The sequence below is a fragment of the Mauremys mutica genome, chromosome 13 (assembly GCF_020497125.1).
Source record: "Mauremys mutica isolate MM-2020 ecotype Southern chromosome 13, ASM2049712v1, whole genome shotgun sequence".
NCBI classification, from domain to species: Eukaryota; Metazoa; Chordata; order Testudines; family Geoemydidae; genus Mauremys; species Mauremys mutica.
Window position 1 is genome coordinate 48,300,732 of NC_059084.1, and position 142,495 is coordinate 48,443,226.

Here is a 142,495-nt window from a genome sequence, read left to right on the forward strand (position 1 = left end):
GGTGGATGGCTCCATAATGCACCATGGTACTAGGCTCTCAGACTGGCTGGAGACCAGTTCATTGATGAGGCTAATAGAGGTGAGACAATGTACAGGGCAGGGATCGAATAAATCTATAAACAGACACGACCCAGCTCTCTGGCATTGACCAACAGGGATTTGGGGAACAGCCTTCTTCCCTTTTATAGCCGCCAGGGTTTGTGTTTTCACCTCTCCTGCTTTCTATCCACACACGGGAACTGAGAGGTGAACATGGGACTATTTGGGCTTCTGTTTGGCAGAAAATAATTCCTGTTAACCCATATCAGACTCTGTGTAAGGGGACTGTTGTTGCTTTAAATTGTACGTGATGATCAGTGGTTCAGGGAAGCGTCCAGTGCAGAGAGTGGGGACATGTTAGCCCCTGCCCTAAGTGACCATGACAAGGTTGGGGGTCGAGCCCCCCCCCAGGAATCCTGGGCCCAACCTTGTCGGGGTTACGAGGTCTCTGCCCCAAGGGAGGTGGAAGGGGAGCCCTCGAGGTCAGGCAGGGCTGTGGGTAAAGGCAGTGGGAGCGAGGACTCAGACCGTTTCGCTTGCCCACTTCACCGGCACAGTGTACAGGCCAGGAAAGTTCCCCACACTAGTGGGACCATCCCCCGCTTACATCTGTAATAGAACATCTGGGACCGACTAAATCCCCACCACGCCCAGTGCGGGACACCCCGTTCCCGGTATCTCCACCTCCTGTGGATCTAGATCTGACTGACCAGCTGGGTTCAGTTCCCCCATTTCAAAGGGAGGAAATTACTGTCTCCTGTGAGCTCCCAGCGCGGCCTGTCAGCAGCAAACCAGCTGGGACTTTCTCTGGTAACCGCCACGGGAGGTTTTTGTCTGAGCTCAGCCCGGCTTCCCCTCACTGTGCAGGGGGCGTGTCTGGCACAGTAATACCGGGTGGTGTCCTTGGCTCTCAGGCCGGTCAGTTGCAGATACAGCAGGTTGTTGGAATTGTCCCTGGAGATGGTGAATCGGCCTTTGTCTGTCGCTGTAGTATGTGCTGCTCCCACATTTGGAAAGGGGCTGGGGGGGGTGGATGAGGAGGTTCTAGGGGAGCAGTTAGCAGGGCCGGTTCTAGGCACCAGAAAACCAAGCACGTGCTTGGGGCGGCCCATTTTCAGGGGCAGCATTCTGGCCATCTGTTTTCTTTTTTCTTTTTTTTTTTTGCTTTGGGCTGCAAAAGCCTAGAGCCAGCCCTGGCAGCAGCAGCACGTTGTGCGCTGGGGGTGCCCTGGGGCTGCTGCGGTTCGCACCGAGGGGGAGCAGTGTCCACACCTTGTGGCTGGGCCAGGCAGGCTCCAAGCGGGGGACACTTGGGCTGGGGGCCACCCCGCGGGGCACACGGAGCCGCCTGCAGGTGCCACAGGATGGCCACCCCCAAGCTGCCCAGGGACTGCGGCAGGGTGGCCAGAAGCAGCAGCAGCAGCAGTGCCATGGGGGGGACACTGCTGTGCAGGGCCCATGTCCCGCTCTCCGGGATTCCGCTCCCTCTGGGGCAGCCAAAAATCTTTTTGTTTGGGGCAGCAAAAAACCAAGAGCTGGCCCTGCCCGTGGGTAGGGCAGGTTCAAGGATGTTTCGTGCCCTAGAGGAAACTTCCACCTTGCGCCCCCCTCCCCGAGCCCTGTGGCAGCTCTCCGCCCTCCCCAGGCACCCCTCCCCCGCGGCAGCTCCCCCTGGCCTGGGGAGCCGTGCGGCAGCTCCCCGCCCCAGCTCACCTCTGCTCTGCCTCCTCCCCCGATTATGCTGTCACCGCTCCACTTCTCCCGCCTCCCAGGATTGCGGCGCCAATCAGCTGTTTGGTGCCGCAGCCTGGGAGGGAGAGAAGCAGAGCGGGGTGGGATGCTCAGGAGAGGAGGTGGAGCAGAGGTGAGCTGGGGCGGGGAGCGGTTCCCCTGCGTGCCGCCCCCCCTTACTTGCTGCAGGAGGCCCTCCCCTCGCCCCCCTGCCCCAGAAATGCCGACAACAACCAGGGCAGCCGAAGATCCGGCCGCCATGGTCGCTGCCACCGAAGGACCTGAAATGCCGCCCCCCAAATGCCAGCGCCTTAGGCGACTGCCTAGGTTGCCTAATGGGTTGCACCAGCCCTGCCTGTGGATCAAGATGTCCTGATGTGATTTCCCAATTTTGGAGTCTGGAGACACAGAGAGCCTGGTCCCCAGGCATGACACCCACCCACAGCGCCAGCTGAGGCCAATGAGAGATACGGGCCCTGAGCATCTTCTGGCGATTAGGGTCAAGGTGTGTCGGGATAAGTGCCCAAAATATGAGGTAGCCCAAACCATCACTCCTGGCTCGGTGAGTCTCTGGGTGCACTTTTCAGTGCGCAGCACAAGGAAGTGGAGTGTTTAAAATCCCTTGGTGGAAGGGGCTGGGAGAGGGTGGGATGTAGGGGAGACAGGGGGTTGGCTCCTGAGACCCCACTGTGGGCACTGCCCCGTCTGTCTCATCCCCTAGAGCACAGACTCTGTGTTCCAGTCAGCTGGCACTTTAGAAATTCATTTCCCTTTTTTGTGCCAGTCCCGGCTCTGCTCTGTGTCACTGTGTCTCTGGCGCAGTAACAGGTGCCAGTGTCTACAGCTGTCAGCGAGCGGAGCTGGAGATAAACTTCGTCCTTCCAAGTATCCCTGGTGATGGTGACACGAGGTGTGAGAGCCGAGTTATACTCTGTGGTTCCCCCGTTAACTGTTTGTCGGCTAAATCCCATCCATTCCAGCCCTTTCCCAGGGGGCAGGCGCAGGGGCGGCTCTAGCTTCTTTGCCACCCCAAGCATGGCAGGCAGGCTGCCTTCGCAGTGCACCTGGGGGAGGTCGCCGGTCCCGCGGCTTCGTCATACCCGACGCTGAATTGCCACCGAAGCCAAAGGACTGGTGGACCTCCCGCAGGCAGGCCCCCGAAGTCTGCCTGACTGCTGCCCTCACAGGGACCGTCAGGGCGCCCCCAGCAGCTTGCTGCCCCACGCACGCGCTTGGAGCGCTGGTGCCTGGAGCCTTTGCTGGTTGCACACATACAGAACTGGAAATGACTGCCTAGGAAGGAGCACTGCAGAAAGGTATCTGGGGGTCATAGGGGATCACAAGCTTGATATGAGTCAACAATGTAACACTATTTAAAAAAGTGAACATCATTCTGGGTTGTATTAGCAGGAGTGTTGTAAGCAACCCACTTAATTCTCCCGCTCTCCTCCACACTGATTAGGCCTCAACTTAAATATTGTGTCCAGTTCTGGTTGCCACATTTCAGGAAAGAGGTGGACAAATTAGAAAAAGTCCAGAGAAGATCAACAAAAATAATTAAAAGTCTAGAAAACATGACCCATGAGGGAAGATTGAAAACTCTGAGTTTGTTTAGTCTGGAGAAGAGAAGACTGAGGGGGATGTGATAACAGTTTGAAAGTACATAAAAGGAGAAGTACAAGGAGGAAAGTGACAAATTATTCTCTTTAACCTCTAAGGATAGGACAAGAAGCAATAGACTTTAATTGCATCAACTGAGGTTTGACATTAGGAAAAACTTCCTAACTATCAAGGTGGTTAAGCACTGAAATAAATTTCCCAGGGAGGTTATGGAATCTCCCTCACTGAAGGTTTTTAAGAGCAGGTTAGACAAACACCTGTCAGGTATGGTGAATCCTGCCATGAATCCTGCCATGAGTGCAGGGGACGGGACTAGATGACTTCTCCAGGTCCCTTCCAGTCCCAGGGTTCTGTGATTCTACAGATGGATATTGAGCTCTGAAACCTGAGGACTGATTTGTTTTTCACTCTGGTTGCAGATCCAATTCCTGTGCCCAGGGCTGGATTGTTTGGGGAAGTGCTGCCCCCATGCGGCGCACGGGAGAAGGGCGGTTCTGCGTCTCTGGTTTTTGTACGAGCCCTGTCGGGATTCTCCCCACTGTGTGTCTCGCACAGTAATAGCGGGCGGTGTCCTCGGGCTTCAGGCCGGTCATTTGCAGGTACAGCAGGTTGCTGGGATTGTCCCTGGAGATGGTGAATCGCCCTTTGACTGCATCAGCGTAGTATGTGCTACTCCCACTGCCGCTGTGATCCAGGAACTACTGAAGGTGAACGCGGTGGGTTTGCAGGAGAGGCGGAGAGAGTCTCCGGGCTTTTTCACATCCCCTCCGGATTCCACTACCGCCTGGGACCGGACACCTGGGAATAAAGACAGGTTGTAAATATAGGCATAAAAACAGCTGTAACACAATATTCTTCTAACTCTGCCCGTTATTCAGAGGAGGAAAATACCTTCCAAAGCGGCTACAGCGAAAATTACAAGGAGCAAAAATCCCATTGTCCCGGATGCTGGAGGGGAAAGTTCTCAGGGACTGGCTGGTCACTGCACAGACCCAGGGGCTGCGGATTGTGTCTCTGGGTGCAGCCTGGGCAGAGAGAGGCAGAGATTTAAACAGGAAACTGTTTCCCTCATTTGCATGTCCCCGCTCTATAAGAGACACACACTCCTGCTGCCAGTGATCTGACTGACCCGCCCTAGGGCTCCGGGTGCGGGACTCAGAGTGTCCCGTCCTGTGTCTGTGCAGCGCCAGGCACAGGCCGCTGGGATTCTCCTGACACTTTCGGACCCCTGGGAGGAATGACCAGCTCCCTGCAGTGACTGTATTTCCTCACCCTTGAGGGCCTGGCTATTGTGAGGTGATATTGAGGTCTTGGGGGGAACTCAGCTCTGGAGCCCCGTTCTACGCGCACAAGGGCCATGCAACGTCCGGTCAGGGGGGTCAGTGTCCGGGGAGGGGTCGTGTCCCAGGGATCCATTGGGCTGGGCCACCCGCTGGAGAGGGAAGATTCCCCATGGCGCGGAGGGGATTGGGGACGGAAGCCCCTTTCCCTTCCCGGCAGTGACCGGCTCCATTGAAATGATCCGTGACACTAGGAACGTGATCGGAGCAAGCCTGGCTCCTGCTTTGGGCCGGGTCTGGGGCCGCCTGTGGGTGCAGGTGGGAGAAGCTGGGGCGGGAGGGGGGGTGTCTGAGGGCAGAGTTAAGGTTTTGCAGTGGAGCCTCCCTGACATTAGTGGGCTGAGAGCGGCGTGTCTGGGAGTTTTTCTGTAGGGGGGAGTCGAGGGAGGGATCAGGCTACAGTGAAGGAAGATGATTCTGCGCGGCTGATGTTTATATTCGTGTTTCTATTCCTGTTCCCAGTCACACGCCACTTCCCATTTACACGGGTTGTAAACTCGGTGGGACTGAGAGAGGTTTTATGGTCTGTGTTTGTGCCAAACTGTGGGGTCCTAGACTATAATTAAGAACATAAGAAGGGCCAGACTGGGTCAGACCAAAGGTCCATCTGGCCCAATGTCCTATCTCCCGACAGTGGCCAGTGCCAGGTGCCCCAGAGGGAGTGAACAGAACAGGACAGTTTACTGAGTGATCTATCCCCTAATGTCCGCTCCCAGCTTCTCGGGACGCTAGGTCCACAACCAGCACCAAATCTATCACCGCTGAGCAGCATCGTCAAGATCATCTACTTAGTTAATGATGAATCAGCAATAAAGTGTAGACAGAAGCTTTCTCCTGGTTGTGTTTAAAGAACTCGTGTGATATAAACGTTATGTGCTTTTAAAGGGAGTGGGAGCGAGGACTCAGAACCTTTCGCACACCCACTTCACAGCGTAGTGTGTAAGCCAAGAAAGTTCCGCACACCAGCGGGACCATCCCCCGCTTACATCTGTAATAGAATATCTGGGACAGCGTGAATTCCCCCAGCGCCCAGTGCCGGACACCTTATTCCCGGTATCGCCGCCTCCTGTGGATCTAGATCTGACTGACCAGTCGGGTTCATTTCCACCATTGCAAAGGGAGGAAATTACTGTCTCCTGTGAGCTCCCAGCGCGCGGCCTGTCAGCATCAAACCTGCTGGGACTTTCTCTGGTAACCGCAACTGGAGGTTTTGGGGTAAGATTTAAGTTACGGTATTGAGCTGGGTGTGTGGCTGGTCCTTGGGGATCAGAAGAACCCATTATTTGATTAGACTGGTTGTAAAGAACCACTCATCTCTGAATCCAGTGTTGGTGGTGGTGACATCAGCACTGGGATGCCTGAGGAAACTGCCTTTATATTTTCTTGTTTGCCAGTGCAGTGAAAGGAGAGTTTAATTGTGTGGCTGGTTGGTATATCTTATACAAGACTAACCACCACTTTCGGGTTGTGTTTGCCCTAGTTCTCAGCAGTTCGTCCTGAATTTGGCCCTTCCACTAAGACAGGTTACACTTAACTTTAAAATTACCAGACCTTATCCCGCGACTGGGATATGCGGGGTGGGGTTGGTGACATGCCCAAGGTCACCCTGGCAGAGGTGATAACAGAACCCAGGCTCCATGGGTCTAGGGCGGGGAAGCTTTCTGCAGCCAGCGGCAAATCTGTGACGGAATTAAAGTGCAGGTAAAGGCACTAGACCATCTCTCTACACTGAATTCATTTTTCCCTCAGTGCTGGGTGAAACTCTGTTCTCTGACACTCAGCACAAATGGAGAATAATTATATCTACTACGGAGAAGCGACTTCATATTTAAAGCAATGTTACTGCGAGGAGAATTTGGTCCACTCTATGTTCCATGCGTATAGTAATTGTATGTATGTGTCTGTTTGTGGGTTTGTGTGGATATGCGTTCGTGTGAGAGTTTTCTATGTGTTAAAATGTTAATCTGTTTGTATGTGTGTGTTTATGTGTGTATATTTGTGTCAGGAAGGCTTCGTTTGTGTCTCTGAACTTGCTTTTTGTGGGGTTTTTTTAGTGATTGTGTATATTTATGCATTTGTGAGTGTCTGCATGCTTTCTCTGTTTGTGTTTTCCTGCAGCAGTGATTGCCTGTATGTGCTTATGTGTCTTTGTGTATTTTTTCTGTATGCAGCACTGTTTTGTTTGTGTGTCTGAAATAGGAAAAAAAAGGGAGAGAGAATAAATCTTTCCAGCTCAGTGTGTGATGCTCAGAGGAGTTCCAGCGTGAGTGAATTAAACCAGTTGTGAAATGATGCCCGTCTGCCGGTATTTATAGCCGCGGAGACTTCCTCGGGGCTGCTCCCATCCCCTGTCCCTGGCAGTCAGGGGCTGGCAGCGCCCTCAGCAGCGGACACGTTGCGCTGTTACTGCAAGGGGAGGTTTGTGTCTCAGCTCAGACTCGCTTCCCCTCACCAGGGCCGCTCTGGTTTTTTTGCCATCTGAAGCAAAAATAAACAAAAACTGCGCGGGGCGGAGCGGCGAAGGGGTGGGGGGGAACAAACCTGCCAGCCAGCCGAAACAGCAAAGGGTGGGGGCGGGAAACCTGCAGGTCGGAGCGACCTGGGGCTGGGGCGTGAAACAAATCTCCCGGTCGGAGCGCGAAGGGAAGAAAAAAAACAAAAAAACACAAAGAAAAAAAATACCTGCGGGGCGGCGGGAGCAGGGGACTCCCAGCCCTGCAGACCCCGGGCAGCGGAGTGCGCACCCCAGCTGGGGGGGGGGGAGAAGGGGGCAGCCAGGGCTTCCTTAAGTGGGGCGCTCGCCATGAGTCCCCCCCGCTGCCTGCTGTGAGGACTCCGCGGGCTCCCGCGGGCGGGCAGAGAAGGACGCGGGCTGCCTGCCGGGCTTGCTGCAGCCCTGGCACCGCTCCCAGCAGAGCGCTCCCCTCCTCCGAGCTGCTGCCTCCCTACAGGGCGGCAGGAGCAGCAAACCAAAAAGAAAAAACCTGCAGGGGCCGCGGAAGTGGCGAAGCGCAAAAAAAAAAAAAAAAAAAAAAAAGGATTGGGCGGAAGCCGCCCGGTGGAATCTGCCCCTCACTGTGTCTGGCGCAGTAACACACGGCGGTGTCCTCCGCTCTCAGGCTGCTTATGTGCAGGCACCGCGGGCTCTAGTTTTTTTGCCTCCCCAAGCAAAAATCAAACAAAAAAACCTGGCCGATCCCCACTTTTTTTTTTTTTTGCTTTTACACATGTTTGCACAGCCCCTGACTTGCGCTGTTTTCCACTCTGCTCAGCAACGGCTGCTGATGGCTCTGTGACCTCATTCCAAGGGCATCGCTTGGACTCAAAAGAAAGACGGGGCTTGTATTCGTCACTCGGTTTATTGGGGGCAACTTGTCTTGTTAAAGGGGAATCTCTTTTGCATTTGCTCTTCTTTCAGCGCAGAACTTCACTTCCCACCCAGACTGGAAGCGAGATCAGAGATTTTCACTCCTTAAAGTCTAAAAACCACCTGTGTTTCTTTCCCCCGCTGCTCCCTCCTTTCGGTAAAAGGCTCCTGGTGTCTTTTCCGCACGAGTTACTGGAGGCTCCTTTGCTAGCAGGGCTGCACTTAAAGGCGCTTGGGTTTGGGACCCCCCCCCCCCCGCCCCTTTGCGGCTCGGATCGCTCTGCAAAAGGCCAGAGGAAAGCAGCGGCCGATCCTCAACTGGTGTGAATTGACGTTGACTTCAGCTCCGACCATTCACAGCATCTGAGGAGCTGCCCCTAAAGGTGTTTCTCAGCTACACCAGCACGTGTGACACGGGTCCGGGACTCTCTCCGCCACCCGAGGCCCGGATCCTGCTCTCATGAGAGAGAAGTCAGCACAGATCCCTGTCGATCCCTGCAGGACACTGTCGGATTGGGTTCCTGAGCACGCCTGGCAGGGGGAGTCCCAACAGGTGTAAACAGCAGCCTGCCCCAGGGGGAGACCGAGTTTTCTCTCTTTTGACATCCAATCAGCTCTTCCACACGGTGACATCCCCGCTGGGTGAGCTGAGATTTTTTCGCACACCGCTTCCATAGCGGTGAACAGGGCGATTGTTTGCAGGACCAAGTGACCCGCTCTTAAAACCCCCCTAGACCACATCCAACCACACAACCTGCCTTCCCTGGGCTCTGCCCTGCTGGATGGACAGGGGAGCACAAAACCCTGCATTAGCGGGGCCCTTTTCCTCTCTCTCCCCTGATCTAGCACCGCAATGAAGACGTGGCTGCGAAGTGCAACAGCCCAGTGGTCCCTGATGCGCTGAGCGGAACCACAGGCCCATTCCTGAGCTTGGATCCCCTCCGTGAGCAGGAAGGTGCCAGCTCTGCGGGAACATTGTCAGCAAGGACCCTGCCCTTGCACTGAACTGATCCGGATCCGGATCCCCGCCAATCCGCTGTCAATTCCTACCCCTGGAGTTTATAAGCATGTCTGGACAGGATCTATACACCCATTGTGTCCCCGCACTGTCAGCTACACCCCGACACGGGGGAGCTCTCCCCGGGCTCGCGTCCTGCGGGGTCTCACTGCCCGTCCGGAGCTGGGGAAGGAGCAAGGCTGGAAGTGGGATGGTGGAGTGGAGTCCTCCCTCTACAACCCTTCCTGGGGCGAAACTCCCATTGACTGCGGGGGGGGGGGGGGGAAGGCTCCAGCCCTGCGCCTTTCCATGCAGCCCTGCAAAGCACGTGCCCCTGGCAGACCTTGTATCCGTGTGGATGTGCCCGCACAGGAGAGGGAGAGAAGCCAATTGTCAGGCAACCCAGCGCCTCGCCTCTTTCCTGGGACCAGGGCAGCACCTGCCCGTCTCTCCGGCCACTGCTTGGCAGAGGGGCTGTGTTCAGGGGGGAGCACGCGAGGGTCCCTGGGTGCAAGCCAGAGCCACGGGCAGCAGCGCGGGAAAGCGCTTGGTTCTCAGACAAGCAAAGAAGACGAGGGGGGAGGGGGGAGTTAGCCTGGCCCCAACTCGCCTCGTTGTTCCCAGAGTAGCGCGGAATGAGCCCGGGATGGCGTCTGGTGTCGCCTTTGTTAGGAGTGTGTTTGAGTCTGACAGTTATGTTCATGGGAGTCTTTGCTTCTCCCAAAGCCGCCTGGGTGGAAGCAGCGGGGTGCTGCAGAAATACGGAGAGAGGAGATCGCCTCTCCCAGAAAAGTGTCCGTACGCCCTGTCCCTCTGACCAGTCCTTGTTTCTTTAGAGTCGGGTCTTCTTTTGTCACTGCTCTGTCAGACCAGGCGCCTTTGGCTGGGGCAGCCTGCTGCAGCCGTACAGAGCGACTGGGGGAACTGGGCTCCAGCGGCGATGGTGGGGCGGAAATGGGGCTGGCTGCATCAGCCTGACCCCCTGTGTCTGCTGCCTATTTGTACAGACAGACCCCCTAGGTTTCCCTAGGAGCGCCCGGTCTGGAATCTCTCTCCATCCAGACACACGAGTGTGAAATAGCCTGAACTCTGTGTTAGCCTTGCCAAGGGCCGGTCCACGTTCGCTTAGAGCAGGGGCGGCTCTACGAATTTGGCCGCCCCAAGCTGTCATGCGCGGGAGGTGCACCGGAACCCCGGGAGCAGCGGACCTCCCGCGGGCATGACGGGAGTGTCCGCTGGTCGCGCGGCTCGGCTGGACCTCCCGCTGTTGCGGAGGGTTCGCTGGTCCCGCGGCTCCAGTGGAGCTTCCGCAGGCATGACTGCGGAAGGTCCGCCGGACCCGCCTGCCGCCCCTGCCGGCAAATACCGCCCCACGCGCGTGCTTGCCGCGCTGGGGTCTGGAGCCGGCCCTGGCTTAGAGGACAGGGTCGATGCATGTGGAATCCAGCTGTCAGGCTGAACTTCACTCTGGAGATCCGCAAACCAGCTGTTTGATCTCTCCCCTCAGGTGCCTGACTGCGTTCTGACATTGTAAACCATCGCGGTTACAAGACAGCCCAGTGAAGGGACCCTGCATTGGCTGACACGTCTGTGCTAGCCCCTCTGGGCTCTCCTCTTCCCAGATGTGCTGGTCCCTCGCAAACCCCTGAAATTCAGGACTGAGGGCTTCTGGGTTTATTGCAAACTGGTTAGCTTGGAAACGGTACCGATTTCCGTTAAAACCCTACATGGATTGGGGCCCAGAGAGGCAAACCTGATTGGAAACAGTGAGCTCTGCGCTCGGAGAGGTTCTTGATTTCAGCTCCATTGGGATTTTGAGAGTGGCCCTGCAAACGCTTCCTAGCCTAGTAACCCTTACCCCACAAATTGTTCCACCGGAGCCAGTGGGATCAGTCCCGTTAGTAGGGATGGCAAGATCTTAAAGAGAACTAGACCCTGCACACGTTTGTCTGGTCCAGCCCCGGGTTCTGTTCCCAGCGCTCCCTCTCTTCCTCTTCAGCGGCACTTTGGAGTGTTTTTTGTTTCTGTTTGTTTTCTTTTTCCGCAGTTGTTTTGTTTTGTTTTGTTTTTTGCATGGAGCGGCAAAAGACCTAGAGACAGCCCTGGCAGAGATTTATCAATGGGCTGAGAGGGGAGAGATTTAGCCCGCTCACAACCTTGCAGGCATAGAGCCAGACTCCAGAGTGGGGTGTTGGTGGCTTTTTTCTTTCTGTCCACAGGCCCTTGAGCCAAGGGCTCAGATTTGTCCTCCAGGAAACAGAAGGCCTGGGCTCTGTTCCTGGCTCCCATATGACAGCCGGGCTCCAGTCTCAGCAGCGGGCACCAGTGCAAAGACTCCGTGTGTATTTCCCCAGCCATGGTGGGAGGGAAGAATAATCTAGTTGCTATAGCGTGAGTCTAGCTATGAATATCCCTGGGGTCTTTCCTTCCCCTTGTTAGCGCAATGATAGACACATTGGCAGAGCAGGGCCCTGGGAGTCAGGACTCCTGGGGTCCATTCCCAGGCTCAGTGTCGCTGAGTCACTGTGTGATTTCGGGTTCGGGTGATACGGAGTTTAACTCCCAAGCGCTTGTAACTTGCTGAGGAATCTGCATGAAGCAAAAAACGAACCAAGCAGAGAGACCGCGGTGCTGGCAGCTGCTGCTCTCGGCGCGTCACACGGGAAGGCTGGTTCTCTGCACGGTTAGTTTTAGGCCGGGCTCGGATAGGTTTCCTCTCACTGTGTCTCTGGCACAGTAATACACGGAGGTGTCTGCGGGCTGCAGGCCGGTCAGTTGCAGGAACACTTGGCTCTTGGAGTTGTCTTTGGTGATGCTGAGGCGATTTTTGAGAGCATTGCTATAAGCAGTGCCCCCATCACCCCAGATAATTCCCAGCCAGTCCAGCCCCTTCCCCGCTGGCTGGCGGACCCAGTGCACCGCGCTGCTAGTGAGAGAGAATCCGGACACGGTGCAGGTCAGTCTGAGGGTCTCCCCGGGCTTCCTGACTCCCGCTCCGGACTCCACCAGGCTGACCTGGGAATAGACACCTGCAGAGAGGGAAATAAAGGGGGAATATTGCAGTAATTCCGGAGGCGCAGTTATTAGGGAACACGCGGTACCGGGCGCCCAGTGGCAGCGCAGATCCCGCCCGTACCCGCGGGGAGCAGCAGGAGGAAGGCGATGGCCAGGCTGGGGGTCATGTCTGCGGCTGGCGGCTCGGTCCCCAGGCGGGATGGGAAGCTGAAGCCCGGCGCTGGCTCTGAGCGGGTGAGCGGCCGGGACTGGGCTATGAACAGGGCCCCGGGGAGCTCATTTGCATGGGCCGGGGGGTGGGGGCAGGGGGCGTGGAGACAATATAAAATGGGATCCAGGACGTGTGACGCTGAATCGTGTTGTTAAATGTAATGGCAGGTGGGTCACAGAGTCCACTAACTGCATTTCTTTTGCACCTTTTAATTTGAAAATATATAACCACTAAATGAAAGCAGTTGAGTGATCTATCCATCCCCATCCACCCCCTCTATGTATCTAATCTCTGTCTTTATTCCCTTCAGTGCTGTGGCCAATGTTACATACGAGCAATTATTTATATCACCGAGCCATTCCTTTGCAGGACGATTTGGAGAATGAGTATGGAAAGAGTTTACAAAGATGCTTCATGAAACTTATGCTCCAGGTTATAATGATCAAAAGGATATTGGAGTCAAGTTGCTTAGTGCCACAGACAAAGAATAAAAGTCACGCAGCCACGGGCGGCTTAGGTGGGGTTCAGTAGGTGCAAAGGCCTTTGTGTTTCCCCTTTACAAAGAAAGTCCTTTATCACAGACCCCTCCCTTCCTGCGATAAATGGGGGGGGGGGGTAGCATCCTTGTGTAACTCCCCGACCATTCACTTAGCTACAGAATCCTCCTTAGCAGCTGTACCCTAATTGCCTTACCTGTAAAGGGTTAAGAGGTAAACTTAATGTGAGTTGGCACCTGGCCAGGGGAACCAATAGGGAAGCTGAAGCCTTTCAAATTGTGACAAACTGCTGGGTGTGGGGGTCTTTTGTTCTCTCGCTGCAGAGGGACAGGGCAGCAGCTTTGCTGCAAGAAGCTTGGGCCCAGGTATAAAAAATCATCAGTATCATACCTAGAAACTGCTCATTTGGAACCCCAGATATGGAAGTAGAAATGTTAGAATGACACAACCAGAGATTTTCTTATTTTGGTTTGTGGATTCCTCTGTGCTAACCCCCCAGGTGCTTTAGTTTCCTTGTTGTAACCTTTAAGCTGGACCCCAAGAAAGTTATTCTTGGTTCTTAATCCTGGCAGTTGTTCTTTTAAAATCTAGCAATAGCCTGAGTGCCTGGATGTGTTTTTCTTTTCTTTTCTCCCCCCCCTTTTTTTTCTAAATTACCTTTTTAAAGAACATGGTTGGATTTCTGTGTCTTCAGAGGTTTGTGAACTTTTTTTTTTAGTTAGCTGGTGGCAACAGTTGATTTTTTATTTTTATCTTTTCCTTTCTCAGCTCTTCAGGGTGTGTGTGAAAAGGCTTGGGTGTACCTCCCAGGGAGGAATTCGCAAGTGCGCCTTCCTGGGCTCTGAAAGGGGTTCTGCTCTTGAGTGGTGTCAGCTCTACTAACCCAAGGCCAGGTAAAGCTGTGACCTTGGGAGTTTAATACAAGCAGGGAGTGGCCAGTGTTAATTTTTAGGGTCCTTGCGGGCCCCCACCTTCTGCACTCGGAGTCCCAGAGTGGGGAATCAGCCTTGACACTTCCAGTCAATGATCCTCTCTTCAGGAAGAGGTTTTTGTTTCAGCTCAGACTAGCTTCCCCTCGTTGTGTCTCTGGCACAGTAATACAGGGGGATGTCCTCGGGTTTCAGGCCAGTCATTTGCAAATATACCATGTTGACAGAATTGTTTCTGGAGATGGTGACTTGCCCTTGGACAGCCTGAAAATGCCATTGGCTCTATCCACTTGGGGAGTTAACCCTAGCCAGCCACTCAAGACTCTTCCCAGGAGCCTGATGGACCCAGTCCATATCCATAGTTTTCTAATCTGAACCCGGGGGCTTTGCAGGAGAGGCAGAGAGTTTCCCGGCTTTTGCACATCCCCTCCGGACTCCACCAGCTGCACCTGAGACTGGGCACCTGGGAATAAAGACACTTTATAAATGTTAGTATAAAAAGAGTGAACATTCAATTGTCACCTTTAAGCTGGACCCCAATAAAGCTATTCTTGGTGCTTAATCCTTGCAGTTGTTCTTTTTATGACTCTGCAAATTACTGAGGGTACAAAACTACCTTTAAAAGATGTTATAGCAAAAAGTGAGTGAATCCAAGGTCCCATTTCCCCCGGTGATTGAAGGGGAAGTTCTCGGGGCGGGGGATTGGTTGGTAATTGCACAATTGCAGAGCTCTGGATTATCTCTGCGGGTGCAGCCTTGGCAGAGTGAGACAAATTTAAACAGGAAAGTGTCTTCTCCATTTGCATATCCCGCTTCTTATAAGAGACACAAACCCCTTCCATTGATGTTCTGAATTACCTGCACTGGAGCTCAGATAGAAGGAGTCAGACTTGTCCATTGCTATATGTTTCCAACCAGTGATGTGATGTTCTACCTCCGTTGCAGCGGAGAAATAATGACAGGAGGTCAATGACCCCCCATTCCGAGGCATTAATGGCTAGAGGTTGAACCAAAATCTTTTGTGGTCAAAGGAAATGTCCTCTCTGGCCTGAGTGGCTTTGGATCACCCCCGAGAGACGAGAATATTTGGCTACCTACCTGGCAGGACAGATGAAAATGAAAGTACCTGTGGTTATTGGAGTCAGATATGTGTGACAATTTATCCTCTCTTTTTAGACGGGATTGGAAGTAGAGCTGTAGACTTGCAATTCCAATGGAGGATAATGGAGTTACGTTCCCAACTCCCCCTGACCATCACAAGGATTTTGGCACCTAACTCTCTTAGGCTCCTTTATAAATCAGAGCCAGAGTTTATAGCTCGTCTGCAGTTTTCACCCCCAAACAGTCTCTGGCTGCATTGTGCATTTTCAATGTAGTGTATAAGCGCCTTTCTGACCCTTCACTGCTGCTGTGATTGTCAAAGGAACCTCAGGGAGTCAGGCACTCAGTAAGCCCTGCATTCCAGCATCAATGGGAATTAAAGGCCTAATTCCTCCAATTCCCTTTAAAAAACACTCGTGTAAATACAACTATTTTCTTTTAACTGATTCCCGAGTGATAATGTACCGGAACTGTGGAAAGATAGTGGAAAGGTTAATTTTCACATGTAGCAGAAATCAATTTCTGAATATTTATAATAGGCTGGATCACCCAGGTTTCCCTATCTGGCACAGTAACACAGAGCAGTGCGGTCAGATCTCAGGCTTCTCATTTGGAATCCAACGGGTAGTTGTATTATTGTATCATGCTGTTCTTTGAGGGAGGGGTGTTTTTGTGTTTTTTAGCCTGCTATAAATTCTCGCCTCTCCTACCCACATTCCCTGGAAGCTTCCTCTTCATTGTTTTGGTTGTGTTTTTCGTAAAGGGTGTGGTTTGGGGCTGTAATGAAATGATAAAAAGGCTACTTAAATATATCAGAAATAATTCCACCACTCCTTGAGGGGCAGAGAGATTGTGACTGGTGGGAAAGGAGGGGGCGGGGCACTTCAGAGAAGTTTTATATTTGTATAAACTGCTCACCGTTATCTGATGTTTCTGTTAAAAGATCCCAAAGAAATAAAGAAAAGAAGCAATAATTTGGGAGGCTATGGTAACATAAGTGACTTCCTACAGCCTTTAGAGAGGCTAAAGTTTTCCTTGGGAAATTGATAACGTAACCAAAAACTCATCTTCCTGGAGGTGGAGAAATGAATGTGTCCAAGGATGGGGAGTAAATGAGAAACTGTAGAGAAGTCAGAGCCCCTGTATAGGGGGAGATTCAAGACTGATTCCCCACTCTGGCACTGCAAGTACAGAAGGTGGGGGCCCACAAGGACTATAAAAATTAATACTGGCCACGAGCGGCGGCTCCAGGCACCAGTGCTCCAAGCACGTGCCTGGGGCAGCAAGCGGCGGCGGGCACCCTGCCGGTCCCTGGAGGGCGGCAGTCAGGCAGCCTTTGGCGGCATGCCTGCAGGAGGTCCGCCGGTCCCACGGATTCGGCGTCAATTCGGCGGTGGGTACACCGAAGCCGCGGGACTGGCAGACCTCCCACAGGCAAGCTGCCGAATATGCGGGACCGGGGACCTCCCGCAGGCAAGCCACCAAAGGCAGCCTGCCTGCCGTGCTTGGTGCAGCAAAAAAGCTAGAGCCGCCCCTGCTGGCCACTCCAGGCTTGTGTTAAACTCCCAAGGTTGCAGCTTTTCTCTGACCTTGGGTTGGTAGATGCTGCCACCACCCAAGTGCAGAACCCCTTTGAGAGCCCAGGAAGGTGCACTTAGGAATTCCTCCCTGTGGGGTACCCTCAAGCCCTTTCACACCCCACACCACCCAGAAGAGCTGAAAAAGGAAAAGAAAAAAGAATCAGATGTTGCCACTAGCTAACTAAAAAACATGTGCACAAACCTCTTAAGACACAGAAATCCAATCATGTTCTTAAAAAAGATAAATTTTATTTAAAAAAAGAAAGAAAGAAAATACATGTGGAAACTCAGGCTATTGCTAGGTTTTAAAAGAGCAACAATGATTAAGCACCAAGAATAGCTTTCCTGGAGTCCAGCTTAAATGTTACCAAGCAAAACAAAAAAAAAACACCTGGGGTTAGCACAGAGGAATCCACAAGCCATAAAGAAATAAAAAGAAACAAACCTAATCATGTCTTCCTAGACATTTCCTGATCTACTTACATATCTGGGGTTTTGAATGAATAGTTTCTTGGTATGATACTGATGATTTTTCATACCTGGCCCCAAGCTTCTTACAGCATAGCTGCTGCCCTTTCTGCCTGTCGAGTCAAAAGAATAAAAGACAGACAGACAAAGGGGGAGGGTTTTTTATCAATTAAAAAAAGTTCTAGCCTTCCCATTGGCTCTTTTGGCCAGGTGCCCACTCACTTCCTTTTACCTATGCATAGCAGTGAGACTTTTCAACCCTTTACAGGTAAAGCAAGGAGAGAACAGCTGCCAAGAAGGATTTTATAGCTAACTGACTGGCTCAGTGTCCATAAAAGGGAGCTACCCCAGGCCCCCATTTATCACAAGAGGCATGGCAGGTTTCTAAAGTGGGCATTTGGTTATTAGTTTGCATAGACACTTGTAAATATAAGAGACACTGTCTCCAGCGTAAGTTCTGATCTCTGTGACCAAAAGTGTGTGTGTGGGGGGGGGGGTAGTATCCATCAGTGATGGATCAATCAATAAACAGATCATAGAATCACAGAAAAGTAGGACTGGAAAGGGATCTCCGGAAGACATTAAGTCCAGTGTGCTATGGCTCATGAGCAGCCTGAGGCCATGAGAAATGAGACAATGGGTGGGAAGGGAGTCAGATAATTACATAACCTATTCAATAGCCTTTTAAGCAGAAATTACACAGCTCTACGGCACTGATCAACAGTGTTTTGGGGAGCAGTCCTCTGCTCTTTGACGGTTGTCCTGGTCCATGTTTTTCTTTATCCTGGTTTTTCCCAGCAGACAGAAAATGGGGGTTCACATGGGGAATTTTTTGGCCCTTTCTTTGGCTCAATAGAATCTATTATGAAGCATATAAAGGTTTATGGGACCCAGCATGTCACTCCCCTATTCCAGGGAGGAGGTGCCGGACTCGAGATCTCTGCCGTGTGTGCCACTAGACCTGGCTGAAGAGCTGAGTAAATTTTAACCATTTCTAAGGGAACACACTGTTGTGTCCTGTGAGAGCCCAACATCCGGACTGTCAGTGTCAAACCAGCTGGGACTTCCCCTGCTGACCGCAGCGGGAGGTTTTTGTCTGAGCTCAGCCCGGCTTCGCCTCACAGTGTCTTTCTCTGACACAGTGATACAAGGCGGTGTCACCGGGTTTCAGGCTGGTCACGTGCAGGTATAGAATTGTCTGTAGACGTGGCGGATCATCCTTTCACTGAATTTCTGTAATAGATGGTTGCTCCCAGAATTGCTGATACCCACTCCAGCCCCTGCCCGGGAGCCTGGCGGACCCAGCTCATTCAGTAGCTGTCTATGCTGAACCCTGAGGTGGTACAGGTCAGTCTGAGAGAGTCTCCGGGCTTTTTCACATCCCAGCTGGATGTGTCACAGGACACCTGGGAATAAAAGGGTATTAAAATCATGTCCATGAGAATTGCCAACAACACAACATTCCTCTGACTCCCCTACCCATACAGAGGAGAAAATACCTTCCAAAGCTGCTGCAATGAAAGCTAAAGGGAGCCTGTAATAGTCCAGTGCTGGGGCCGTGCCCTCTCAGGGGCCGTCGGGAGCCAGGCCGCCTCACTACACGGCCCCAAATCAGTCCTCAGGTTCTGAAGGTCTCGGGGTTCTGCCCCTCAGGCAGGGGCCAAACAAAAGGTACACCGTCACTGCAATGAGCCCCAGCCCTCAGTCAGGGCTGGGCAGCAAACCAGTTCTAAGCTCCGGTTCTTGCAGCCGGAGCTGAGCAAACACAAAGTCAATAAGCCCTAACCCTAGCTCCGGGCGGGGCAGCACACAAGAGTCCAGGGGCTCAGATCCTTTCTGCAGGCTGAGCACCAATACAGTCAATACGCTAAGCCCCGGCCCTCAATCAGGGCGGGGTAGTGACACAGCAGTCCTGAGCTCAGCTCCTCTCAGCAGGAGCTGAACCCACAGGGCCACTTGTAAGCCCAGGCCGCAGTCAGGGCGGGGCACCAAACACTTAGTGCTAGGTTTAGGGCTCCGGTCCTTACAGCAGGGGCTGAGCAGCAATGATAGTTCAGGGCTCAGGTCCTTGTATCGGGAGCTGAGCTACAATAATAGTTCAGGGCTCAGGTCCTTGTATCGGGAGCTGAGCTACAATAATAGTTCAGGGCTCAGGTCCTTGCATCAGGAGCTGAGCAGCAATGATAGTCAGTAAGCCCAAGCCCTAGGTCAGGGCAGGGCAGCAACCAATAGTTCAAAGGGGCTCAGGTCCTCGGGCAGGAGCTGAGCAACAGCAGGGGCGTGCAGGCTTCTATGCCTGAGCGCTGGTGTGAGGGGGAGACTGCCACCCGTAAGTGGGGTGGCAGGGGGGACACAGGCCCACCCACTCCACTGTGTCCCAGCCCGGGGCCCTACCAGCGGCAGTCAGTCTGCTGCTGTGTCAGTGGGGTCCTGACCGAAACACACCGACATCGGCTCTTCCTCTGTCGTAGCCAGACTGGGGTCAGCTACCCCCGGGCTACTTCCCGTCTCCCCCTCCATGGGTACCTGCTCATCGCGGGGCTCGGCAGCGGGGTCCCACACCATGGGCTCCTCGGCGTGCTGAGGGCTGTCTAGGTCGGGCCGCTCCTCTGGACGCGGGTCAAGGGGCCGCTCGGGCCGCTCCTCGGGGTACCGGGCTTGGGGCAGGCTCGGCCAGTCCACCTCGGGGTACCTGGCTCGAGGGAGGCTCGGGCGGTCCACGTCAGGATACCTGGCTCGAGGGAGGCTCGGTCTGTCTGTGTCCGGGTACCTGGCTTGAGGGAGGCTCGGTCCGTCTGTGTCAGGGTACCTGGCTCGGGGCAGGCTCGGTCCGGCAGGAGCCCGAGCAGGAGCGTCTGTCCTCTCCGGCCGCTGGGCTCCAACTGAGCGCTGGGGCCGGGCTTTTATACTTCCTGTCCCGCCCCTTGACTTCCGGGGGGCGGGAACAGGTGGCGGCAGCTCCGCCCACTGGGGTGGCTGCTCTGGTTCCTCTCTCTCAGGGGCCGTCGGGAGCCAGGCCGCCTCACTACACGGCCCCCCCCTCAAGGCTGGTTCCCGTGCAGCGGGGCCAGCCCATTCCACACCCCCCAGCCGAGAGAGGAAGTCCGCGTTCGCATGGTCCTTACCGGCTCTATGTCGGACCATGAAGGCAAACGGCTGGAGGGCCAGGTACCATCTTTGCACCCGCATATTGTGGTCCTTCATGCGGGTCAACCACTGAAGGGCGGAATGGTCAGTGACCAAGGTGAAGGGGACTCCCAGGATGTAGTACCGGAGAGCTTCACAAGCCCACTTCACGGCTAGGGCTTCCTTCTCGACCGCCGCATAGTTCTTTTCGCGGGGGAATAGTTTCCGGCTAATGTACAGGACCGGATGTTCCTCACCCCCTACGTCTTGGGACAAGACAGCCCCGAGTCCCACTTCTGAGGCGTTGGTCTGTAAGACAAAGGGCTGGTTAAAATCGGGGCTATACAAGACCGGCTCGCTGCAGTGGCACGTCTTAAGAGTCCGAAAGGCCCTGTCGCACTCATTAGTCCAGTTCACCTGCCGGGGGCTGTCCTTTGTTAGGAGCCCCGTTAAGGGGGCTGTAATTTCCGTGAATTGGGGGATGAACCGCCTATAATATCCAGACAAGCCTAGAAATTGCCGTACCTGGCGTTTTGTGGTCGGCGGGGGGCAGTTTGCGATGGCCTGGACTTTTCCGATCAGGGGCTTTACCTGCCCATGCCCGATAGCATACCCCAGGTACTTCGTCTCTTGCCAGCCGATGCGACATTTTTTTGGGTTGGCTGTTAATCCGGCCTCCCTCAGGGACCTCAGGACGGCTGCGACTCTCTCCAGGTGGTTCTCCCACCGCGGACTATAGATAACCACATCGTCTAGATAGGCGGCCGCATAGTCCTGATGGGGCTGGAGGAGGCGGTCCATTAGGCGCTGAAAGGTGGCCGGGGCCCCGTGGAGGCCGAAGGGCATCCTGGTGAATTGGTAGAGACCTGTGGGGGTGGCAAAGGCAGTCTTCTCACGGGAGGCGGGTTCCAGGGGGATCTGCCAGTACCCCTTACTTAGGTCCAGGGTGGTGATATAGTGGGCCTCCCCCAGGCGGGCCAACAGCTCATCTATCCGGGGCATGGGATAGGTGTCGAATTTGGAGATGGCGTTAACGCGTCGGAAGTCAATACAGAATTGCTGTGTACCGTCGGGTTTGGGCACCAGCACTACCGGGCTGCGCCACGCACTCTGTGACGGCTCCACCACCCCCAGATCCAACATTGCCCGTACCTGCTTCTCAATGACCTGCCTCCTATGATAGGGCAGGGGCCTGGTCGTCCCCCGGATCACCACCCCAGGCTCTGTCTGGATCCGATGGTATACCAGGGGTGTGTATCCCGGTTGGCTGTTCCTCAGTTAAGGTCTCCCCGAGCTGGGGCTCCTCGGTGTCTCCGCTATGGGGGACCTGGGGCCCCAGTTCCGGTTCTGGCGGGTAGGGATTAATCAAAAGCCCTTCTCGCTCCCTCCAGGGTTGGAGGAGGTTGACGTGATAACGCTGGGTCTTCTTCTTCCGGTCCGGCTGATTGATTTCATACGTGACTGGGCCCACCTTCCTGACCACCTCATAGGGCCCTTGCCACCGGGCCAGGATCTTCGATTCACTGGATGGTAGGAGGAGTAATACCCGGTCCCCGGGTTGGAAGTCCCGAGTCTGCGTGCCTCGGTTATACGCCTGGGCTTGCGTCTCCTGGGCGGCTTTCAAGTTTTCCCGTGCCAGATCCCCCGCCTGCTTAAGGCGCTCCTGAAGTTGAAGCACATACTGTAAGAGACCCTGGGCCGGGGAGGGAGCCTGTTCCCAAGTTTCCCTCATGAGATCCAACAGGCCCCGGGGTCGCCGTCCATACAATAATTCGAAGGGGGAGAACTTCGTCGATGACTGGGGAACTTCTCGTATTGCTAGGAGCAGGGGCGGAAGGAGCTGGTCCCACCGGCGAAGGTCCTCCGGGGGAAACCGACGCAACATCCCTTTCAGCGTCCGGTTGAATCTCTCCACTAATCCATCGGTCTGGGGATGATTGACGGAGGTTCGGAGCTGCTTGACCCCCATGATTTCACAGACTTGCTTGAGCAGCCGTGACATGAAATTGGTCCCTTGATCCGTGAGGAGCTCCCGGGGTAGGCCGACACGGGCGAAGACCTTCACCAGTTCCATGGCAATGGTGCGGGCTGAGATGTTCCGAAGAGGAATGGCTTCGGGGAACCTGGTGGCATAGTCCATCAGAACTAAAATATATTGGAACCCCGTGCTGCTCTTCGGGAGGGGGCCCACCAGGTCCACAGCCACGCGTTCAAAGGGGGTTTCCATTAGAGGCATCGGCACCAACGGGGCCTTAGGAGCCCGGGCGGGGGCAGCCAACTGGCATTCCGGACACGAATTGCAATAGTCCTTTACGTCTTGGTACACTCCGGGCCAGAAGAAGCGCCCCAGGATCCGGGCCAGCGTCTTGTCGTGCCCGAGGTGCCCAGCCGCTGGGACGTCGTGGGCCAGTTTCATGACCGCCCGGCGGTGACACCGCGGCACGAGAAGCTGTGTCCGGATGTCCCCGGTGCGGGGGTCCTTCTCCACACGATAAAGGCGCTCTTGTCGTAGCTCAAAGTGCGGCCACTGCGCCGCTCGCTGGGAGTCGAGAATAGTCGCATCCACGGAGGCCAGCTGCTGGTATGTCCATTGGAGTGTGGGGTCGGCCCGTTGGTCCCGGCAAAAATCCGTGGATGGCGAGGGATCCTCTCTTCCCCCTCGGGGAGGGCCTTCACGTCTCCCCGTGGGACTGGTAGGGACGGAGGTTTCCACCTCGTCCTCCCCGGTCCCCGGTGCCTCTCCTCCCAATGCCGGCGTGGCCTGCGGGCTACCCTCGAGGTGGCGGCGTAATACGGTGGTGAAGTCGGGCCAGTCCCGCCCCAGGATCACCGGGTACGCCAGCCGGGGCGCAAGCCCCACCGTCATCCGCCGGGTGACCCCATCAATGGTCAGGTGGGTCTGGGCGCTGGGGTAGGCTCGTATATCTCCGTGGATACACTGCAGTGGAATCTTCTCCAGGTGGCCGTCCGCCGGCGGGCCTATGGCCTGGCAGACCAGCGTTTGGCCACAGCCTGAGTCGAGGAGGGCCACCGCCTGGCGTCCCTCAATGACCACGGGCACAGTGATCTTGGCCACTTGCGGACGTCGGGCACGGCCTTCCCCGGAGCAGACTTGGCCAAATGCACACTCCAGTTCAGGGCAGTCCCGCTGCAAATGGCCATACTTTCCGCAGGAGAAACAGGGACCCAAGGTGGCTCGTTCCGTCCGCGACCGGGCCCCGGGGTCACCCCCGGGGGGGTTCCGGCTATACTCTCTGGCTGTGGATGCCGGGGTCCGTGTGGGTTTCCCGGAGGGCGCGGCCATCCGGGCCCGGCCCTCTACGCTGCGGGAGGGAACACTTATGGCTGCCAGGGGGGGTGGCCCCCTCTTTTCTGGGTTGGGGCGCTCCGTCCGGACCGGGACCGCCCGGCCAGCTGACCCCGACGGGGCCTCCGCCACGAGGAAGTCCTCCATTAAAGTAATGGCCGCGGACACCGTCGTCGGCCTGTGGCGGAGGACCCAGGATCTTCCCCTCGGCGGAAGTACATGGGCAAATTGTTCCAATACGACCTGTTCCATCAACTCTTCTGGTGTCCGGCGTTCGGGCTGTAGCCACTTTTTGCAGGTCTCCCGCAGTTCCTGAGCCACCATCCGCGGCCGGGCCCCCGGGGGATAGGACAGGCTCCTAAACCGTTGTCGGTAGGTCTCTGGACTCACGTCCAGCGCGTCCAGAATAGCGGCCTTCACTAAGTTGTAGTCCTGGGCCGCTTCCACCGACAGGCCTCGGTAGATCGTCTGGGCAGTCCCCGTTAAGTATGGGGCCAGGATGGTGGCCCACTGGTCCGGGGTCCAGCCTGCGACGACAGCCACCCTCTCGAAGGTGACGAGAAAAGCCTCGGGATCATCCTCGGGTCCCATCTTCATCAACCGAATGGGGGGGCTGGGTCGCGGGGGCCCAGCAGCGCCCCCGGGTAGGGGTTCCCCCGGTCGGGCTAGGGCCGCTGCAAGCTGCTGGACACATTTCTGCTGAAAGTCCTGGTGTTGGGTAACCAGGTCCGCAATCAGCTGCCGTTGTTGGACCCCCAGCTGCTCGACGAGCTGCTGCTGCTGTAGCTGCTGGGCGGCCAGGTGCTCCTGTTGGTGTCGCGCCTGGGCCGCCTGCTGTCACTCCTGGCTCTCGGTCATGAGGGTCAGGAGCTGGGATAGGTCCACCTCTCTGGCGGGAGGTCTCTCTCCCGCCACCCCCTTTTCACCGGTGTCTAGAGTTCGTGCCCACATTCTGGGCAAACAGGTCCTCAGAGAAGGCACCACGTGTAATAGTCTGGTGCTGGGGCCGTGCCCTCTCAGGGGCCGTCGGGAGCCAGGCCGCCTCACTACACGGCCCCAAATCAGTCCTCGGGTTCTGAAGGTCTCGGGGTTCTGCCCCTCAGGCAGGGGCTAAACAAAAGGTACACGGTCACTGCAATGAGCCCCAGCCCTCAGTCAGGGCTGGGCAGCAAACCAGTTCTAAGCTCCGGTTCTTGCAGCCGGAGCTGAGCAAACACAAAGTCAATAAGCCCTAACCCTAGCTCCGGGCGGGGCAGCACACAAGAGTCCAGGGGCTCAGATCCTTTCTGCAGGCTGAGCACCAATACAGTCAATACGCTAAGCCCCGGCCCTCAATCAGGGCGGGGTAGTGACACAGCAGTCCTGAGCTCAGCTCCTCTCAGCAGGAGCTGAACCCACAGGGCCACTTGTAAGCCCAGGCCGCAGTCAGGGCGGGGCACCAAACACTTAGTGCTAGGTTTAGGGCTCCGGTCCTTACAGCAGGGGCTGAGCAGCAATGATAGTTCAGGGCTCAGGTCCTTGTATCGGGAGCTGAGCTACAATAATAGTTCAGGGCTCAGGTCCTTGTATCGGGAGCTGAGCTACAATAATAGTTCAGGGCTCAGGTCCTTGCATCGGGAGCTGAGCAGCAATGATAGTCAGTAAGCCCAAGCCCTAGGTCAGGGCGGGGCAGCAACCAATAGTTCAAAGGGGCTCAGGTCCTCGGGCAGGAGCTGAGCAACAGCAGGGGCGTGCAGGCTTCTATGCCTGAGCGCTGGTGTGAGGGGGAGACTGCCACCCGTAAGTGGGGTGGCAGGGGGGACACAGGCCCACCCACTCCACTGTGTCCCAGCCCGGGGCCCTACCAGCGGCAGTCAGTCTGCTGCTGTGTCGGTGGGGTCCTGACCGAAACACACCGACATCGGCTCTTCCTCTGTCGTAGCCAGACTGGGGTCAGCTACCCCCGGGCTACTTCCCGTCTCCCCCTCCATGGGTACCTGCTCATCGTGGGGCTCGGCAGCGGGGTCCCACACCATGGGCTCCTTGGCGTGCTGAGGGCTGTCTAGGTCGGGCCGCTCCTCCGGACTCGGGTCAAGGGGCCGCTCGGGCCGCTCCTCGGGGTACCGGGCTTGGGGCAGGCTCGGCCAGTCCACCTCGGGGTACCTGGCTCGAGGAAGGCTCGGGCGGTCCACGTCAGGATACCTGGCTTGAGGGAGGCTTGGTCCGTCTGTGTCCAGGTACCTGGCTTGAGGGAGGCTCGGTCCGTCTGTGTCCGGGTACCTGGCTTGAGGGAGGCTCGGTCCGTCTGTGTCAGGGTACCTGGCTCGGGGCAGGCTCGGTCCGGCAGGAGCCCGAGCAGGAGCGCTGGGCTCTCCGGCCGCTGGGCTCCAACTGAGCGCTGGGGCCGGGCTTTTATACTTCCTGTCCCGCCCCTTGACTTCCGGGGGGCGGGAACAGGTGGCGGCAGCTCCGCCCACTGGGGTGGCTGCTCTGGTTCCTCTCTCTCAAGGGCCGTCGGGAGCCAGGCCGCCTCACTACAGAGCCAAAGACTCATTTTCTCAGATGTGGAAGGGAAAAGGTCTCTGGTGGATTGGTTGGTAACTGCACAAACAGGGGGCTGTGTATGCAGCCCTGCAGAGAGAGATTTAAACAGGAAACTCTCACCCTTATTTGTGTATCTCCCTCCTTTCAACAGATACAACTCCTTCCAGTGAATCACTGGATAACTGCCTGTTCTGTTCATTCCCTCTGGGACACCTGGCATTGGCCACTGTCAGAAGACAGGCTACTGGGCTAGATGAACCATTGGTCTGACCCAGTATGGCCATTCTTATGATCTCCTATATTGGTCTGGGGATCTGAGTTGGATCAAGTCCCATTATTGAAGGAAAAAATATTTGAACTCCTCAAGGGTTTAACAGACTCTCACCCTTTGGTGTTGCCCCAGCAGCTAAATGGTGTATGCTCTGTCTACAGGCCCACCCCTGGAGCAGACATGACTTTCCTCTTCGTAGTCAGGGAAGTGTCTTTAATTGCTGCCAGGGTTTGCCTGCAGGGACTGGAAGGAGCCCTGCTCTGCCAGGCTTTCTGCATTCTCACCAGTCCCCACACTTACAGGGACAGGCAAGAACCAATATCTGACAGGTGTGTGTTGGTGTCCGGTTCACAGCAAAAGAAGATGAGAGCGCTCAGCTCCCTGATTCCCCCCGCCCCTCCCCAGACATCCCTTTCTGTGTTTCTGATATTCTTTTGAAAGCCTGGGTTTCATCTTTTCACTGCCTACACAGTGTTCTGTTCTCGCTTGTCACGGCTGGGGGCATCAGTCCGAGAGAAGCTGTATCCAAAGATGAATGAGGACCCCAGGCGAGCAGCCACCAGATAAGGCCACCAGCCCTGCACTCTCTGAGCCTAATAACTTCAGTTGACACCTCTCTCATGGAGCTGCTGCTTCTCTCTGCATGATCCCAATAAGCCCTACCAGGCTTCCTCCCTGTACCCTTACTAGCCACCGCCCTCAGCGCCAACACTTGGGAGTTCCCTGGAAATAAGGGCTGCCGGTTGAGTCCTTTATCTCCACAGTCTCTATATTAAATTGCTGGACCTACATTGCCAGCTGGATCTTTAGTCCCATCCTCGGACAGCAGCAGAAATTCTGGACTGTGATTGTCAATGTGAGGTGGATTCCTTTATCCATAAGGCCCCTTTGAAACTCCCAGCCCTGCCCCATATTTCCAGTAGTAGCTGAGCGGGGTTTCTTCGGGAACTGAGTGGTCTCTGCACCACAGGCCCATGGGGTCTTGGCATAGCAATGGGTGACACTGGCTGTGAATTATAGGGTTACAAACTGACGGCAGGCTTTCATTCACCCCGGGTGCTGGGGGGAGTTCTCAGGGGATTGGCTGGTAACTGCACAGCCATGGGGGAGGCAGATTGTCAGGGCCGGCTCTAGGTTTTTTGCTGCCCAAAGCAAAAAAACAAAAACAAAACAAATCAAAAAACCAAAAACCTCCTGGAATGCCGCCCCTGGAATTGTGCCACCCCAAGCACCTACTTGGTTTGCTGGTGGCTAGAGCTGGTCCTGCTAACTGTCACACTGAACTTCTCTCTGGAGATCCACAAACCAGCTGTTTGATCTCTCCCCTCAGGTGCCTCACGGCGTTCTGACATTACAAACCATCGTGATTACAAGGAATCCCAGTGAAGGGACCCTGCATTGGCTGACATGTCTGTGCTAGCCCCTATGTGCTCTCCTCTTCCCCAGGACCAGCTCTAGGTATCAACAAAACAAGCACGTGCTTGGGGTGGCACATTTTCAAGGGCAGGATTCCTGCCATCCTCTGTCCAGGAGTTGATACTTTCAAGGGTTGCAAGGAAAAGAGTTTGGCCCGTGTGCTTACGCGAGATTCACAGGGTTTACTGTACAATTGCCCGCTAGAAAAGAGAAGCTGGGCACATGGAAAGCTAGAAGGAGCTCAGGTGCTGAGAACAGAGCCGGGGCTGGATCAGACAAACTTCTGCAGGGTCTAGTTCTCTTTAAGATCTTGCCATCCCTACTAATGGGACTGACCCCACTGGCTCCCATGGAACAATTTGTGGGGTAAGGATTACTAGGCTAGGAAGGGTTTGCAGGGCCACTCTCAAAATCCCAATGGAGCTGAAATCAAGAACCTCTCCGAGCGCAGACCTCACTGTTTCCAATCAGGTTTGCCTCTCTGGGCTCCAATCCATGTAGGGTTTAAATGGAAACCGGTACCGTTTCCAAACTAACCAGTTTGCATCAAACTCAAAAGCCCTCAACCCTGAATTTCAGGGGTGTGCGAGGAGCCAGCACATCTGGAAAGAGGAGTGCACAGAGGGGCTAGCACAGATGTGTCAGCCAATGCAGGGTCCCTTCACTGGGATGTCTTGTAACTGCGATGGTTTGTAATGTGCCGCCCGAAGCACGTGCTTGTTTTGCTGATACCTTGAGCCGGTCCTGCTGCTATGCACTGAAATACGGGCTGTATTCAGGACATGAAAGAGTTAATCCGCGATGTCAGAGTTTTCAGTCCTGAGGCCCCTCCCCCTCTTGCGCCCAAGGCAGGAGAGTGTTAATTGTGTCATTGCTGCCCCCATGCGGCAGGCGCGGGAAGTTCCGCAGCTCTGGTTTTTGTACGCGCATCCACAGGTTTCCTCTCAGCGTGTGTCTCTGGCACAGTAATAGCGGGCGGTGTCCTCGGGCTTCAGGCCGGTCAGTTGCAGATACAGCAGGTTGTTGGAGTTGTTCCTGGAGATGGTGAATCGGCCTTCAACAGCCGGGGAGTACCACTGCTTGGATGCATCGGGTCTAATCTCAGCCACCCACTCCAGCCCCTTCCCGGGGGCCTGCCGGACCCAGTGCATATAGGCACTGCTGAAGGTGAACCCGGAGGCTTTGCAGGAGAGGCGGAGAGAGTCTCCGGGCTTTTTCACATCCCCTCCGGACTCCACCAGCTGCACCTGGGACCGGACACCTGGGAATAAAGACAGGCCATTAATATCGGTATAAAAACAGCAATAATGTTATCGTCTTCGGGCTCTGCCATTTAATCAGGTGAATAACATACCTTCCAAAGCCGCTACAGTGAAAGCAATTGCGATCCAAAGTAGCATTTTCCCTGGTGCTGGAGGGGAAAGTTCTCAGGGACTGGCCGGTCACTGCACAGACCCAGGGGCTGCGGATTGTGTCTCCGGGTGCAGCCTGGGCAGAGAGAGGCACAGATTTAAACAGGAAACGCTCACCCCTATTTGCATATCCCGCTCCTTATAAGGGACCAATACTCCTTCCCTGCCGGCTGTGAATTGGTTGCTCCAGGTCCCAGAGAGGAAGGAGTCAGATTGTCCCTTCCTCTGTGTGTCTCTCCGCAGCGCCCAGCTCCAGTGTGGTGGGGTGTAAGGGGGAAAGAAGCTGCTGCCGGGTGTGATCCCAAATCCCCGGTTATGAAGTTAGGGCCTGATTGTCCTCAAGTTACCCAGTCGTGGGGAAGAGGCCTCCGGACCCCCGCACATGTGAATGTTCGATCAGTGGCGGGGTCAGTGACTGGCCAGGGGTGATTAGGGTGACCAGATCGCAAGAGTGAAATATCAGGACACATTCGGTGGGCAGGGGAGGGGGACAGACAGACACAGGTGCACAGCCCTGACCGAAGCCAGGGGCACCCTGGTCTGCCTGGCCCTGTGCTGCCAGCGTGCCCCTTCCTGTTGGGGGTGGGACCAGGCTGTGCCACAGCTCCCCTGCCTAGCACCCCCTGGAGCCACTGTGCCCAGAGCCCCCTACAACCCTTCCACCACAAATGCACAGTGCTGTGCACACACCCCACCCAGCGGCCCCCTGCCCACAGCCCCACCACAGCCGCCCAGCACCCCACACAGAACCTCCCCTCACTAGTTTCCCAATACACACAGATTTCCCCTCCATCCCTCCCAGTGCCCTTCCCCACAGCCCCACCACACTACACAATGCCCCACACAGACCCACACTGCCTAGTGCCCTGACACACACAAACCTCCCCCTGCCCAGCGCCCTCCACACCCTCACAGCCCAACGCCCCCCACACCTCCCTGACACTCACTCCATCACACCCAACCCCCTTCCCTGGCCGCACTCACCAGCCATGCCAGGAGGTCTCTGGCTCCTTGGGTGAGAGCAGCGAGGGGAGTCTCCAGACTCTCCACATAAGAACATAAGAACATAAGAAAGGCCGTACCGGGTCAGACCAAAGGTCCATCTAGCCCAGTATCTGTCTACCGACAGTGGCCAATGCCAGGTGCCCCTGAGGGAGTGAACCTAACAGGCAATGATCAAGTGATCTCTCTCCTGCCATCCATCTCCATCCTCTGATGAACAGAGGCTAGGGACACCATTCTTACCCATCCTGGCTAATAGCCATTTATGGACTTAGCCACCATGAATTTATCCAGTCCCCTTTTAAACATTGTTATAGTCCTAGCCTTCACAACCTCCTCAGGTAAGGAGTTCCACAAGTTGACTGTGCGCTGCGTGAAGAAGAACTTCCTTTTATTTGTTTTAAACCTGCTGCCTATTAATTTCATTTGGTGACCCCTAGTTCTTGTATTATGGGAATAAGTAAATAACTTTTCCTTATCCACTTTCTCAACATCACTCATGATTTTATATACCTCTATCATGTCCCCCCTTAGTCTCCTCTTTTCCAAACTAAAGAGTCCTAGCCTCTTTAATCTTTCCTCATATGGGACCCTCTCTAAACCCCTAATCATTTTAGTTGCTCTTTTCTGAACCTTTTCTAGTGCTAGAATATCTTTTTTGAGGTGAGGAGACCACATCTGTACACAGTATTCGAGATGTGGGCGTACCATGGATTTATATAAGGGCAATAATATATTCTCAGTCTTATTCTCTATCCCCTTTTTAATGATTCCTAACATCCTGTTTGCTTTTTTGACCGCCTCTGCACACTGCGTGGACATCTTCAGAGAACTATCCACGATAACTCCAAGATCTTTTTCCTGACTCGTTGTAGCTAAATTAGCCCCCATCATGTTGTATGTATAGTTGGGGTTATTTTTTCCAATGTGCATTACTTTACATTTATCCACATTAAATTTAATTTGCCATTTTGTTGCCCAATCACTTAGTTTTGTGAGATCTTTTTGAAGTTCTTCACAATCTGCTTTGGTCTTAACTATCTTGAGTAGTTTAGTGTCATCTGCAAACTTTGCCACCTCACTGTTTACCCCTTTCTCCAGATCATTTATGAATAAATTGAATAGGATTGGTCCTAGGATTTAAAGGACAGGTTACAAACCTTGGTTAATAGTTCCGCAACTTCACATTTGAGTTCTTTCAGAACTCTTGGGTGAATGCCATCTGGTCCCGGTGACTTGTTAATGTTGAGTTTATCAATTAATTCCAAAACCTCCTCTAGTGACACTTCAATCTGTGACAGTTCCTCAGATTTGTCACCTACAAAAGCCAGCTCAGGTCTGGGAATCTCCCTAACATCCTCAGCCGTGAAGACTGAAGCAAAGAATCCATTTAGTTTCTCCGCAATGACTTTATCATCTTTAAGCGCTCCTTTTGTATTTTCATCGTCAAGGGGCCCCACTGGTTGTTTAGCAGGCTTCCTGCTTCTGATGTACTTAAAAAACATTTTGTTATTACCTTTGGAGTTTATGGCTAGCCGTTCTTCAAACTCCTCTTTGGCTTTTCTTATTATACTCTTGCACTTAAGTTGGCAGTGTTTGTGCTCCTTTCTATTTGCCTCACTGGGATTGCCTCACATGCTGCACCCGCCACAAGCGTGAGCTCCGTGGGTCCCATTGGCCAGGAAAAGTGCCAATGGGAGCTGCTGGAGCCGGGCTTGCAGATGCTGGCAGCACGCACAGCCTCCCCCCCACCCCAAAAGCCAGAGGGAGCTGCCAAGGGGCAAGGTGGGGAGTCCCGGAGGTGCTCACCTGTGGTGGCTCCCATCCCGGGAAGCATCTGGCAGGCTGTTCCCTCTGGCTCCTAGGGTCATGGGTCAGGTTGAGGGGTGTGTGTGGAGGGCTCTCTGCCCACTCCCGGTGCCTGCAAACCTCGTCCCTGCACCATGCAGTGCTCCTGCTGGCAGGCAAGCACCAGGGGCTGCCCAAGGAAGTGGTGAGTGGCGTTGCCACGGCCGTGGTCCGGACAGTCCCTAATATCAGACAAAGGGCATCCTGACCGATGTAAGGTTGTGATACAGGACAAGTCCCCTAAAATCAGGACTGTCCCAATAATATCGGGACGTCTGGTCACCCTAGGTGTGATGTTATTAGACATCTGATCAAAATATGAACACATAGGTCATTGTTGCAAGCACTGTTCTATATTCGCAACAAATCTTGTACAAATGTTGTTGAGTGAGGTGTCTATGGGAAGGTTATGGTTGGTTGGTTGTGATTATGCTATTTGTATGCAGATATCATTATTGTATTTGAAGTTATGAGCTTTGGCTATGTATTTGTATTTCAGTGTGTTGTATTCTAAGTAGAACCCGTGAAGCATTAGGCCAGCATATGGGAGAAGGGGCTATTCCAGTTGAATGGCTCATCAAAAGGATGGTTAACTCACAGCGAAGCATTGGAGACACCCATGTGGGTAATGGTTTCTGCTATGACTAGGCCAGGGCCGCCCAGAGGATTCCGGGGGCCCGGGGTCTTCGGCGGCGGGGGGCCCTTCCGTTCCTGGACCCGCCGCCGAATTACTGCCGAAGCGGGACCCACCGCCAAAGTGCAGCCCGGTCCTCGGCGGTAATTCGGCGGAGGGGGGCTCCCGCCGCGGGTCTTCGGGGCACTTCGGCGGTGGGTCCAGGAACGGAAGGGCCCCCCGCCGCCGAATTACCGCCGAAGACCAGGCTGAACTTCGGCGGCGGGTCCCGCTCCGTCTTCGGCGGTAATTCGCCAGCGGGGGTCCTTCCGCCCCGGAGCGGAAGGACCCCCCGCCGGCGAAGACCGGGAGTGGCAGAAGCTCCTGCACCCGGCCCCGCAAGAGTTTTCCGGGCCCCCCGGAGCGAGTGAGGGACCCTGCTCCAGGGGCCCCGAAAAACTCTGGTGGGGGCCCCCATGGGCCTGGGGGCCTGGGGCAAATTGCCCCTCTTGCCCCCCCCTCTGGGCGGCCCTGGACTAGGCAAGACTATGCATGGACATGTGACTTGTCCCAGTAACTTCTAACTCCATCTTGTTACTGTACTTTTCCAAGTACACCTCCACCCTGATATAACATGACCTGATATAACACAAATTTGGATATAATGTGGTAAAGCAGCGCTCTGGGGAGCGGGGCTGCACCACTGCTGGCTAAGAGAAAGACAACGGTGTTGCTTGGCAGCACAGTTCAGCTAACAGCTCCCAGTGTGCAAGCCAACAACCCTCCCCCGACCAGTGAGCGATCAGCAGTGCGGGTAGGTACAAGACGCACCGGCCAGCCCGAGACAGCCAGGAGTGGAGTCCTCTAGGTAACAGCCTGTCAGCCCCCCGCAGCAAGGCGCAGGCACATGCCAGCGGCCCCGTCTCTAGCACAGAGCTCATTATTTTGCCACCATGTCGGACACGCTTCCGGAGCGGTCACCCGCAGGGCCAGCCTTACCCAGCTCCCACATCTACCAGCGATCCAGGGCAGCAGGGCACAGCAGAAGGGTACAGCAGGAGAGACATGGGAGCTGCCAGTGCCCTGACCGAGCCTCGCCCCATCCCACAGGGCCCAGCTCCCCATTGAGGCCTCACTGTCTCTCCTGCCCACATACCAAAGGCCATGGCCAGCCGGCACGGCCCTCAGCAGGGAGGCAAGACCAAGGAGCCACCTCACCCAGCAGGGAGGGGAGAGAGGACAGAGACTGAGCCCTTGCGTGGCGGGATCATGAGGGGCAGGAAAACAGGACTTCCCTGTTCCCTGCCTAGAGCGAGATTGCAGCAAACAGCCTGTGGGTAGCCGCTGTGTAACTCAGACCTGCTGTGGTCATCACAGCTGCTGCCATTCTGGCCCCTCAGCCTAGAGTAAGAGCTCTGGGACCAGAGAGCTGGGGATCGGTGTCTGCCAATCGAAGGCCAAAGCAAGTTCGATATAATACAGTTTCACCTATAACGCGGTAAGACTTTTTGGCTCCCGAGGACAGGGTTATATCGGGGTAGAGGTGTAATAACAATGGGATTCCCCCCATGCAGAAGATATAAAAGGCCCTGGGAACATCTCCATTTTGTCTTCAGTTCTGGAGGAACTTTCCTACAAACAGAAGCTCTAAACCAGAGGTTCTCAAACTGGGGCTTGTGCAGGGAAAGCCCCTGGCGGGCCGGGCCGGTGTGTTTACCTGCCCCGTCCGCAGGTCTGGCCGATCGTGGCTCCCAGTGGCCGTGGATCGCTGCTCCAGGCCAATGGGAGCTGCTGGAAGCGGCGACCAGTAAGTCCCTTGGCCCATGCTGCTTCCCACAGGCCCCATTGCCCCGGAGCAGCGAACCACGGCCACTGGGAGCCACGATCGGCCAGACTTGCGGGTGGGGCAGGTAAACTCACCAGCCTGGCCCGCCAGGGACTTTCCCTACACAAGCGGCGGCCCCAGTTTGAGAACCACTGAGCTAAACAAAGAACTGAAAGACCCATTCAAGCTGTGGGTGTGTTCCAGAGGCTTGACTTTAGCCAGCAGTTTATTATATCTCTGCTACAAGCCTGAACCAAGAACTTTGCCATTACTTTATAGATTCGATTCCTTTAACCAATTTTAACTTTCTTTCTTTCTTTCTTTCTTTCTTTCTTTCTTTCTTTCTTTCTTTCTTTCTTTCAATAAACCTTTAGATTGTAGATACTAAAGGATTGGCATTGGTGTGATTTTTTAGTAAGATTCTAAGTTATTGGCCTGGGTGTGTGGCTGGTCCTTTGGGATCAGAAGAACCTTTTACTGGATGAGATTGGTTGTAAAGAACCACTCATCTCTGAATCCAGTGTTTTTGGTGGTGATATCAGAACTGGAAGGCCTGAGGAAACAGCCTTTATGTTTTCTTGTTACCCAGTGGAGTGAAGCAGAAGTTTACTTTTGTTGCAGGTTTGGTATAGCCTATGGGGGATTAGCAACCAGTCATGGGGAGTCTGCCCTATTTCTCAGGACTTCGTCCTGAATTTAGCATCCTCGGTTGTATCGCACTAAGACAGGCGGTTACAGGAGATGTCGGGTCACAGGGTTGCATTGGGCTGGGATACTCACTGGAGAGCAATAATTCCCTGGGCTGGTGAGCGCTGTGTATCTGGGAGTCTTTCGCTAGGTGAGGCTGCAGGCAGCTCAGAAGGGAGATGATTATTAAAGACTGAGATTCCTATTGGTGATTATATGCCCATTCTTATTGCCATTGCCACTCATGCTGCGCTTCCCATTTATACCTAGATTGTAAACTCACTGGGATAGAGAGAGTCCTTGTGTTCTGTCTTTGTGCAGTGCCTAGCACTCGGGGGTCCTGGTTTGTTTCACACACCTCTCCCAACTGTCCCCCAGACCCATTTGCTGTCCCTGTGAATCTTCCCCAGGCCCAGAGCACCCCTGCCTCTCCCCTGCAGCTACACGCTGACTCCGCTCTGCTGGCTCCCAGCATGAACTGCCGCCGCAGGGTCCTAGTTGCCCCCCCACTAGTGGCAGGACAGGCTGCCCTTACCCTGCCCTTCCACCTCAGACCCTTCCCTTTTCTGGTGGGACCCTCCACCAGCACAGGGCCCCCCTGCCCACAGTCACCGCTACTGCCCCACACTGGACAAGGGTCAGCCCCACCCCCCACGCCCAGTGAGGCTACAGTGAGGGGCAGCAGCAGGGGAGGAGGTGCACATGTGATGGCAGCCCTCACCCCCGACACCCACAAGAGGGGAGGGGAGGGGGCTTCCTGGACCTGAGAGGGGCCCTAGGAGCAAGTGCAGTGACAGTGGTGCAGGGTGAGTGTGCTGCTGGGGGGAGAAGGGGGTCCCTACCCAGAGCTCACTGCTGCCAGCGGGCAGAGGGATGGGGGGAGTCCTCCTCTCTGGCTCCAGCCCCAGGGCAGCCTGTCTGCACCCCAAACTCTTCATCCCCAGCCCTGTCCCACCCCAGAGCCCCCAGCCAGAGCCCCCACACCCGAACCCTCTGCCCTAGCCCTGAACCCTTCCCATACCCCAAACCCCTCATCCCCGGCCCTGCCCCACCCCAGAGCCTGAACCCCCAGCCAGAGCCCTCACACCCCACACCCAAACTCTCTGCCCTAGCCCTGAGACATTCCAACACCCAAACCCCTCATCTCCAGCCCCAGACAGAGCCCGTACCCTCTGCCCCAGCCCTGAGCTCATCCCACATCCCAAACTCCTCATCCCTGGCCCCAGCCAGAGCCCTCATCCTCTGGCACCCTAACCCACTTCCACAGCCTTGAGCCCCCTCCTGCATCATGAAACCCCAAGCCCCACCCCCAGCCCTCACCCCAACCCTCTGCACTAGCTCTGAGCCCACTCTCAAACCCCTCATCCCCAGCCACACCCCACAGTCCTCACCCCTGCACCCCATCCCTCCACACCCCCACCTCCCTCCCAGAGCTTTCAACCCCTCCCTCCACACCTCCATCCCCAAACTCCCTCCCAGAGCCTGCACCCCTTACCCTATCCTGTACCCCCAGCCCCTGTCCCAGCCTGGAGCCTCCACCCACACACCCCTTCCCACACACCCCCTCCTGCCCCCGAACTCCCTCCCAGAGCCTGCACCCCTCACCCTCTCCTGCATACCCACCACCTGCCCCAGCCTGGTGTCTGCACCCAAACTCCCTCCCAGAGCCTGCACCCCTCCTGCCCCCTAATACGCAGCGCAGGGCCTGCACCCCAGACCTCCCCCCACCCCAAACTCCCTCCCAGAGCCTTAGGCAGGTGGGGGACAGAGTTTGGGGGCGGGGGTTCTGGGCACCACCAAAATTTCTACAAACCTGCCACCCCTGGTCCCAAGGGGGTTTCTGTGATCCAACCGGTCACAAATTCCTACTTCTTTTATCCCAGAAAACATAGCACAAAGATCTGGTCAAGCCACCAATTATGATAAAAAAAAAGATGAAGTTATATGATATTCCACTCTATGTTCAAATTCTCTGTTCTGTCCTGAGCACGTGGCAGCCCCATTGCTTGTAGTGCCTCACTCCACTCAGCTGTCGGTGTTTTATAGGACAGGGATCTGTAAAAGCTATGTAGAGGTTGAATAGAATCTAGAAGATGTTGTCGATTTGTAAGAATCAAGTCTGTACTTTTTCAGCAGACTTAACAAACATTTCTTAGTCAACTTCTGGACTGAAGTCTTTGCTTCTTCCAGTACTTTTTCAATGGCTAGCTCTCTGATTGATCCAAATGTAGCTTCTCTTGCTGGACAAAGATCTGCTACTGTTGTAGCAGATGCCTGGATGGCATTGTTTAATGATCGAAGTGGTTTCAACAGTAGACTTACGAGAGAGAGAATGGCAATAGTGTTCTCTGAACATAGTAGCAAAAGAAATCCACCAGCCTCACTACTTAGATCCATCCCATCTCAGTAGATACTTTACTCCAGCTGCAGGGCCAGCTCTACTGTTTTTGCCACCCCAAGCAGTGCCTAACTGCCGCTGCAGAAGGCGGGGGCAGCCCGAGTGCCCCAGAGGCGACTCTAGGAATTTGGCCACCCCAAGCAGGGCGGCACGCCATGGGGGGCACACTGCCGGTTGCTGGTCCTGTGGCTCAGGGGGACCTCTCGCAGACGTGCCTGCAGAGGGTGCGCTGGTCCCGCGGCTCGGATGGACCATCCGCAGGCATGCCTGCGGGAAGTCCACCCGAGCCGCGGGACCAGCGCACCCTCTGCAGTCATGCCTGCGGGAGGTCCGCTGGTCCTGTGGCTCCGGTGGACCTCCCGCAGGCATGACTGCGGAAGGTCCACCGGAGCCGCCTGCCACCTTCCCGGGAAAATGCCGCCCCACGCGCGCGCTTTGCGCGCTGGGGTCTGGAGCCGGCCCGGCTCGTGTGTTTCCGCGGGCTGAAGACAGAAGCTGCCACTGAATCGCCACCGCTGTGGAAGCGCGTGCCCCCTAACGGCATACGGACTGCCCCCGCCGTCAGTGGCAGCTTGGGGGCAAAAACATAGGGACTGCTGCCCCTTGCAGATTGCCGCCCCAAGCACCTGCTGGTGCCTGGAGCCGGCCCTGGATCCAAGACAATCAGGAAGACCCGTCATTACAAAAATAAGGATTGAGATAGATAGATGGGGGCGGGTATGGTGATAGATAGATAGAGGGTGTGTATAGGGATAGATAGATAGATAGATAGATAGATAGATAGATAGATAGATAGATAGATAGATAGAGGGTGCATAGGGATAGACAGATATTTGGTACAGGAATGTTAAAATGGTGTCAGAGTTTTCAGACCAGAGGCCCCTTCGCTCTCTTGCACCCAGGACAGGAGAGTTCTGCTTGTGTCATTGCTGCCCCCATGCCGCAGGCGCGGGAAGTTCCGCAGCTCTGGTTTTTGTATTAGCATCGACAGTGTTAGTGTCACTGTGTGTGAATAGTGTCTGCCACAGTAATAGCGGGCGGTGTCCTCGGGCTTCAGGCCGGTCATTTGCAGATACAGCTCACTCTTGGAATTGTCCCTGGAGATGGTGAATCACTCTTGAACAGCTGGGGAATACGACTCGCTCGATCCATCGGGCCTAATCTCAGCCACCCACTCCAGCCCCTTCCTGGGAGCCTGTCGGACCCAGTGCATAAGGTATCTGCTGAAGGTAAATCCGGAGGCTTTGCAGGAGAGGCGGAGAGAGTCTCCGGGCTTTTTCACATCCCCTCCGGACTCCACCAGCTGCACCTGGGACCGCACACCTGGGAATAAAGGCACGTTAGAAGTATTGGTATAAAACAATAAGAATTGTATCGTCTCCTGGCTCTGCCATTTAATCAGGAGAACAGAATACCTTCCAAAGCTGATACAATTAAAACAATTGCGATCCAAAGTCTCATTTTGCCTGGTTTGGAGGGGAAAGTTCTCAGGGGACTGGCGGGTGACTTCACAGACCCAGGGGCTGCGGATTGTGTCTTCGGGTGCAGCCTGGGCAGAGAGAGGCACAGATTTAAACGGAAAACTCTACACCCATATTTGCATATCCCCCTCCTTATAAGGACGCCAACTCCTTTCCTTAAAAAGGCTGTTCACTTCTTGCTTCAGGGCTCAGAGAGGAGTCAGATCGTCCCTGTCGCTGTGTCTGTGCAGCGCCCAGCACCGTTGAGTTATAAAGGGGGAAAAAGCAGCTGCCGGGAATGAGCCCAATCCCCCGGTTATGAAGTTAGCGCCTGATTGTTATCAAATGATACAGTCGTGGGGAAGGGGTCTCCGGCGCCCCCGCCCACAGGAACGTTGGGTCAGTAACTGGGGAGGGGTCGGGTCACAGGGTTGCACTGGGCTGGGACACCCGCTGGGGTGGCGAGTGCAGTGTGACTGGGAGTCTCTCTCTAGGTGAGCTGCAGGCAGCTCTGAAGGGAGCTCATTATTAGAAATGGAGATTCACAGTGGTGATTCCGTTCCCATCCCTGTTCCCGTTTCCACTCGTACCGCACTTCCCATTGATACCTAGGTTGCAAACCCACTGAGGGTAGATAGAGTCCTTGAGTTCTGTCTTTGTACAGCGCCTAGCACGCGGGGGCCTTAGTCGGTGATAGGAGGCTTTAGGCGCTAGGACCACAACCACCCCCAACTCCACCACCACCACCACTACTGTGTCCGTTCCCACTCCCCTTCATCCACCTATAGCCATTCACTCACTTCTCTTTCCATTCCCAGCTCCGCTCTGACTCACGTTCTCTTCAATATCCCCCTGCTCATTCTCACACAGGCTGATGTTCCCGTTAACACTCAGATTCCTGTTTGCGTTCCCATCCCTAGTTATACCCATGTCCAGTCAAACTCCCGTTCCTTTTCTCTTTCCTACTCGCCGCCCCATTCCTGCTCACACTGACATTCCTGTTCCCATCCCTACTCAGATTCCCAGTCCCATTGCTGGGGTAGGAGCCTGGGCATTAGGCCCTGAAGTAATTCTAAGCACTAACAGAATCATGGCACAGTGTTTGAATATGCCCATAATAGTGCTACCAATACGTGCAAAAGTCACACCCAGGAAGCAGCATGGCCTGTTAGATAGGATGCTACACTGAACCAGAATGGCACAAGGGTGTTTTTTTTCTTTCAGGCGGCGGCGGGGGGGGGGGGGGAGAAAGTTGAGGGGTCAAGAATGTGTTAAGGCAGGGGAAGTGGAGCTAGGAGGAGTCTTTATGAACATATTACTCTCTGCAATGAAACATCTATATTCTTATATGGCCTCCTGTGAAATTATCTGTGGGAAACAAAGTAAAATTAAAATGCTGGCTTGTTTCTTTACTCTTCTTCGTACCTAATGGGCTCATAGTAACTTGCAGACCTTGAGCACCATCAGTAGATACATTCTCCTGCACTTGCAGAGGAAGGTTTTTGGCTGAGATCAGGCTGGTTTACTTTCCTTGTGATGCCAGCATATATGCCAGATTTTTGCAGAACTGGGAATAGAGCCTGTGATAAATGAAAGGGGGCGGGGGGCAATGTTCCCCCTAATTTTTAACAGGCCACGTGCACAAAAAAATTCTTCTGTGCAAATTTTTGAAGCAGAGATCACATTTGTGTGCCATGAGACAAATGCGCCCAAGTGAGTAAAATGCTTGTACATTTAAAGTTTTAATTTGCAATTTGTAATAATAATAGTTTAAATAAAAAATAATTTATTTTATAAATGTCATTTTTAAATGCTTAGAAAAAGGAAATTTAACCATTCTTCATGAAGCAGAAGTTAGTTTTAAGCATTAGACTTTATGATCTTTTTTTATAGACAATTATGAGCATATATCAAGCACATATTAATCATGATCATTATCAGTCCATAGGCTTCTGCCCATTGGTGTCCAATTTCAAGTTTCATTCTATACACATGTCTGAAAAGATTTTGATAAACATATAATAAGATGATTTAATAAGTATGTCATTATTTCAATTTATATAGGTTTTCAGATAGAGGCATCATAAGTAAAAAAAGAAAAACAAAAGTTTGTTTTTTAAAGTTAATTTTTTCTAAAAAATATCAATAAATGCTTATCAGCCAATAATAAGATATGTATTTACAAATGCATTTTAATTTCCTTATTGGTTGAAATGTCAAACTAACCTTACTGTTTTTCCCTGCGATCTTTTTCATTTGCCCATTCAATATAAACTCTGTCCTGATCTATCAGTCCTCCATCCATAAAGCCATGCTCACAGTCTGCACTTGATGCTAGGAATGTTCCTCCAATATCCATCAACTTTGCAAGATTCTGAAACTGTTCCTTCTGGTGAGCAAATGTCACCATATCCGGGAAACTTAAAACCAATTGGCTTTTCATTCTTTCAGCTACTGCAAACTTGAAGTCATTGTACTAACTGACTATAACAATCGCTTCAGCAAGAAAGTCTTTGTATTTTGAACATTGGGATTTGACCTGATGAAGTCCAAAATTGAAGTCACACTTAACTATTGCTGCACAGTCAAAAGTGGACCTCCTGGACTTCATCCTTTGGAAACCTGTCTGCCAAATGTGAACACAAGATGTTTATGAAAGTTATTATGGAGCTGGTATCAATTTCATTATTTTCTTGAGAGCTCATATCTAAGAGAGCCTTAACTTTGTCACTCCATAAGTCTGAATCTCCAAGGTACTGTCTTCTGATCTTGTCCAGTTTACCTTGGGTGTAAGAGGTGTAAGGCCCTGTTTCTGGAGCAGCATGGATAGTGAAGCCAGCACCAACAAAACATTATTCAAAACTTCTAAAAACTGAATCAGTATCTTTGTCTTGTTCAAAATATTCCAGAAGAGGATTATAGTTGTGAATAATTGCTCAAAGTGCAAAAAGTGCCTGGATAACCAGCGCACTTCATTGAGTGGCCTGAAAGCCACTGATTCACTTTCAGAAGCATCCACTATTTCCTGAAATTTGCATTTTCTCCTGGATGACCGACAGAACACTGTATAGACAGTTCTCATTAAGGTTTCGATGTCTCTTATCAGCTTGACCTCTTTCCATGCATCGGAAATCCCCAAGTCTTCCCGGTGTGGAATGCAATGTTGCTGCACTAAGTGTGGAACATCACGTTTCAGCTGAGCTGCCATGCCATTGAGTTTGCCCAACATCACGGAGGCACCATCAGATATGAACATCACCATTTTCATTAGATCAGGTTGGTGTTTTTTATAAAACTCTTTGATTGGGGACACTATTGAAACAGCATCACATTCTTGCAATTGTAATAGTCCACCAAACAAAGTTTTATAGTCTGCAGAATTTATGGATCTATATTTAAAGTAGAATATCAAGTATCTGTTAATGGATATATCAGTGCTTTCATCAACAGCAAGACTATGAAACATTGCCGATGCTATTTCATGCATGAGGTCATTTTGGACAATGCAGTTGATAATTTCAAGAAATTCAAAAGCATAATTTTTACTTCTCCAGCTCACTGGTATGTGCTCATACTTTTCCTTATGGTCATGAATATCCTGAACAAAAAGCACTGAGCTGTTCATTTTAATAGCCAACAACACACTGTCAATAAGTACCTTGATTTATTCTGGGTTTGAGCACTTGCATTCAAGATTAATTTGCCTCCTCTGCTTTTCAGCTGGACTTTCAAGAATCATGCTAAGCAATCTTCTCCGTAAGGAAGGGTTTTTGTTTCTAAGTCTTGTTACACCATCTATATGAGCTTTGCTTGACAGATGACACTTTAAGAAATCCAACTTCCATATGTTGTTCCACATTCTTCCTGTTGAAAATTCTCCTGAATCTCTGGCATCTCGACAATATACACAAACCACTCCATTGTCCTCATCACATGTGAATATTTCACAGAGTTTAACAAGCATTACACTATGTGATTTCGGTGTAACCCTCTCTATAGTCTCATCCAGCCATCCAGATTTAAATGAAGTCGCTGTTCTTTTATGCTTTAGACCGCTAGAAAGTGACATTTTGGGATTGATTTTTTACCAGATTGGTTTATTTAAAATTAATACTTTTAATATATGGCTACTATTTTAATGCGCTGAACAGCGTGACTTGACAAAAGGGACAAACAGGAGATCATTCAGATCAGGATACCGGAAGTTTGTGAGTAGCAAAAAAATGCGGCAAAAAACCGTGGGAAAATGGTAAAACATCCTGAGTAAATGTATGAAGTCCAATGCCCTTGAACGGTTTCAATCACGAAAACAACACTTTGTTCCTTTCTGGGAAATCTTTGCAGTTCCTTACCAACTATGGCCAGGCAATTTGACTGATTCGCATGTACTTGAGTTTGTACACAGGCAAATGAACAGACTACAGGGAGATGTGTGGGTCCCAACCATCCTGATGTGATCAACATTCCATGTTCAAAATGCTGGTGGGGAGGGGTACGATTCATTGCCCTCCTTATCCTTTCCATCTCTTGCCAGCTAGTAGAATCTGGCTGTGTTGACAGATGGCGGGCGAACAATGTCGAAAGTCACCCATAAATGATATTTCGGCCTGGCTCTGATGTAGTATTTCATTTTTTGTGTTCACTGTGTTTTGCCATGTGCGTGGGGTTTTGGATCTGTGCGCGCACGCACACATGCACAGTTTAGAGGGAACAGTGCTCTTCAGAGGTTAATATGCAGCTCCTTGCATAGGCACTGACTCCAGGGCTGGAGCTACAGACACCAACTTTCCAATGGGGGGGTGCTCACTGCTTAACCCCCTGCTCTGCCCTGGGCCCTGCCCCCACTCCATCCCATCCTCCAATGCCCCCCGCCTCTTCCTGCGAACGTCCTGTGCCCTCCCCCCTCTTCATCCCCTCTCAGAGCCTCCTGCACGTAAAACAGCTGATCACGGCAAGCAGGAGACATGCAGGGAGGGGTGTGGAGGGGGAGGCGCTGGCAACTGGGGGGAGCTCATGTGGGGGGCTGATGATGTGTTACTGGGGCTCTTTGGCAATGTACATTGGTAAATTCTGGCTCCTTCTCAGGCTCAGGTTGGTCACCCCTGGACTTAGGTGCTTGGACCACAGCCACTCCCAACTCCAACACTAATAATAAAAATGTCAATAATAGTAATAATAATTTCATTTGGTGGCCCCTAGTTCTTATAATGTGGAAACAGTTAAATAACTTTTCCTTATTCACTTTCTCCACATCACTCATGATTTTATAGACCTCTATCATATTCCCCCTTAGTCTCCTCTTTTCCAAGCTGAAGAGTCCTAGCCTCTTTAATCTCTCCTCATATGGGACCCATTCCAACCCCCCTAATAATTTTAGTTGTCCTTCTCTGAACCTTTTCTAATGCCAGACCAGTATATCTTTTTTGAGATGAGGGGACCACATAAGAACATAACATAAGAACGGCTGTACCGGGTCAGACCAAAGGTCCATCTAGCCCAGTATCTGTCTACCGACAGTGGCCAATGCCAGGTGCCCCAGAGGGAGTGAACCTAACAGGCAATGATCAAATGATCTCTCTCCCACCATCCATCTGCATCCTCTGATGAACAGAGGCTAGGGATACCATTCTTACCCAGTGTGCACAGTATTGGAGATGTGGGCATTACACATCTATATTTGTATATGCAGCTGTGAAATGAAGCATGGGGAAGAAAGTGAAATTAAACCACTGGGTTTGTTTACTCTCCTTTGCATCCGAAGAAGTGGGTATTCACCCACGAAAGCTCATGCTGCAAAACGTCTGTTAGTCTATAAGGTGCCACAGGATTCTTTGCTGCTTTTACAGAACCAGACTAACACGGCTCCCCCTCTGATACTTTGTACCGAATGGGCTCGTTGTTCCTTGCAGCCCTTGAGCGCCACCAGGGGATACATTCTCATGCAGTTGGGGAGGAAGCTTCTGGCAGAGGTCAGGTTGGTTTCCTTTCCCTCTGCTGTCTGCACGGTAAATACAGGGCGGGGTTCTCTTCTGGACTCAGGCTGCCAAGTTTTTGCAGAACTGGGATTAGAGCCCACGTGTCCCAAGAGCAGCCCAGTGGGCCAGCAACTACCCTGCCGTGCTCCCAAATAAATTCTCCTAATGGAGCCGTCTCAGCGGGACAGCGCTGCTTCCCTGCATCAGGCTGGCTTGCAGCAAAGGAGGGAAGGGCCTGGGCCCTGCCACCCCTGACTACACAGGTGCCAAACCTGGGCGAGATGAGGCAATTGCCCTACAAACAGCAGCAGGGGCTGCAGTGAAAGGGGAATGCTCGGTGCTCGTCCGGCACAGTCCTGGGGGTTAGGACTGAGACTCCGGCCAGGCAGGGTAATTGATGGGGCTGAGTGTTAATCCCCCCAGTCCCGGTGAGAAAGGGCCGGTCCCTGGATCCTGCTTTCTGTGGCCCTAGGGTTGCCTAAAGCAGCCGGTGAATCCGAACCGTTCCAAACCAAACCGACTCACTCGCTGGTGAGAACCCGCAGCAGCTGGACTGGCGGCATCAAAGCAGCTGGGAGTTTCTGTGCTAATCGCAATGGGAGGTTTTTGTCTGAGCTCAGCCCGGCTTCGCCTCACTGTGAATCCTGCACAGTGATACCGGGCTGTGTCCTCGGGCTTCAGGCCGGTCATTTCCAGGTACAACAGACTGTTGGGGTCATCACTGGTGACAGTGAATCGCCCTTTTACCGAGTCACTGTAGTATATGCTGGTGCTGTAAATGTAGGCGACCCACTCCAGCCCCTTCCCGGGAGCCTGTCGGACCCAGCTCATCTGGTAGCTGCTGAAGGCGAACCCGGAACCTTTGCAGGAGAGGCGGAGAGAGTCTCCGGGCTTTTTCACATCCCCTCCGGACTCCACCAGCTGCACCTGCAACTGGACACCTGAGAATAAAAACAGGTTACAAATTACTCCAATTTCAGTGGCAACAGTGTAATGTTACCTGTTCCTCCAGAGCAGTTACGGGGCTAAAATACCTTCTAAAGCGGCTACAATGAAAAACAAACAGAGCCAAAGGACCATTTTCCCTGGTGTTGGAGGGGAAAGTTCTCAGGGGAATTGGCTGATAAATGCACAGACACAATTGGTTCTGGATTATCTCTACGGGAGTAACCTGGGCGGGGGAAGCGGGGTGGGGTGGGGTTGAAGAGGAATTTGAATATTCTTTATTCCGTATTTGCATATTCTCCTCCTTTTAAGAGAAACAAAATCTGATGTGATGTGTTACAAGCAGTAGGACTCAGAGGGAGGGAGGGAGTCAGATTATTTCAGCCCGTGTTTGTGCAGCGCCACGCACAGTGCGGTGGGATGCTAAATACATTTTTGACAAAGGGAAAATAAAAAGATGTTTGGAAGGTGCTCGATTCCCCCGAAGGAAATTTTGGGGCCGGATTACAGCCACGTTATTTGGCCACGGGAGACTCAGAGATGCCTGTGGAGATTTGCCACATAATGAGGAAAATTATGTTTTAAATCTATTAGAAACAAATGACTGAGGTTGACTGTTCAGGCAGTAAAAATATGACTAAAGGGTGTGTGTGTGCGGGGGTGAAACTCAGCTCAGTGAGGCTGTGTAACGGCCAGTCTCTAGCGTGAGTGATGGGGAGGGCTTGGGTCACCCACCCGCTGGAGAGTGAAGATAACTTGGAGCTCTGGGAGAGAACTAGGAACCAGGGCTGCCCGGGGGAGAGGGGGCAAGTGGGGCATTTTTCCCCAGACCCTGGGCCCTGCAGGGGCCCCCATGAGAACATAGTATTCTATAGTATTGCAACTTTCTTTTAATGGAAGGGGCCCCGAAATTGTTTTGCCCCAGGCCCCTGAATCCTCCGGGTGGCCCTGCTGGGATCAAACCCCTGTCCACACCCCTTCCCAGCAGGGACCAGCTCCACTGACATGTGCTAGAGGGAACTATTTCCTGGCAGGTCAGACACATGACTCAGGCCCCATTCCAATGTTCTCACTCCCGGGACGTCTCTCATTTATGTCAGTGAGACCAGTGGTGTGTATGGGAAGGGGCTGAGCTTGAGCGGGGGAGTAAGTTGTGCTCGACCTTGATGCGATGTGGGAGATTCCCATGGACCCGTGGAGTTAAAAGCTTGTGTCATGTGCATCCACCCTGAAGCCCCTTCTCATACCCATCCCACAGCTGTGCTCTGGGGGTGTCACTCCTGCCCCCCGGCTCAGGGCCGGCTCAAGGCACTAGCACTCCAAGCATGTGCTTGGGGCGGCACTTTCCAAGGGGCGGCACTCCGGCTCCTTTTATTTATTTTTTGCTTAGGGTGGGAAAAAGCTGGGAGCCGGCCCTGGCCAGAGCCCTGCCGCTGGAGAGCCAGAGCATCGTGCCCTGGAGCCGAGCCCAGGCTGCGACAGCAAGAGGGGCTCCCGGAGTGTGTGAGGAGCCGGGGAGGGAGGGAAGCAGGGCCCGGGATGCAGGGTCCTGCTGCCACCACTGCTGCTGCTCTGAGTCTCCCAGGGTGGCACAGCGTTTCCCTGCCTGAGTGGGTTGTGCAGGGCACCACCGGGCTGGGTAGGCAGGGCCGGCGCTTCCATTAGGCGACCCTAGGTGGTCGCTGAGGGTACCAGGATTCGGGGGGCGGCATTTTGTGCGCTCCCCACGGGAGCTTCCGGCGCCGCCGAAGAAGGAGCTTCTGCTGACGTGCCAGAGAAAACAGCGCCAGGCAATTTAGCAGCTCAGTGACTGCCGCTGTCGCCTGCGGCATTTCAGGGGCAGGTCCTTCTTCGGCAGCGCGATGGGTGTGGAACCGGAAGCTCCAGTGTGCCTCATGGGGCGGGCACAAAATACCACCCCCCGCATTCTACCTAGGCTGCCAGAAACCCTGGCGCCGCTCCTGTGGGCAGGGGGCGTGGATCCCGGCTTGTGCGCTGATGGGGCCAGTGGCTGGCCAGCCCAAGCTGCCAGGGAGGTGCCCCCTCTTGCCCTCGGATGCAGCCCGCCATGCACCTCCCCCACCTCAGCCCTGCTTTGCTTGCCCCGGATGCCACAGTGCCAGGGACGGGAGAGGCAGAGCCCCGCTCCGAGTGGGGCAGCGGGGGGTACTGTCCTGCCAGGGGACCCCCGCGGCTCAGGCACCTCGGGCTCAGTGTCCGTCCTCTTGGCTCTGCCTGCACGGGGCTGGGGAAGCAGCTGGCAGCACCTGCCCCTCTCAGCCCTTGCATCCCCCATCCCACTCGCAGCCTCTCCACTTGTACCTCCCTCATCGCTCCTTCACCTGCACCCCTTCCCCTTGTACCCTCCCTTCCCCCGCACCTCTCCCCTTGTAACCTCCCCCGCACCTCTTCTCCCACAACCCTCCTGATACCCCCTCTCCTCCTCCACGAGCACATCACACCCCGCTTCTCTGCCAGTGTGGAGCCCCCAAGCACCCCCACACCTGCTCCCCTGCCTGAACCCTCTTTCCTAGATTCCCCTCCCTTTCCAGGTTTGAGGGTTAGTCCCTGTGCCTTCCATGTGCATTTGGAGCACTAAAGACGGGGTGCAGGGGATGAGGGGGGCGAGATTTATACTAAAGTGAAATGAAAATAGGAGAAACGGTTTGATCCTACTGTGGTGAACGAGGAGGTCACGTTTTGGGGGGGGGGGGGAGAGCCCAGGGCTGGGGTGGCAGTAGGTGCAGGTCGGGGAGGGCACTGGTGTGGGGGGGGGGGGAGTCCAGGACTGGGTGGGGGCAGCCAAAATTTTTTTTTTGCTTGAGGCAGCAAAAAACCTAGAGCCGGCCCTGCCCCCACTGCTGTGTGAACAGGGATGATACAGCCCTGCGGTGAGCACGGGGCAGGGCAGCCCCCGGCGCGCTGGACGAGGGGGCGGGTTGGTGCGAAAGGAGAAGATTAAGGTTACTGGGGTTAAAGGGACATTCTCCACCTCCCTGCACCTCAAACTACTGACATTGTTGTAAAAACTGGGACAGGGACAATGAGGCAGAATCAGACACGGGGGAAGAAAGTGAACTCTGGTCTTTTTGAAAGCCTGGGTGTCACCGGTTTACTCTGTCAAACATTCCCCGATTTCATCTGACCTGGGCTGGTCCGGACATGCACTCACAAGACAAATGAGACGCCTGGAGCAGCAGACTCCAGGAACCGCCTCGAGCCTTGGGCTCTCTGATCCTGGTGCCCCCTCACCTCTCGGTCTCCGCTTCTACCTGCGTCACAGCCTCTCCCGGAGCGATTCCAGCCAACCTCGCGGCACAGCATCCCAGCTGGGCCTCAGCGCAATCCCCGCGTTACTGGTGCACAAAGTCTGAGGGTTGGGGGGCTTCTCTCCCTGGTCGCTGTATTACATCTGGGAAATCTATTGTGGGTTGGCTCCTTCGCTCCCCCCATTGAGGTCAGGAATGCCGGAATGCCATCTTCAGAACCCCAGCCCTGTCCCGTTCCAGGGGAGCGGAGCGGGCTGGGTCCAGGAACTGAGTGATCCCTGCACCACAGGCTGAGCTGGGCCTGGTGCCGCCAGGGGTGACACTGCAAGGGAAGGAAAGGGTTAACACCTGCTAGCAGGTTCTCATTACCCTATGCCAGGCCTCACTGCTGTGCCTCGCCTGGAGCTGTTTGTGCATCTGCTGCCCTCGTGTGGCGAGCGGGGAAAGGGGGACTCCGCAGCCTGGGTTTTTGCATTACCAGAACTAGGTTTGTGTCATTGTGTAAAAATAATATCACTTGCACAGTAATACCGGGCGGTGTCCTCGGCTCTCAGGCCGGTCATTTGCAGGTACACCAGGCTGTTGGAATTATCCCTGGAGATGGTGAATCGCCCTTTAACCGAGTCTGCATAGCGTGTGGTGCTACCATCCGTGCTAATCTCAGAGACATATTCCAGCCCCTTCTCGGGAGCCTGGCGGACCCAGCTCAGCCAGTGACTGCTGAAGGCGAACCCGGAGGCTTTGCAGGAGAGGCGGAGAGAGTCTCCAGGCTTTTTCACATCCCCTCCGGACTCCACCAGCTGGATCTGGGACCGGACACCTGCGAATAAACAGACACTTAGAAAACAGATGTAAAACAATCAATCTTTTCATTCTGCAATGTGTTCACGGGTAGGAAAATACCTTCCCAGGCTGCTAAAGTGAAAACTAAATGGACCCAAAGATTCATTTTCCCTGGTCTGACAGGGGAAAGTTCTATGGGAGAGTCTCTGCGAACAGCCCAGACCCAGGGGGCTGCGGATTGCCTCTCCGGGTGCAGCCTGGGCAGGGAGAGAGACAGATTTATACAGGAACCTGTCACCCCTATTTGCATATCCTCCTCTTTATAGGAGGCTGAGATTTCTTTCTTTAGTGGTTTTCATTATACGTACTAGGGCAGAGAGAAGGATTCAGATGGTCTCCTTTCATCCGTGCGTGCAGCGCCCAGCACAGTGCGCTGGGACCCTGTTTATACATTTGGATAAGAAAAGAATGAACCAGACACCCGCAGTGAAGACAATTTCCCTGACACGACCTCAGGGCCCGATTGCTGTTACTTTGGGAGGGGGGGAGAATCAGCTCTGGAGCCCCCGCGCAGGCGTAGTGGGGCTGTGGTACGGCGGGTCAGCGACAGGGGAGGGTTCGGGTCACAGGGTTCCACTGGGCTGGGACACACCTGGAGACAGAATAACGCCCCAGGGCGCTGGGAAATAGCTGGGACTGATCCCCGGCCCAGCCCCTTTCCCAGAAGCGGCGGCTCCACTGACCCGGGCTCTGCCTGGTAGGAAATATTTCCCGGTAGCTTTAACCACCCGGGACAATCGCGGTTCGCTTCACCCCCTGGAGCTCCCTCGGGAATTGCAAGGAGCGGAGCGGCTGGAGTGAGGCAGGCAGCGCTCTGCTCTGTATTGGTGCTTTCTGCTCTGCCTCCCTCAGCCTTAAAACACTGGTCACTCTACGGAAGTGACTGGATTTTCACAGTGTAAAACTTTCACTTACGCAGGATAAAATGACAAGAGCCGTTATAATATTCCCTGGGATTCCTCATCCCCGACTCAGAGAAGATGAAGTTTCCTAGTTTTTACTTTAAATCTGACCAAAACCTTAACCCTATCTGTGTGCCTAATAAGTGTATCCTCAACAAATCCGGACACAGTGTTTACTTAAAGGCTAATTCTTACTCTAACCCACAAAATTATGATTTAATCTAAACGCCCAATTTTAATCCTGGCTCTAATTATAACAGTAGCTGCAAACTTTACCCTACTGTTACACTGACTCAGACATTAAAGTGAATCTGGGCCCTGAGACTTATATTTACCCATAATGAACCATTCCCTTACCCCTATCATGTCAACCCCAATCCTGCCTTTAAGCCTAATGCTAACCCTAACCTTAACCCCAATCATACCTTTATCCCCAACCTTAACCCCATCCCAAGCCCTAATCTACTCTTATCTCTAACCTTAACCTTAAATTTAGGCATAACCCGAACAGCAACACTCTGATTGATTCTGTTTTATGTACTGTGGCAGAGCTCGGACCTTGCTCCTGTGGGTCCTGCGCTTCTAGGTGGCTTATGCCAGGCTCAGTGGCTCACTGTGACCCTCCCCATAGCCCTTCTCTGTCTAGGGCCAGGGTTACAGTCTACTGAGCCCTTTTCATCATAGGCTGCAAGGAAGTTGGTGAGAGATCTCCCACAGTCTCTGTTGTCCCTGGGGGCTTATTTCAGAACAGTTTAGCTTCCTGTCCTGACAGGGACCTGACTTCCCCTTCCAGGAGATGTTCCTGTAGTGGTGGGTTGGGGGGAACCTGGGCCTGCCCTCTACTCCAGGTTCCGGCCCAGGGACCCTAATGGTAGCAGCTGTTGGCAGCCAACCTTTCACTGCCAGAGCTGCTACATTTCGCTGGGCCACTTCCCCACAGCTCTCCTGCTTCTCCCTTACCTTAGGGCTCCCTTAACGATGGTTTGGGGGTGTCTTCATTAACCAGTCCTTCAGCCACACTTCTTCTCCTCTGGCTCTCCTCTGCCTGACTGGAGTGAGCCCTTTTTATAGTATCAGCAGGGCCTTAATTAGAGTCAGGTGGTCACATTAACATAATGGCCTCACCTGACTCTTTGCAGGTTAATTAGAGTCAGGTGTTCTCATTAGCCTGGAGCAGCCCCTGCTCTGCTCTCTCAGAGAACAGAAAACTGTTAATCCAGTGGCCAGTATATCTGCCTTCTGCTAGTCTGCTGTACCCAACTGGCCTGGGTCTATCACAGTACATATATTTTAATAAGGCTGAATTTTCTACTTCCGAAATTTTGCTCAGTGATCTCTAATTGCTGGGAGGTGTGTGTGTGTTTTTCCCACTAGAAGCCCCAAGCGTTGGATTAATTGCAACATTCTGTGCAGGGCCAGCCCCGTGGCGAGCGAGTAAAGTCTGGGATTGCAAGACCACTCGGGAATACATTTTAGAGACAGTGAGGGAGCGGAGTGTTCTTGTCACTCTGGTGACAGGAAGGAGGAGAGCGCTCTGTTCAAATTATTACGTATCTTATGTCAAACATCCGACTTCCTGGTGAGAGGGATGGAGGCGAGAACGGGGCGTTATTAAAGGAACGGAAGTAGATGACCTACTTTTGTGTAGGTGCTCAGATTGAATCCCTTTACATTTTACAGACCTTTGGTGCCCCGAAGGGAGACATCCACTCAGAGAGAAAGTTTTTGTCTGAGCTTCTACTCCAGCGAGTCTCTCGCAGTAATACTGGGTGGTGTTCATGTGTCAATACAGCAGGTCTCCGTGGTTGTCCCTGGAGATGGTAAATTGGCCTTTTACTGATTTGGCGTTATCTGTGCTGCTTCCAGAGCTGTCTATGGAGCAGACCCATTCCGGGGACCCAGCTTATCCAGGACCTGCTGAAGGTGAACCTGGAGGCTTTGCAGGGGAAGGGGAGAGAGTCTCCGGGCTTTTTCACATCCCCTCCGGACTCCACCTGCCTCCGGGCACCTGCAAATCAACACATGATAAGAATCAGGAGATTCTTGACTGAGAAGATATCTCAGGAGTCTCCGCTATTCTGAGGGAGAAAATCTCCTCTGAGTGCGGCGAGATTGTGGAGGAGATGGAGCCAAAACCTCATTTATCTGCCTGGGTCGGGAGTTCTCGGGGGATTTCCTCTTTCACCCCCTGGACCCAGAAGTCTCTGGCTTCTCGATGCCAGAGCTGCAGGGTCTGGGGAATGGCAGGGTTTAAGCAGGGAGCTAAGTAACCTTATTTGCATATCCTGCTGTTAGTAAGGGGCTGAGAAACCCAGCCCCTAATGGACTTGAAATCCCGAGGTCGGAGCTCAGACAGGACAGTGACAATTCCAGAGAGTCTGGCAAAAGCTGTGTGACTTTATCCTTAACACGCTGCCTGATACTTAATCAGAGAGTCAACACTGTGCTTAACAGAGAACTCGGGGGCCACTGTCAAATTTCCCTCCTCTGCACATAGGCCAAGCTTTCAAAAATAACTATTCTAATAGTGTCAAATTGTGTTCGATTTTTTGAGACGCCTTAGAAGGGGCTTCATTTTCAGAGTTTGGGAACTCTCCGACAGGAGAGGGTTTCCCTCTCTGACAGAAAAGTCCCATTTAAGAATTCCAGATGGGCACGCAAAATGTGAGAGACTTAAAACCACTTAAAAAACCATTGCTTATTTTAGGATGAGGGAAGACAGGCAAAGAGAAAGATGATTAATTTTACAGCATCGAATTGGAACGTCTTCTGAAGCCAATTTTCAAAGGCAGGAAGGGCAGTCGGACAGCCAACTCCCACGAATAGTGAATTCTCTTTGGGCACCTAACTTGTTTTTGCCGCGTTCACAATCTCCCCTTGTTCCTCTAGAGCCAGGAAGGAGGGTGAACGTGTTGCTAGGGATGGTGGGGTGAATAATGCGCAGCTGCGGAATGTTTATTTGGCTGTGGAGCATTCACCATTAGTGGGTTTTTTGGAGTGACTAGTGACCTGATTACATGGGCTTCTCCTCCTACTCTATACGTTAGCTGAAGTTAACTCTAGTAATCAAACTGCCCCTGGTCTTATTGTGTCTGAGGTGCACGGGGAGTGGGGAGGGAGGGGTGCGCCTCAGGACAGGCCGCCATCCAGCCCACTGGGAGAGAGAGAACACAATCCGCAGAGCAGCTAAGAATCAGGATGGTTCCTCTCTAACCAGCTGCGTGGGGCAGAGGTGGAGTTCCTCTACGTGAGCTGTACCTTGTGTCTGGAGGGGACATTGCAACTGGGGGCGCCCGGCACACCTCTAAAAATGGGTCTCGGTAAATCTTTATGTTTATTGTGAAATGGTTTGTGAGGCTGAATGTGGGACACCGAGCCAGGGATGGGAGCGATGTAGGGAAATGCTGTAAGAACAGAGCGGTCCGCCCTGGAAAGAAGGCAGCACTAGGGCTGTGAAATATTAAAATCCCACTTCATGCTGATGTAGGGCTCACTCCGTGCTTGGGCCCTTGTTCTGCGACCTCTTCCCAAGGGTTAATTTCACCCACAGGGAATTACGAGTGGGTTGAGGGGGCTTGGAGGCTGTGAATCGGCCCTGGATGGTGGGGGAGTAGTAATTCGTGACCGGAGATTTGTGATACTGGAGCAGCCACTCCAGTCCCTTTCCCAGCCGCTGCCTGACCCAGTCCATCCACCGGTCCTTAGCAACATATTCCCCTCTTTATAAAAGATACAAATTCCTTCCCTTCATGATGTGAAATTGCTGTCATGGAGCTTCCGATAAGGACTCTCCTTCCTATTTCGGTGTGTGCAGTGCCTACAACTTGGCGATGGGATCCTGGTGATACTTTCATATGGCTGGAGAAATAAGGAGAGGATGTCAATGACGTCACATAACTAGCCATTAATGTCTAGGGACTGCTCTTAAATCAACTCTGGTGAATGGAAATATTCCCATTGTCTTTAGTGGGCTTTGGCTCATGTTGTGTGAGAGAAGAATATTTGGCCAGAGAGTAGAACAGATGGGAATTATACAGACCGTGATTATTGGGATCACAGAAGTGTGAAAATGTCTCCTCTCTTTTAAGATTAGGTCGGAATTATAGCTGCAGCCCTGGGAACCCGGATTACATCCTAGAACTTAAAGGGAGTCTAAAATTTACCTTGGGAAATGGTAAAAATGACAAATAATTTGAACCACAATCTCAGCTTCCTGGATGTAGAGAAATAAAATTTTCAAGGAAGGGGAGTACATGAGAAAGTGTGGACAAGCCAGTGTGTCTGTATAGGGGGAGATGCAAGGTCAGAGACAGGGCAGAATTTAACAGGGGCATTTGGCTAATAATTTGCAATGACACATATAATTAGAAGATACACTCTCCTCCCTCTGTGATCGGAGCACTGTGACCATGGGTTGAGAAAAAGAGGGGTGGGGTGGGAAGATGTTTTCTAGATAGACAGATAGATAGATGCAAGAATGGATGAACAGAAGGCTCACCCACGAAAGCTCATGCTGCAAAACGTCTGTTAGTCTATAAGGTGCCACAGGATTCTTTGCTGCTTCTACAGAACCAGACTAACACGGCTACCCCTCTGATACTTGACAGAAGTCTCGGTAATCGGAATTGGCCCTATGTTCTCATGTTGTATAGATCGTCGTTTATTGATGAGGCCAATATTTATACGAGGTATTTAATGCGTTTCTAAGTCAACTTTGCACAACGATAGACCATCACTGCACAATGTCTCTAGGACTAGCTGGGTGACTTTTTATAGCTGTGAGGCTTTGTGGTTTGGTTCATCCTGCCTTTTCCTCTCCTTTGGGAAATGGGGACGGTGCGAGGGTGTTTTTAATGCCTTTTGCACATATAATTTATTTACATGTATAAATATTTCAATCAAATATTTGACGCCGAGGGTCTCCCTAACTGTTTTAGGTCAGGCAGGGACCAAGCCCTGGATCTTTGTCTTATGTGAAACTGATCTAGACTAAATCAGCCCATCATGAACTGAACGATGTGTTTTCTCTTCTGAGTTCCCAGTGCCTGGACTGTCAGCATTAAACCAGCTGGGACTTCCCCTACAGACCGCAACAGGCAGTTTGTGTCTGAGCTCAGACCGCTTCCCCTCACTGTGTCTCTTGCACAGTAATACCGGGCGGTGTCCTCTGGTTTCAGGCTGTTTATCTGCAAGTAGAAATTGGAGCTGACCTTGGAGACTGACTCGTCCCTGGACGCAGGGAGAATAGTGGCTGCTCACTGAAGATTTCCAGTAGCTGACCAGCCATTGCAGCCCCTTCCCAGGCGCCTGTCTGATCCAAGCCATCGATCTGTCATCAGGATTGAACCCGCTCACGGCGCATTTCAGCTGAGTGGATTCTCCGGGCTTCTTCGCTTCCGGGCCAGACTGGGTCAGAACAACCTGGGAACGAACCCCTGGGAAAATGGACATAAAGACTGAACAAGGAGGAACGAGGGAACCAGACACACTAATTCCTTACACTGTAAAATAATAGGTGTGAAACTAAATAAAAGACATGCTACAAGTGGCATTAATATAAAAGCGAAAATAATAACATTGCTCTAGTGTTCCCGGTGCTCTGAATGGGATAAAATACCTTCCAAGGCTGCAAGAATGGCAACGAAATGCAGCCAAAGTCTCATTCCCGGTATTGGAGGGGAAAGTGCTCAGTGGATTGGCTGGTAACTATACAGACACAGGGGGCTGCGGATTGTCTCCCCGGATGCAGCCTGGGCAGAGAGAGAGAGTGAGGCAGATTTAAACAGGAAACAATAACCGCCATTTGCATATCCCTCTCCTTAAAAGAGATATTCCTTCCTTCAGTCATTTGGAAATTCTTCTGCTGGGCCACAGAAAGTTGTATTCAGACTGCCCCTTCCTGTGTGAATCTGCAACACCTTGCTGTGACCTTGTCTGATTAAAATACGACCATATAGATCATTGTTGAAACCACTGTTCTAGATGTGAAACAAATCTTGTACAAAGGTTGTGGAGTGAGGTGTCTATGGAAAGGTTATGATTTGCTGCTTATGGTTATGCTGTCTGTATGCATGTATCATTTTTGTATGTGAAGTTATGAATATTGGCTCTATACCTGGATTTCAAATGTTGGCCTGTAGAGTACCACCCACAAGGTAGTTAGCCAGCACATCTTGGAGGGAATGTTCAAATTAAGTGGCTACAAACTGAAACTCTGAACAAAGGACTGAATGACCCATCCAAGCTGTGGATGTGCTCCAGAGACATGACTGAAGCCAGCAGTTTACTCCATCACTGCTACAAGCCTAAACCAAGAACTTTGCCATTACTGTATGTAATTGATTCTTTTAACCAGTTTTAACTCTCAACTTTCTTTCTTTCTTTCTTTGAATAAACCTTTAGATTTTAGATACTAAAGGATTGGCACCAGCGTGATTTTTTGGATAAGATCTAAATTATATATTGACCTGGGTGTGTGGCTGGTCCTTTGGGATCAGAAGAACCTATTATTTGATGGGACTGCTTGTAAAGAACCACTCATCTCTGAATCCAGTGTTTTTGGTGGTGAATGCCTGAGGAAACTGCCTGTCATAAACAGATAGTTAAGGGTTAATGCCTCTTTTACCTGTAAAGGGTTAAGAAGTTCACCTAGCCTAGCTGACACCTGACCAGAGGAACCAATGGGGGAACAAGATGTTTCAAAAGGAAGGAGGGAATTTCCCTTTGTTTCAGTTTCAGCCGGAGTGAAAAAGATCAAGGAACCAGCCTCTTATCAGAGTAGTAAGTTTTAGAAAAGAATAAATAGGTTTATGTTTATTTTCTTTTTGTAACTTGTCTTGGCATTAGGGGAATAATCAAAACTGGGTATTCTTATGTTTACTAAGGTTTTTGCCCAGGAGAAAATCCTCTGTGTTTTAAATCTGTTGTCTGTGAGATCAGCTTGTATGCTATCTCCCAGAGGTTTTTTTCTTTTACCTTTCTTTTCTTTAATTAAAAGCTTTTTTCCCCCTGTGTTTTAGATTCAAGGGGATTGGATCTGGACTCACCAGGGATTGGTGGGGGGGAAAGGGAGGGAGAATGAGTAATTCTTCCTTGTTTTAAGATCCAAAGGGTTTGGATCAGTGTTCACCAGGGAATTGGTGGAGGACAGTGATTTCCCTACACCCCCCCCAGGGGGGGTGTACACCCCCCCTGAATTTTCCCAACACCCCCCCAAGTTTTGTGAGCTAGTTACATACCAATTTAGTGACTGTTTGGAAATCTGAATTTAAACTGAAACATTAATACACACATTAAAAGCTTATACAGTGTATGGTAAAATATGTCAAGTATCAGAGGGGTAGCCATGTTAATCTGGATCTGTAAAAGCAGCAAAGAATCCTGTGGCACCTTATAGACTAACAGACGTTTTGCAGAATGAGCTTTCGTGGGTGAATACTCACTTCTTCGGATGAAAGTAGTGGAAATTTCCAGGGGCAGGTATATATAGAAGCAAGCAAGAAGCAAGCTAGAGATAACGAGGTTAGTTCAATCAGGGAGGATGAGGCCCTGTTCTAGCAGTAGAGGTGTGAAAACCAAGGGAGGAGAAACTGGTTCTGTAGTTGGCAAGCCATTCACAGCCTCATCCTCCCTGACTGAACTAATCTCATTATATCTAGCTTGCTTCTTGCTTGCATATATATACCTGCCCCTGGAAATTCCCACTACTTGCATCCGAAGAAGTGGGTATTCACCCACGAAAGCTCATGCTGCAAAACGTCTGTTAGGCTATAAGGTGCCACAGGATTCTTTGCTGATAAAATATGTGTATCTGAAAAAGTATAATATATTTGAAAAGTATGAACATAGACTAGCTTCCTTGCTTCCTTATACAGCTGTTTTTTTATGATGTCAGTGCATTCATTTAGTTGATGTTGGCCAACCTAATAATTTCAAATGATGATTTGTAAGCAAAGTCTAAATGAGTTCTCCCTGACAGCTAGTGATGAGCTGGGGGCTAAGGCTTCACTGCCAGATTATATTTACATTCACACCTAATCTACCTAGGGATCCAGCAAACAGAGCTGTGTTGTCCAAGTGATAGATTTTGGCTGGGGTTGGGTTACAAACCACTTGACTGTGGGGGAAGGGGGGATGAAATGTTGTTGTTATTGTATGAGTAAAGGGCAGTAGAACTGTACTTAGCCTGTGATGATCTGAAGGCATCAAGAGAGAGGGTGGGGACCTGTCCCTCTCCACTGTTTAAAGACAGAGCTGATTAGGCTCCATGGATAGTCTTTTGTTCTGTTAAGTGACCACTGCAGCTGAAATCACTGACAATCAGGTCTAAGTGCTTAGTCCTGTTGTGGGGACAGTGTTCCTGTGGGTACAGTGTTTTGGTGTAAGAGACAGCCCAGACTGCACTAACAGCGAGGTTCCCGCACTGAGAGCTCAGCTGAAATCACTGAGAGCTGGTGGAACCTCAAGAGACCAACTCGCAGAGGTCACAGTGGTAGGTGACAGCAGAAGGTGACTGTGCAGGGCCATTGGCAACAGAGTGGTAAAGTGAACCATGGCACAACGAACAGCCATGGCCAGAGCGAACTGTGCCTTTTTGTCCCCCACCTGGGAGGTGTACTCACGTGAAAGCACCTCTGAACTCTGAGTCTCCACTGACCAAGGACAACACCGGTGAGTGGAGTGCGGTGGAGGGAAAAGTGAGGGGCATGTTAAATAAACATTTGTTTGTTGGACTATATTTTAGTCACTTTGCTCCAGAATGCTAGATTTGTGACTGGGAATGGAAACTTATATAAATATGTTTCCCAGTAGGCCAAGATTTTTAAAATGCAGTATTTGCCAAGGTTGTTATCTCACATTGTTGCTATCTTGGGAGGTCATTATGTTGGGGAGTTTCTGTACTAAACATTTTTATTATAATTATTTTTTACATAAGAATGGTCATACTGGGTCAGACCCATGGTCCATATAGCCCAGTACCCTGTCTTACAACAGTGGTCAAGGCCAGGTGCTTCAGAGGGAATGAACAGAACAGGGAATCATCAAGTGATCCATCCCCTGTTGCCCATTCCCAGCTTCTGGCAAACAGGCTAGGGACACTCAGAGCATGGCGTTGCATCCCTCTCATCCTGGCTAATAGCCACAGATGGACCTGTTCTCCAGGACTTTATCTAGTTCTTTTTAAAATCCTTTTATAGTTTTGGTCTTCACAGCATCCCCTGGCAAAGAGTTCCCTGGGTTGACTTTATATTGTGTGAAGAAATACTTCCTTTTGTTTTTTTTAAATCTGCTGCCTATTAATTTCATTGGGTGACTGCTAGTTCTTGTGTTATGTGAAGGATTAAATAAAATTTCCTTATTCACTTTCTTCACACCAGTCAAGATTTTGTCGACCTCTATCATATCCCCATTAGTCATCTCTTTTCTAAGCTGAAAATTCCCAGTCACTTTAATCTCTCCTCCTGTTTCATACCCCTCATCATTTTAGTTGCCCATCTCTGTACCTTTTCCAATTCCAATATATATTTTTTAGGATGTGTGACCAGATCTACACACACTATTCAAGGTGTGCACGTACCATGGATTTATATAGAGGCAATATGATATTTTCTGTCTTATTATCTATCCCTTTCTTAATGATTCCCAACATTGTTTGCTTTTGTGACTGTTGCTGCACATGGAGTGGATGTTTTCAGAGATCTATCCACAATGACTCCAAGATCTCTTCCTTGAGTGTTAACAGCTAATTCAGATGCCATCATTTTGTATGTATAGTTGAGATTGCTTTCCAATGTGCATTACTTTGCATTTATCAACATTGACTTTAATTTGCCATTTTGTTGCCCAGTCACCCAGTTTTGTGAGATCCCTTCGTAGATCTTCGCAGTCTGCCTGGGACTTAACTATCTTGAGCAATTTTGTATCATCTGCAAATTTTGCCACCTCACTGTTTACCCATTTTTCCAGATGAATATGTTGAATAGGACTGGTCCCAGTACTGACCCCTCAAGAATACCACTATTTATCTCTCTCCATTCTGAAAACTGATAATTTATTCCTACCCTTTGTTTCCCATCTTTTAACCAGTTACTGATCCATGAGAGGATTTTCCCTCTTACCCCATGATGGCTTACTTTTCAAAAGTCAATTTAAATTAAATACATTTTTTTAAATTTTTTTTTTTTTAGAAATCTAGATCTGTTATGTGTTTTGGTGTAACTTGCATTTTCCTTAGGTTAAATTTGGATTATCCTAACAAAACCTTTACTTTCTTCACTTTCTTCACATCAGTCAAGATTTTATAGACCTTTAGCATATCCCCCCTTAGTCGTCTCTTTTCTAAGCTGAAAATTCCCAGTCATTTTAATTTCTTCTCCTGTTTCATGCCCCTAATCATTTTAGTTGCCCATCTCTGTACTTTTTGCATTTCCAGTATGTCTTTTTTGGGATAGGGTAACCAGATCTGCACACAGTATTCAAGGTGTACATGTGCCATGGATTTATATAGAGGCAATATGATATTTTCTGTCTTATTATCTATCCCTTTCTTAAAAAAGCAAAGGTTTCAGAGGAGCAGCCATGTTAGTCTGTATTGCAAAAAGAACATAAGCTTTTGTGGGCTACATCCGTTGAAGTGGACTGTAGCCCACGAAAGCTTATGCTCAAATAAATTTGTTAGTCTCTAAGGTGCCACAAGTGCTCCTGTTCTTTTTAAAAAAGCAAACAGAATGTTGGGAATCACTGACTGCCGCTGCACACTGAGTGGATGTTTTCAGAGAACTATCCACAATGACTGCAAGATCTTTCTTGAGTGTTAACAGCTAATTCAGACTCCTTCATTTTGTATGTATAGTTGAGATTGTTTTCCAATGTACATTACTTTGCATTTATCAACATAAAATTTCATCTGCCATTTTTGTTGCCCAGTCACCCAGTTTTATGAGATCCCTTTGTAATTCTTCGCAGTCTGCCTGGGACTTACCTATCTTGAATAGTTTTGTATCATCTGCAAATTTTGCCACCTCACTGTTTACCCATTTTTCCAGATCATTTATGAATATGTTGAACAGCACTGGTCCCAGTACCGACCCCTCAGGGATACCACTATTTATCTCTCTCCATTCTGAAAACTGATAATTTATTCCTACCCTTTGTTTCCCATCTTTTAACCAGTTACTGATCCATGAGAGGATCTTCCCTCTTACCCTATGATGGCTTACTTTTCAAAAGTCAATTTAAATTAAATACTTTTTTTAAATGTATATTTTTTTTAGAAATCTAGACCTGTTATGTGTTTTGGTGTAACTTGCATTATTCTTATGTTACATTTGCATAATCCTAACAAAACATTTACTTTATTCATATCTCTTTTATATATCTCATTGGTCCTGACACCCCCCCTGTAAATTCGAACACCCCCCCTAATTTCAATTCCTGGGGAAATCACTGGTGGAGGAGTCTCTCAAGGCTACACAGTGAAGGGAGTTAGTACTTGGGAGTGGTGGCAGCAAAACCAGATCTAAGCTGGTAATTAAGCTTAGGGCTTCTCATGCAAGTCCCCACATCTATACTCTAAAGTCCAAAGTGGGGGTGAAACCTATGACACTGCCTTTATGTTTTCTTGTTAGCCCATGCAGTGAAACGGGAGTTTACTTTTGTGGCTGGTTTTGTATATCTTATAAAAGAATAACCACCAGTTTGGGGATGTTTGCCCTATTTCTCAGCCGTTCATCCTGAATGTGGCATCCTCAGCTGTGACCCACTAAGCACGGTTACAAGCAGAAATCTCTTTCTGTCTATTTATCATAGGTTGGATCCCCGTGGTATCCATATCTGGCACAGTAATGCAGAGCGGTGCGCTCGGATCTGAGGCTGCTCAATGGCAAATGCAGCAGGTAGTTGAGTTGTAATAGCGTGGGATTGTTATTGTGTGTGAGTGTGTGTGTGTGGGGGGGGAGATTGGCCTGCTATAGATTCTTACCTCTTCTTCCTACATCCCCTGTTTCATGGTGGTTTAAGTAAAGGGTTTGCCCTGGAGCTGAAATGAAATGATAAAAACCCAACTAAATATCTCAGGAATTCTTCTATCACCCCTCGAGGGGCAGCGAGAGTGTGATGGGTGGGAGAGGGGAGGGCAGGGACACTTTATAGAAGTTTTATCTTTGTATAAACTGCTCACCATTATCTGGCATTTCTGTTAAAAGACCCGAGGGAAATAAAGCAAAGGAGTAATAATTTGGAGGCTGTGGTAACACAAGTGACATCCTGGGACCTTTAGGGAGGCAAAAGTTTATCTTGGAAAATTGATAAAACAGCAAGTTAGTGGAAACAGAATCTCATCTTCCTGGAGGTGGAGAAATAAAGGTGTCCAAGAATGGGGAGTCAATGAGAAACTGTGGAGAAGCCAGAGTCTCTGTACAGGGGGAGAGGCATAGCAGGATTTTAGAGAGAGTTGGGTTATTAATTTCCCTGGGCACCTGTGAATATAAGAGACACTATCCGCAGTGTGTGATCCCAGCTCTCTGACTAGAGGTTGAGAGAGGGGGGAGGGGTAGAGTATGATCCATGATGGATCGATCGATCATAGAAGCATAGAAATGTAGGGCTGGAAGGGACCTCCAGAAGCCATTCAGTCCAGCCCCTGCGCTTTGGCACAGGTGCAGCCTGAGGCCAGGGGAGATGAGATAGTGGATCAGGCAGGGAGTCAGATAAGAACGGAAGCTATTTAATAGGCTTCTAAGCAAACATTACACAGCTCTATGGCACTCATCAGGAGTGTTTTGGGGGAGTAACCTCTGCTCATTGATAGTTGTCCTTGTCCGTGTTTTTCTTTATTCCGGTTTCGCCCAGCACACAGAACTTGGGGATTCACATGGGGAGTGTTTGGCATTTTCTGGGCTCTATAGAATGTATTGTGAGGCCTGGAACAGTTTATGGGACCCAGCGTGTCAGTCCCCCCATCCCAGTCTCGAGGTGCCGGCCTCGGGATCTCTGCTGTCTGTGGCACTAGATTTGGCTGAAGAGCCGAGAACATTTTAACCATTTCAAGGGAAAACACTGTTGTCTCTTGTGGGAGTCCAGCTCCCGGACTCTCAGTGTCAAACCAGCTGGGAATTCCCCTGCTGACCGCAACGGGAGGTTTTTGTTTGAGCTCAATGTCATAAACAAACAGTTAAGGGTTAATGCCTCTTTTACCTGTAAACGGTTAAAAAGTTCACCTAGCCTAGCTGACACCTGGCCAGAGGAACCAATGGGGGAACAAGATTTTTCAAAAGGAAGGAGGGACGTTTTCTTTGTTCAGAGATCAGAGGGGAAGCCCTGTTAGTCTGGATCTGTAAAAGCAGCAAAGAATCCTGTGGAACCTTATAGACTACGTGACGTTTTGGAGCATGAGCTTTCGTGGATGAATACCCACTTCCTCGGATGCATGTAGTGGAAATTTCCAGGGGCAGGTTTATATATGCAAGCAAGAAGCAAGCTAGAGATAACGAGGTTAGTTCAATCAGGGAGGATGAGACCTTGTTCTAGCAGTTGAGGTGTGAAAACCAAGGGAGGAGAAACTGGTTTTGTAGTTGGCTAACAATTCACAGTCTTTGTTTATTCCTGAGCTGATGGTGTGAAATTTGCAGATGAACTGAAGCTCAGCAGTTTCTCTTTGAAGTCTGGTCCTGAAGTTTTTTTGCTGCAAGATGGTCACCCTAAGTTCTGCTATTGTGTGTTCAGGGAGGTTGAAGTGTTCTCCTACAGGTTTTTGTATATTGCCATTCCTAATATCTGATTTGTGTCCATTTATCCTTTTCCGTAGAGACTGTCCAGTTTGGCCAATGTACATAGCAGAGGGGCATTGCTGGCATATGATGGTATATATTACATTGGTGGACGTGCAGGTGAATGAACCGGTGATGGTGTGGCTGATCTGGTTAGGTCCTGTGATGGTGTCGCTGGTGTAGATATGTGGGCAAAGTTGGCATCAAGGTTTGTTGCATGGATTGGTTCCTGAGCTAGAGTTACTATGGTGCGGTGTGCAGTTGCTGGTGAGAATATGCTTCAGGTTGGCAGGTTGTCTGTGGGCGAGGACTGGCCTGCCACCCAAGGCCTGCCACCCAAGGCCTGTGAAAGTATGGGATCATTGTCCAGGATGGGTTGGAGGGGTTTTAGCTGGTGACTGTATGTGATGGCCAGTGGAGTTCTGTTGGTTTCTTTCTTGGGTTTGTCTTGCAGTAGGAGGCTTCTGGCTACACGTCTGGCTCTGTTGATCTGTTTCCTTATTTCCTTGTGCGGGTACTGTAGTTTTGATAATGCTTGGTGGAGATTTTGTAGGTGTTGGCCTCTGTCTGAGGGGTTAGAGCAGATGCGGTTGTACCTCAGTGCTTGGCTGTAGAGAATGGATCGTGTGGTGTGCCCAGGATGGAAGCTGGAGGCATGAAGGTAGGCATAGCGGTAGGTAGGTTTTTGGTATAGGGTGGTGCTAATGTGTTCTTTGTGAACCAAGCGCTTTCCCGAGCTGCTGCCCATGGCGCTGGCTCGCACCTCAGGACCCACACGTGCTCCCCTCTGAACACAGCCCCTCTGCCAAGCAGAGACCAGCAGAGACGAGCAGGTGCTGCCCTTGTCACAGAAAAGACACGAGGCGCTGGGTTGCCTGACAATTGGCTTCTCTCCCTCTCCTGTGCGGGCACATCCACACGGATACAAGATCTGCCAGGGGCACGTGCTTTGCAGGGCTGCATGGAAAGGCGCAGGGCTGGAGCCTCCCCCCCGCAGTCAATGGGAGTTTTGCCCCAGGAAGGGCTGGAGAGGGAGGACTCCACCATCCTATTTCCAGCCTTGCTCCTTCCCCGAGCTCATGACGGGCGGTGAGACCCCGCACAACGAGAGCCCTGGGAGAGTTCCCCCATGTCAAGGTGTAGCTGACAGTGCGGGGACACAATGGGTGTATAGATCCTGTCCAGACATTCTTATAAACTCCAGGGGTAGGAATTGACAGCGGATTGGCAGGGATCCGGATCCGGATCAGTTCAGTGCCAGGGCAGGGTCCTTGCTGACAATGTTCCCGCAGAGCTGGCACCTTCCTGCTCACGGAGGGGATCCAAGCTCAGGAATGGGCCTGTGGTTCCGCTCAGCGCATCAGGGACCACTGGGCTGTTGCACTTCGCAGCCATGTCTTCATTGCGGTGCTAGATCAGGGGAGAGAGAGGGAAAGGACCCCGCTAATGCAGGGGTTTGTCCTCCCCTGTCCATCCAGCAGGGCAGAGTCTAGGGAAGGCAGGTTGTGTGGTTGGATGTGGTCTATGGGAGTTTTAAGAGCGGGTCACTTGGTCCTGCAAACAGTCTCCCTTTTAATCGCTATGGAAGCGGTGTGCGGAGCAACCGCAGCTCACCCAGCAGGGATGTCACCGTGTGGAACAGGGCCGCCCAGAGGATTCCGGGGGCCCGGGGTCTTCGGCGGCGGGGGGGCCCTTCCGTTCTGGGACCCGCCGCCAAAGTGCCCCGAAGACCCGCGGCGGGAGCCCCCTGCCGCCGAATTACTGCCGAAGCGGGACCCGCCGCTGAAGTGCAGCCCGGTCTTCGGCAGTAATTCGGCGGAGGGGGGCCCCCGCCATGGGTCTTCGGGGCACTTCGGAGGCAGGTCCCGCAACGGAAGGGGCCCCCCGCTGCCGAAGACCGGGCTGCGCTTCGGCGGCGATCCCGCTTCCCCCCCGCCCCGGCCCAGCCTCTTACCCCCGGCTCCCTCCTCTCCCGGAGTCTCAGCGCATTCGCCGGAACAGCCGCAGCGTGCGGCCGGCGGGGCCTGAGCCCCGCCCCGCTCAGAGCCGCGCGGTGAGGGGGCGGGGCTCAGTCCGGAGCTCCCAGCCCCGCCCCCTGACCACGCGGCTCTGAGCGGGGCGGGGCTCAGGGGCCCCGGCGGAGACTCGGCGCTTGATGCGCTGAGGCTCCAGGAGCTCGGCGGAGGCGGGAGCCTCCGCTGTTCTCTTGGGGGCCCCTGCGGAGCCCGGGCCCGGGGCAAATTGCCCCCTTTGCCCCCCCCCTCTGGGCGGCCCTGGTGTGGAAGAGCTGATTGGAGGTAAAAGGAGAGAAAACTCGGTCTCGGCCTGGGGCAGGCTGCTGTTTACACCTGTTGGGACTCCCCCGGCCAGCCAGGCGTGCTCAGGAACCCAATCCGACAGTGTCCTGCAGGGATCGACAGGGATCTGTGCTGACTTCTCTCTCATGAGAGCAGGATCGGGGCCTCGGGTGGCGGAGAGAGTCCCGGACCCGGGTCACACGTACTAGGTGTAGCTGAGAAACACCTTTGGGGGCAGCTCCTCAGACGGTGGGAATGGTCGGAGCTGAAGTCAATGTCAATTCACACCAGCTGAGGACCGGCCGCTGCTTTTCTCTGGTCTTTCTTCAGAGTGATCAGAACTGCAAAGAGGGGGAGGGGAGGTCCCAACCCCAAGCGCCTTTAAGTGCAGCCCTGCTAGCAAAGGAGCCTCCAGTAACTCGTGCGGATTATTGTCTAGCTGCGGTAAAACAACAAACAGAAAAACATCCCCAGCAGTGAGTGTAATTCACAGCTGCTTGGATGCAAACCCCGCTAGTGCTGGGGAAGAGGAGAGAGGGATTTGGGAGCTGAACTGTCCGGGTGAGGTTTTTTCGTGGCTCTGGGACAGACTGAGTGGCGCCCTCAGACCCCATTGTCCTAATTCCCCCTCCCACACTCTTCCCTTTTGATCTGTAGGATATTTCCCAACCCTAGACATGTGAGGCATTCGCTACAGGAGCAGGTCACTGGAAGGAGGGTGCTGATGGGAAAGCGGGGACCGGGGGGGGGGTCAGGGGACGTTCCTTCCAATTAAGGTGAAAGGGAAAGACACCAGGAGCCTTTTACCGAAAGGAGGGAGAAGCGGGGAAAGAAACACTGGTGGGTTTTAGACTTTAAGGAGTGAAACTCTCTGATCTCGCTTCCAGTCTGGGTGGGAAATGAAGTTCTGCGCTGAAAGAAGAGCAAATGCAAAAGAGATTCCCCTTTAACAAGACAAGTTGCCCCCAGTAAACCAAGTGACGAATACAAGCCCCGTCTTTCTTTTGAGTCCAAGAGATGCCCTTGGAATGAGGTTACAGAGCCATCAGCAGCCGTTGCTGAGCAGAGTGGAAAACCACGCGAATTAGGTGATGTGCAAACATGTGTAAAAGCCAAAGAAAAAGGGTGTGTGTGCTCAAAAGTTGTTTTGCTTGGGGCGACAAAAAACCTAGAGCCGGCCCTGCTTCTCTGCCATCCTATCCTGTGTTCGGTAGAGATTTATGTATTTATAGCACAATCACTATATGCACTGTAGGGGATTTTATGGAGCTTACGTTACATTTCTGATCCTTGGTGCCACCTGAGTTATTGTTAATTATTGTACCCTGCTGTCATTCTGAGCCACTCGAGACCCCTCTTCCACTTCCTCAATTTCCTGTTCTTTGTTTCCTGGGTGTTAGTAGAGCATCCGATCTGAACACCACGTGTTATTATTTTGTTACTATTATTATCATCAACATCTTCATCCTCCTCAGCAGCTCGATTCAAATAAGTGCTCCTGAAAACTTTCCAGGTCAACCTCATTTTCCATATTTCTCTTTCCCATCCGTTGGGGAAGGACTGGATTTGTTTGTGTGTTTCCCCGAAAAGCCCTTGGAAGATCCAGGATACTTCATTTTGATGGACAAGCGCTGCCAGCACTTTTGTAAATGTTGCCATCAGGGCGTTGGTGCGTGTCACTAGGCTCACGATCCTCCTGTTCGTGATATCACCTTGGTCCAAATATACATAAAAAGTTCGCTCAGATTCTTTCCCGCCTCCCCTTTGCATTTTCTTTCCACTTACACGGAGTGTTATGGGGAAGGGGGAGAGGAGAATCTCAGCTCTTTCCGTTCAAATTGTGAAAATTAAGTGGACAGAATCCGCTTCCCCTTTTTGTGCCAGTCCCTGCTCTGCTCTGTGTCACTGTGTCTCTGGCGCAGTAATAGGTGCCGGTGTCCGCAGCTGTCAGCGCGCGGAGCTGCAGGGAGAACTGGTTCTTGGAAGTGTCTTGTGTGATGGTCACTCGGCTCTGCAGAGCGCTGGCGTAGTTAGTGTGCCACTGACTCGGTCTGTAGTAAATGCGTCCCACCCATTCCAGCCCTTTCCCCGCGGGCTGCCGGACCCAGGTCCAAGTGACGCTGGTGCTAGAAACCGAGTCTCCGGAGATGGTACAAGTGAGTGTCAGGGACTCCCCGGGTTTCACCGCTCCCGGGCCCGTTTCCTTCAGCTGCACTTGGGAGAGGACACCTGGGAAGGAAACACAGAAATGAACCAGTGAGCCAGGCCCCTGTCCCCTGGGAGCGGGGAACATGTGAAAATTAAACACCCTGAGACCGTACCTAGGGGAGTGAGGCGCCCAACTGCCACTAAATTCCATTGGGATCCCTGCACCTAATTCCCTTGGTCTCATTTGAACAGCGCCTCTTCTGCAGTCACTGCAGCAAGGAACCCTCGTGACCCCCAATAGACACGTACCTGAAGGGGCCACCAGCATGAACAGGAAAATCTGCAGCAGGTTCATCTTCAGTGAAGGTGCAAACTGTCTCCAGCAGCGAGACCCGGGCAGTTCTGTGTCTGAGGGGAGACTGAGGCTCCTCCAATCAGGGGTTTGTATTTAAACAGGAACCCTCCGGGGCAGGGATTTGCATGCGAGTTTCACAAGGCGACTATAAGCGATGACAGGGTGTGAGCTCTGTCAGCACATGAGGATCTCTCCCTGGGGTGCGTGTCCCCCTAAGACAGTGAGTTCAGCTCAGAAAATTGTGAAACCTCCTAAGGCGTATGGACGCCCCAACTCAATTTAAATAAACAGCATTTGGTCGTTTAACACTCGTAAAGGTGTGTGAGATTCTCAGCCACGTATAAGCGCAGGACAGCGCCTTCTTAGCAACGGAGGGATGTTTGGGAACGGGAAATGTAACCTCCTCTCTTGTGGTTTTGGCGGGGATTTCAATAGAGCCCCAGGGAATTGGGAAATGGAGGGTTCAACTCCCTTACAGTATCTCTGATATCCTACCCCGTGCTCGGTAGAGATTAATGATAGTGCTGGGGGCAGCACTGCATTTACTGTACAGGCATAGCTACATTCCCAGTGAATAGCGGCTTTGTTGGAATCAGTTCAGTTCAGTGGAAGTCTTTGGGCTGATCAGGGCCGGCTCTACTGTTTTTGCCGCCCCCAGCAGCGCGCTGAATTGACACCAGAGGGCGGGGGCAGTCCGTGTGCCCTTAATGCGGCTCGCGCGTTTCCCCGGCGGTGGCAATTCGGAGGCAGCTTCTGTCTTCAGCCGGAAGACAGAAGCTGCGCCCCTGCCCACAGCGGAACATAGACGCTGCCGCCCAATTGCCGCCCCCGCTGGAACTCGCCTGCCGCCCTACGGGCAGGGGCGGCTCTAGAAAGAGGGTCCCCTCTTCCCGCGGCTCCGGTTGAGCTCCCGCCGGCATGCCTGCGGCAGGTCCAACGGAGCCAAATGCCGCCCCCCCGGGAAAGGGCCACCCCACGCGCCTGCTTGGCGCGCTGGGGTCTAGAGCCGCCCCTGCCTTCAAGCCAGCACCCCAAGGTCCAGCACCTATGTTTGAAATTCCGCCTTGCAATGCTGGACTACAAGATAGAATTATTATTAGATTGGCTCCTGAAAATGAAAGGTTGGGTGTGGATCCCCGCCTAGCCTGCTTTGAATGTTTTAGCCCAGAAGCTGAATAACTGAATTCTGCTAGGTCATACAGTAAAAATGGACAGTCGGTACCCTGAAAGAATCTATCTATGGGTTAGGGTTATAACTCTGCAGGGGTTTGTAGGCCTGTGCCACTGTAACTGAGAGTACAGTACTTGCACTGCTTTGAGCGGGGCTAATGGTATGAATCACAGTTCAGTTGCATGGAAGTGTTGTATCACTCTTCTTCCTCTTAGTATTACCGCTCATATTATTTTCAACACCCACTATAAATAGGCAATAATACAGAGAAAAATGTCAAACTAAAGTTTCTATGGAAATGCTGGATAAAATAATAAAATTTAACAATGCATAGATCTTAAAAGCTCCACCTTGCCACTGTGTTTATGCAACAGGGTGGAGTTTTTAAAGGGTCTTAATGTAAATACTCAAATCCCATTGGAGCTGGAAACTTCCCAACTTTGGGTGCCTTTGAAAATCCCAGTCTCACACTCTAATTGGTGGAGGGCCTGTCCTTTCTCAGGTATGATACAGTGCGCTCAGACGCACAGCTCCGCAATATTTAAGCGTGGGAAATCTGTTACAAAGACTGTTATGTAAAATCCCAGCGCAGTGCAGGGCTGAGATATTCCAAATCGCTTAAGGGAGATGGCAGTGGATGATTTTCAAGGATGCAAATGATTTCAGGGAGACCCTAGTACAATGTCTTAGGCCTTGATTCATGAAAGCATGTAAGAATTTGCTTAAACCCATCTCTATTCAGGACACTACTTTAAATTTAAGCACAATTCTTAGTGTCCCTGACTGAACTTTGCACTTTATTCTCAGTAGTGTCAATGGCTGTACAGGACCTGAAAGAATATTTATCTCATATCACTAAACCAGATAGAAATCGCTACGTTTACCTGCTGATATGTGCACCAACGTGCCCTTAATACAGGGTTTCTCCAACAGGGGTCGCGGCTTGTACAGGGAAAGCCCCTGGAGGGCCAGGCCGGTGTGTTTACCTGCCCCGCCCGCAGATCCGGCTGATCGGGGCTCCCACTAGCCGCCGATCGCTGCTCCGGGCCAATGGGAGCTGCGAAGCGGCGGACAGTAGGTCCCTCAGCCCGCGCCGCCTCAGCAGCCCCCATTGGCCCAGCGCCCGGCCGCCAGGGGCTTTCCCTGCACATGCCGCGGCCCCTGTTTGAGAAACTCTGATCTACCGTGTTCCCGGGGGCAGCCCTTAGCCACGTGACTGGCCCTAATGCCCTCAGTACCAGCGCTGGGCTGAGTGATGTCATCCCGGTCCGAGGGGCGGGGTCTGTTATCTCCATGGTGACTCTGTCACATTGTGGCACTTTACTGTGGGTCGGGATGTCTCAGCTCCACCCACTGACACCCGCGGAGAGTCCGGGCGGTGATTTCCCAATGTCCGTGGGGTGAAAACAATCCACGAGCCGCTTGGGAAAGTCCCGGCGGTGCCACATCCCCAGGCTCAGCGGAGTGGGGTTTGTTCAGGCGCTGGGTGATCTCTGCCCACAGCCCCGCCCGGACTCTGAATGGCCCATTTCCATATCCAGCCTCCAGCTCTCCGTGACTCAGTCTCCCCGCTCTGACCCAGGGGCTGGGATAGTTCCCGGCCTCCCGGAGGCGCTGTGGGGAGAAAGGCGATAACCGCGTGTGAAGGGCCGAGACGCCCCGGTGAGGGGCCCCACACGGGTTATAATGAACTAATCACTTTCCGCTGCATTACTGCGCTAAACGTCCCAGTTTGCTGAAAGGGCCAGAGCCTCCCTGGTGTAAATCCGGAGTAACTCGAGTCTAGCGGAAGCAGCTGCGGTGACTTTACACCAGCGGAGGATTTGGCCCCAGGAGCAATTTGCTCCATCCGTTGGGTCTGATGCGAACCCCAGTGCGCTTGTCCCGTTTACACTCACAGACGCTGTCCTGTGAGTCTGACACCGAGACGGGCCCCGGGGGGAGCCAACGTGCCGGGTCAGCGAGGGGAGAGCGACTCAGAACAGGACTCACTCCGGATTGGAGTTCACAGATGGAGCGAGGAATCTCTGCACCCAGCGGGGCTCTGGGCAGGAAGGGGAGACACGTTGCCCGGGAACGGAAGGGTTAAAACTGCCGGGAGGTTTGTGTTACATTCACCCGGGTGCCGGGTCTCCTGTCCCAGCCCGGAGCGGTGTGTGTGTCACTGCTGCCCCCGCGCGGCTGCCGGGAGAAGTGCGATTCCGCAGCCTGGGTTATTGTATGATCACAAACCGGTTTGGTGTCACTGTGTCTTTGTCTCCGGTCGCACAGTAATAGCGGGCGGTGTCCTCGGGCTTCAGGCCGGTCATTTGCAGATACAGCTCACTCTTGGGATTATCCCTGGAGATGGTGAATCGGCCTTTCACTGAATCAAGGTAGATTGCAGTACCCCCACCGGGGTATATAAAAGCGATCCATTCCAGTTCCTTGCCAGGAGCCTGACGGATCCAGTTCATGTAGTAGCTGCTGAAGTCGAACCCGGATGCTTTGCAGGAGAGGCGGAGAGAGTCTCCGGGCTTTTTCACATCCCCTCCGGACTCCACCAACCCCTGGGACCAGACGGCTGAGAATAAAGCCAAGCCATTAATATCGGTATAAAAACAGCGGTAACACAATATTCTTCTCACTCTGCCAGCTTTCAGAAGAGGAAAATACCTTCCAAAGCTGCTACAGCGAAAATTACAAGGAGCAAAAATCCCATTTTCCCAGGTGCTGGAGAGGAAAGTTCTCAGGGGACTGGCGGGTCACTGCACAGACCCAGGGGCTGCGGATTGTGTCTCTGGGTGCAGCCTGGGCAGAGAGAGGCACAGATTTAAACAGGAAACTGTCTCCCTCATTTGCATGCCCCCGCTTTATAAGAGACACACACTCCTGCTGCCAGTGATCTGAGTGACTCGTCTTAGGGCTCCGGGTGCGGGAGTCAGACGGTCCCGTCCTGTGTGTCTGTTAGTCTGTACAGCGCCAGGCACAGGATGCTGGGATCCTCCTGACACTTTCGGACCCCTGCCCTGGGAGGAATGAACAGCTCCCTGCAGTGACTGTATTTCCTCATCCAGGACCTGAGGGCCTGGCTATTGTGAGGTGATGTTGGGATTCACGGGGGGACTCAGCTCTGGAGTCCCGTTCCACACGCACAAGGGCCATGCAGCGTCCGGTCAGGGGGGTCAGTATCTTGGGAGGGGTCATGTCCCAGGGATCCACTGGGCTGGGCCACCCGCTGGAGAGGGAAGATTCCTCATGGCGCGGGGGGGATTGGGGCGGAAGCCCCTTTCCCTTCCCGGCAGTGACCGTCTCCATTGAAATGATCCATGATACTAGGAACGTGATCGGAGCAAGCCTGGCTCGTGCTTTGGGCCGGGTCTGGGGCCCGCCTGTGGGTGCAGGTGGGAGAAGCTGGGGCGGAGGGGGGGGGAGTCTGAGGACAGAGTTAAGGTTGTGCAGTGGAGCCTCCCTGACATTAGTGGGCCGAGAGCAGCGTGTCTGGGAGTTTTTCTGTAGGGGGGAGTCGAGGGAGTGATCAGCCTACAGTGAAGGAAGATGATTCTGCGCGGCTGATGTTTATATTCGTGTTTCTATTCCTGTTCCCAGTCACACGCCACTTCCCATTTACACTCGGGTTGTAAACTTGGAGGGACTGAGAGAGGTTTTATGGTCTGTGTATGTGCCAAACTGTGGGGTCCTAGACTATAATTAAGAACATAAGAAGGGCCAGACTGGGTCAGACCAAAGGTCCATCTAGGCCAGTATCCTGTCTCTGGACAGTGGCCAGTGCCAGGTGCCCCAGAGGGAATGAACAGAACAGGGAATCATCAAGTGGCCTGTCGCCCATTCCCAGCTTCTGGGGATGCTAGGCCCGCAACCAGCACCAAATCTATCACCGCTGAGCATCATCATCAAGATCATTTACTTAGTTAATTATTAATGAGCAATAAGGTCTAGACAGAAGCTTTCTCCTGGTTGTGTTAAAGAAGTTGTGTGACATGAACGCTACGTGTTTCTAAACCATCCTCAGAATGTAATATTGAGGGATAACAACAAAAACAACACAGGAATTTTTCCATTCCCACTTCCATTCAGACAAGTATCAGCATTCATGCTGAAACACAGATCTCCCTTCCCATTACACTCATGTCCCCTTTCATCCCTGCAGCACAGCCAGGGCCTGAGCAGGGGCCTGGGGCTTGTGAGGAACAGACTGAACTTCCCTTGCGTTCCAGAGACGCTGGTTGTGAGGTCCCCGTGCCACAGCGCGGGGTGATGTGTTTTCCTTTCACCTTTCCCTTTTTTCCTTATTTTTTACATTGATTGCTGTTTAATGACTTGTATTTGCTTTGAACTGTACGTGATGATAAGTGGGTCAGGGAAGCATCCAGTGCAGAGACAGTCTCCTGCCCTAAGTGACCACAACAAGGTTGGGGGTCGAGCCCCCCAGGAACCCTGGGCCCAGCCTCGTCGGAGTTACGAGGACTCTGCCACACAGGAGGTGGAAGGGGAGCCCTTGAGGTCAGGCAGGGCTCTGGGTAAAGGGAGTGGGAGTGAGGACTCAGATCCTTTCACTCGCCCACTTCACCGGCATAGTGTACAGGCCAGGGAAGTTCCCCACAGTAGCAGGACCATTCCCCCGCTTACATCTATAATAGAATATTTGGGACCAAGTGAATCCCCACCACACCCAGTGTGGGACACCCCGTTCCCGGTATCTCCACCTCCTGTGGATCTAGATATGACTGACCAGCCGGGTTCAGTTCCCTCATTTCAAACGGAGGGATTTACCGTCTCCTGTGAGCTCTGAGCGTTCAGCCTGCCAGCATCAAACCAGCTGGGACTTTCTCTGCTAATCGCAACAGGAGGTGTTTATCTGAGCTCAGACTGGCTTCCCCTCTCTGTGCAGGGTGCGTGTCTGGTACAGTGATACCAGGCAGTGCCTTCGGCTCTCAGGCTGGTCAGCTGCAAATTACACCAGGTCAGAGGTGGGCAAACTTTTTAGGCCGAGGGCCACATCTGGATGGGGAAATTGTATGCAGGTCTGAGGCAGGGGGTTGGGGTGTGGGAGAGAGTGCGGGGTGTGGGAGGGGGTGTGGTGTGCAGGAAGGGGCTCAGGGCAAGGGTTTGGGGCTCAGGGAAGGGGGTTGGGGTGCAGGAGGGTGCTCAGTGCAGGGTTGCAGACTGTGGCAGGGGGCTCAGGGCAGGGGTTGGGGGGAAGGAGGGGTGTGGGATGCGGCAGGGGCTCAGGGCAGGGAGTTGGGGAGTGGGGTGCAGGAGGGGTTCAGGCTGTGGCCCCGCTTACCTCAAGCAGCTCTGGGGTGGCAGTGGTGCACACCGGGGCCAGGGCAGGATCCCTGCCGGCCTGCTCTGGCCCCACACCGCACTGCTCCTGGAAGCGCTGCAGCCCCTGAGGGGGGGATAGAGGGCTCCCAGTGTGCTGCCCCTGCTGCCCGTTCCTGGCCAATGGGAGCTGCAGGGGGTGGTGCCTGGAGGCAAGGGCAATGTATGGAACCCTCTGCCCCCCTTCCCAGGGGCTGCAGGGATGTGGTGCCGGCTGCTTCTGGAGAGGGTGCAGGGCCCACAGCAACACCGGGGGCGATGGGCAGTCTCACAGGCCGGATGCAAAGCCCTGAGGCGTCGGATCCAGCCTGCGAGCCATAGTTTACCCACCCCTGCACCAGGTTGTTGGGATTGTCCCTGGAGATGATGATTCACCCTCTCTCTGCATCATCGTAGTATGTGCTGCTCCCACTGCCGCTGCTGATATGGGCGACCCACTCCAGCCCCTTCCCGGGGGCCTGACGGATCCAGTGCATCCATTCGGTGGTAAACCTGAACCCAGAGGCTTGTCAGGAGAGGTGGAGAGAGGCTCCGGGCTTTTTCATATCCGCTCCGGACTCCACCAAACCCTGGGACCGGGCACCTGGAAATAAAGACAAGTTACAGGGAGTATCTTGGGCACAATAATCCCCCACCTGCCCAACACATGGAAGTGGAGAAAATACCTTCCAGATCTGCTGCAATGAGAACAAGATGTCAGCAAAGCCTCGTTGTTCCTGGTGTTGGCAGGGAATGTTCTCAGGGGGGTTGGCTGGTAACTGCACAGACCCAGAGGTTGCGGATTGTGTCTGCAGGTACAGCCTGGGCAGAGGGAGGGACAGATTTAAACAGGAAACTCTGACCATGGTTGGCATATCCCCCTCCTTATAAGAGATGCCCTGTATTTACTAGCACGAACTCAGATTGGGGAGTTTGAGAGAGAAGGGCTGGCATCCCCCTTCTCATGGCAGGGCTCCTAGCATGATTGCATTTGAGATTCCGAGCTGAATTTATGTAGGTCAAATTCATATCTTCTGTATCCCCTTCCCTGACTCCCAAACAAAGTCCTAACCCTAGTGATAAATTCGACCCCTACCCTGAAAATGTACTGTGATGTAATCTGATTAGAATATGACCACATGGATCATTGTTGCAACCTCTGTTATATATTTTCCACAAATATTGTACAAAGGGTGTCGAGTGAAGTGTCTATGAGAAGGTTATGAATTGCTGGTTATGATTATGCTATCTGTATTCATGTAGCATTTTTGTATGTGAAGTTATAAGTATTGGAATGTCCACCTGCTTTATGGGGATTGTCTGCCCCATTCTTTGCAGTTGACCCTAATGGAGTCACCACAGCTATCCCCCAGTGGGACACCGGTCACGACCAGATATGACATATAAGATATCTGCAAAAATGTTATCATTTGCCAGATATGGTAATCTTGTTTATATGTTTGTTTCTCTTTTGTATTATGAGTTATAGATGTGTACGTATGTTTGTATTTCAAACTTGTGCTGTGCTTCTGGGTGACACCCAGGCAGGTTGGCATCAGCTCTGCCTAGCCTGATTGGTGGTGCCTTAAGGCCCATCAGCTACACAACTGACCCATAGCTCCTTATAATGCTTCCATGGAGTCACCTTTGAAACCGGCGTAGCTCAGGCTGTGTCGACACCTGCAGATGTTTACAGTGCCAGGAGTCAGAGCGCCCCACAGACAGGGCTGCAGGGAAAGTTCTGTTGTGCGTTCACATTGCCAGCTGCCACTGCAATGGCATGAACACACTTGTGGCGCTTGCAGCGGCATTCAGAGAGGTGCATTCTGGGCAGCTATCACACATAGCACCTCTTCCTCTTCTGCCGTTCAGGCTTGTGGGAAGGCGGAGAGGGGTTTGTGGGGCATCCTGGGTCCTGTGACAATGACCCATCATGCATTGCTTTGCATCCCAGCAGCCCCTTTACAATTTCCCGAGGTAAATTTTAGGGTATGTCTATTCTTGCAGAGTTTCACTGGTGATAGGGAACCAATGAAAGAAAAGCACTGGTTTGTGTACTCACTTAATTCCTCAGGCATCAAAGGGTGTTTACACTGCCAGCACTTCCATCGCGGATGAGAGCAGCGCTGTAGGGCAGCTATCCCACAGTGCAGCTCTCTCATAGGACTAGTGGGAAGGAGGGGGGTGAGCAGAAGGCATTCTGGATCCCTGCTCAGTGCCTCATGCTGCCCTGCTTCATGTCCCAGCAGCCCCATTACTTCCTTGTTTCTTTCCTTGCTTTTTTTTACCCTGCTCCTCCCCCCCCCCACCCCCGGCTGTCTGGCTGCTTTCCCCGCCACATCTACAAGCAAAGGGAAAGGGAGTTTCAAACTTCCTCGGGCTTATGGGGGGAGGGATGGACGTCCGTTTACCTGGCATCAGAGCAGGGCCACCCGTGGGGGGGGGCAAGAGGGGCAATTTGCCCCAGGCCCCGGCCCACAGGGGCCCCCATGCAAGTTTTTTGGGGCCCCTGGAGTGGGGTCCTTCACTCACTCTGGAGGTCCCGGAAAACTCTCGCAGGTCCCATGCCACCGGAGCTTCTTCCGCCCCCGTTCTTCGCTGGCCGAGGGTCCTTCAGCCCCACCTGCCGGCGAATTACCGCCAAACAGGACCCGCTGCCAAAGTGCAGCCAGGTGTTTGGCAGTAATCCGGCGACAGGGGGCCCTTCCATCTTCCGCGGTGGATCCCGCTTTGGTGGTAATTTGGAGGCAAGTCCCCCACTGTGGGTCTTCGGGGCACTTCGGCGGTGGGTCCTGGAACGGAAGGACCCCCTGCCGCCAAAGACCCCAGGCCCCTGGAATCCTCTGGGTGGCCCTGCATCAGAGCAGCAGAGATGCTGGCCAGAGTGGTCACTTTTGGAACTGTGGGATATCCTCCAGAGGCCAAGAAGTGTTTATACCAGTAAAACATGTTTTCACTTCCACAACAGCACCAAAAGAACAGTGGAACGAGCTGTACACCTCTCATAAAGGTGGTTTTCTTTTTGCGGTGAAATTTCTGAGATTCACAGCAAAAAGTCATTAAGTGTAGACGCTCCCATGGTTTTAGTGCAAAAAATGAACATTTTGCACTTTAAATGGCAAGTGTAGACATAGCCTTAGTCTCCTTAAAAGTCACAGGATGTAACCCAGGTTGCAAGGCCTGCAGGTATAATTGCGACTGAATCTTAAAAGAGAACATAAATGTTCACACTTCTCTGTTCCCGGAATCACAGATTGTATAATTTTTATCTCTCCTGCTTTCCAGCCAAATATTCTTCTCTCACACATTATAAGCCAAAGCCCACTAAAGACAAGGGAAATATTTCCCTTCACCACAGATGATTTAAAAGCAATCCCTACAAATGAATGGCTAGCTAAGTGAGGTCATTAAAGGAAGGGGTTTGTATGTCTTATAAAGAGGGGACTATGCAAATGGTGGTGGCAGGTTGCTGTTTAAATCTGTTCCTTTCTCTTCCCTGGCTGATCCCTGAGAGACAATCCCCAGCCCTCTGTGTCCGTGCAGTTACCAGACAACTCTCCCGTCCAACAACAGGGAAAATGAGACGTTGGATCTCTTTAGTTTACATTGTGGCAGCTTTGCAAGGTATTTTCTAACCCGCAGGTAGGCAACCTATGGCATGCTTGCCGCCTTTGGCATGCGAGCTGATTTTCAGTGGTACTCATGCTGCCCAGGTCCTGGCCACTGGTCCAGGGGGCTCTGCATTTTAATTTAATTTTAAATGAAACCTCTTAAACATTTTTAAAACCTTATTTATTTCACATACAACAATAGTTTAGTTATATATTATAGACTTATAGAAAGAGATCGTCTAAAAATGTTAAAATGTATTACTAGCACACAAAACCTTAAATTAGAGTGAATAAATGAAGATTTGGCACACCACTTCTGAAAGGTTGCCGACCCCTGCTAACCCAAACATGCTGTAGAGGCAGCGATTATTTTGTATTTTCTGTTTTGATACTAATGTTTGTATCATGTCTTTATTCCCAGGTGCCTAGTCCTAGATCAATTTGGTGGAGTCTGGAGGGGATGTGAAAAAGCCCGGAGACTCTCTCCACCTCTCCTGCAAAGCCTCTGGGTTCACCTTCAGCAGCTACGATATGAGCTGGGTCCTTCAGCCTCCTGAGAAGGGACTAGATTGGGTGACTTATCTAGACAGCCCTGGGGGTGATATATACTACCATAGCTGCCAACTTCTGCTGGCACTGGTGGGTACTCGACCAGCCTCTGCCACGGGCCCTGCCCCAACTCCATCCCTGCCCCGCCCCCATTCCAACCCCTTCCCTAAAGTGCCCACATCAACTCTGTCTGCTCCCTGCCCCTATTGGACCCCCTTCCCCAGATCCTCGCCCCAGCCCCAACTCTTCCCTTGAGCGAGCCGCGTTCCCGCTCCTCCCTGCTCCCTCACGGAGCTTGTTACCAATTTTTCCCCGTGGGTGCTCCAGGGCTGGGAGTTGGCACCTGTGTACACTACCTTGATTCAGTGAAAGGCCGGTTCACCATCTCCAGGGATAACTCCAACAGCCTGCTGTATCTGCAAATGACCGGCCTGAGATCCGCGGACACTGCCTGGTATCACTGTGCTAGATATACAGTGACACAGGAACCTGTTGATGTTCATGCAAAAACCCAGGCTGCAGAATCCGCGTGCCAAGTGGTGGTAGCAGCAACATAAACAACAGGGCTTTGGGCACAGAAAGGAGAACAGGCATCCTGGGGAATGAAATACAAACCTACCTCAAGGTTTTAACCCTTTCATTCTCTAGCAATTTTTGCTTCACACAGTCCCACTGGGCCTGCAGTGCAGACATCCCTTACTGCTTCAGTGGGCCCCATTCAGATGTGAGTCCTTTTTCATGGTCAGTCTCTCCTTGTATATTTGAAACTTTCCCTAGTGTAAAATGTGGCTAGTTCCCACATTGTTCCTTCACTCTTTTACCCCACAGGGACCTGTTCACAGATTCTTCTGACCCAATTGGGTCCTGAGTGGGAAGAAGCCCGGTGTGACGCTGGCAGACCAGGTACCAGCTAGGCCTTACAAGCGTATAGCTGGAAACCACTCTTGTTTACCTGACTTAGCATCATGAAAATCGATGTTAGGTACTAAGTTCAGAAGAATATGTTTAGTGTTTAGACTTCATAATATGCTTGTAGGATGTTGCCTGCTCTGCTTTCATTTATCTGTACCCTGGTATAACTTAATAACAAATATTTGCATTATACACCCCTGTAACACAGTGCAGTGCAGGGGCAAAGTGAAGGCCTGTAGAATACCTAGCACAAGGCGTGGGAGGCAAACGACCGCTCCGTTGCTGCACCCACAAGCTGCCAGTTCTACAAAGAGCTGGATGCGATACTCGATGGTGACCCCACCTCTTCACAGTTCAGAAGTGTGGACTCTCACTACTCACTGCACTCAACATCCATCCCTCTGCAGTTTGGCCCGGCTGAAGTCCAGCACCCGCTGCATCGTACTCCAAAGGAGAAGGTTGGGTATGACCCCTGGACATACACAAATCTGTAGCTGTCCCTGGGCCCCACCTCCTCTTGAGACCTCCCTTCCCCCAACTCCCATCCCCCTCCCTGCTGATGATTTTTTTCATTAGACTCTCTCCTCTGGTGGTTGTCTTTCAGTGTTGGTTTGAAAGCAATCTTTATTACGTGAAAGCAAAAAGAGCCCTGCAAAGCAACGTACAATTATGTTAAGGCCCTTCTTGCATCCTGTGCACCAATCACCTCCTAGCATTACAAGCACTGCGATCCCGAGCATACAACAAATATTAGTGGCTTTCAGCTTCAAATTGCTGCTTCAAGGCATCCATGATCCTTATGGCCCCGCGCTGCACCCCTCTAATAGCCCTGGTCTCCGGCTGTTCAAACTCAGATTCCAGGCACTGAGCCTCTGTGGTCCAGTCCTGAGTGACTCTTTCACCCTTCCCTTCACAAATATTATGGAGCGTACAGCACACAGCTCTAAGCATAGGAATATTGCCATTGGCCATGTCCAGCTTCCCATAGAAGGCATCGCCAGCAGGCTTTTAAATGGTAAAAAGCACACTCCACAGTCATTCTGCACTTGTTCAGCCTGTTGTTGAACCTCTCCTTGCTGCTGTCAAGGTTTTCTGTGTACGGTTTCATGAGCCATGGCATTAAGGGGTAAGGGGGTCTCCTAGGATCACAATGGGCATTTTGACTTCCCCTACAGTGATCTTCTGGTGTGGATAGAAAGTCCCTCTTGCAACTTCTTGAACAGGCCAGTGTTCTGAAAGATGTGTGCATCATGCACCTTTCTGGACCAGCCTGCATTAATCTCTGTGAAATGCCCACGGTGATCCACAAGCACCTGGAAAACCATTGAGAAATATCCCTTGTGATTAATGTACTTGGTGGCTAGGTGGTCTAGTCCCAGAATAGGAATGTGCGTGCTATCTATTGCCCCTCTTTAGCTAGGGAAACCTATTTGTGCAAAGCCATCCACAATGTCACACATGTTGCCCAGAGTCACGGTCTTTCAGAGCAGGATGTGATTAATGACCCTGCACACTTCCATCAACATGACTCCAATGGTCAACTTTCCCACTCCAAACTGGTTAATGATGGATTGGTAGCAGTCTGCAGTAGCCATCTTCAACAGTCCAATCACCACGCACTTCTCCAGTGACAGGGCAGCTCTCATTCTTGTGCCGCAGGGCTGGGGCGAGTTCATCACCCACTCCCATGAATGTGGCTTTCCTCATGCGAAAGTTCTGCAGCCACTGCTCATCATCCCAGATGTGAATCACAATGTGATCCCACCACTCAGTGCTTGTTTCCTGAGCCCAGAAGTGGCGTTCCACTGTGGTCAGCACCTCTGTGAATGCCACAAGCAATCTCGTATCGAAGCTACTACGTCTGGAGAAATCAATGTCGCACTCCTGTTGCCTTTGTAGTTTAAGGAATAACTCCACTGCCACTCATGACGTGTTGGTCAGAGCGAGCAGCATTCTGGTCAACAGCTTGGGATCCATTCCTGCAGCCTAAAAGAGGCAGGGTGCACAGTACCCAAACCATTGAAAGATGGCACCAAATGTGGATGGAACACAGGGATTGCTGGGATGCAAAGCAATGTATCTTGGGGCACTGGGACAGGACTCAGGATGCCCCACGACCACTTCTGCCGTCCCACAAGTCTTAGCGGCAAAAGAGAAAGAGGTGCTCTGTGGGATAGCTGCCCAGAGTGCACCACTCCGACTAGCGCTGCAAGTGCCGCAAGTATGAACACGCTATTGCGCAGGCAGCTGGCAATGTGAACACACAGCAGCATTTTTTCTTCTGTGCTCTCTGAGCGGTGCTGTAACTGCCAGCGCTGTAATTTTGCAAGTGTAGACATGCCCTTTAAGTAACCCTTCAATCCCGAAGGAAGCCTTCTGTGTGAAGTTGTTTATTCCTGTTGATTAACCACAAATGAGCCACTGTGAGATTGAGGATCAAAGACTTTGCTAAATGCATTTGTCTCTCTTCGCTGCAGGAAGTTCAGGGGGACACCCCGGATTCCTAGACTCCTGCTGTTACAGGATGGCTAGTCTTGCCTCCCGTAGCCGGGAAGAAATAGAACCCAGGCGTTCTGGTAATGGGATAGCAAAGCCTGGCATTGGCTGACCGGAACATTTATTCAGAACAAACAGCTTTCAAGGTGCTCAGACTTCTAGGAGTGTGTCGCTGTTGTGACTTCTGATGGGGGTGCTGTGCTCTGTGTATTACACCCATTGGGCTAAGGGACAATGCACCATCTCCAGGGACAACCCCAACCACCTCATGTATTTACAAATAAGCAACCTGAGAGACCTGAGGACACCACCCCGTATTAGTGAGTGACAGATACTGGGTGAGGAAAGACTCATAGACTTTAGGGCTATCAGGGACCACCCTGATCATCTAGTCTAGCCACAGAACCACACCCACCCACTCCTGTAACAGACCCCTACCCTCTGGCTGAGCTACTGAAGACCTCAAATCATGGTTTAAAGACCGTTTGAGCTCAGCCAAAAACCTTTGTGTCCCTCAAGGTCCATTTAACCTACAAAAAACTTAATTGGGAGAAAAGAGACAATTCTGGGAACCCATGGATTTTATTTAATCTCATTCCTTTCAGTCCTAGGACCAATCCTATTCAACTTATTCATAAATGATCTGGAGAAAGGGGTAAACAGTGAGGTGGCAAAGTTTGCAGATGATACGAAACTGCTCAAGATAGTTAAGACCAAAGCAGATTGTGAAGAACTTCAAAAAGATCTCACAAAATAAAGTGATTGGGCAACAAAATGGCAAATGAAATTTAACACGGATAAATGTAAAGTAATGCACATTGGGAAAAATAACCCCAACTATACATACAATATGATGGGAGCTAATTTAGCTACAACTAATCAGGAGAAAGATCTTGGAGTCATCGTGGATAGTTCTCTGAAGATGTCCACGCAGTGTGCAGAGGTGGTCAAAAAAGCAAACAGGATGTTAGGAATATAAAAAAGGGGATAGAGAATATATTATTGCCCTTATATAAATCGATGGTACGCTCACATCTCGAATACTGCATACAGATGTGATTTTCTCATCTCAAAAAAGATATACTGGCATTAGAAAAGGTTCAGAAAAGGGCAACTAAAATGATTAGGGGTTTGGAGAGAGTTCCATACGAGGAGGGATTAAAGAGGCTAGGACTTGTCAGCTTGGAAAAGAGGAGACTAAGGGGGGATATGATAGAGGTCTATAAAATCATGAGTGATGTGGAGAAAGTAGATAAGGAAAAGATATTTACTTATTCCCATAATACAAGAACTAGGGGTCACCAAATGAAATTAATAGACAGCAGGTTTAAAACAAATAAAAGGAAGTTCTTCACGCAGCGCACAGTCAACTTGTGGAACACCTTACCTGAGGAGGGTGTGAAGGCTAGGACTATAAAAGGGTTTAAAAGAGAACTGGATAAATTTATAGTGGTTAAGTCCATAGATGGCTATTATCCAAGATGGGTAAGGAATGGTGTCCCTCCATGGTGTCAGAGGATGGAGATGGATGGCAGGACAGAGATCACTTGATCATTGCCTGTTAGGTTCATTCCCTCTGGGGCACCTGGCATTGGCCACTGTCGGTAGACAGGATACTGGGCTAAATGGACCTTTGGTCTGAACTGGTACGGCTGTTCTTATGTTATGTACTCCTTGGGCACACTTGTTCCCCATTCACGGTGCCACCCTGCTCTAGCAGTGAGCTTTCCATTCATAGCAAACTGCAGCATGAGGTTTCAGCTACCATACTCCCTACCCCTCCCTTTCTTGTTGATAGTGGCCAAGTGAATGCTGGGAAATGTAGTTCTTTCCCTGCTCCAAGGCTGGCTCTATAGGCAGGGAGCTAACCAAGGAACTCCAGCTCCCAGGGCCCCCTGTTGGTTCTCAGCACCCAAGGTGGATCCCTGCCAGTTGCCGCCCCTGCAAATGGGCTGCCCCAAGCCCCTGCTTGCTTTGCTGGTGCCTAGAGCCACCCCTGAAGGCAATAACCACTGGTGAAGGGCTGAGATGCCACTGTGAGGGGCCCCACATTGGTTATAATGAACTAATCACCTTCCGCTGCATTAATACCATAAACATCCCAGTTTGCTTTAAGAGGCAGATCCTCAGGTGGTGTGAATCCAGAGTAACTTGAGTCTAGTGAAAGCAGCTGGGGTGACTTTACACCAGCTGAGGATTTGGCCCCAGGAGCAATTCGCTCCATCCGTTGGGTCTGATGCCAACCCCAATGCGCTTGTCCCCATTACACTGACAGACGCTGCCCTGTGAGTCTGACACAGAGACGGGCCCCGGGAGAGCCAACGTGCCAGGTCTGCGAGGGGAGAGCGACTCAGAAAAGGACTCACTCCGGATTGGGGTTCACAGATGAAGCGAGGGATCTCTGCACCCAGCGGGGCTCTGGGCAGGAAGGGGAGACACTTTGCCCGGGAACAGAAGGGTTAAAACTGCCGGGAGGTTTGTGTTACATTCACCTGGGTGCTGGGTCTCCTGCAGGGCCGGCTCTGGCTTTTTTGCTGCCCCAAGCAAAAACAAACAAACAAACAAAAAAACTGCGCGGGGCGGACCGGCGAAGGGGTGGGGGGAGGAACAAACCTGCCAGCCAGCCGAAACAACAAAGGGTGGGGGCGGGAAACCTGCCGGTCGGAGTGACCTGGGGGGGGGCGTGAAACAAACCTGCCGGGGGGAGCGCGAAGGGAAGAAAAAAAAAAAGAAAAAGAAAAAAAATCCCTGTGGGGCGGCGGGAGCGCGGGGGCAGGGGGACTCCCAGCCCCGCAGACCCCGGGCAGCGGAGTGCACACCCCATCTGCGGGGGGGGGGGAGAGAAGGGGGCAGCCAGGGCTTCCTTAAGCGGGGCGCTCCCCATGCGGCCCCTCCCGCCGCGCCGCCTGCTGGGAGGGCTCCGCTCCGGCGGGCGGGCAGGGAAGGACGCGGGGTGCGTGCCGGGCTTGCTGCAGCCCTGGCACCACTCCCAGCAGAGCGCTCCCCTCCTCCGAGCTCCTACCCCCCTACAGGGCGGCAGGAGCAGCAAACCAAAAAGGAAAAACCTGCAGGGGCCGCAGAAGCGGCAAAGCGAAAAAAAAAAAAAAAAAAGGATTGGGCGGAAGCCGCCCCTCGGAACAGGGCCGGCTCCAGGCACCCGCTACCAAGCACGTGCTTGGGGCGGCACCTTGGGATGGGGCGGCACTCGGGGTTTGTTTGTGTTTGGCCAGGCGGCGCTGGGGGGAGGCGGGGCTTAGGAGGTGGTGCCGCGTTGGGGGGGCGGGGACTTGGGCGGTGCTCGGCTGCGGCGGGGACTTGGGCGGCACGACGCAACACTGGGCGGGGCGGAGACTTGGGTGACGCGCCGCTCAGGGGGGCGGGGACTTGGGCGGCGTGACGCTGGGGGGGCGGGGACTTGGGCGACGCGACGCTCAGGGTGGGGACTGGGCGGGGCGCCGTGTGGGGGGCGGGGCTTGGGTGACGCTCGGGGGCGGGGCCTTGGCCGGCGTGACACTCCGGGGGTGGGGCTTGGGCGACGTGATGCTCAGGGTGGGGACTGGGCGGGGCGCCGTGCGGGGGGCGGGGCTTCTATGACACTCGGGGGCGGGGACTTGGGCGGGGCAATGCTCAGGGTGGTGACTGGGCGGGGCGCTGCTCGGGGGCGGGGCTTGGGCGGTGTGACGCTCGGAGGGGGGCGGTGCTCCTTGGTTTTGCTTGGGGCGCCAAAAATGTTAGAGCCGGCGCTGCCTCGGAATCTGCCGCCGCCAACACCAGCTTGCTCGGCTGGTTCCTGGAGCCGGCCCTGGTCTCCTGTCCCAGCCCGGAGCGGTGTGTGTGTCACTGCTGCCCCCGCGCGGCTGCCGGGAGAAGCGCGATTCCGCAGCCTGGGTTATTGTATGGTCACAAACCGGTTTCGTGTCACTGTGTCTCTCGCACAGTAATAGCGGGCGGTGTCCTCGGGCTTCAGGCCGGTCAGTTGCAGATACAGCTCACTCTTGGAATTATCCCTGGAGATGGTGAACCGGCCTTTCACTGAATCAGGGTAGTCTGCACCCCCACCGAGGTTTATAAAAGCGACCCATTCTAGTCCCTTGCCAGGAGCCTGTCGGACCCAGCTCATGTAGTAGTCACCGAAGGTGAACCCGGAGGCTTTGCAGGAGAGGCGGAGAGAGTCTCCGGGCTTTTTCACATCCCCTCCGGACTCCACCAGCTGCACCTGGAACCGGACACCTGGGAATAAAGACAGGCCATTAATATAGGTATAAAAACAGCGGTAACACAATATTCTTCTCACTCTGCCAGTTATTCAGAGGAGGAAAATACCTTCCAAAGCTCCTAGAGCGAAAATTACAAGAATCAAAAATCCCATTTTCCCGGGTGCTGGAGAGGAAAGTTCTCAGGGACTGGCTGGTCACTGCACAGACCCAGGGGCTGCAGATTGTGTCTCCGGGTGCAGCCTGGGCAGAGAGAGGCACAGATTTAAACAGGAAACTATCTCCCTCATTTGCATGTCCCCGCTTTATAAGAGACACACACTCCTGCTGCCAGTGATCTGACTGACTCGTCCTAGGGCTCCGGGAGTCAGACTGTCCCCTCCTGTGTCTGTGCAGCGCCGGGCACAGGGCGCTGGGGTGCTCCTGACACTTTCGGACCCCTGGGATGAATAAACTCTCTTGGGAAGGAGGTAACACTTTCTGCTGAGGTTCAGTGTATCACTCTAATTAATATGTCTCCCCAGTCTGGTGATTCACACAGGCTCATAATACAACCGCTTAAATATGACCTTACTCTATGGGATACATATGTTACAAGTGACATTAATGCATGCAATAACTCACAGTATTCAAAAATCCTAAACCCTAAACATATTCTTATCATTCTAATACCTAATTTAGCAATACTAGCACACAGGTGACACAGACCGGTTCCATCAGCTTTCACACATCTTTGGTCCTGATACACAGAAATTGTCAGTTGTGTCGGCCCTGCTTTCTAGCCAAGAGTCTTCGCCCTGAAAGCCTAATCCCAAACCTATAATGGAGGCTTTGCCGTGAGTACAACAGACACTGAACCAGACACTAGAATCATCTATATGAATTTCAGGCAGTTGTTCAATCTTCCCTTAGGCAAATGCTTATTCAGAAGCCCACCGCAGGTTGTTAGTTGCAGAAACATAGAGCTAGTCCGACCCCCGTTGGAGCCCTACTGAGAGTAATTCACATGGTTAATGGAAGGAGTCTGTCTTTTATAAGGAGAGGGATATGCAAATGAAGGAGACTGTTTCCTGTTTAAATTTATCCCTCTCTCTGCCCAGGTTGTACCCGGAGAGACAATCCGCAGCCCCCTGGATCTCTGCAGTTGCCTGCCAACTCCCCTGAGAACTTTCCCCTCCAAAACCAGGTGAAATGAAACTTTAGCTCCATTTAGTTTTCATTTTTGAAGCTTTGGGAGGTATTTATGTCCCGAGTAATTTGCACAGTCAGGTGACTGTTATACTATTCCTCTTTCTATGTCATTTGTATCGTGGCTTCCTTCCCAAGTGCAGCTGGTGGAGTCCGGAGGGGATGTGAAAAAGCCCGGAGACTCTCAGGGCGATTCACCAGCTCCAGAGACAATTCCATTAACACGGCACAATTACAAATGACCGGCCTGAAGCCCGAGGACACCGCCCGGTATCACTGTGCGAGAGAGACAGTGAGGGGAAGCCGGTCTGAGCTCAGACAAAAGGGGAAGGGGTTTCCTAGGGGTGGCGCTCCGGTTCTGCAGCAATGAGAACGGACACAAAGTATCTCCCCGTATGGACACCGCACACAGCTGTAATGGGAGAGAGGCTGACTCCATCTCCCCCTGGGGAGCGCAGGGAGCAGATGCCCAGGGTGGATTTCAGAGGGGCAGGAGAAAAGAACAGAGCCCTTGCTCTGTGGATGTCCCCAGTGACTCTCCAGTCAGACACTCTCCACGTTAAGTATCAGAGGGGAGCCGTGTTAGTGTGGATCTGTAAAAAGCAACAAAGAGTCCTGTGGCACCTTATAGACTAATAACAGAAGTATTGGAGCATGAGCTTTCCTGGGTGAATAGCCATGCGTCTGACGGAGTGAATATTCACCCACGAAAGCTCATGCTCCAATACATCTGTTAGTCTATAAGGTGCCACAGGACTCTCTGTTGCTTTCTCCAGGTTAAGGCTCCCCCTTCTCCCAGTGCAGTCAGTGGAGAAGCCGAGCCCTTAGTGCAGGTCAGCAGGCATGCAGAGCCCTGAGTGAGGGTTGTTTGACAGGCAGGGTGGGGTCAGTGATCGCTGAGTGATCTCCCCCCTCAGCCCATTGATCATCCTCTGGATAAAAATCCACCCTTTTGTAGAGGGGGCAGCACAAGCGTCTATGCACCTCCTGAGTGGCACCGAAGCTTTTGAGGATCTGATGCCCAGATCCACATTCCCACCACAATCCAAAGGAAACACGTCTGTGAGTTTCATGCTCCGTGGTGGGAAGAGGAAGGCCAAAGTGGGTATGGATCCAACATAAATATGAATGGGAAGGGGAATCGAAACGGAAGTATCCAGGGGGTATTAATCAGAACCTGAATCTGAATGGGGATATGAAGTGGAGTATGAATAGGACTGCAAAGGGAAATAGGAACTGGTATATGACTATGAACTCCTATGGATGGGATTGGCAATATGAATGGGAGGGTGTAAATAACTCTCTTGTTTCTATTCTTATTTAATAAATCTTCACATAGCATAGGATTGGCAAAAGGGGCACGAATCCATAGGTCTCATGCTCTCGAACAGCTCTGGAACAGTCACTGGGAGGAGCCCTTCAGTGTGTCAGCCCCAGTGGGGTCACACTCTCACTAGGGTAAGCCACAGGGATTCACCACCTCTTGGGACCAAAACTTAGAGAGTTCAGCCCCCCTGCTTCACGCCATGGGCTCCCTTCAGTGAGTCCACCTGAGTTGGGCACCTGAGGAAGACGTGTACCCCGAAAGGGAGCAATTCACTGTGAACTTCCTTAAGCTGACACTAGGTGAGTTCCTGAAGTCACTAGTTTATGTTCCCTTTGGAGGTGAAATTTGCACTTGGGGTGTGTTTTGTTTGTTCTCTTCTGTTGGTTGATTTGTTTGTTCCATATTTTGTTTGTTTGTTTATCTGGTTGCTTGGAGTGGGTGTGTAAGTAGAAGAGGTCCTGCAGTGAGAGTGAGTCCTTCTTGCTGTGGAAGGAGCTGCAAAGTAGAACCTCACTCCCCTAAAAAACAAGGAGGAGTCTGGTGGCACCTTAAAGACTAACAGATTTATTTGGGCATAAGCTTTTGTGGGTTAAAACCCACTTCTTCAGATGCATGGAGTGAAAATTACAGATGCAGGCATTGTTATACATGAAGAGAAGGGAGTTACCTCACAAGTGGAGAACTTAGGCATCTTTCAATTTCAGGCCTAATTAATTCATTTCACTGTAGAGAGACATAACCAGACAGGTCTCAATATGAAGCAGTAGGAGGCTCTGTAAGATATTTAGGACATCAGTTTTTTAACGGGAAATTCAACATCTTCTCCTCCCTAAGCTCCCTAAATATCAAGGGATAGATTCACAAACGGATTTAGGAACTTAATGACCACATTAGAATCCTCAATCCTACAATAAGGCCTAAAATGGGATTGAAGCCCCACCCCAGCTGTCCCTGAATTCTGTAGACTCCTGAGCTCACTTTGCACCTCAGTTTTTGCAGTAAAAGTTCCCTGGGCACCTATATTTCTGCCTGTGAGTATGGACTTTGCAGGCCCAGGTCTTTTCTCCATGGTGTGGCAGTGTGCAGCACAAGGCTGTAACCTGTAGAGCGCAGCAGCCCATTGTGCTTAAAATACCCCATGTAGACCCTGCTAGTGCACAGAGATATTGTTCTGGTTCAAACAGGGAGGAGTTAGAGCTTCAAGCTGGAGCACTGAGCAATTCTGGGAAGGAGATAAACTCCCCTCCTTTCAGAATGAGATGAATCTAAGAAGGAGGGCGGATTATGAGAAGTCTTCCCCTTTTGAGCAGGTGAGTTAATAATTGCCATATATTGGGCTGCTTCCTATAAAATAGTGGGTGCTGACCCCTCTGGGAGACAGAAGGTTGAGCTAGGTGGGCCCTTGGGAGAGCGTTAGTGCTGGCAATTCTTAGGGTCCCAGGTTAGGTCCATCAATGGCTATTAGCCAGGATGGGCTGGGATGGTGTCTCTAGCCTCTGTTTGCCAGAAGCCTGGAATGGGCGACAGAGGATGGATCACTTGATGATCACGGGTTCTGTGCATTCCTTCAGAAGTACCTGGTATTGGCCACTGTCAGAAGACAGGATACTGGGCTAGATAGACCTTTGGTCTGACCCAATCTGGTGGTTCTCATGTTCTTATTCCTGGGGTCTTTCCCTTCATTTCTTAGGGACACCATAGACAAAATGCAGCAGCCAGGACTCCTGGGTTCCACTCCCAGCCTTGGGAGCTCTGATGCAATGGCTGCCTTTCAGTGCTAAGGGATTAGATTCTGGAGTGCTTGTAACGCAAGGCAGAAGCAGTGTTGGCAGCTGCTCCTCCCTGGGGCTCATAAACCCAGACTGGTTCTCCGCAAGGTTAGTTTTAGTGCAGGCTTTAATAGGATTTACCTCACAGTGTGTATCTGGCACAGTAATACACGGAGGTGTCTGCGGGCTGCAGGACGGTCAGTTGGAGGGACACTTGGCCTTTGGAGGTGTCACTGGTGATGGAGAGTCGACTTTTGAGAGCATTGCTATAAGCAGTGCCCCCATCAGCCCAGATACCTCCCAGCCAGTCCAGCCCCTTCCCCGCTGGCTGGTGGGCCTAGTGCACCGCGTAGCTAGTGAGAGAGAATCCGGACACGGTGCAGGTCAGTCTGAGGGTCTCTCCGGGTTTCTTGATTCCCCGTCCGGACTCCACCAGGCTGACCTGGGAATAGACACCTGCAGAGATAAAGGGGGAATATTGCAGTGATTCCCAGAGTCGCAGTTATTAGGGAACACGCGGTACCGGGCGCGGAGCGGCAGCGCAGGTCCCGCCCGTACCCGCGGGGAGCAGCAGGAGGAAGGCGATGGCCAGGCTGGGGGTCATGTCTGCGGCTGGCGGCTCGGTCCCCAGGCGGGATGGGAAGCTGAAGCCCGGCGCTGGCTCTGAGCGGGGTGAGCGGCCGGGACTGGGCTATGAACAGGGCCCCGGGGAGCTCATTTGCATGGGCCGGGGGTGGGGACAGTATAACGGGGGGACCCAGGAGGTGTGTGACGCATCCAGCTGTGACACGGAATGTTCCCTTCTGCTCTTTCTTCTGCCCGCCGGAGATTTGCAACTATGAACGAACTGGATGGAGACAGTCTGTCCGCCTATCTTCTGCTCTATTGATCGCCATAGACATCTATCTGCCTATCTATACCCATACACCCCATCTATCTATCTATCTATCTATCTATCTATCTATCTATCTATCTATCTATCTATCTATCTATCTATCTATCTATCTATCTATCTATCCTCTCCCCTTTTTATGTTGGTGTCAATATTATAAATTAGGAGTCAGTTTCATTACTGAACCATTCCTTGTTCATGAGAATCTGGAAAATTAAGATGGAGACAAACTGTACAGAAATGCTTCGGGAAAATGTTGGGGGCTGTATTGTTGGAAAGGCGGTTGGAGTCAAACTCCTCAGTCTGAGGAGAAGGGTCAGTGCTGCGGGGGCAGGAGAAAAGTCGCCCCTGGTGCTCAGTAGCTGACAGGACCCTGTGATGCCCCTTTACAAAGGGGAGAATTTCACACACAGGATCACCAATGGGCTGCCGGGGAAAGTCACTTCTAGTTTATTGGCCAGAACCCTCCGGCCCATAATCCGCACTCCGGACTCCGCGTTCCCACTGCTCTTCGCTGAGGGCTCAGCTTCTCCAGTGACTTCGCTGGGAGATGGAGGGAGCCTTAAAGTGGAGCGTGTCTGATCAGAGAATCACTGGGGGCGTACACAGGGCGAGGGCGGAGCCAGCTGCTCCTCCCTGCTCCGCTGAAACACACTCTGGGCATCTGCTCCCTGCAATAACTGATAACTGGTTATCGATAACTGAAAGGATTCTCCCTTATTCCTCTCCTTAGTGCTGCCGGATGGTTGGTGGGTACTGAACAAAGCCGTAGAGATGTAGCTAGAACACCCATTTAAATCAGGCTTGCAGGTTCAATTGGGTGAGTGCCTGGCCCGCATCTCATTGCATCGCTAGGTCCCTTCTGGTACCAATGTTTTAATCTGTTTGAATGAATGGGCCAGAACACCAGCTATAGTCAGTCGGGGTAGCAGCCTTGGGATCCGCGGAGCTTCCAGAATTAACACCTGTGAGGCTCTGACCCCAGAACGATTGTCCTCCTTTCGGCCTTGCCCAAAGCTCACTAAAGTCAGAGAAAGTTTTCAGACTCGATTGAAATGAGCATCCGATGAGCCCCGAAATGCATTTATCTTCCTGAAGGTGTCAGACGTTGTACTGTGAATCCGGGTAAGTGTCGGTCACCCAGAGAACGGTGGGTGTGAGTGGGGATAGCTAGCTAGATATATAGATCCATTCAGGTCTTTTATAACATTAGTTATGAAAACAAAACATCAGGTCACACATTTCTGAGAGACAAAGCCTGAATTTAGCCCTTTCCTTGGGCAAGTCTGATCTGTGGACTTTCTCCAGCAACATCATCTGGTAAAATGTGAACAGCCAGTACCGAGGAGCTGCCCATTTGTGGCCTGGATAGAGTGAGCCCATCGACCTAGGGCACCTGCTGACAGCCCCGTTCAACTCCCAACCTCCCAGGGTGAAATTTGCATGGAAATCCCTCGTGGGGGGGGGGGGCGGCGAAGGGTTCCTGTTTAAATACAGGTAGGTTAATGGGGTTACACTGAGAGAGGGAGTTGGGAGGATGAGAGATCCGCTATGTGACATGCCCTAGGTTCTCACACCGGCTGGATGGGCGTTGTTTGATGAGGTCCATACACGTGAGACAGTGCGCAGGGCAGGGAGTCGATTAGTTATGGAAGTTGTTTAATACCTTTGCGCACATAGAACAGAAATACCCAATGCTCGATAGCCTCACTGGGGGTAGCCCCGTGCCTGGTTCTGACTGTCGGTGTTACTGGCTTTGTTTCTCGCGTTTTATTTCCGCCCTGCCCCTCCCCGCGCGCCCGATTTTAAGACTGTGTAGAATGGGAGTCTTGGTTTGCACATAGAATTGATTAAAAATCAGAGGGAAAGGTCCAGGTCCAGCCCTTTTCACTCAGGAGGGGGCCGGCCCCTGGACCTGTGCCTTGGCTGAAGCTAGATTTGGCCAGAGCAGGGCACCTTGACATGAACACGCTGTTTCCTCTTTTCAGTTTCCAGTCCCGGGAGTGTCAGGGTCTCACCAGCTGGGACTTTCCCTGCTGACCGCAACGGGGGCTTTTTGTCTGAGCTCAGCCCGGCTTCGCCTCACTGTGTCTCTCGCACAGTAATAGCGGGCGGTGTCCTCGGGCTTCAGGCCGGTCAGTTGCAGATACAGCAGGTTGTTGGGGTTGTCTCTGGAGATGGTGAATCGGCCTTTGACCGCGTCGGCGTAACGCACAGTGCTGCCGGCCCAGTAGCTTATAGTTGCGACCCAGTCCAGGCCCTTGCCAGGAGCCTGCCGGACCCAGCTCATCCAGTAGTCACCGAAGGTGAAGCCGGAGGCTTTGCAGGAGAGGCGGAGAGAGTCTCCGGGCTTTTTCACATCCCCTCCGGACTCCACCAGCTGCACCTGGGGCCGCGCGCCTGGGAATAAAGACAGGTTACAAACACATGGGTATTCCAGTCAATAACTCAATAGTCTGCAGGGCATTCAGGGGCTAACCTACCTCCCAGAGCTGCTACAATGAAAACGAAATGGAGCCAAATCCTCATTTTTCCGAGTGTTGGAGGGGAAAGTTCTTAGGGGATTGACTAGTCACTGCACAGACTCAGGGGCTGCGGACTGTGTCTCCGGGTGCAGCCTGGGCAGAGGGAGGAACAGATTTAAACAGGAAACTCTCATCCCGATTTGCATATCCCCCTCCTTGTAAGGCACACAAACCCGCTCCCTGCATGCTCCGAGGTATTTGGCCGGTGGCTCTGAGGGAGGGAGTCGGACTGGTGCTAACTCTGTGTCTGGGCAGCGCCCAGTGCGTGCGGGGCCATCCTGACCACACTGCTGCACAAAGAGCTCCCTTGAATCCCCTCCCATCGCTCCAGGTGTAAGGGCTGAAGGGAGTGGAAAGCTCCACCACGGGCTTTAGGGGACTGTGGACCAGACCCTTAGAAGGAAGAATATCAGGCGGGTGAGCAGGGCAGCATCGTTTGAAAATCTGGTTTTCTTTTGAGGCCAGAGGTGTTTGTGCCTGATGTGCTCGGTCTATAGGGGCATGTTGTTTTTTTTCAGAGAAATTTGAGAGTATTTCTATCCATCCCCCAACAACCCACAGAAGCATCTTGGCAGTCATCACTTTTAGGCACCTCCAGAAACCCAAGTGCTAGTTATCACACCTTGAACAAATGAGTCCCCAAATATTCTTCTTGTGCAGCCTGCATTACTTCGGTGTCCGATCAGTGCCACATTTAACCATGTGAGTGCTCAAGTTGTTGATGTTTTTTATGGACACATGATCGAATATGGGTGCAGAGATCCGAAACCAGCTAACAGATTTGTTTGCACTCTGCCTGTTGATCCTGTTCTAAGAAGGACAATTCTGCAGTTTGGATTTTTGGATTAGCCCTACCAGGATTCCGCTCACGGTGTGTCCCGCACAGTAATAGCGGGCGGGGTCCTCGGCTTTCACGCCGGACATTTGCAGATACAGCTCACTCTTGGGATTATCCCTGGAGATGGTGAATCGGCCTTTCACTGCATCAGAATAGTAGATATTTCGCCCTCTGTTGCCGATGAATGACACCCACTCCAGTCCCTGCCCGGGAGCCTGCCGGACCCAGTGCATTTTGTAGCTGCTGAAGGTGAAGCCGGAGGCTTTGCAGGAAAGGCGGAGAGAGTCTCCGGGCTTTTTCACATCCCCTCCGGACTCCACCAACCCCTGGGACCGGGCACCTAGGAAGAAAGACACAATAGAAATCACACAGAAAGAGCAATAGTATCACATTCACCTGACTGTGCAAATTACTCGGGAGACAAAAATACCTTCCAAAGCTGCAAAAATTAAAACTAAGTGGAGCCAAAGCCTCATTTTCCCGGGTGCTGGAGGTGAAAGTTCTCAGGGACTGGCGGGTCACTGCACAGACTCAGGGGGCTGCGGATTGTGTCTCCAGGTGCCAGGGGCGGCTCTAGACATTTCACGCCCCAAGCACGGCGGCATGCCGCGAGGGGCGCTCTGCTGGTCACCGGAGCCGCGGGACCAGCAGACCTCTGCAGACATGCCTCCGAAGGCAGCCTGCCTGCGGCCCTCCCGGCGACTGGCGGAGCGCCCCCGGCGGCATGCCCCCAAGCACGCGCTTGGCGTGCTGGGGCCTGGAGCCGCCCCTGGGTGAACCAGTGTTTGGCCCCGCACTCGCTGGGCCAAATAATTCTGATCATTCAGGCAAAGGGTTTGTGTCTCTCCTATAAGCAGCGGAATATGCAAATAAGGGTGAGAGTTTTCTGTTTAAATCTGTGCCTCCCTCTGCCCAGGCTGCACCCTAATGATTCCCAGCATTCTGCTCATTGTTTTGACCGCCACTGCACATTCAGTGGATGTTTTCAGAGAACTATCCACAATGACGCCAAGATCTCTTTCTTGAGTGGTAACAGCTAATCTAGACCCCATCATTATATATGTATAGTTGATATTATGTTTTCCAATGTGCATTACTTTGCATTTATCAACATTAAATTTCATCTGCTGTTTTGTTGCCCAGTCAGCCAGGTTTTTATAGACTGTATTCTGAAGCATATAAGGGTTTATGGGGCCCAGCGTGTTACTCCCCCATCCCAGTCACAAGGTGCCGGCCTCGGGATGTCTGCTGTGTGTGGCACTAGATTTGGCTAAAAAGCTGAGTAAAGTTTAATCATTTCAAGCGGAACACACTCCGGAACTTGTCTCCTGTGAGAGCCCAGCGCCCGGGCTGTCAGTGTCACAAGCCAGCTGGGACTTCCCCTGCTGACCGCAACGGGAGGTTTTAGTCTGAGCTCAGCCCGGCTTCGCCTCACTGTGTCTTTCTCTGACACAGTTATACCGGCCGGTGTCCTCGGGCTTCAGCCCGGTCAGTTGCAGGTAGATCAGCTTCTTGGAGCTGTCTGTAGAGGTGGTGAATCGCCCTTTCACGGAATCTCCGTAATAGGTGGTTGATCCCAGAATTGCTGATCCCCACTGCAGCCCCTGCCCGGGAGCCTGGCGGAGCCAGTGCATCCAGTAGCTGTCTATGCTGAACCCTGAGGTGGTACAGGTCAGTCTGAGGGAGTCTCCAGGCTTTTTCACATCCCCGCCGGACTCCAGCAGCTGGACTTGTGACCGGACACCTGGAATAAACGCATGTTAAAATCAGGTCAGTGTGAATTGCCAACAATCCATCCCGCTGACTCCCCTGCCCGTACAAGGGGAGAAAATACCTCCCAAAGCGGCTGCAACAAAAGCTAAATGGAGCCCAAGACTCATTTTCCTGGTGTGGGAGGGGAAAGGTCTCTGGTGGATCAGTTGGCAATTGCACAGACACAGGGGGCTGCGGATTCTCTCTGGGTGCAGCCTGGGCAGAGATTTAAACTGGAAACTCTCACTTTTATTTGCATACGCCCCTCCTTATGGCAGATAAAACTCCTTCCAGTGACTCACTGGATGAGTGCCCTGGTCTGTTTATTCCCTCTGGGGCACCTGGCACTGGCCAGTGTGGGAAAACAGGACAGTGGGCTGCTAGAGGACAATTGGTCTGTCCCAGGCTGGCCCTTCTTATGATCTCACACCTTGGTCTGGGTGCCTACTGCTGGGGAATAAAAGGATTGGGAAAGGTTTGAACTCAGCAAGGGTTTAACAGACTCTCACCCTTTGGTGTTGCCCCAGCAGCTAAGTGGCCTATGCTCTGTCTACAGGCCCAGCCTTGACACCCCTGAAGCGGACACGACTCTCCTCTTCGCAGTCAGGGAAGTGACTTTAATCGCTGCCAGGCTTTCTGCGCTCTCACCTCTCCACATTTACAGGGACAGGCAAGAACCGATATCTGACAGGTGTTTCTTGGTGTCCAGTTCACAAAAAAAAAAAAAAAAAAACAGAAACAAAAAAGGTTGAGAAACCGTCAGTTCACTGATTGCCCCGCTCCTCCGCAGACATCCCTTTCTGATGTTCTGATATTGGTTTTGAAAGCGCGGGTTTCATAGTTTCACTGGGTGTACAGTGTTCTGTTCTTGTCATGGCTGGGGGCATCAGCCCGAGAGCAGATGTATCGAAAGGAGAATGAGGACCCCATGCGAGCAGCCACCAGACAGGGCCACCAGCCCTGCGCTCTCTCCTCCTAATTCCCTCTGACACCTCCCCTCCTGGGTGCTGCTTCTCTCGGCACGATCCCAATAAGCCCTGAACGGACCCCGACTAGCCCACTGCCGTCAACACCAACACTTGGTACTTCCCTGGAATTAAGGGCTGCCAGTTGAGACCTTTATCTCCACGGTCACTGTATTAAATTGCTGGAACTATATTGCCGGCTGGACCTTTAGCTCCGCCCTCGGACAGCAGCAGAGATTCTGGACTGTGATTGTCAATCGTGAGGTTGGATCCCTTATCCATGAGGCCCCTTTGAAAATCCCAACCCCGCCTCATGGATAAGGGATCCCACCTCACGTTTGACAATTTATTATTTCTCTTGAGACTCTAGGAGAGGGGGGTCAGACTGTCTCTTACTGGAGGGGTGTGGTGGGCCCTGCTCAGTGCGGTGGGATCCTGAGTGTATTTTGTATAATAATAATAATAATTAATAGATCCCCTGGAAGAGCACAATTCCATAGACTCAATTTTAGGGCCTGTTTCTGTCCACATTACTTGGTGATGGAGGATTCTCAGATCCTGGCAGAGTTGTGCTGCATAAAGGGTCAAATTATTTGTTCGCTTTCGATAAAAGAAAGGAAGGAATATTCATAAGATAGGGTGAATCTCAGCTCCGCAGCTCCGGCGCTGGGAGAGAGCTGGGACTGATTCCCCTTCCCAGCAGTGACCGGCTCCACGGAACTGTGCGGTGCCCAGAGGGGAATGTTCCCCCGCAGGTTTAGCCATTCGGAGAAGGGGCCAATTGCTTCGCTCCCTGGAGATCCCCCGTTAACTCCAGTGCGAGGCGAGCAGCGCTCTGCTCTGCACTGGGGTGGGGGACGTAGTCAGGACATCAAAGAGTTAATCCGCGATGTCAGAGTTTTCGGTCCTGAGGCCCCTCCCCCTCTTGCGCCCAAGGCAGGAGAGTTTTGCTTGTATCATGGCTGCCCCCATGCGGCAGGCGCGGGAAGTTCCGCAGCTCTGGTTTTCGTACGAGCATCCACAGGTTCACTCTCAGGGTATGTGTAGCGCAGTGACCCTGGGCGGTGTCCTTGGGCTTCAGGCCGGTCAGTTGCAGATACAGCAGGTTTATCCCTGGAGATGATGACTCTCCCTTGAGCAGCCGGGGAGTACCAGTGGCTTGATCCATCCGTCCAGGGCCAGGTCTAGGTTTTTTGCTGCCCCAAGCAAAAGAAAGATTTTGGCTGCCCCCCCCCCCAGTCCTGGGCTCTCCCCCGCACTCCCCTGCTGCCCCATCCCTGGGGTCTCCCACCCACACCCCCATGCCACCCCAGCGCTGGGCTTCCCCCTTTTCCTCACCAGTGCCCTCCCCCGCACTCCCCTGCTGCCCCAGCCCTGGGCTCTCCCCCCAACCTGCACCCTCCTGCTGTCCCAGCCCTGGGTCACTGGTAACTCGCTCCCAGGGTGGGTCATTCAGCAGGAATTTTGGATGTGCAGGGAACACAGACAGGATTGGTTCCCATGTGGTTACAGAGCTGCAGTAAAGTGGAACAATTTTCAGCTTGTGTGATTGGAGGAGATCTGGATGCATATTATAAGACTGTCCTCCATAAATGAGGAAAAGCTGAGGTGCCTTTATTATTCTTTCGTTCCACTCTTTGTTTCTATGGGGAATTTACCAATGCAATATCACGGTCTTCCTTTTAAACAAATAAAACTTTTTTTTTTTTAAAAAGGCAATGGCTGTTGAAAATAGCAATTCCAGTCCTAAAAACCACTGGGAAGCATTTCTTGCTCAATTGTATTATACTTTTTCTACCACAAGTTACAGTGGGTCAGTATATTTGATTTGGGAGAAATGAAGTAACAGGTTCCCAAATTGAGCTTGAGCACTCCTGACTTTTGAGGTGTTCAAATCTGGAAGTTGGGTGCTAGATTCCCTTTCTGAATATTAACTAAATCTGGAAAGGAAAAGTCAATTTCTGCTTCCATGGCTCAGAAGTGGAAATCCTCCTACCGTGCCTGGTACTGTATATAAAGCTGCCCAGGTACAGTAGAGCCTCCCCTCCCTTACTTTTCATTTTAAATTCTAGTGGGATCCACATACCTCCCTTGCTAGGCTTCAGATAGAGAGGGGCACTGTTCATTTAGTCCACCCAATTCCTTCTTTGGGGGCTGCAAGGTGGGGTCACATCAGAATCCCTAATCCAGTCTGGGGAAGTCTGCTGAAGGGGATATCTGGGGCAAAACCTGCTGCTTGGCCACAGTTGTTTCCCATTCACAGTGCCACCCCTTTCAACTCACAGCAAGCTGCAGCATGGCTCAGCTACCTCCCTCCCTCTCCCTCCCTTTCTTGTTGACAGCTGCCAGAGCATTGCTGGGAAATGTAGTTCTTTCCCTGCTCCAAGGCTGGCTCTATAGGCAAGGAACTACAGCTCCCAGGGCCCCCTGTTGGTTCTCAGCTCCCTTGCTGGATCCCTGCCAGCTGCCCCGTGGCTCTGCTTCTGCAGGGTAGTGAGAGGGGAGGAAGTGAGTTTAAAAAGGGGGGGGGGGTGGCCAGAATGACGCCCCCTGCAAATGTGCTGCTCCAAGCACCTGCTTGTTTTGCTGGTGCCTAGAGCTGGCCTGCATCCGTCTTTATCTCAGCCATCCAGTCCAGCCCCTTCCCAGGAGGCTGTCAGTTCTGCCATTTAACCAGGAGAACAAAATACCTTCCAAGGCTGCTACAGTGAAAACAATTGCGATCCAAAGTCTCATTTCCCCAGTTTTCAGAGGGGAAACTACTCATGGGACTGGCTGGTAACTGCACCAACCCAGGGGCTGCGGATTGTGTCTCCAGGAGCAGCCTGGGCAGAGAGAGGCACAGATTTAAACAGGAAACTGTCACTCCTATTGGCATATTCACCCCACCCCCAATAATGCAGGCAAACTCCTTCCCCTAATTATGTGAATGTCTTGTTCCAGGGCTCAGAGAGGAGTCACATCCTCCCTTCCTGTGTGTCTGTGCAGTGCCCAGCCCCAGGCTGGTGGAGTATAAAGAAGCAGCTGCTGGGTGTGAGCCCAATTTCCCTCTTATGAATTTAGGGTCTGATTGGCATCAAATTATACGGTCGTGGGGAACAGGTCCCCGGAGCCACTGCCCATGAGAACAGCGGGTCAGTCACTAGGGAGGGGTCGGGTCACAGAGTTGCATTGGGCTGGGATACCCGCTGGAGAGTTAAAATTCCCTTGTGTGGTGAACACTGTGTGTCTGGGAGTCTTTCTTTAGGTGAGGATGCTGGCAGAGCTGAAGGGAGATAATTATTAAAAATCGAGATTTATATTGGTGAGCATGGGGCAGGGCAGCCCCCGACTCGCTGGAGGGCGGGGTACTAAAGAAGAAGATATAAGGTTATTGGGGTTAAGGGACATTTATTATCCACCTCCCTGCACCTCAAACTACTGACACTGTTGTAAAAACTGGGACGGGGACAATGAGGCAGAATCAGACACGGGGGAAGAAAGTGAACTGTGACATTAGGCTGGTGGGCCCCGGGTGGGAGGGAGAGGAAATAAGGGGGGGATTTGGGGAGGGGAGAAGTTACTTTCATTTGGGGCACGGTGTAGTCCCATTCGGGTGGCTGATCCCCAGAAACAAAGCAGGGAGGTCTCAGCTCCCCCCCCCCCCGCCAGCCAGAAGTGTCCCTCTACGATCCCTTTGTTGTTTTTGAAAGCCTGGGTGTCACCGGTTTACTCTGTCAAATATTCCCTGATTGTATGGCCGGGCGATGGTGAACCACCCCAGGTCAGATGAACTCACAAGGAAAATGAGAAGCCTGGAGCAGCAGACACCAGGAAACGCCTGAAGCCTTGGAATTTCTGATCCTGGTGCCCCCTCACTTCTCACCTATGGGTCTCTGCTTCTACCTGCGTCACAGCCTCTCCCGGAGCGATTCCAGCCAACCTCGCGGCACAGCATCCCAGCTGGGCCTCAGCGCAATCCCCGGGTTATTGGTGCACAAAGTCTGAGGGTTGGGGGGCTTCTCTCCCTGGTCGCTGTATTAAATCTGGGAAATCTATTGTGGGTTGGCTCCTTCGCTCCCCCCACTGAGGTCAGGAATGCCGGAATGCCATCTTCAGAACCCCAGCCCTGCCCCGTTCCAGGGGGAGCGGAGCGGGCTGAGTCCAGGATCTCGGTGATCCCTGCACCACAGGCTGAGCTGGGCCTGGTGCCGCCAGGGGTGACACTGCAAGGGAAGGAAAGGGTTAACACCTGCTAGCAGGTTCTCATTACCCTATGCCAGGTCTCACTGCTGTGCCTCGTGCGGAGCTGTTTGTGCATCTGCTGCCCTCGTGTGGCGAGCGGGGAAAGGGGGATTCCGCAGCCTGGGTTTTTGCACCACCACAAGTAGGTTTGTGTCACTGTGGGTATGGCTACACTGGCGATTTGCAGCGCTGGAAAGCCTCCACCAGCGCTGCAATTAGTAAGTGGCCACACCTGCAGGGCACTTCCAGCGCTGCAACTCCCTGGCTGCAGCGCTGGCCGTACACCTCACTCAGCATGGGGAATAAGGATTCCAGCGCTGGTGCTGCAGCGCTGGTCATCAAGTGTGGCCACACACCAGCGCTGTGATTGGCCTCCAGGGAATAAGGTGTATCCCAGAATGCTTTTATAAATTACTCTCTTTGTTTTGTTATGCAGCCTTTCTTTGTTTTGTTGTGAACGAGCTCCGATCGGAGCTCCGTTCTGTACCTGGCTGTAAACAATCAAATGAGAGGCAGGCAGGGAGGGAGAGTGAATGAAACAGAACGGAGCCGTTTGAACTGCTTATCTAAAAAAAACAAACACTGATCACAGCAAACAGGAGCTATCTATACCTGGCTGTGAACGATCAAATGAGAGGCAGGCAGGAAGAGTGAATGAAACAGAACGGAGCCGATCGCTCCGTTGAACTGCTTATCTAAAAAAACAAACACTGATCACAGCAAACAGGCAGGCTGTTTGCAATTAGAGTTAAGACTAAGGGCTCATGAACATTTTGTGATTTTTCCAATCCAGGAAGCTAACACTCAGTGTTGGCTCCAAAAATCCACTCTCTCTATCTTCCCCGCTCCCTGTCACAGTACACCACCCTCCACCCCCCTCTTTTGAAAAGCACGTTGGTGCACTTGAATGCTGGGATAGCTGCCCATAATGCAGCACTCCCAACAGCGCTGCAAATGCTCCAAATGTGGCCACACACCAGCGCTGGTAGCTGTGAGTGTGGCCACACACCAGCGCTGCTCCTACACAGCTGGATGACCAGCGCTGCAAACTACCAGCGCTGCAAACCGTAAGTGTAGCCATACCCTGTGTCTCTCGCACAGTAATACCGGGCGGTGTCCGCGGCTCTCAGGCCGGTCATTTGCAGGTACACCAGGCTGTTGGAATTATCCCTGGAGATGGTGAATCGCCCTTTAACGGAGTCTGCATAGCGTGTGGTGCTACCATCCGTGCTAATCTCAGAGACATACTCCAGCCCCTTCCCGGGAGCCTGGCGGACCCAGCTCATCCAGTAGCTGCTTAAGGTGAACCCGGAGGCTTTGCAGGAGAGGCGGAGAGAGTCTCCAGGCTTTTTCACATCCCCTCCGGACTCCACCAGCTGGATCTGGGACCGGACACCTGCGAATAAACAGACACTTAGAAAACAGATGTAGAACAATAAATCTTTTGATTCTGCAATGTGTTCACGGGTAGGAAAATACCTTCCCAGGCTGCTACAGTGAAAACTAAATGGACCCAAAGATTCATTTTCCCTTGTCTGAGAGGGGCAAGTTCTATGGGAGAGTCTCTGCGAACAGCCCAGAGCCAGGGGGCTGCGGATTGCCTCTCCGGGTGCAGCCTGGGCGGGGAGAGAGACAGATTTAAGGGCCTTGACCAGAATCGGACAGGCAGCGTGTGCCGGAGGTAAGAACTGAACCGAGCTCTGCTGACTGTTAAGTCAGTTCCTTGACCACAAAATGATCCTTTCTCCAGCTTTGGTTTACTTCATTGGGAGATTTGTGCTCTTCGAAAATATTCAGCCTTATCCTCTCGTTTGTTTCTACAATTTAGAGATAAGAAGCAGTGGGACTCTTCTGTTCTGAGCTCTGGAAGGAAAGTTGGTGTCCAGCAGGTTAGAACAGTGGAGAGTAGAATTCAGGAGTCCTGCATTTCATTCCCAGTTAGGGGAGGGAGCTGGACATCAGGACCCTTTGTTCTGTTCTGTTCCCTGCTGTAGAAGGCGAGTGGGGTCTTGTGGGTTAGAGCAGGAGGAACGGGAGCCAGATCGCTGATTCTGTTTCTATTTGGAGTTGTGGATGGAGAGTGGGGTCTAGCGGTTAGAGCAGGCTAGATTGGGAGACAGGAATCCTGGGTTGTATTCATATTCCAGTGTGTGCCCTTGGGCAAATCATTTCACTCCTTGTGCCAGGGCGAACCCTCCCCCGCCCATGAAAAAATGGAGATAACCGTCTCCCCCTCGTGTTTGATTCGCTCTAGGGCATTGCGGTGCTCTGGTGCTCCTGCAAAGCTGAGAGATGCTGCCCCTGTCTGGCGATGAGAAGGGTTTAGCTGTAGCACGTACCATGGCGTGGAGGCCATTTTCGCACAGCAATAGGTGGCCGTGGCTGCAGCCATCAGCGAGCTCAGGTGCAGGTGGAACAAGTTCCGGAAGAATCTCCAGAGACTGTTACCTGCTCTGCACAGTGGGGTTGTACTGAGTGGTCCATGAAGAGCCACTGAACAACCCCTGTTCAAGGGGTTCCTGTTTAAATACAAACCCCTGGTTCTAGGAGCCTCAGTCTCTCCCCAGACTCAGACCTGGCGATTCCAACAGGGAAGTTTTCCTTTTTAATTAAACAATATGAATTTGTTATTGGTTTTCCTTATCTTATTGGCCACTCCAGTGTGTAAGTATCTTCCAGTAGGGGGAGGCGAGGGTATAGATACAGAAGAATGATTTGGTGAAGGAATAGGATTGGTAGCAAATATGATGTCTTTTGTTTGCAGAAAATGTAGACGTTTCATCAAAATAAAAATGAAAATATTTCTGAGTTTGGCAAGGGGAGACCAAAGACCTTTTGGTTAAAAAATACTGAAAGATATAAAATGTAGGCAAGCAAGAAGGAAGCTAGAGATAACGAGGTTAGTTCAATCAGGGAGGATGAGGCCCTGTTCTAGCAGTTGAGGTGTGCAATATGCCAATATTTTTATGGCTGACCTGGAACAACGCTTCCTCAGATCCCGTCCACTCATGCCCCTTCTCTACCTACGCTACATTGATGACATCTTCATCATCTGGACCCATGGGAACGAGACTCTGGAAAAATTCCACCACGATTTCTACAGCTTCCACCCCCCCATCAACCTCAGCCTGGACCAATCTACACGGGAGGTCCACTTCCTAGACACCATGGTGCAAATAAGTGATGGTCACATTAACACCACCCTATACTGAAAATTTGACACCATCAGCTCAGGATTAAACAAAGACTGTAAATGGCTTGCCAACTACATAACCAGTTTCTCCTCCCTTGGTTTTCATACCTCAACTGCTAGAACAGGGCCTCATCCTCCCTGACTGATCTAACCTTGTTATCTCCAACCTGCTTCTTGCTTGCATATATATAGCTGCCCCTGGAAATTTCCACTACTTGCATCCGATGAAGTGGGTATTCACCCACGAAAGCTCATGCTGCAAAACGTCTGTTAGTCTATAAGGTGCCACGGGATTCTTTGCTGCTTTTGCAGATCCAGACTAACACAGCTACCCCTCTGATACATAAAATGTAGGATTTTCATCGGGAAAGTGAAATCCCACAAACCCAAAATATTTTAGGGTTTTTTTTAATGTGACTAAATTGCAAAGATTAAAACCAAAAATGTTTAGTTTTTACCCTAAAATTTTGAGTTTTCAGTTTACTAACAGAAAGAAAGAAAGAAAGAAAGAAAGAAAGAAAGAAAGAAAGAAAGACTTGCCCCTTTAAAAACTGTCCCATCTCTGGAGTTCAGGGCATGGTCCCTGTTCCAAGGAATCCTGGGCGAGGTTTTCAAAGGACCCTAAAGGGGTTTAGGCACCGGCTTCCATGGGAATTGGGCACCTCTCCTCCCGTGTGTCTGTGAAAATCATCTCATCGTGATTTATATACAGAGAAATTCAAAACATTTACAAATCTGAGTGTGAAGGGTGTGTTTCCCCCACCTCTTTGTCTCTCTCTCTCTCGCATTATCTCTGTCACGCTTCATCTCTCGCACTGTCAGACTCCATCTGTCTGTTGCACACTCTCTCTCTCTCTTTCTCTCACCATGTCTCTCTGTCACACAGTCTCAGTCACATTCACTATCTCTTCATCTCACTGTCACACTCATTCACTCTTTCTTTCACATGTCCTGTTTCTCTCACTATCTTTCAGACACACACACACACACACACACACACACACACACACAGTTTCTCGCTCCTTCTCACTGTCACGGAAATTCTTTCTCACACACACTCATTGTTTATCTCTGCCTGCCTATCTCTGCAGGGAGTTCTCGGTGGGAAAGAGCACATGGTAACTGCACAGAGAGCTCTGAGTATTATTCTGGCTCAGAGAGAATATATATATTCTGGCTCAGAAAACTACTCAGAGGTATCACTGGTTTTAAAGAGGAAAAATTAATCACATCATTTGCATATGCCCTTTTCATAAGAGCTTGGTAGAAAGTCAATGGGTCTCTTTCCACTGAAGTCAATGACTTGCACTGACGTCAATGGAAAGACTCCAATTGACTTTTACAGGCGTTCTTCTTGGGAGGGTTGCAAACCACTGACTTCAACAGGCCTTAACAGTAATTTCATAGATTCATAGATCCACAGCATTTGTGGCCAGAAAGGACCATTGGATCGTCTAAACTGATCTCCTGTATATCACAGGCAACTAATATTTCACTGCTTACCTCTGTATTGAGCGAAATAACTTGTGGATAGATAGATAGATAGATAGATCTTTTATAATATTAGTTTTGAAAAAAAATTGTTTGGATATACGAATATCATTCAAGTCACACATTTCTGCGAGACAAAGTCTGAATTTATGCGTTTCCTGGGGCAAGTCTGATCTATGGAATTTCTCCAGCAAAATCATCTGGTAAAATATCACTTGCTAGTACAGAGGAAATGCCCATTTGTGGCCTGGATAGAGTGAGCCCATTTACCTAGGGCACCTGCTGACAGCCCCTTTCAACCTTCAACCTCCCTGAGTGAGCCATGCGTGCAACTCCCTTTCCAGGTAGATTAATTGAATTCTGCCAAGACATGGAGCTGGATGGATGAGATCCAGTATGTGCCATGACCCGGGGTTCTCACACGGGCTGGATGAGCGTTATTTGATGAGGCCCATAGACGTGAGACAATGTGCAGGGCAGGGAGTCGATTAGTTACATAAGTTGTTTAATATCTGCAAGCAAATATTACAGACATACACAATGATCGGTAGCATCATTGGGAAGTAGCCTTGTGCCTTGTTCGGGCTGTCAGTGTTTCTGGTTTTGTTTATCAGGTTCGATCTCCCCTGACTTTAAGAAGGTGTAGAACTGGAGTTTTAATTTGCACATAGAATTTATTACAGTTTAAAAGGGAAGGTCCAGGTCCAGCCCTTTCAGACAGGTGGTGACCGGCTTTTGGATCTGTGCCTTGTATGAAGCTAGATTTGGCCAGAGCAGGGCACCTTGCAGTGAACACGTTGCTTTCTCTTTTGAGTTTCCAGTGCCGAGAGTGACAGACTCCAACCAGCTGGGACTTTCCCTACTCACCACTGTCACGGACTCACAGGTCGTGCCCACTCTTGACCCCTACCGTCCCTGGGGGGAACCCCTTCAGTGTGACAGCCCTTCTTGGGGGTCCACTCTCTCTCTGGGGTTAAGTTCCTCCGCCTCCTGGAACCAGGGCCGGCTCCCTGCTTGCGGCGGCAGATTCCAAGGGGCGGCTTCCCTCCAATCCTTTTATTTTTTTGCGATTTGCCGCTTCCGCGGCCCCTGCAGGTTTTTTTCTTTTTGGTTTGCTGCTCCTGCCGCCCTGTAGGGGTGGGGGCGGCGGCGCGGAGGAGGGGAGATGCTGGGAGCGGTGCCAGGGCTGCAGCAAGCCCGGCACGCAGCCCGCGTCCTTCCCTGCCCGCCCGCCGGCGCGGAGCCCTCCTGACAGGCGGCGCGGCGGGAGGGGCCGCATGGGGAGTGCCCTGCTTAAGGAAGCCCTGGCTGCCCCCTTCTCTCCCCCCCCCCCGCCCCGCCAGCTGGGGTGTGCACTCCGCTGCCCGGGGTCTGCAGGGCTGGGAGTCCCCCTGCCCCCGCGCTCCCGCCGCCCCGCAGGTATTTTTTTTCTTTTTTTTTTTTTTTATTTTTCTTCCCTTCGCTGCTCCGGCCGGGAGGTTTTTTACACGCCCCCCCCATCGCTCTGACCGGCAGGTTTCCCGCCCCCACCCTTTGCTGTTTCGGCTGGCTGGCAGGTTTGTTCCCCCCCCCCCCTTCGCCGCTCCGCCCCGCGCAGTTTTTTTGTTTGTTTGTTTTTGCTTGGGGCGGCAAAAAAGCCAGAGCCGGCCCTGCGCAAAGGAGGGAGAAGGGTTCCCAAACCCAAGCGCCTTTAAGTGCAGCCCTGCTAGCAAAGGAGCCTCCAGTAACTCGTGCGGATTATTGTCTGGCTGCGGTAAAACAACAAACAGAAAAACATCCCCAGCAGTGAGTGTAATTCACAGCTGCTTGGATGCAAACCCCGCTAGTGCTCGGGAAGAGGAGAGAGAGATTCGGGAGCTGAACTGTCCGGGTGAGGTTTTTTCATGGCTCTGGGACAGACTGAGTGGCGCCCCCAGACTCTGTTGTCCTAATCCCTCCCCCTCCCCCCCAATCCCCCCACACTCTTCCCTTTTGATCTGTGGGATAGTTCCCGACCCTAGACATGTGAGGCATTCGCTACAGGAGCAGGTCACTGGAAGGAGGATGCTGATGGGAAAGCGGGGACTGGGGGGGGGGGTCAGGGGACGTTCCTTCCAATTAAGGTGAAAGGGAAAGACACCAGGAGCCTTTTACTGAAAGGAGGGAGAAGCGGGAGGAAGAAACACTGGTGGGTTTTAGACTTTAAGGAGTGAAACTCTCTGATCTCGCTTCCAGTCTGGGTGGGAAGTGAAGTTCTGCGCTGAAAGAAGAGCAAATGCAAAAGAGATTCCCCTTTAACAAGACAAGTTGCCCCCAGTAAACCAAGTGACGAATACAAGCCCCGTCTTTCTTTTGAGTCCAAGAGATGCCCTTGGAATGAGGTTAAGGAGCCATCAGCAGCCGTTGCTGAGCAGAGTGGAAAACACCGCAAGTCAGGTGATGCGCAACGTGTGTAAAAGCCACCAAAAAAAGGGGGTGGACTGCCAATTTTTTATTTTTTTTTGCTTGAGGCTGCAAAAAAACTAGAGCCGGCCCTGCCTGGAACTGCACCTCTCTGAGCCTTCACACACCTGGTTTTTGCCATGGGCCCCCTCAGGGAGCCCACTAGCTCTGGAGCCCCAGGACCTCCACTCCCAGAGGGAATAATGCAGCCCTGTTCTCTAGACCAGAGTGACTCTCAGCCAGTGTAAAACAGGAGGGTTTATTGAGTGTCTGAACACAGCATAGGAAGCTCTCAGGGCTCTCAGGCCTGATCTCCCTCAGCCTAGCACCTCTATATCTCTTCTGAATCCAGGTGGGGCTCTGCCCACTCCCTCTGTCCAGTCCCTGAGCCCCTTGTGTTTTCCAACTGGGCATCTGAAATCACCTCCCCCTAAGACCCACCTCTGTCCATTTTCTTCCATCCATGTAAACAGGGTGGCCTGGGCCTCCTCTTCTCTGAACCCTCCTCTGGTCCCCTCTCGCTGGAACCAGCTGGTTAGGTCACTGGGGTCCTCTCTTCGCAGCCCATTGTCCAGAACCGGCTGCAACTCCTGAGCTGGGCCTCCCGGTGAACAGTTGCTGGGATATGAATTCTCCAGGCCATTGGCTGGGGTCCCAAGTTCCCTCACTGGTCCTCTGTAGCAACATACTCCCTCGCCCATCATCTCCTTAAACCAGTAACCCCCAGGGAAACAGTCCCACCCCCTCTGCATGCAAACCATTAAAAAAACAAGAAAAAACAAGAGAACCCCCACTTCCTCACAACTGCATGGGGAGGTTTTGTCCTAGCTCACAGCAGCTTCCCCTCACTTTGTGTCTGGCACAGTAATACAGGACAGTGTCCTTGAATTTCAGGGTGGCCATTTCCAAACAGAGCAGGTTGTTGGGATTGTCCCTGGAGATGGTGAATCGGCCTTGGACCGAGCTGGCATAATGTACAGCACTGCCAGCCTAGTAGCTTATACGAGAGATTCACTCAAGGCCCCTGCCAGGAACCTGATGGACCCAGCTCATCCAGTAGTCTCCAAAGATGACTTTTTCACACCCCCTCCAGACTCCACCAGCTGGACCTGTGGCTGGCCACCTGAAAGGCAGTTTAAAGCATATTGATGTTATATTCAGCAACTGAATATTCTTCAGGGCATTCAGGGGAGAACATATCTTCCAGAGCTGCTTCAATGAGAATGAAATGGAGCAAAAGTCTCATTTCCCCTGGTTTTGGAGGGGAAACTTATCAGGTGGCAAGTATCAGAGGGGTAGCTGTGTTAGTCTGGATCTGTAAAAGCAGCAAAGAATCCTGTGGCACCTTATAGACTAAGGTGTCTTGCATCCGAAGAAGTGGGTATTCACCCACGAAAGCTCATGCTGCAAAACGTCTGTTAGTCTCTAAGGTGCCACAGGATTCTTTGCTGCTTTTATCAGGTGGGTTTGGCTGGTAACTGCATAGACAGCAGAGGGGCCATGGATTGTCTCCGGCTGCAGCCTTGGCAGAGAGAGGGACAGATTTAAACAGAAAACTCTCACCCCATTTGCATATCCCACTCCTTATAGGAGACACGAACCCGCTCCCTGCATGCTCAGAGTTATTTGGCCGGTGGCTCTAAGGGAGGGAGTCGGACTGGTGTGAACTCTGTGTCTGGGCAGCGCCCAGTGAGTGCGGAGCCATCCTGACCACACTGCTGCACAAAGAGCTCCCTTGAATCCCCTCCCATCCTTCCAGGTGTAAGGGATGAGCTACAGTCTGTTGAAGGGAATGGAAAGACCCACCACTGGCTTTAGTGGACTCTGGATCAGGCCCTTAGAGAGAAGTGAAAATGGAAGAATCAGGGGGAGAATCTGTTTTTCTGATGAGTCTAGAGGTGTTTAGAGCCTCTTGTACCCTTTTCAGTGTGTGTTAGAGCTACACTGGCATTTTATTGTTTTTCAGAGGAATTTGAGAGCAATTCTACCCATCCCCCAACAAACAACAAAAGCATTTGGACACTCATCACTTTTAGGCAGCGTTGGAAGCCCAAGTTCTGATTATCACACTGAACAATCGGGTCCCCGAATATTTCTCTGGTGCATGTTTAGTTCAGCGTGTGACGAGTGACACTGTAGGCATGTGATAGTCAAGTTGTTGCAGTTGTTATGGCCACGTGATCATATATGAAGACAGAGATCGCAAACCTGACGAGAGATGATTTTTCGCTCTGGTTGTAGCTCCCGTTCCTGTGCCCAGGGCTGGATTGTTCGGGGAAGTGCTGCCCCCGCGCGGCGAATGGCGGAAGGACGATTCTGCATCTTGAGTTTTTGTATTAGCAGTATCGGGACTCCCCTCACTGTGTCTCTCGCACAGTAATAGCGGGCGGTGTCCTCGGGCTTCAGGCCGGTCATTTGCAGGTACAACAGGCTGTTGGGGTCATCTCTGGAGACGGTGAATCGCCCTTTTACCGAGTCACTGTAGTATATGCTGGTGCTGTAAATGCTGGCGACCCACTCCAGCCCCTTCCCGGGAGCCTGGCGGACCCAGCTCATCTCGTAGTCACCGAAGGTGAACCCGGAGGCTTTGCAGGAGAGGCGGAGAGAGTCTCCGGGCTTTTTCACATCCCCTCCGGACTCCACCAGCTGCACCTGGGACAGGACACCTGGGAATAAAAATGATTTACGGAGAACATGAGTATCTAGGGAAACAGAATAACAATTTCCCGACTATCCAACACACGGGAAGGGAGAAAATACCTTCAAACGCTGCTGCAATGAGAACGAGATACAACCAAAGCCTCATTGTCCCGTGTTTGGAGAGGAGAGTTCTCAGGGGGGTTGTCTGGTGAGTGCCCAGAGACAGGGGCTGCGGATTGTCTGTCGGGTGCAGCCGTGGAAGTGAGAGGGACAGCTTTAAACAGGAAACTCTCACCGCTATTTGCATATCTCCCTTCTTATAAGAGACTCCGAGAGCGAACTCAGTTTCTTTGTGTGTGGCTGAGAGAAGGGCCAGCAATTTACTTCTGGGGTACCCCCTCTCCCAGTCGGTGTATCTGAAGAAATGGGGTTTTTTGCCCATGAAAGCTTAGGCCCAGATAACTCTGTTAGTCTTTAAGACTCCTGGTTGTTTTTGTGAATACAGACTAACAGGGCTACCCCCTGATACAGAAGGATTTCGGCTGTATCTTATTCAGTGGGAGCCCCTCTCTGTGTCTTTCCTGCCCCCACCTCTCTCCAATCCATGTCTGCTTCCCCCCGTGCGTCAGTCTCTCTCAGAGCTGTTCCAGTGACCCCTATCTTAGAACCCTTAGTCACGTGACTATCCCCCCTGACCTGAGGGCCCGCGCTGGGTTGAGGGGCCCCTGGGCAATTGCCCCCTTTGCCGCTGCCTGTCAGCGGGCCTGGCAGAGACCACTCAGCTGCTAGCGCAGGGCTGGGAGTTTCAAAGGGGCCTCATGGCTAAAGGAACCAACCTCACATTCTGCAATCACAGTCCAGAATTTCTGCTGCTGTCCCAGGGGGAGATAAAGACCCAGCTTCCCCGTCAGGCTCCCTTCTTATGACCCTTTGACCGCACTCCTGTCCCTGTTCTTTTATTAGTTGTCCCCCACAATTAGTGGGTTTCTGAGGCCCTGTGGAACCTCCCCTTAGGATGGGGGGGGGATCCTTTAGCATGGGGCGGGCTTTGCCCGCCCCGTTTCCCGAAAACCCAATAGATATTTAACAGTAACCAGGGACCAGCTGCTCTTAATTACAGGAAGCTCCCCAAGGCTGGCGCTGAGGGCAGTGGCTAGTGAGGGTACCGGGAGGAAGTCTCGTAGGGCTTATTGGGATCATGCAAAGAGAAGCAGCAGCCCCACAGCGGATGTGTCAGGGGTTGTCATAGGTCTCACCCCCACTTGGAGCTGTTGGGTTCCAATGTGGGGACCTGCACTGGTTTCCCTCTAAACTAAAATCCTAGTTTAGATCTAGTAAAAGCTGCCACCACGCAATCAGATATGTGGATTGAGACACAGTCCTTCCCCAAAATCCTAGGGGATTCCAAGAGCCCCAAATCCATGGAGTTCTTACACCCAGGAGAAATAAACCATTCCCCCCTGCTTCCTCCCCCCTCCCTTTTCCTAGGTGAGACACCGGGATTTAACTACAGAGGGATACCTCCCCCTCCCCTTTCCCTGAGAATCCACCCAAAGAAAGATCAACCAAGTGCTTAATAGAAAAGAATTTATTAAAGAATAAAAAAAGAAAAGTCACTGTCTCTGTAACCAAGATGGAACAATACAGGGTCTAAACTTATCAATCTCTGGAGAGAATCCCCCCTCCCCCTTTCTTTCTCAGTGAAAGCAAAGTAACAGCAAACAGGAATAAAGAATTTCCTTCAGCAAAACACACAATTGCAAATGTAGAAATCAAATTATAAGACTAATTTGCCTTTCTAATTAATACTCACTATTAAATAGTAGAAACTACTCCAGGAGAACTTGGAGACATGACTGTCCTCTCTTAGATCCAAAGAGAGTTCTGAGCAAACAAAGAACACAGACAAAGGCTTCCCTCCACAGAGATTTGAAATTATCCTGTTACTTGATTGGTCCTCTGGTCAGGTGTTTCTCAGGTTACTGAGCTGGTTAACCCTTTCCAGGGAAAAGAGACCTTAACCCTGATCTGTTTATTTATGACAGGGGCCTTTGGGTCAGACAGCGCAGGGCTGGAGGCCTTGTCAGCTGCTGGCCTGGGGACCCTCATTCCCCTTTCGATAGATCTGATCTCGGGCTGATGCGCCCCAGCCATGTCATGCAAGAAGAGAACGCTGTACAGAACAATGGTCCGTCTAGCCCAGTGACAAGGGCAATCATCAAATCATCCACTGGGAAGGAGTTTTATCTGTTATAAGGAGGGGGATACGCAAATAACCGTGAGCGTTTCCTGTTTAAATCTCTCTCTGCAGGGCTGCACCCAGAGAGAATCCACATCCCCCTGTTTATGTGCAGTTCCCAGCCAATCCACCAGAGACCTTTCCCCTCCCACACCAGGGAAAATAAATCTTTGGCTCCATTTAGCTTTCGTTGCAGCCGCTTTGGAAGGTATTTTCTCCCCTTGTACGGATAAGAGAGACTGACCTGTACCACCTCAGGGCTCAACATAAACAGCTACTGAATTAATTGGATCTCTCAGGGCGGGTCCCAGTCAGGGGCTGCGGTGGTTATCAACAATTGGTGGAGTAACCACCTACTACGGAAATTGCGTGAAAGGGCGATTCGTCCTCCGCCCCCACCTGTACGAACACTCCAGCTCACCCTTCCCTGCACGCTGCGCTAGGACACGTGCCTATGTGTGTTTGTGAGTCTATGGAGAGAGAGAGAGAAAGAGAAACAGTTAGATCACTGGTTTGCAGAGGCCAGTCCCTGTCATGCTGGGAACTCTTTGTTCCTTGTGATATACCATCTGTTCTCTCCTGTTTTTTACCTAGATAATAAAGTCTTTGGGGGGCAGGGATCTAATATTAACTAGAATATTAAATGCTATGGAACCTTTTAAATCTGAGCCTAGAGGCTTTAATTCTTTCCAGAATAAAAGCACCGCTGTGAAGGTGTGAAAGCTATTTGGTAGCCCCACCCCCACCGCCCTTTTACTAGTTTTGCAAACGGCCAGTAGGTGGAGGCAGAAGCCTCCAGAAACCTCACGTATGCAGTACCCTGAACTTTTGAACTAACCTTCCTCTTCTGCCTCAAAGCAAAAAAATCTTGCTCCAAGCCAGTTGCACTAACCAGATAATGGTTTCACGGGGTCCGGCAACCACCAATGTAGTGTTAACACGGCATGGTCTTTGTCTAAAAGTGTATAAAAAGCTTGTGAAAACTTGTGTGCAGTAGAGTCTTCTGTATCTATTACAGAGCTCTCCTTTCTTCTGCAGAATTGTCATAAATAAACAGATAGTTAAGGGTTAAGGTCTCTTTTACCTGTAAAGGGTTAACATGCAGTACCTGATGACCACCTGACCAGAGGACCAATCAGAGACAACATAATTTCAAATCTCTGTGGAGGGAAGCCGTTGTCTGTGTTCTTTGTTAGAGCTCTCTTTGGATCTAAGAGAGGTCAGTCATGTCTCCAAGTTCTCCTGGAGTAGTTCTTACTAATCAATAGTGAGTATTAATTAGAAAGGCGGATTAGTCTTATAATTTGATTTCTATATTTGCAATTGTGTGGTTGCTAAAGGAAATTCTTTATTCCTGTTTGCTAATATTGCTTTTACTGGGGGAGGGGGAATTCTCTCCAGAGATTGATAAGTTTAGACCCTGTATTGTTCCAATTTGGTTTCAGAGACAGTGACTTTTCTTTTTATTCTTTAATAAATTCTTTTCTATTAAGGACTTGGTTGATCTTTCCTTGGGTGGATTCTCAGGGAAAGAGGAGGGGGAGGTATCCCTCTGTAGTTAAATCCCGGTGTCTCTCCTAGGAAAAGGGAGGGGGGAGGAAGCAGGGGGAATGGTTTATTTCTCCTGGGTGTAAGAACTCCATAGATTTGGGGCTCTTGGAATCCCCTAGGATTTTGGGGAAGGACTGTGTCTCAATCCACGTACTTGATTGAGTGGTGGCAGCTTTTACTAGATCTAAACTAGGATTTTTATTTTAGATGGAAACCAGTGCAGGTCCACATATTGGAACCCAACAGCTCCAAGTGGGGGTGAGACGTATGACAAGAATAAAGCATTTTTCCTTATCCCTGTCAGGCTGTTATTGGCTCTCAGCTAGGCAGACCCGATATTTCGGTAACAAAGGGGATGTTTATCTAGTTCTAAATGTATAGATAGAAACTCCTCCTATAAAAGACTCGGATTTTCAAAGGAACCTAAGGGAGTTAGGCACCCAAATCCCATTGGATGAATAGCTCCCATGTATCAGAGGGGTAGCCATGTTAGTCTGGATCTGTAAAAGCAGCAAAGAGTCTTGTGGCACCTTATAGACTAACAGACGTTTTAGAGCATGAGCTTTCGTGGGTGAATATTCACTTCGTCAGATGCTCCCATGTGTTTACTAGAGTGTGTAAATGTCTGAATAAAAGTTCCAGATTGCCAGCTGGCATAAGCAGGGGTAGCTGCTATATTGAATCCAGTGGATCTGTGATCATTGATTCCAGCTGTGGATCTGCTCTCACTGTGTAGGTCTTTCTTAAGGCCACAACAACCGAAGCCGTGTGAAATCAGAGGCGAGAGATTCATTGGTTCCAAAGGGCTGTAGATCAGCCCCATCATCACCCATTTCGGTTCTCTGAGGTGACAGCCCCTGCCCAGTGATTGTGAGATAATAATGGCCAGAAGAGTGAACGTTTCCCTGCTACCAGGGGCAGGGACGTTTGTGTAAAAGGCCCCTGAGTGTCTGCGCGGAACTCGCTTCCTCTTTTTGTGCCAGTCCCTGCTCTGCTCTGTGTCACTGTGTCCCTGGCGCAGTAATAGGTGCCGGTGTCTGCAGCTGTCAGCGAGCGGAGCTGGAGATAAACTTCGCCCTTCGAGGTGTCCCTGGCGATGGTGATCCGGCTACTGAAAGCCGAGCTGTACTCTGTGCTGCCTCCCGCTGCAGTGCTCTGGATGCGCCCCATCCACTCCAGCCCTTTCCCCGACGGCTGCCGGACCCAGCTCCAATAGTAGCTGCTGACGGAGACTCCAGAAACCTTACAGGTGATACTGAGGGTCTCTCCGGGTTTCACCGCTCCCGGGCCGGTCTGGACCAGCTGCACCTGGGAGAGGACACCTGGGGAAAAGAACAGAGCTGACTCTCGCCTGGAACCGGTGCACTCCCCACCTCGGTGTTTCTCAGCGTCCCATGAAATACTCACCTGACGGGACAGCGAGTAGGAAAAGGGAGCAGAGCAGTGACAGTGTCATGGTGATGGCTAATGGAGACACTCCCCAGGGGGCAGGACCGGTTCCGTGTCTGGGGAGAGACTGAGGCTCCTAGAACCGGGGGTTTGTATTTAACAGGAACCCCCCGGGGAAGGGATTTGCATGAGGGTTTCCCAGGGTGGCTATTAGAGGCGGCAGAGGGTGAGCGCTCAGTACATGGCGATGTCCCCTTCGGACAGGGGTCCCCTTTACAGCCCAGAGAGACCAGGCGCTCAGCTCAGCTCAGCACAGCTGTGCATTAGTCTGTTGAATTGCTTGGAGCCCTAGAGACAAGACAGGCGTGACAGGGTCAGTTCTTAAATCACCCACTCGCTCCCTGTTGCCGTTGGGTAAATCCGTTTAGGGGCTCTGCGTGCACAATTCCCACTCTTGTTAGTGGGCGGTGGGTGCCCCAAACCCCTAGGCAAGTTAATTTCCGCTTTTGTGACTCTGGGACTCATTTCCTCGTCTGTAAAATGGGGTTAATGAGACTTCCCTGCCTCACGTGCGGACTCGAGGGTGAAATCCAGGACTGGTTGTGAGTCACTAAAATGTTCCAGTGACAAGGAGCAGAGAAGAATAGAGGCAGGTAGGTGGCTGGTCATCCAGCCGCCAGTGAAATCCAGTGAGATTGTGGTTCCTAAATCCACCAGGCTTCTTAAGAACATAAGAACTGGTTAAAAGATAGGAAACAAAGGGTAGGACTAAATGGTCAGTTTTCAGAATGGAGAGAAGTAAATGGTGGTGTCCCCCAGGGGTCTGTACTGGGCCCAGTCCTATTCAACATATTCATAAACAGTCTGGAAAAAGGGGTAAACAGTGAGGTGGCAAAATTTGCAGATGATACAAAACTACTCAAGATAGTGAAGTCCCAGGCAGACTGCCAAGAGCTACAAAAGGATCTCTCAAAACTGAGTGACTGGGCAACAAAATGGCAGGTGAAATTTAATATGGATAAATGCAAAGTAATGCAGATTGGAAAGAACAATCCCAACTATCCATACAAAATGATGGGGTCTAAATTAGCTGTTACCACTCAAGAAAGAAATCTTGGAGTCATTGTGGATAGTTCTCTCAAAACATCCACTCAATGTGCAGCTGCAGTCAAAAAAATGAACAGAATGCTGGGAATAATTAAGAAAAGGATAGATAATAGGACGGAAAATATCATGTTGCCTCTATATAAATCCATGGTGCTCCCACATCTTGGATACTGTGTGTAGATGTAGTGCCCCATCTCAAAAAAAAAGATATATTTGAATTGGAAAAGGTTAGAAAAGGGCAACAAAAATGATTAGAGGTCTGGAACGGCTTCTGTATGAGGAGCGATTAATAATACTGGGACTTTTCAGCTTGGAAAAGAGACAGCTAAGGGGAGATACAATTGAGGTATTTAAAATCACGACTGGTGTAGAGAAAGTAGATAAGGACGTGCTCTTTACTACTTCCCATAACACAAGAAGTAGGGGGCACCAACTGAAATTACTAGGCAGCAGATTTCAAACAAACAAAAGGAAGTATTTTTTTCCACACAATGCACAGTCAACCTGTGGAACTCCTTGCCAGAGGATGTTGTGATGGCCAAGACCATAACAGGGTTCAAAAAAGAGCTAGATAAATCCATGGACGATAGGTCTATCAATGGCTGTTAGCCAGGATGGGCAGGGATGGTGTCCCTAGCCTCTGTTTGCCAGAAACTGGAAATGAGTGACAGTGGATGGATCACTTGATGATTCCCTGTTCTGTTCATTCCCTCTAGGGCACCTCGCACTAGCCACTGTCAGAAGACAGGATACAGGGCTAGATGAACCTTTGGTCTGACCCAGTAAGGCCATTCCTATGGAATAAAAGCAAATACATGAATGGGAGACAGAGTTATAAAGAGAAACGATTCATTCCCTGTTGAAGGAAAGACCAATAGAGGATAAAAGTCTGTTAGGATTTCACATTTATTTGGTGATATTGTGGAAGACTGTGTGAAGGAGATATCCCTGCACGAATATTGCTGTGTCTAGAATCAGAGCTTTGTATTTAAACAGGGACCTGCTGAGGCAGGGCCATACAGGTCGGTTTGACCCAACCGGGGGTGGGGGCGAAAGGTGAAAGCGGCTGACAAGATTTCAGGTTAAAAGAGGCTGCGCTCTCAGGGACTTGTCCTCATTTTACAACAGAAGGAGAAAATACATTTCAGATTTGAAGGACTCTCGGCCCAATGGATTGTGGGGTGGGGGCGGGGAGTTATAACATAACACCTCCATGGGAGTTAGGTGGCTAACTCAGGAGCTTTTGAAAACACCACTGGGCGTCTCACTTCATCTTTGAGCACCTCCATATGTTTGAAAATCCTGAACCAGATGTCACAGACTCACAGATCGTGCCCACTCGTGGTCCAGTGCGGTCCTTTCAGTGAGACAGCCCTTCTCGGGGGTCCACTCTCTCTCTGGGGGTCAGGCCCCTCCACCTCCTGGAGCCACACCTTTCTGAGCCTTAGCACATCTGTCTCTCGCCGTGGGCCCCCTCAGGAAGTCCCCTCGCTCTGAACCCCCCGGGCCTCCTCACCCCCAAAGGGGTTGATGCAACCCTGTTCTCTAGACCGGAGTGACTCTCAGCCAGCATAAAACAGAAGGGTTTATTGAGAGTTGAACACAGCACAGGAAATTCTCAGGGCCTCAGGCCTGGCCTCCCTCAGCACCGCACATCCCAGTCCCCCTGCAGCCAGGTGGGCTCTGCCTGCTCCGCCTCTCCAGCCCAGAGCCCCCCTGCTTCTCAGATTGGCCTCTGATATCCCCGGCCCTAAGCCCTGCCCCTGTCTTCTCTTCAGGTAAACAGAGTCATAAACAGGATGGCCTGGGTCTCCTCTCCTCTCAGCCCTCTTCTGGCCCGAACTGGCTGGTCAGGTCTCCGGGGTCCTCTCTTCGCAGCCCATTGTCCTTCCACTGGCCAGAACCGGCTGTGACTCCTGAGCTGGGTCACCAGGTCACCAGTCGCTGGGGTCTCCATCCTCCAGGCCATTGGCCGGGGTCCCGAGTTCCCTCTCTGGTTCTCTGTAACAACAAACTCCCTCTCCCCTCACCTCATTAAACCAATAACACTCAGGAACACTGAGTCCCCCTCCCTCTGCATATAACCCACTGGAAAATACAGAAAACCCAAGAACCCCACACACACTTCGTCACAGACTCTTTGCTGTTTGTTATTGTGATTATAAAGTTGTGTTCCTTTGAGATAAAATCAATATGAGCCTTTAATTTTCAGAAGGCTCTTCGATTCCTTGTCCTTTCCCTACATTGATAAGACTTGTCCCGCCCCCCGGAGCCCTGGGAACAGGGGATGATATGACAGGACCCTACGAATTATGAGCTGTCCCCACCCAGGCTGCTGCATAATTGACTCCGCTCCCTGCCTGGTCCTGGCTGCGGTAGGATTCCATTCAGCTTGGGAGCAGCGCCCCCGTCTGGCCACACCCAGAGCTGCAGCTGCTGCTGCTAGAGAAAGGCCTCACACATCGCTGTCTGGATGTGGGAGTGAGACGCCCAGGTGGGGAGAGGGGATTTTTGTAGGTGGGGACCGGGCAGGGAAAGCGATGAGCTGAGTTACCCACTTTCTCTCAGGCAGTGTCTGGCAGAAACCGGAACGGAACCCGAATCTCCTTAACCCGGTCCCGCGCCTTTCCCCTAATCCTACCCCGGCTTCCTCCTCTAACGAGCTGCAGCGGGAGGGTTCATTTTTGGAGGTGCTGGGCCCCGGCAGCTCTCACTGACTTCAGGCAGAGCAGTGCCCACTTAGCGCCTCTGACACTGGCTCCTCTGGGGCAACGTTTCCTAAAGCGGTGTCTGAGTCTGGGAGTGTGAATTGTTCGGGGCCCAGCGCGAGTCCCAGCGAGCCGGATTCCCAGAAGTGGATAATCGCCCACAGCTGTGACTGACGTCACTCAGTGATGCAGGCGCGGAACATGCTTTGTACTGAGGCCCGGAGTATCTCACCATTCATGTCACCGTTACCCCGGTCTCAGTGAGTCCCCGGTGCACATTTCAGTGGGAAGCGCAGGGAAGAGAGCGTGTAAAATCCCTTGGCGGAAGAGGATGGGAGGGTGGATGCAAGCGGAGAAACGCGGGTGGCTCCTGAGATCCCCGGTCAGCAATGCCCCGCCTGTCTGTCTCATCCCCTACAGCACTGAATGTCCATGTCGGCTGATTATTACGAAATTCGCTTCTCCTTTTTGTGCCAGTCCCGCTCTGCTCTGTGTCACTGTGGCTTCCCTGGCACAGTAATAGGTGCCGGTGTCCGCAGCTGTCAGCGAGCCGAGCTGGAGATAAACTTCGTTTTTAGAGGTGTCCCTGGTGATGGTGACACGAGGCTTGAGAGCCGAGTTATACTCTGTGGTCCCTCCCCGTTCAGTGCTGCGGATAAAGCCCATCCACTCCAGCCCTTTCCCGGGGGGCTGCCGGTTCCAGTTCCAATAGTGATCACTGACAGAGACTCCAGAGACTTTACAGGTGATGCTGAGGGTCGCTCCCGGCTTCACCGCTCCTGGACCGGACTGGACCAGCTGCACCTGGGACAGGACACCTGGGGAGAGGGAAACAAAGCAAGGAAAGAATTAGCCACCGAAAGAATCTGTGGACCTGGTGATACTTTTCTCGCTCTCAATAAACACTCACAGGAGGGGGCAGAGAACAGGGAAAGGAAAAGCCACAGAGATTTCATTCTCGTGTTCATGCAGTGAGGGAAACTCCCCAGCAGGCAGCACCGGGCAGTTCTGTGTCTAGGGAGAGACTGAGGCTCCTAGAACCAGGGGTTTGTATTTAACCAGGAGCCCCCGGGGCAGGGATTTGCATGCGGGTTCCCCGGGTGGCTATAAGAGCTGGCAGGGGGTGAGCGCTCAGTACACGGCGATGTCCCCTCGGGGACAGGGGTCCCTTTTACACCCCAGAGAGACCACGCGGTCAGCCCAGCGCGGCTGTACATTAGCCTTTGGTGGTTCGCCTGTGGCCCTAGGAGACAGGATCGGTTCCTACATCACTGCACTGGCTCCCTGTTGCCCTTGTGTGAATCCACCTAGGGGCTCTGCGTGCACAATTCCCACTCGTGTCAGTGGGCGGTGGGTACCCAAATCCCCTAGGTGGGTTGGATAATCTCAGCCTTACTGAGTCAGGCACATAGATAAACAAACTCTTGAGCAATAGTCAACATGGTTTCTGTAAAGGGAAATCGTGTCTTACTAATCTATTAGAATTCTTTGAAGGGGTCAACAAACATGTGGACAAGGGAGATCCGGTGGACATAGTGTACTTGGATTTCCAGAAAGCCTTTGACAAGGTCCCTCACCAAAGGCTCTTACGTAAATTAAGCTGTCATGGGATAAAAGGGAAGGTCCTTTCATGGACTGAGAACTGGTTAAAGGACAGGGAACAAAGGGTAGGAATTAATGGTAAATTCTCAGAATGGAGAGGTGTAACTAGTGGTGTTACCCAAGGGTCAGTCCTCAGACCAATCCTATTCAATTTATTCATAAATGATCTGGAGAAAGGAGTAAACAGTGAGGTGGCCAAGTTTGCAGATGATACTAAACTTCTCAAGATAGTTAAGACCAAAGCAGATTGTGAAGAACTTCAAAAAGATCTCACAAAACTAAGTGATTGGGCAACAAAATGGCAAATGAAATGTAATGTGGATAAATGTAAAGTAATGCACATTGGAAAAATTAACCCCAACTATACATACAACATGATGGGGGCTAACTTAGCTACAACGAGTCAGGAAAAAGATCTTGGCATCATCGTGGATAGTTCTCTGAAGATGTCCACGCAGTGTGCAGAGGCGGTCAAAAAAGCAAATAGGATGTTATGAATCATTAAAAAGGGGATAGAGAATAAGACTGAGAATATATTATTGCCCTTATATAAATCCATGGTACTCCCACATCTCGAATACTGTGTACAGATGTGGTCTCCTCACCTCAAAAAAGATATTCTAGCACTAGAAAAGGTTCAGAAAAGGGCAACTAAAATGATTAGGGGTTTAGAGAGGGTCCCATACGAGGAAAGATTAAAGAGGCTGGGACTCTTCAGCTTGGAAAAGAGAAGACTAAGGGGGGACATGATAGAGGTCTATAAAATCATGAGTGATGTTGAGAAAGTGGATAAGGAAAAGTTATTTACTTATTCCCATAATACAAGAACTAGGGGTCACCAAATGAAATTAATAGGCAGCAGGTTTAAAACAAATAAAAGGAAGTTCTTCTTCACGCAGCGCACAGTCAACCTGTGGAACTCCTTACCTGAGGAGGTTGTGAAGGCTAGGACTATAACAATGTTTAAAAGGGGACTGGATAAATTCATGGTGGCTAAGTCCATAAATGGCTATTAGCCAGAATGGGTAAGAATGGTGTCCCTAGCCTCTGTTCGTCAGAGGATGGAGATGGATGGAAGGAGAGAGATCACTTGATCATTGCCTGTTAGATTCACTCCCTCTGGGGCACCTGGCATTGGCCACTGTCGGTAGAGAGATACTGGGCTAGATGGACCTTTGGTCTGACCCGGTACGGCCTCTCTTATGTTCTTATGTTATGTAGGGCCTCAGTTCCTCCTCTGTAAAATGGGGCTAATGTCACTTCCCTGCTTCACCTGTGAGGGAAAAATCCAGGACGCTCCGGTGACAAGGGGCAGAGAAGAGCAGAGACGGGGTGGGGGCTGAGCATCCAACTGCCAGTGAAATCTGTCTGGGGATTGGTTCTGCTTTGAGCAGGGGGTTGGACTAGATACCTCCTGAGGTCCCTTCCAACCCTGATATTCTATTGTTCTAAAGGGGGCTCGGCCCTGGGAGGGTGAGGGCGGCTCCCTCTGTCTGGATCTCGTTAGCTAAGAGGCCACCCCGGCTAACCGGGAGAGGGAGAAAGGTTGGGTTTTCCCAAGTAGCACCAGCCAACAGCTGGGAAGGAGCAGGAGGGAGGGAAGTTGAGAGACAGGAAAGTTCTGGGCTGTATCCACAGGAGGCCTGTGATTGGGTGGTTCAGGAGCGGGGTTGGGACACACACTGGCAGGGGAAGGGGAGAATTTGGCACCGATATTAAACCTTGTCCTTTAGGGTTCAAACCAGTGATACTCAGACCTCAGCGGTTCAGGAGCCAAACTATCCATCAGTATCACCCAAAGAGCCATGTAGTGTGAATGACAGGGAAAATATTTAGAGTGCGTGTATACACATAGACACACTCTCTGTCTATACTGTATTTAGTATATGTATACAAATATTTATATATAATATAATATATTATTTATCTATCCCCATCCACCCCCTCTATCTATCTAATCTGTCTGTACACCTATATCTGTAAAATTCCCACAGTAAGTTAATAACTTAGTGCAAGTCGATAACTTAATTGGTTAATAACATAATGAACACGTCCTGATTGGTTAATAACTTGGATGGGTTCATAATTAAATCACACCAGGTGCTGCAAAGGGCGGCAGGAGACACATTTAAAAGCCCCCTGCTGCTGGAGAGCCACAGTCTGGGTGTCGCTGGTTTAACCCAATCTCTGCTAGAGACCAGGGCGAGACCCGATGGGGAGGGTGGATTCTCTCACATCCTCAGCTGCGGGGTTCCGTGAAGCAGCCCCGGCTAGTCATGCTCAGAGACAGGATATTGGGCTAAAGGAACTGGACTTGAACCCCGCTGGGATTTCCTGAGCTCCGGAGGGGGACATGCAGCGCTGTGTGCTGTAGCTAGTACCCAGAAGGGTTGTGTGATGGCTGCTAGGAACGAGACCTGATTCCCCCCGGGGGAGCCGTGAGCTGGGATCTCTGTGTGTCTGTGTTACAAGGAGCTGCGTTAGGAGACGAGGAACCCCCCCCCACCTCCTTTGGGCCCGTGTCTCACCCCGCTTCTAGTGGAGACGTGAGTGTGACAGGGCCCCGAGTGACTCTAGACAATCCGCTTCCCCTTTTTGTACCAGCCCCGCTTTGCTCCGTGTCGCTGTGTGTCTCTGACGCAGTAATAGGTGGCGGTGTCCGCAGCCGCGAGGGAGGCCAGCTGCAGGGAGAACTGGTTCTTGGAGGTATCCGAAGAGATGGTGGTCCGGCTTTGGAGAGACGCGGCGAACCACTTTCTCCCGTCGTGTTGGTATATACGTGCTACCCACTCCAGCCCTTTCCCGGGGGGCTGCCGGACCCAGTTCCACACGTAGCTGCTGCTAGTGATAAAGACCCCGGAGACAGCGCAGGTGAGTGTGAGGGTCTCTCCGGGCTTCACCACGCCCGGGCCGGACTCGACCAGCTGCACCTGGGAGAGGACACCTGGGGAAGAGGAAAACAGGTTATGGAAGTAATTAGCCAGGCGATGAATCTGTGGATCTGTCCCTAATTTCCCCGCTCTCTGAACCACACTCACAGGTAGGGACCGATAACAGGGAAAGGAAAAGCCACAGAGATTTCATTCTTGTTGCCATAAAAGAAGGGAAACGCCTCAGCGGGCAGTTCTGTGTCTGGGGAGAAGCTGAGACTCCCCGACTCAGGGGTTTGTATTTAAATAGGAAGGCCCCGGGGCAGGGATTTGCATGCGGGTCTCCCCAGCGGGTATAAAGGGAGGGACACCGCTAGGCAGGGAGCGCTGTCTGTGGGAAGCAGCGTCCCGCATCCCCTCACGTCTTAGCGTGTGACCCGAAGTCATGTCATCTTCACTGGAGCCCTTCAGGGAAGCAAGGGGCTGTGGATCGGGTCCCTACACTGGGGGCTTCCAATCCAGCTGCGCCTGGTGCCGAATGCCCCGGGCAGAGCTGAACAAACAAGAGAGGGGAGATGTCCAGAGACGTGACACTGTCCCGGGAGTGTTGGATGGGGAAGGAGCCGCAGCTGCGGGGAGCCGCCCGCACAGGCTGGTTCCGGCCGGGCACCAGAGAGCGAGAATCCGCTTCAGGGAGAGGGAGAGAGCTGGGCACAGAGGGGCGGGGCGGGTTGTGGGCTCTGTCAGAGTAAAGGCCGTGACTGCACTAACCCAGGGACAGTCTGAGCACACGCTGGGGGGAAACGCATCGCCCTGGTGTCCGCTGCTTTTCCTGTAGCAGGGACACCTGTGAGGCGGAGAGACAGTGTGTGTGAGAGACACACGCTGCTGTGCCCTGCGGTGGGGAGTGAAACTTGCTCCGTGTATAGGGATATGTCAGTGCTGAAGCCCAGACAGTCCCTTACACCGGCCTGTAAAGTGTCCGGAGACATTTCTGAGAAAAACAGGGAACGGCTCAGAGACAACCAATATTCTGGGATCATAAACTCTGCTCTTTCTCTCAAACACCGTGACCGCCAAGGAGAAATCAGACTCTCACCTCTATGGGCCTCGACCAAACCGTCTGAGAACCAAGGGCCCTGTCATTTCATGGCCCTCTCCATTCCATCCTACATCTGCTCTCAGCATAATTAAATGAATCTATCTAGATTTAAACAGGAAACACCTGGGGAGGGATGTGCATGCATATTTCATCCAGGGAGGTTTGGAGTTGAAAGGGGCTGTGAGCAGGAGCCCTAGATTGATAGTCTGACTCTATCCACAAATGGGCATCTCCCTGGTACTGGCTACTGATATTTTACCAATTGCTATTGCCAGAAAAATTCCATCGATCAGGCTTGGCAAAGGAAAGGACTAAGTTCAGGCTTTGTCTTCCAGAAATGTGAGCATCATAGTATATCCAGGCTAACGTTGTGTTTTCATAACTAACGTTATAAAAGACCTGAGTCATCGATTTATCTATCTCCTTTCACAACCATCACTCTCCTGTTAGCCAACACTTCCCCGGCATCACAGGACAATGTCTGCCACCTTCAGGGAGAGAAATGCTTTAAGGGGCTGATTCAATGCCCATAGCTATCAATTCTGAAAACTTTCTCTGACTTTACTGAGCTTTGGGTAAGGCCAAAGGAAGGACAATCAGTCTGGGGTCAGAGCCTCACAGATGTGAATTCTGGAAGCTCCAAGAAACCAAGGCTGCTACCCTGACTGACAATGGCTGGTGTTCTGGCCAGTTATTCAAAAGATTAAAACATTAGTAACAGAAAGAAGAGATCTAGTGATACAATGAGATGAGGGCCAGGCACTCAACTAATTGAAATTGCAAGCCTGATTTAAGAGAGCATCCTTTCTATACATGTACGGATTCATTCAGTGCCCAACTATCCCGTGCCTTCTTGGCTCATACCACAGAATGCCAAATAAGGACAAACTGCTGAAAAATAGGGCAGATACACCCCAAGATTGGTGGCTAATCCAGGAGCGGTGCCAGGGTTTTCGGCACCCTAGGCGCAGAGTCGGCTCTACCCATTTTGCCAGTCCCGCGGCTCCGGTGGACCTGCCGCAGACGTTTCTGCGGAGGGTCCGCTGGTCCCGCGGCTCCAGTGGACCTGCCGCAGGCGTGCCTGTGGATGCTCCACCGGAGCCGCAGGACCAGCGGACCCTCCACAGGTACGCCTGTGGGAGGTCCACCGGAGGCGCCTGCCGCCCTCCCGGCAAAATGCCCCCCCCTCCAATCCTGGCGCCCTAGGCGACTACCTAGGTCGCCTAAATGGAAGTGCCGGCCCTGGGCTAATCCCCCATAGGATATAACAAACCAGCAACAAAAGTAAACTTCTGTTTCACCACACTGGATAACAAGGAGTCATAAAAGCAGTTTCCTTAGGCATTCCAGTCCTTGTATTACCACTGAAAACACTAGACTTAGAGAAGAGTGGTTCCTTAAAACCAATCTCTTCAAATTAGGGGTTCTTCTGATCCCAAAGGACCAAACACACACCCGGGTCAATATATAATTTAGATCTTACCCAAAAATCACTCTGATGACAATCCTTTAGTATCTAAAATGTAAAGGTTTATAGAAAGAAAGAAAGAAAGAAAGAAAGAAAGAAAGAAAGAAAGAAAGAAAGAAAGAAAGGTGAGAGTTAAAATTGGTTAAAGGAATCAGTCACATACAGTAATTGCAAAGTTCTTGGATTGGGCTCGTAGCAGTGATGGAATAAACTGCTGGCTTATGTCAAGTCTCTGGCTGCTTCCAAATCATTGGAAGGTCCTCAGTGCATTGGTTCGAATGCTCCCATTCGTATAAGTCAATACTCTAGAGCAGGGGTGGGCAAACTTTTTGGCCTGAGAGCCGCATGAGGTTTCCTAAATTGTATGGAGGGCCAGTTAGGGGAGGGGGTCATGGCCCAGCCCTCACCTCCTATCTGTCCCCTGGACTCCTGCCTCATCCATCCCCCCCCCATTGCCTTACAGCCCCTCTGGAACCCCTGCCCCATCCAACCACCCCTTCTCCCTGTCCCCTAACTGCCCCCAAAACCCCTGCCCCTGCCTGTCCTCTGCCTGCCCCCTGCCACCCCATCCAACCCCCTCTCCTTCCTGACTGCCCCCCAGGACCCATGTCCCCATTCAACCCCTTGGTTCCCCTGACCATCATCCACACCCCTGCCCCTGATCACCACCCCGAATATCCCTGCCCTCTATCCAACCCCCCCCCCCGCCCGCTTTCTGCCCCCTTACCACACTGCCTGGAGCACCGGTGGATGGGGGTTCTACAGCCACATCACCCGACTTGAGCCAGGACATGCTGCCACCACCGCCGCCACCTCCACGCAGCACAGAGACAAGGTCACGCTGGGCTCTGCAGCTGTGCTGCCCCAGGAGCTCACAGTCCTGATGCACAGAGCATTGCGCTGGTGGCAGAGTGAGCGAGCTGAGGCTGCGGGGGAGGGGACACAGCAGGGGAGGGGCCGGGTGTAGCCTCCTGGGGCTGGAGCTCGTGGGCCAGGCAGGATGGTCCCGTGGGCTGGATGTGGCCCGTGGGCCATAGTTTGCCCACCTCTGTTCTAGAGGTTTGAGCAGGAAAAAGGCAAAACAGAGGTGTTTCTAGGACCTTTTATATTTTCTGCCATGTGGAGGGAAACCCATGTTTCAAACAAAGCCCTCAGCACAGCTAGTGGAAAATTACAGGTGATAAGATAGTATTTGGAGTCACATGGTTGAGTCACATGTCCATGCATGATTCCCTTAGTCACTGCAGGAAGCCATTACGTATACCCCAGACAGCAGGTTTGCAGGACAGTCCATCCAGTGTAGATGGGCATCTCCCATGGTCCACTGTCAGTTAAGTGCTTCTTGATAAGCCACTTAATTTGAATAGTCCCTCCAAGATGTGCTGGATAACTACCTTGTGGGTGTTACTCCAGGAACAAACATTTGAAATCCAGATATAGCACAGTAACCTGTCCGGACTCACCCCTGCGGCGCCTCCTGCTGGTCGTCCTTGGGAATTAGCTCAGTCGTTCGGAGCGCCCTCTGCAGGCCGGTGATCCACCTGTCTTCTCCCGGCCTCCGTGTCCCTCCCAGGACCCCGGTGCCTTTTTATATGGGGTGCTGCCCCCTGGCAGTAACCCCTTTCTCTCTGGGTCTCCCTTCCTCGGGGAACCCCCACCCTCTATCCCCACCTTGCCTCAGTGTATGGCTACTGCCAGTCATTGTCTAGCTCCACGTCCTGGGGCAGACTGCAGTATCAGCCACTCATCACTGGCAAGGAGGGTTTGGACCTGCTGCCTTTGCCTATCCCTGGGCTGCCCTCTGCAACCCCCAGTACCTCTTGGCCTAAAGCTAGGCTGCAGCCTGGGGCCTTCCAGGCAGGAGCTCCCCAGCTCCTCTGCCTTCCCCCAGCCCTTACGGGCTTAGTCAATAGGTCAATTAAGTGCCAAACTGGTACTTAATTGGGTCAAATTGGGTCAATGATATGATATTCTTAACCTCTTTCAGAGGGTATGGCTGGAGAGTCTTGCCCGCATGCTCGGGGTTCAGCTGACCGCCATATTTGGGGTCGGGAAGGAATTTTCCTCCAGGGCAGATTGGCAGTGCCCCTGGAGGTTTTTCGCCTTCCTCCGAAGCATGGGGCAGGGGTTGCTAAAAGAGTGGGTAGATCGGCTAATGTGGCCTGCATCTTGCAGGAGGTCAGACTAGATGATCATAATGGTCCCTTCTGATCTTGAATTCTATGATTCTATGATTCTATGCTTCACTCAGGTACCTGGTCTCAAGCTCCCTGCAGCCAGGCCCATCTCCCTCTACAGCTAGAGAGAGACTGACTGTTTTCCTTCTGGCTTCCCTGGCCTTCTTATAAGGCCCTGCAGCTCTGTTTGGGGCATGGCCCCAGCTGCAGCCACTTCCCCAATCAGCCCAGCCTAAAGCCCCTGCCCAGGGCTGTTTTAAAGCCCCAAAGGGACAGGAGCGGGTAGCCACCCCGCTACAAGCGCCAATATGCATTAGTTCAAATACAAAAATAATAATAGCAGATATATCAATCTCCTAGAACGGGCCTTGAAAGGCTATTGAGTCCTGCTACCTTTACTAGCAGGACCAAGTACTGATTTCTGCCCCAGATCCCTAAGTGGCCCCCTCAAGGATTGAACTCACAACCCTGGATTTAACAGGCCCATGCTCAAACCACTGAGCTATCACTCCCCTTGAATATGTATATTAAGATAGCATAATCATAACCAGCAAATCATAACCTTTTCCTAGACACCTCACTGGACAACCTTTATAGCGAATATAACAGTGTTTGCAACAATTATCTATATGGTCATGTTTTAATCAGATAACATCAGACCAACAACAATGAATCAACAATAAGCAAAAAGGAATTAATGAGAAGCCTTACCACTTATTGATAAGCAGTTATCAATTACTGATTATCGATAGAAAAATCAATCACCACGACTGCAATTCTGAAAAAAAAGAAACCAAAGAGGCTCCAAGTTTATAATTTGGGAATGAGTACTTAAGCATGAGGCTTCCTGGCAAAGACACCCTTTACTCAAATGTCACTGAAATCTAGAGAGCAGGCTAGAAGTTTTTGTCTCTTATAAAGAAGGGGATATGCAAATGGGGTTACAATTTCCTGCTTACATTTTTCTCTCTCTCTCCTGCCCAGGAGGTACCAAGAGAAACAATCCACAACCCCTGTGTCTCTGCAGCTACCAGCCAGTCTCCCTGAGAAATTTCCACTCCAACATCAGGGAAAATGAGACTTTGGCTCCATTTACTTTTCCTTCTGGCAGCTCTGGAAGGTATTTTCTCTCCACAAATCCACTGCAGAAGCAGGAGACTATCACTGTATTTCTGCAATGATATTCACATACTCTGTAAAATGCTCTTCCATATTTTATTCCCTTTCATTCTTCCCTCCTGCCCTTTTCTTACACAGGGGCCCGGTCACAGGTTGTTCTGACCCAGTCCGGTCGAGAAATGAAGATGCCCGATGAACCCACTGGCTGAAATGTGCTGTGAGCAGGCTCGCTGTTACCAGCTATTACATGGCGTGGTTCAAACAGGAGCCCGGAAAGGGGCTGGAGAGGCTGGTCAGGTGTCACACACCTGCAGCTACAAATTACTACTCTGACAGCATAAAGGGCTGTTTCACAGCCTCCAAGGACAGCTCCAATTTCTACTTGCAAATGAACAGCCTGAAACTCCAGGACACCACCATGTGTTACTGCGCGAGATACACAGTGAGGGGGAAGCCATCTGAGCTCAGACAAAAACCTTCCCCTGAAGAGATTCGGGAAGGGATTTCCTGGGGATGGCGCTCTCATTCCGCAGAAATGAGAACAGACACAAAGTATCTCCCCCTGTTGACACCGCACAGTGACTCCATCTCCTCCCGGGGAGCGCAGGGAGCAGATGGCCCGGGGGTATTTCGTGGAGCATGTGCATCCCCCTTCACCCCCAGTGACTCTCTGATCAGACATGCTCCAGTTTAAGGCTTCCTCCTTCTCCCACTGAAGTCACTGGAGAAGCTGAGCCCTCAGCAAAGAGCAGTGGGAATACTGAGTCCTGAGTGCAGATTATGGGCTGGAAGAGTCCGGCCAATAAACTAGAAGTGACCTTCCCTGGCTGCCCATTGATAATCCTCTATGTGTGAAATTCACCCTTTGTAAAGGGGCCATCACAAGGGCCTATCCAGCTACTGAGCACCAGAAGTAACTTTTATCCTACCCCTGCAGAACTGACCCTTCTCCTCAGACTAAGCAATTTCACTCCAAAATCCTTTCCAACAATACAGCCTCAAACACAAATTTTGCAGAATTATCTTTGCACAGTTTGCATCCTAATTTGCACACACAATTTATTTTAAACTTTATTAAAACTTAGGGGCACAAACATATAGGCCTCAGGGTCTCAGCAGCACCTTTTATTCAGGCAGGGCCTGGCCCCTGGATCTGTGCTTTGTTTGAAGTGAGATTTGGCTAGAACTGGATTTTTAGTGGTATTATTTAAAAACAAAACAAAACCAATTTATCTTAAACCTACAAAACAAGAGTTTTACAAACCAGGAGTGTTGATTAAGGTCCTTAAAACCTCACATATTTACACAATATATATTTACACACACACACAAATATATACATATTCTTTTTCTTAACATTCCTTGCACTATTATTATTTTTTTACACAACTGTACCCCAATTATTCTCCCATCTTGTACACTCAGAGACAGCCAAGTTAATTTCCGATAGAAACTCCTTATGTTCCATTAGTGAATTTGATTAACTCATCCAATAGTCAAATAATATAGAGCAGAGTATCTGGCTGCCTGCTACCTGCAGCAGCCTTTACAGACCACTTCTTTTGGGAAAGGGCCCATTTTCCTTCAGAATAGCTGTAAAGGCTTCTTGGGACAAAAACATAGTGGTGGTAGTAGCCACTTTGCTTGACCCCCTTGTATAATTTAACTACCAAGCTTCCACGGAATGTGACTGCACAGAGATGCCCATATAGTTACATTTTATATCTGGGTTTTATTATTAAACCAAGAATTCCCTTTTTAGAAAACCACAATTGTTACCCTTTAACTTTTTCACAACCGTTACTTTTAACATTTTTGTCCAAACAAACATTTCCCATGAGTATCCAACGTACCCCCCATTAAAACCTCATAAAACAAAAGTGCGGAAAGGAGGGAAGGGGTTGGGAAGCAACGAATTAACCCTGTGAGGTCACTTTAAAGTACAAGGTAACAGCAGCCAATTAAGTAAACTGAAATAAAAGGATATAGTTAGCTCTGCACCAAGAGTAGGCTCCCTAGAGTAGGCTCCCCCCCCAGGTGTGTATCCTGGCTCTGGGAGAAGAGGGGGGGTTGTTACCTGCTCCTGCCATTTGTTCACTTTGAAACCTCCTTATTTCTTCACTCCCCTAGGCCCAAGTCCCAGCTCCTGTCTCTTAAGCTGGTCTGTTAACTCTGCTTTTGACTCCCAACCCTGTTGTGCCAAATCATCTTTAACCACCAACTCTAATTTACAACCTTCCAGTAGCCTTCGCTGGAGTAGCACCAAACTTGAAAGATTACTGGCAGCTTTCCATAATGCTGCCTTTACTTCAAACCTCTTACAAGTGGACATAAGTGCCTCCTTTCCCTGGAAGGCATCCTCTCCCCATGGGCATGGACCTCTTTCTGCTACTCATTTACCAAGAACGGTGGGCTCCTCAGCCACCCCTATCCCTCTGGGTCCCTTAACACTGCTCCCATTTCCTTCTTAGTCTCATCCTAAATTGACCTCTTTACCTGGATTATAATTTGAAATGATCTGGAGAAACTGGAGAAATAGTCTGATGTAAATAGGATGAAATTCAATAAGGACAAATGCAAAGTACTCCACTTAGGAAGGAACAATCCGTAGCACACATACAGAATGGGAAATGACGGCCTAGGAAGGAGTACGGCAGAAAGGAATCTGGGGGTCATAGGGGATCACAAGCTTAATATGAGTCAACAATGTAACACTGTTAAAAAGAGCGAACATCATTCTGGGATGTGTTAGCAGGAGTGTTGTAAGCAAGACACAAGAAGTAATTCTTCTGCTCTACTCCACACTGATTTGCTCTGAAATATTGTGTCCAGTTCTGGTTGCCACATTTCAGGAAAGAGGTGGACAAATTAGAAAAAGTCCAGAGAAGAGCAACACAAATAATTAAAAGTCTAGAAAACATAACCTATGAGGGAAGAATGAGTTTGTTTACTCCAGAGAAGAGAAGACTGAGAGGGATGTGATAACAGTTTGCAAGTACATAAAAGGAGGAGCACAAGGATGAGGGTGACAAATTATTCTCTTTAACCTCTGAGGATAGGACAGGAAGCAATGGGCTTAAATTGCATCAAGGGAGGTTTGACATTAGGAAAAAGGTCCTAACTGTCAGGGTGGTTAAGCATTGGAATCAATTTCCCAGGAAGGTTGTGGAATCTCCCTCCCTGAAGATTTTAAAGAGCAGGTTGGACAAACCCCTGTCAGGGATGGTCTAGATAATGCTTAGTCCTGCCATGAGTGCAGGCGACAGGACTAGATGACCTCTCGAGGTCCCTTCCAGTCCCAGGAATCTATGATTCTATAGATGGATACTGACGTACGGGCTGGTATGGAGGACTGGTAAGAAAAGGTGCAGTAGCTACCAGCAAGAAAATGGAGCATTCCCTCCCTCTCTGACTCCTCCTCCTGGCTCCAGAAATATTGAGGGTCTGGGGGCCTGGCTCCATGAATGTTAGGGGCTAGATCTCCCACCTGGCCCCACCTGCTGCCCCCCCACACCTCCCCTGAGTGTGTCCTGGCCCCCCTTTGCTGCCCCCATGCACCTCCCTGGATCCGGCCATGGCTGGAGCCGTGTCTCTCCCCTGAAGCTCCATGCTGCCTGCCTGCATTAACTGCCACTGCAGGGTCCTTCTGCGCCCCCTCCACTACTACCAGGGCAGGCTGCCCTTCCCCCTCAGACCCTTTCATTTGCCAATGGGACCCTCCACCAGTACAGCCACCCCCCCCCCCGCCTGCAGTCACCACTCTTGCCCCACGCTGGACAAGGAGCAGCCCCATTCCCCACCCTCAGTGAGGCTACAGTGAGGGTCCACAGCAGGGGAGGTGGTACACATATGCTGGCAGCCCCCCCCCATCATGGCACCCACCACAGGGGAGGTGAGGGGGATTCCTGGACCTGAGAGGGGCCCTAGGAGCATGTGCAGTGACAGTGTGGGGGGTGAGTGTGCTGCCAGGAGGGAGAAGGGGGTCCCTACCCCAGAGCTCACTGCTGCTGGCAGGGGGAGGGCTGGGGGGAGTCCTCCTCTCTGGCTCCAGTCCCAGGGCAGCCTGCCTGCACCCCAAACTCATCCCCAGCACTGCCCCACCCCAGAGCCCACACCCCCATCCAGAGCCCTCATCTCCCCGCACCCCAACACTCTGTCCTAGCCCTGAGCCTCTCCAACACCCCAAACCCCTCATCTCCAGCCCCAGCCAGAGCCCTCATCCCCATGCACCCTAACCCTCTGCTTCAGCCCTGAGTCCCCTCCCACGCCCCAAACTCCTCATCCCCAGCCACACCCCAAATCCACCCCCAGCCTCACCCCACAGCCCTCACCCCTGCACCACCTCCCTCTGCACCCCTTCTTATCTCCGAACTCCCTCCCAGAACCTGAGCCCCCTCCCTCCGCACTCCCTCCCAGAGCCTGCACCCTGCACCCCTCCTGCACCGTAGTCCCCTTCCCCAGCCCAGGGCCTGCACTCCAGACCTCCTCCCCCACCCAAACTCCCTCCCAGAGCCTTGGGCAGGTGGGGGGGTGGAGTTGGAGGGGCAGAGTTTGGGCAGGGGCAGGTTCTGGGCACCACCACAATTTCTACAAACCTACCACCCCTGCTGGCAAGAGCTGGTGCACCATACCAGGGTGGACCGGCTTCCTGAGGCAGCAATTTGAAGGGCTGGAGCCCAGGGTCCTTTAAATTGCCACCAGAGCCTCACTGCCAGAGCCCTGGGGTAGCAGCGGCGGGGCTTGGGTGGCAATTTAAAGGGCCCAGGGCTCCTGCTGCGGCTACCGCCCCGGGCCCTTTAAATTGCCTGCTTTAAATCGCCCCCGAACCCCAGAGCTCCCAGACACCTCTGCAGCTGGAAGCTCAGGGGGTGATTTAAAGGGTTTGTGGCTCCCACAGCTTAGCCCTGGGCCCTTTAAATCCTGATTTAAAGGGCCTGGGGATTTAAAGGTCCCACCTCCTCCATGTTATATCCTTGGGGGCAGCCGGTTTAGGAAGAAATCACTTGAGGCCAGAGAGCAGACAGCTAACAAAACTACCATTTTATTTACAGATACAGAGCTCACCCAACTGGCCAAAGCTGGCTGGGCTATCCCCTAATAATCTAACTCAGTTGCCATAGGAATAAAAACCATGACAACCAAATACACAACACTCTAGTGGAGGCCACCCTCTTCCGGTGGAGGCGACGCCCCTCCTCCAGACTCTGGAGTACCAGCAAGTGCTTTAAGTTATTTTCACCCCTGGAGACTGAGCTCTGAAACCTGAGGACTGATTTGTTTTTCACTCTGGTTGTAGAAGCAATTCCTGTGCCCACTCCTGGATTGTTTGTGGAAGTGCTGTCCCGAGCGGCTGCCGGGAGAAGGGCGATTCCGCAGCCTGGGTTTTTGTATGATCACAAACCGGTTTCGTTTCACTGTGTCACTCGCACAGTAATAGCGGGCGGTGTCCTCGGGCTTCAGGCCGGTCAGTTGCAGATACAGCTCACTCTTGGGATTATCCCTGGAGATGGTGAATCGGCCTTTCACTGAATCAAGGTAGAATGTACTCCCACTCCTGCTTATATAAGCGACCCATTCTAGCCCCTTGCCAGGAGCCTGGCGGACCCAGCTCATGTAGGCGCTGCTGAAGGTGAACCCTGAGGCTTTGCACGAGAGGCGGAGAGAGTCTCCGGGCTTTTTCACACCCCCTCCAGACTCCACCAGCTGCACCTGGGACCGGACACCTGGGAATAAAGACAGGCCATTAATATCGGTATAAAAACAGCGGTAACACAATATTCTTCTAACTCTGCGAGTTATTCAGAGGATGTAAATACCTTCCAAAGCTGCTACAGCGAAAATGGACAGGAGCAAAAATCCCATTTTCCCGGGTGCTGGAGGGGAAAGTTCTCAGGGACTGGCCGGTGACTGCACAGACCCAGGGGCTGCGGATTGTGTCTCCGGGTGCAGCCTGGGCAGAGGGAGGCACAGATTTAAACAGGAAATTGTTTCCCTCATTTGCATGTCCCCGCTTTATAAGAGACACACCCTCCTGCTGCCAGTGATCTGTGTGACTTGTCCTAGGGCTCTGGGTGCGGGAGTCAGACTATCCCATCCTGTGTGTCTGTGCAGCGCCGGGCACAGGGTGCTGGGGTCCTCCTGACACTTTCGGACCCCTGGGAGGAATGACCAGCTCCCTGCAGTGACTGTATTTCTTCACCCAGGAACTGAGGGCCTGCCTATTGTGAGGTGATACTGGGGCTGAGGGTGACTCAGCTGTGGAGCCCCGTTCCATGTACATAAGGGCCATGCAATGTCCAGTCATGGGGGGTCAGTATCTGGGGAGGGGTCGTGTCCCAGAGATCCATTGGGCTGGGCCACCCACTGGAGAGGGAAGATTCCCCATGGTGCTGGGACGGATTGGGGACGGAAGCCCCTTTCCCTTCCCGGCAGTGACCGGCTCCATTGAAATGATCCGTAACACTAGGAACGTGATCTGAGCAAGCCTGGCTCGTGCTTTGGGCCGGGTCTGGGGCCCGCCTGTGGGTGCAGGTGGGAGAAGCTGGTGGGGGGAGGGGGTGTCTGAGGGCAGAGTTAAAGTTTTGCAGTGGAGCCTCCCTGACATTAGTGGGCCGAGAGCGGCGTGTCTGGGAGTCTTTCTTTAGGGGAGAGTCGAGGGAGGATCTAGGCTACAGTGAAGGAAGATTATTCTGCAAGTAATATCCGAGTGATCCAGCCTCGGTTGCCCATTCACTGCTGAGCATCATCATCGAGATCATTTACGCAGTTAATTATTAATAAGCAATAAAGTGTTGACAGAAGCTTTCTCCTGGTTGCGTTTAAAGAGCTTGTGTGACATGAACTCTACGTGTTTCTAAACCATTTCCATTGTGTAATATTGAGAGATAACAACAAAAATATTTCCATTCCCACTGACTTTCAGACAAGTATCAGCATTCACGCTGAAACACAGATCTCCAGTCCCATGACCATTCGTGTTCCCTTTCATATCCCCATATTCATTCACACACACTGAAGACAGAGAGAGAGAGAGTTTAGGGGAAAGTTAGATAGTTCTTGTGGTCTTAGCCCACGAAAACTTATGCTCAAATAAATTTGCTAGTCTCTACGCTACCCGCCAGATCGGCAGGTAGTGATCGATCTATCGGAGATCGCCAGAACTCCACCACAGTGAGACACAGAAGCGGAGTCGACAGGGGAGTGGCGGCCCTCGATCCTGGCCGCAAGGATGCAAAGTAAGTGATTCTAAGTCTATCTAAGATATGTCAACTTCAGCTACGCTAGTCTCGTAGTTGAAGTTGCATATCTTAGACTGTATTTAAAATTTATTTTGGTTTAATTTTATAGTTTATATGCTTTTCTCTTGTTATGTTATGTTAATGGGAAGCAATGGTTGTTAAGGTTTGTGCTTCTAAACAGCTAACAAGAATGAAGTTGGTATCACAAGCAAATTAACTCTAAAAAGCTAGTTAAAATTATGTTACTAACTCTTTTACTGAAACAAAGTGTTCAGCAAGGGAAAGCAATATACCTTCTCATGGAAGATTGTAAACATTTATTTTAGCTGTTAAGCATTACATTTAGTATGAAATATTAGTAATGCACCCCAAATAAAAATGTATGTCTATACAACAATTGCAAAAGTATAGCTTGTGTTATAAAAGGCTTCGTCCCTATTACATTGTTCTTACTACATTGTAAACAAAGTTAAAACTGTGTATTAAGTTTGGGTTACTGAAAACAAACAAACAAAAACTTTACTATGTTAACTAACAAAAGTTGTTTAAGTTGCATCCCACAGACCAAAGACGCCAAAAAATATCACACCCTGAAGACACCAGTTCATATCTGTATACAGTGAAGAAACCCCCAAGCATCAAGAAAAGAAAAATGAAGTGTTTTATAAATAAGAGACTGGTCATATACACCTCTATCTACCATATATGGACAATTAAGTTAACAATCAGCTAAAACCCACTAGCTGGACCAGAAAAACTGTCATTTAATTTCCGGACACGTCGGGGTCACCAGTGTTGTCAGAGTGGTACCGGTGTGGTGCTCTGCTCTCTCCAATGTTGATATCACTCAGCTGCGTGCGTGTGTTCCCTCTGTGTGCTGCCCCAGCTCTGCGCAGATAGCTGACACAGCAGATCCAACGAGAACCCCCAATAACCACAGAGTCCAGTAAGATGCAAAGTCACGTCGACTAGGTTTATTGTGACCTCGGACACGGATTGCAGTTCCCCGTAGATTACTTAGTCTACCGGGCATACTACGAGAAAGTGCCTCTTGGCAATGGACCCGGCTCAGTCAGTGGCGGGACTTTCCACTGCCCCCTCGGCCAGACAAAGACACCGCCCCAGGGGTACATTCTTATACACAGATACAAACAAGTTACACATCATACCTGACGTATTGAGGTGCCACCCCTCTACGCAGCAAGGTTCAACCTCTCTACGTATTAAGGTGCTGCCTTTTACCTTGTACATGTTGGTTCAATCAAAACAACTCTATCCATCATTTTACCCTTTTGCCCCTGTCATTGGGATGGGTCGGCCTGTCCTTTTATTATCTATGGAATGTTTCAGAATAGTGTATTCTAGTGCTGTGTTTATACTTCGGTATGCTAGGTGAATATATGTTTATGCAGCATCAGCCCTTTTCTTGCCAGCTTCTGTGAACCGAGCCGGCCTTCAGCTCACAGCCTCACTTTGCTTTTTAGCTAAGTCTTGTCCATTACTTTAGTTCAGGCCTCAGCCTCATACTGGGCCTTTATCAGGGCCTGCACTTACTACAAGAGGATCTGCTCCCTTAACTTTCCCCTTCAATTCCCTTATCAGAACAATTTCCCTTTTATCCTTGATGACAAGGGAGGAAAGGCGTCCCCATGCTGAGCCAGACTCCTCAAAGCTGTGCAGTGCCATCCAGTTCTATTTTGGAGGGGTTTTCATTCAAACTCACCATTCCCGAAATTGTTTTCAGCACAAAAACAGTGAAGTACCTGGAAAATCTCTCCCCGTCTGACACTTGGTTAGGCAGTAGGCAGGAAATGGGGGGAAAGACAGACAGGCCTTCAGCTGTGTCTTTCTATGAAATCGAAAGTCCCTGTGGTTTTCAGAGCTGACCGCAGCTGCAGATGACTTGAGAACCTCCAGCTAAAAGACACACAGAGCTCTGCTGCCGTCATGTGCTCATTAATGCATGTTGCTGTTTCTGTCTTATTCCTCCGCATTGGAGAAGGGTCAGTGTTGTATCGGGAAACAGAGACGAGACAGAGCTGCAGTGAGGCGTCTCTGGATAGTCCCAGACCGCTGCTTTTTATTCTCTTTCTTACAGACTTGTTACTCAGTATTACATGATTGACATCACACAGGTTACTTATTACTATATGATTGATACACCTGTTTACTTCATTCTGATTGGTTAAGGCTGGTTCCCATCACCGGGCCATTGTCTTGAGTGACTAGCATAGCATAGCAGAAAGTGCATACTATACTGTGCTAATGTATGGTTCAGTGAAGGGACAATGTGGCTTGCCAACATTTGTACCTACACTGTACCTACATCTCCCTCTCTATTGTTTTGTTAACTATGACTAATACTTTCGGGGGGGCTCCGGGCTAGTCCATGGACAGCCCTTAATGAAGAGAGAAACAAGTGAAGGGATACACTGGATGCCGCAGCAAAACAGCACGAGTAAGAGTACAGTGAGTCCCCCAAAGGTGACAAGTTGATGCAACCACCCGGTGTTAGGAAGCCATGAGAAGAGCCAATCCCACCATCCCGAGAAGGGGTCTGGATTGTATCTGATTTGATCTGTTAAATTTTTAATTATCTTGAGTTGATTTTCAACTGAATGATGATGATCAGAAATATTAAAGCAACACATATCATTAACCTTTTCACATCCATAATGATGCAGCATAAGTAATTAGCATTTAAGCTGGCTATTAGCGCAAGAAAATAACTTTCTGTAGTCTTATCCGCCTTAGTTTGCTCTAATACATGTTCAGCCTGCCGTGATAAAGCTTTGACCTGCCCCCAAGTTATGGCAGTGTTAGGTGTGCCACGCTTTCGGGCCTTGTCAATCTTGTCCACCCTATCCGTCAGGGTTAGACTGAAGTCCGGAATGGGATTCTTTAGCCCCTGATGCCAGGCCATCTCTCCACGGCTTCACAAAGCGAGCGGGAACCCACACAGGGCCGGTTTCAGTTGACACTGCTGCGTAGCCCCGGCCCCAGGTGATGAGTGGCACATGCAGGCTCCACTCTGGTCCTGGCAACTTGCGATATATCACCTTCGGCGCCGGAAGGGGCTCGATCTGTCTATAATGGCGCTGGGCTCTAGATAAAAACTGATTATTAAACAAAGTTAAATTCAAATGATTCAGAGTAAACA

General features: G+C 51.6%; 1 protein-coding gene, 1 pseudogene and 5 gene segments (V, D, J or C); all 7 read right to left on the reverse strand.

Moving 5' to 3' along the window:
- Positions 1–11,640: 11,640 nt before the first annotated feature.
- Positions 11,641–12,316, reverse strand: LOC123348383. The segment is given in 2 exon segments: positions 11,641–12,123; positions 12,231–12,316. Coding segments are annotated over 2 exon segments (420 nt in total).
- A 16,166-nt stretch (positions 12,317–28,482) lies between these two features.
- On the reverse strand, positions 28,483–49,990 carry LOC123347524. The segment is given in 2 exon segments: positions 28,483–28,799; positions 49,876–49,990. Coding segments are annotated over 2 exon segments (363 nt in total).
- Positions 49,991–54,464: 4,474 nt separating this feature from the next.
- Positions 54,465–56,457, reverse strand: LOC123347525 (annotated as a pseudogene).
- Positions 56,458–68,695: 12,238 nt separating this feature from the next.
- Positions 68,696–82,506, reverse strand: LOC123347526 (immunoglobulin alpha-2 heavy chain-like; the record flags this gene model as incomplete). Its single annotated transcript, XM_044984897.1, has 3 exons — positions 82,381–82,506; positions 72,724–73,003; positions 68,696–69,009 (listed from the first exon to the last, which is right to left on the reverse strand). Coding segments are annotated over exons 1-3 (720 nt in total), but the record flags the coding sequence as incomplete, so codon positions are not given.
- A 21,581-nt stretch (positions 82,507–104,087) lies between these two features.
- Positions 104,088–112,931, reverse strand: LOC123347527 (the record flags this gene model as incomplete). The annotated part of the segment is given in 2 exon segments: positions 104,088–104,416; positions 112,886–112,931. Coding segments are annotated over 2 exon segments (375 nt in total), but the record flags the coding sequence as incomplete, so codon positions are not given.
- A 4,449-nt stretch (positions 112,932–117,380) lies between these two features.
- LOC123347528 lies at positions 117,381–118,057 on the reverse strand. The segment is given in 2 exon segments: positions 117,381–117,877; positions 117,963–118,057. Coding segments are annotated over 2 exon segments (546 nt in total).
- Positions 118,058–125,819: 7,762 nt separating this feature from the next.
- Positions 125,820–126,445, reverse strand: LOC123347934. The segment is given in 2 exon segments: positions 125,820–126,305; positions 126,400–126,445. Coding segments are annotated over 2 exon segments (417 nt in total).
- Positions 126,446–142,495: the final 16,050 nt, after the last annotated feature.